The sequence below is a fragment of the Perognathus longimembris genome, chromosome 3 (assembly GCF_023159225.1).
Source record: "Perognathus longimembris pacificus isolate PPM17 chromosome 3, ASM2315922v1, whole genome shotgun sequence".
In the NCBI taxonomy this organism is placed as follows: Eukaryota; Metazoa; Chordata; class Mammalia; order Rodentia; family Heteromyidae; genus Perognathus; species Perognathus longimembris.
Window position 1 is genome coordinate 73,103,517 of NC_063163.1, and position 142,869 is coordinate 73,246,385.

Sequence of the window (142,869 nt, forward strand, 5' to 3'; positions counted from 1 at the left end):
GGCAAAATGACAGTTGCTTTGTGTTTCATTCAATGCTTTGATTTACAAAAAAAACAACAACACAAAAAACACAAAAAATAAAACCCACAACAAATCCAAATGAAAAAACAAACACTATCCTCACAGGTAAGCTTTCAGTCTTACATATGTGGATGTTGAGTTAACTCCTTTAAATTTTAGGCACAGAATGATTTTAGGTTCTTGTGTCTAAGTCCTACGGACTACAATCATTCAGAATTTACACAACTGATCATTTTAACTATTTTATTTTGCATTTTGTAGACTGTTACTCTGAGTACATCTATAAAACAAAACAATACTTTCAGGCTACTTTTGGCTAGACAGTTGAGATTTTTTGGATCTAGAAATGAAGAAGAAATAGTTTTTTCTGGGCATCAGTGGCTCATGCCTGTAATCTGAGCAACTCAGGAGGCTGAGATCTGAGGATCATGGTTCAAAGCCAGCCTGGGCAGGAAAGTCCCTGAGACTCTTTATCTCCAATTAACCACCTGAAAACTGGAAGTGGTGCTGTGGCTCAAGTGGTAGAGGGGTAGCCTTGAGCTGAAGAGCTCAGGGACAGCATCCAGGCCCTGAATTAAGCCTCACAACTGGCACAAAAAAGTATGCACTGCTGCCTGCCAGATGCTACTTGGTATTGCCTGTAATCCCAGCTATACCAGAGGCTGAAATCTGAGGACTGTGGTTCAAAGCCAGCCAGGACAACAACAACAACAACAACAACAAAAGTCCATGAGACTCTATCTCTAATGATTCACTATAGCTTGAAGTTGAGCTGTGGCTCAAGGTGAAGAGCACTATCATTGAGAAGAAGAAAAAAAGCTCAGGATTGCACTTAAGTTGTTGGTTCAAGCCCAACGACCATCACCAAAACAAAACAAAAAAAGCACTCACTGCACAAATCACCTCCACATTCCCAGCGGTGTCCTGGCCTTAGGAAAAAGACAACCCATTGGACTCTAGAGTTAAATAATACCCAAGCTACAAGAGTAGTCCAATCCATTGACTGGAATTAGGATATATAGAAATAGCATTTCTCAATGACTCAATTCTATACATTACTGGAATTTTGGTTGGTCAGAAAAAGTCTAATAAATTCACAAAACATCTCTAACTTTTCTCAGACCCCTCAGTCTGTGTGCACTGAGAGCTGTGGTCCTGGATTCAGGAAATCCCCTCAGGAGGGAAAGGAATCCTGTTGCTTTGATTGCACTCCTTGCTCAGAGAATGAGAATTCTAATGGGACAGGTGAGTCTCTGATGGATGAGGAAATGCCCCACCTCTCCTTACTGTTTCCCAACCTGTCCAATATGATGAAAAAGTCTGAAACAGTGCTACAATGACAGAGCCTTTTTTCCCTCCATGGAGAGTTTAGTACTTACAGTTGGTCACATGGGTCCTTGTAACACCTCGCCCAAGCCAGGAGCTGGTGGCACACACCTGTAATCCCTACTACTCAGGAGGCTGAGATCTGAGGACCAGGATTCCAGCCAAACCAGAGAAGGAAAGTCTGTGACATTCTTTTTTGTTTTTGCCAGTCCTGGGGCTTGGACTCAGGGCCTGAGCACTGTCCCTGGCTTCTTTTTGCTCAATGGTAGCACTCTACCACTTGAGCCACAGCGCCACTTCTGGCCTTTTCTATATATGTGGTACTGAGGAATTGAACCTAGGGCTTCATGTATATGAGGGGCAAGCACTCTTGCCACTAGCCCATATTCCTAGCCCAGTCTGTGACATTCTTTTTATTTTTATTTTTACATTTTTTGCCAATATAGTTTTTAAAATAATAATTACTTATTTATTGTCAAAGTGATGTACAGAGGGGTTACTGTTTCATATGTAAGGAAATGGGTACACTTCTTGTACTATTTGTTACCTCCTCCCTCACTCCCCCTGCCCCTCCCCCTTCCCCTTTCGCCCCATGAGTTGTTCAGTTGGTTTACACCAAATGGTTTTGCAAGTATTGCTTTTGGAGTCTTTTGTCTTTTTATCCTTTGTCTCTCGATTTTGATATTCCCTTTCACTTCTCTAGTTCTAATACCAGTATATACAGTATCCAGGGTACTCAGATGAGATACAGTGATAGCACAGGTACAACCACAGGAAGGGGATACCAGAGGATCATCAACAAAAGAAGCTAGTTTCACATGGCATGTTGAAAGTAATTACAACAGTGATATAACAGTCGTTTCCATAACATGGAGTTCATTTCACTTAGCATCATCTTATGCATTCATAAGGGCATAGTGATTGGGCTCTTGTGATCCTCTGCTGTGACTAGCCTAAACCTGGAGACCATAGAGTCCATGCTTCTTTGGGTCTGGCTCACTTCACTTAGTATAATTTTTTCCAAGTCCTTCCATTGCATTACGAATGGGGCAATGTTATTCTTTCTGATAGAGACATAAAATTTCATTGTGTATATAAAAAGTATGGAACGCTTCACGAATTTGCATGTCATCCTTGAGCAGGGGCCATACTAATCTTCTCTGTACCTTTCCAAGTTTAGTGTATGTGCTGTACACTAAAAGTGAGCACTGTGAGCATGAAGTGAGCACTGTGACATTCTTATCTCAGTAAATCATCAAGTGGTAGAGCACCAGCCTTGAGTATAAAGAGCTCTGAGACAGCACCTAGGCATTGAGCATAAGCCCAGAATTGGGACAAAAAGAAAAGGAAGGTAGGGAGGGAGAGAGGGAGGGAAGGAGGGAGGGAGGGAGGAAAGAAGGGAGGGAAGAAGGAAGGGAAGGAGGGAGAAAGGAAGGGAGGAAGGAAGAAAGAAAGAGAAAAAGAAGGAAAGAAAGGAAAAGACAGAAAAAGAATGCAATCTATGGGCATTAAACGTGTGATTCTGTTTTCAAGTTTATTATCAGCATTAGTTTATGAAGAAAAATCCCACCAATTGTACATTAAAATTTTATCATGGAACTAGACACAAATTATAGTTACTGACCAAACCTCTCACCTCCTTAGCTGCATTTAGGCCTTGCTCAGAACACTGATCTGTCAGGATTTTACTTTCTTGGTGCCTGGCACTGTTCTCCACCCACAGCAAGTGCTTAGAAGGATTGCCCTTGTTCAACAGATGGTTGGCTTGCTGTGCAGAATGCTCTCAAGCTTCCACGTGGACTTTACTGCCTGCTCTCTGCGATTCGACAGGTACATAGGAGAGACGACACAGAAGAGCATGGACTCAAGCCTGTGACTCAGGATTGCAAGTAATAAATGCTCAAAGGAGTAAGCTGGCAGGATGAGAGGAGACAATAGGGTTATTGATCATCTTCATGTCCCCACAAACTATCTAGCTACCTCCTACATAACACGTGTGTAATTTCTTTCTCAGAAAGAGTGTGGTTTTTTGCTGATATCACAGACTAGAACATAGAGAAGTTTAATTTTATGATGGAAGTATATATCTTACAAGTGACCCGATAAATGAAGTAAATGATATCTTACAATTCACATAGAACTGTATAATTCTTTTTTTTTTGGTGTGGAAAACAACAAAAGAACATAATTTGGCTAATCTACCCATATGAGACACTTTTCAGGAACAGGCTGGTGACAAACACAAACACTGAGCAAAGACTAATGGTGATCCTCCCTCCTGACCAGACATGGAGCAGTGTGTGAGGTGTCCAGATCATCAGTACCCCAACATCGAGAGAAACCACTGCCTGCTGAAAGCTGAGGGCTTCCTGGCTTATGAAGACCCCTTGGGGATGGCTCTGGCCTGCACAGCTCTCTGCTTCTCTGCACTCACAGCTGCTGTTCTTAGGGTTTTTGTCAAGCACCAAAACACCCTCATTGTCAAGGCCAATAACAGGGCCCTCAGCTACATCCTGCTCATCTTCCTCACCTGCTGCTTCCTCTGCCCCTTGCTCTTCCTTGGCTGTCCCCACACAGCCACCTGCATCCTGCAGCAGACCACATTCGCAGTGGTCTTCACTGTCGCTGTCTCCACTGATGGCCAAGACCATCACTGTGGTTCTTCCCTTCACAGTCACGGCTCCAGGGAGAAGAATGAGGCAGTTGCTGGTTTCTGGGGCACCTAACCTCATCATCCCCATCTGCACCCTCATCCAGGGGACTCTCTGTGGCCTCTGGCTGGGAACCTCTCCTCCCTTTGTGGACACAGATGCACACTCTGAATATGGCCACATTCTCATCCTGTGCAACATGGGTTCCCTCACCGCCGCCTTCTGTGTCCTGGGATACCTGGGCACCCTGGCCCTGGCCAACTTCACTGTGGCTTTCCTGGCCAGGAACCTGCCTGACACCTTCAATAAGGCCAAGTTCCTGACCTTCAGCATGCTGGTGTTCTGCAGTGTCTGGCTCAGCTTCCTGCCTGTCTACCACAGTGCCAAGGGGAAGGTCATGGTGGCCATGGAGGTCTTTTCCATCTTGGCCTCCAGTGCCGGCCTGTTGGGCTGCATCTTTTCACCAAAGTGCTACATCATCTTGTTTAGGCCAGACAGAAATTCTCTGCCAGGATTCAGGGAGAGATCACATTCTGGGAGAAATAAGGAATCCAACACTAAAAGTGGTAGAATTTAGTACCTTCTTTTCAGTTAAAACACTCATGTCAGTGGCTTGTGTCTAGGATCAAAGACAGAAGAACCATGGTGGATTACTGCATGGATGTAGTTCTAGGAAAAACTAAGTCTTCCTACTTTTCTATCCACATTGACATATGTCTAACAGAAATCTAAAAAGTATACTGTAAAGATTCCTGGGCACTCAAGTGTATCACACAATTTTCACATGAGTTGAGATATGTAATTTGTCTTTGTGACTAAAGCATGAGAGTAGAGAGAGCAATGTGTGGTATTATAAAAAATGAATCATACAAGTGCCCACAAATTTCAGTCGCCAAAAGAAAAGGGAATTGTAAAGATATTGAAAGGTAATTCAAAAGTCTAGTTAAGTAATGATATAGCATTCTGAAGAAGACTTGATTAAAAACTAATGTTTGAAAAGAATTTATTTTCAGGCCTAATGAGAAAATCATCAATAAGGTTTAGAAATTCCATAAATAAACAGGTATTAGGGGGCAAAGGGAGAAATAGCATATACATATTTCTTGGCAGAAATTTATTATGGATTCTCTCAATGCAGACAAATGTAATAAACAAGATACTATGGTCATGTGTAGAATTAAGTATTGTATGTGGAATAAGTAGACAAAGAAATAATAAGAAAATAAGAATAAGAAAAAGAGACTGCTATTATTATTACATGAAAAAGGGAACTGCAAATAGTGCAATAAAAAACCACCTTGTTTCTGTTTCTTGGAGTCCATTTCATTAAGCATCATTTTATATGGTCATTTGCACATAACTATTGAGCCTTTGTGATCCTCTCCTAAGAATAACCTCTTTTGGTCTCACTGCGTGAATCCTGGTGAGTCCTGGTTCTTGCTCACTGCTGAGGGGCAGGGCTGCCTCCCCTGGGCGGGTCTTTTGTTTGGGTGACAGATTTTAATTGTGACTATAATAGCCATGTCTGCAATTATGTTTCTCCTACCAATATGTCATACTTCAGATGTGTTTCCTGTTTAGGAGTGTGAAATACTATGTAATTAGCAGAAAAGTAACAAAAGCATAAATGTACACATGGAGAGCTTACTTTTGTTTTGGCTTATTCTTTTCTTACATTTTGGTTAGATATTTTGGCAGATAATTTTTTCCTTCTAAGGAAACATATTAAACAGAGTTATGGCTTGCTATATGGCAAACTATGTGCTTTTTAATTTTTATTTTATTTATTGTTTATTTGGTGCCAGTTCTGCAACTTGAGCTTAGAGCCTGGGCATTGTACCTGAGCTTCTTTTGCTCTACCATGAGCCGCAACTCCACTTCTGGCTTTTTTGGTCGTTTATTTTTGAAGTTGAGATAACACTCTCACAGACTTTCCTGCACAGGCTGGCTTCTAACTGCAGCCCTCAAATCTCAGCCTCCTGAGTATCTAGGATTACAATTGTGAGCCACTAGCATTGGCTTTTTTTTTTTAATGTTTGTTATCTTTCTAAAATTATCTTTAGGTAGCAATACAAAGGAATTGCCATTAAACAAAGCCATTTATGAATAATTGCATCTTGAACAATGCCACCCCTTTCAACATTGTCACCCATCCCTCCTAACCCACTTTTTCCTTCTCTTTCCTTGATTTTATAGGTTGTACATTGCATTTTTAACCACATTCCCCCTCTCTTCTCCTCATTGGTCCACTTTCTTCCCTTGACCCCACTCCACATTTGTGTACCTGCATCCTGGTGTTTTATTTTGTTGAACTAAGGAATTCTCCCTTGAAGCTCTCATATTTCAGTTAATACACTTGCATAGCACCCAGTCTATTTACTTATTTGCTTTTTAAAACAATGTCTTCAGATGTATGTAAATAAGATGAAGCAAGCCTATTTTATTTGTTTGGTTTGTTTTTGTTGCCAGTCCTTGGGTGTGGACTCAGGGCCTGAGCACTGTCCCTGGCTTCTTTTTGCTCAAGGCTAGCACTCTACCTCTTGAGCCACAGCACCACTTCTGGCTTTTTTCTATATATGTGGTGCTGAGGAATCGAACCCAGGGCTTCATGTATACGCGGCAAGCACTGTAAAGTGCCTATTTTAAAAGCAAAAGGAAAGAACCGGTGTCAAGGCAGTGTGTCTGCCCTGTATTGGTGGGCATCATGCCCTCCCCAGCCAAGGCTGCTGCCAGGGGCAGTGTCCTGCCCCCAGACTCAAGGAAAGTCATGAGCTTGTAGCTAGGACCCAAGGAAGTTTATAGCCCAATTCTTACTTTGTGAGAACATGAAACAATGTGAGAAATCCTTTTCTGTCCTTGGAAATATAAGACAGTGGCATGAATGAAACTGAGGGTTTCTTATCACTCAAAATATATTGGGCACAAAACACTTGAGAAGGTCACTATGACCCTAGGAGCTCACAGATGTTTCAGAGTGATGAAAAATACTCTAAATTTCTCATTTGCTTGGGGGCTAATGCTGCTGTATGTCTTCCCAAAATTGTTTAATGTACAATGGAAAATGTATGTATAAAGTGCAAGATGGGCTTTACTTGGTAATGACGCACTGACACAGGCTCCGGTACCACACAATGCAAGAGAAACGGTGGTTCACGAGCTCTAGCTTTGCTGTAGTTTTCTGCCCAACTGTTCTCTCAAACCAGAACTGTTCTAAACGTGGAGTCTGCTTGTTTTGAGGAAAAGATGATTCCTATTCTGGCAGCCATTGGTCTCTGATCATGACTCAAATTTCAGATTTAGCTAAAGAAACAGAGGCTGTTGAGTTAAAATAAACAGAGCTTCCAAACTTCTCCACCAACAAATGAGTCATCAGTACTTCCATTTTACTTTTTATTTTGGCTATATAAGGTGATGCTACAGCGTTTTATCTCTTGGTTTTAATTAACTAAATCTTAATGACTATGATTTTTGAACATGGATCCTGACTGGGACACTGAAAAATGAATCAAACACAGATAGGACGTTATAATTGCCTAGCAGGGTCTCCCTTCAACAACAACTCTGCCAACTTACTTCCTGCTACATGAAAGTCCCAGAGTTACACTTGGAAAACACATATTTCTCCACTAGGTGTGTGTGTGTGTGTGTGTGTGTGTGTGTGTGTGTGTGTATGTGTGTGTGTATCCTGGTCTTGAACTCAGGACCTGGGCATTGTCCCTGCAATTCTTCATTCAAGACTGGTGCTCTACCACTTGAGCCACACCTCCAGCTTTTTGCTCATTAATTGGAGATAAGAGTCTCACAGACTTTCCTGCCTGGTCTGGCTTTTAACCACAGTCCTCAGATCTCAGATTCCTGCATAGCTAGGATTACAAGTGTGAGTCACCAGTTCCTAGTGCATTATTTTACATAAAACACTTGTAAGATAAATATGCTTAGAACAATGCCTGTACGAAGACTTAATTTTTTTTAAAGACATAAACTGGGAGCAAGGGGAGGGGATGACATTGTTTAGAAAGAAATATACTCATTACCTGACTTATGAACCGGTAATTCCTCTGCATACCATCTTTATAACAACATTTTTTAAAAGGAAAAGAAAAAAGACAACTCTACCTCTTATAATTGCCCCAAATTTAATCATGTGAGCTCCACATGGCAGTTCTTAACGAGTGCACTAAGTATGGATTCCTGAATTGTTTGGGGACAAGGCATCAGGAAGCTCAACAAAGTGGCGCCTATGACTTTGTAATGAGAACAACATAGCCTCCCTCTTGTTAAAGAGAGGTGTTGGTAGTTTTCTGAGGATTCCAGAGGCTGTGCCTTTGACGTGAGTCAAGAATATGGAAGTGTAAGGGACCTGGCTACTTCCAGTAATTTATTGTTAAGCTCGGGAGGAAATGGCATTGGGGTGGGAAAAGGTGTTTAGAGGGAAGTTCTCTCTGGACGTCAGAATCGTAGAATGTAGAAGGGCTAATGAAGATCTGTCTTCTGGCTTCTAAGCTGATCTCTTGGGAACTGAAAATCTGCAGGAGAAAATGGCTGATGTCCCAAAACAGCACCCCACAGGGAACAAGGTGCCCAGGGTGTAAAGTAACAGACACATCTGTGTAATGAGCAGGTCTAAGAGGGCTTTCGATACAGCCCCTGTTCATATACATCTCTGGTCTATTGTCCTTCACTTCACAATAGTTCATCTTGGGCTGATCAGAACAAGGACTTTTGTCTTGGGAGTCCTAAGTCCAGCTCAGAGACCAATGCTTTACCTGTTTCTGGTTGGAGAACACAATTTAGTCCTTTATCTTCAACCTTCAAGGGACAAATTCAGACTCACACAAAGCGTTTTCTGTTGGAGACCCCCAATCCGGTGAGTCAGAGTTCAGCAGGTCCTGCAGGAAAGACAACCAGGTATGTGTGCCCGAGTTCACCTCAGAGCCAAGCCGGCCCAGGAGCCCTCACCTGAGAAGGAGTCATTTGCAAAGCAGTTTGTACACTTGACTAATGAATTCATTAACAAAACATTTTAATTTATGAAGTTAAAAATGGCAGTGTCAATTGTGTGAGTGTGTGTGTGTGTGCACGCGCGCACGCACATGTGTACTGTGCATTGCTAATCTTGGGGTTTGAACTCAGGGCCTGAGTGTTTCCCCTTAGTTTTTCCTACTTATCTTTGCTGATCCTGGGGCTTAAACACAGGGCCTGGGTATTGTCTTTGGGCCTCTCTTTCTCAAAGCTAGCACTCTACCACTTGAGCCACAGCACTACTTCCAGCTTTTTCTGAGTGGTTTATTAAAGATAAGGGTCTCATAGACATTCCTACCCTGTCTGGCTTCTAACCACAGTCCTCATAGCTCAGCCACCCAAGTACCTGAGAGTACAGGCATGTTCCACCAGCTCCTGCTCTTTAGTTTCTTTTGCTCAAGGCTGGCACTCTACCCCTTGAGTCACACCTCCATTTCTGGCTTTTTATTGGTCAATTGGAGATAAAAGTTGCATGGACTCTGCTGCCCAGATTGGCTTCGAACTATAATCCTCAGATCTCAGCTTTCTGAGCAACTGGAATTGCAGGAATGACACATGGCACCCAAACACACAGACACACACACACACACACACACACACACACACAGACACACACACACACTTTATACAAAATGCATTCAAAGCTTCCTCTGCACAAACACTCTTATTTGGTTTGTTTCCACTTTGTCTTCTCTGTAGTTCCTTAGGGAAGTTCCTCCTTCCAACGAGGTCATGTTTAATCACTTCAATCACTGCATAACGTTGGCTGCTATGGCTTCCTGCTTATAAGCTAGATGGTCTTGTGCATTTGCCTGATTAAATTGTTAATGATATTATCCATTTTCAATGGCTTGGCAGATAGTATGTGGAGATTGTTTATTTAAAGACAGGTTCTCAGAAAGGTTTGTTTTTGTGACTTAGGGGACAGTAAGGATGATGTTGGCTGTGACACTGGGCAGGGCGAGTGAAGGACCATGATGCCAGCAAACACCACCCCATGCACAGGACAAAGTCCTCATGCCTGGTTCTGACCCAGCATGCTTGCAGCTCCTTAACTGACGACATGTGAGTTTAAATTATTTTCTTTTCAAGCCAGGCACTGGTGACTCATACCTATAATCCTTGCCACTCAGGAAGCTGAGATCTGAGGATTGTGGTTCAAGCCAGCCTGGGTAGGAAAGTCTGTGAGACTTATTTTCAATAAACTACCAAAAAGCCAGAAGTGGAGCTGTGGCTCAAGGGGTAGAGCACTAACCTTGAAAAACTCAGGGACAGTGCCCAAGCCCTGAGTTCAAGTCCCAAGACCAGAACACACACAAAACTAATGGTTTTCAAATTCAAAAGCTTAAAAAAATTAAGTAGGGCTGGGGATATAGCCTAGTGGCAAGAGTGCCTGCCTCGGATACACGAGGCCCTAGGTTCGATTCCCCAGCACCACATATACAGAAAAAACGGCCAGAAGCGGCGCTGTGGCTCAAGTGGCAGAGTGCTAGCCTTGAGCGGGAAGAAGCCAGGGACAGTGCTCAGGCCCTGAGTCCAAGGCCCAGGACTGGCCAAAAAAAAAAAAAAAATTAAGTAATATATGTTAACCTATTTACTTCTGGTGCTCTTGCCTTGAAGGAGATAATTTAACCATTCACATTGCCTTTTCATTTCCAGTGCTGGAGACAGCTTCAAGGTATCTGGGCTAAGCCAGCACTCCAATACTTAGCTATACCGCTACTCTGCCACACATGGATATTATGCATACTTTTCTTGATGTTCATCTGGAATGTATTCTTTGATTGTACACTGTCTTTAATTCCTCTGGTAATTTTTAATTCCTCTGGTAATCTCATTGTTGTTATTAAAGTGTTGTTCAGAGGGGTTACCATTTTATTTGATATTTTGAGCAGTTTGTGAGCTTCAGAAATGGCAGGGATCCATTAAAAGTGGCCACTCACCCACACAAGCTGAAAAAGTTTGACTGTAAAACATAAATGGCAGTATTTGAAAGATGCATCATGCAGGATCTCTCTCTCTCTCTCTCGCTCTCTCTCTCATTTTTATCTCACTTCCTCAGACATATGGCCACATGGAACAAAAGAATTCTACACAACGTTTAGAATTTCTTCTTGTTGGGTTTTCAGAGGACCCTGGATTACAATCCATCATCTTCTGGCTTTTCCTCACCATGTACCTGGTCACTGTAATTGGTAACTTGCTCATCACGCTGGCGATCACCTCTGATCCTCTCCTCCATGTCCCCATGTACTTTTTCCTGTCCAATCTCTCCCTTTCTGACGTCTGCCTTACCACCACCACCATTCCCAAGTTGCTAACGAACATACAGACTCGGAGAAGGTTCGTTTCCTATGCTGCCTGCATCACACAGATGCATTTTTTCATCCTTTTTGCGGGACTGGAAAACTTTCTTCTGACCGTGATGGCCTATGACCGCTTTGTGGCCATCTGTCATCCCCTGCACTACACAGTCATCATGAACCCCCGGCTCTGTGTGCTGATGGTGCTGGCGTCCTGGGCAGTGAGTGTCCTGCATTCTTTGTTACAGTGTTTCATGGTGTTGCGGCTGTCTTTCTGTTCAGACTTGGAAATCCCTCATTTTTTCTGTGAACTGAATCAAATAGTCCAACTGGCTTGCTCTGACACCTTTCCTAATGACATGGTGATGTATTTTACATCTGTGTTGCTGGGTGGGGGGCCCCTGGCTGCCATCCTGTATTCTTACTCCAAGATTGTGTCCTCCATCCGGGCCATCTCTTCAGCCCGGGGGAAGTACAAGGCGTTTTCCACCTGTGCGTCTCACTTGTCTGTGGTCTCCTTGTTTTACTGTACAATCCTGGGTGTGTACCTCAGTGCTGCAACCACACACAGCTCACACCCCAGTGGAGCAGCCTCAGTGATGTACAGTGTGGTTACCCCCATGCTGAACCCCTTCATCTACAGCCTGAGGAACCGAGACATTCAGAGGGCACTGAGAAGATGCCTCTAAAGGAATGCACAAAAGCAGGGTTTTCAAGAAGGTGCCATTCTGCACAAGGGCCTGAATCTTGGAGTTAGAATGTGTGTTTCTTTCATCATATGGCAAAAGTGAAACTTACTCTTATTTATTGCCTAGGGTTCACATTTCTTTGTCTTCAAGTATGTATATTTTAAATAATTTTTCTGTGCATGTAGACATGCACGTTCATGCACATGGGTACTGGGGTTTGAAATCAGGGCCTAGACTGTTCATTACATGTGGTGTGTGTGTGTGTGTGTGTGTGTGTGTGTGTGTGTGTGTGTGTGTATCTTGGCCTTTGAACTCAGGAAATGGAAGCTGTCCCCTAAGCTTTTTGCTCAAGGCTAGTCGGTATCACTTGAGATAAGATCCGCAACTGCCTTAAAAAAAAAAAGGTGGTTAATTGGAGACATGAGCCTCACAGATTTTCCTGCCCAGGCTGACTTCAAACCTTGATTTTCAGATGGCCATCTCCTGAGGTGCTGTTGTGCCAAGTTTCAAGACCACCCCCAAGAAGACCACCGAGATTCAGACACTCCGAAATGCAAAAGCAAGGCAAGGCTTTATTTAACGAGCTGCCAACTCGGGCCTCGTCCTACCCACCGACACAGCGGAGGTTAGGAGGGAGCCCCGAGCTGTGATTACACAGGGCTTATAAAGGCAAAGAACAAGGTTACAACAATCAGCTGTGCAAGCGAGATTAGAACACAGGTACAAATCTGATTGGCTCAGGGTTCGATTCTAAAATGGGGTTCACGTGGTGGGGCCTGACTTCAAAGTCTGGCACCTCATTTCCCCCTTTTTCTTTTTGGTACCTTGGGAGCCAATCACGGCTCCATTCTGTCCATTTCAATGGCTTGCATGTCTAGGGGATGATATAGAGGTAAGGCATGGGCCAGTAGGGCCCAAAGTAGTATCCAAAAATAACTCTGGTCCCTCAGTTTTAAAGGGGGGCTGATGGGTGAAGATCATTCTGTAACTTCTTCAGGCTGACTCAGGGGCATTGACCTTACCTAGCCAGGAACCTATAACCTTACCAAGGGACTGCAGGATTACTGCAAACTGAAAATTAACTTTCAGCTATACAGACTTACCATTAGCTGTATAGTGTTTAGTATCCAGATGTAAGCAACAAAATAATACATAAACTTCTCAGCTGTGCTCTAAGGGTCGGGTGGCTATACCGTATTCCTGAGCAAGCCCAAAACTACCTAAAATAAGGGGGTCACCTCACTTTGGAGTGAGCTGCCAAAATAACATCAACACTAGCCAGGGTAGTAAAGAAAGAAGGCAAAAAGAAAGTTATAACAATGTTCAGTTTAACTTTCTTTTCTTGAGGCGAAGGCGAAGCAGCTGAGTCGGGTGCTTGGAGACCTCCCATGTTCCACCACGGTAGTCGTCGTCCAGGGCAAAGGGGTCAGCTGGCCTGGCATGGAAGCAATGAACCCAAGTGGCGATGCCATCTAGGGTCCCTTCCACCGTGGTTCTAAGGATCTGGGATTATGCCTTCGGATGAACACCCAGTCCCCTAGTCTGAATAAATAGGGGGTAGGGACAGAAGCAGAATCATATAATGCCTTAAGTAGGGGTCACATATTCTTGTGCACGAGCTGCAATCGAGTTTACACAAAAATTCAGCATCATCCAAATCAGCAAGCAATTCAATCTGAAGGCTTAAAGCCAAGCTGATAGGGAGAATTTCTTCCTCTAAGCAGAGCAAAAGGAAGGAGTGACACCCAGTCTGCGTCAGTCTCTAAGGCTAATTTAGTTAAGGTCTCTTTTAGAGTCCGATTCATTCTCTCTATCTGTCCTGAACTCTGGGGTCTATAAGCACAATGCGATTTCCAATCTGTCCTCAGTGCAGCAGCTATTCCCTGACTTACTTTTGAGACAAAGGCCGGTTCGTTGTCCGACCCAATGGTGCATGGGAAGCCATACCTGGGTAGGATTTTTTCCAGGATCTTCTTAGCCACTACATTCGCGGTCTCATGCTTTGTTGGATAGGCTTCAACCCATCCTGAAAAGGTGTCTACAAAAACTAGCAAGTATTTGTATCCAAATTTTCATTAAATGAGGTGCCAGACTTTGAAGTCAGGCCCCACCACGTGAACCCCATTTTAGAATCGAACCCTGAGCCAATCAGATTTGTACCTGTGTTCTAATCTCGCTTGCACAGCTGATTGTTGTAACCTTGTTCTTTGCCTTTATAAGCCCTGTGTAATCACAGCTCGGGCTCCCTCCTAACCTCTGCTGTGTCGGTGGGTAGGACGAGGCCCGAGTTGGCAGCTCGTTAAATAAAGCCTTGCCTTGCTTTTGCATTTCGGAGTGTCTGAATCTCGGTGGTCTTCTTGGGGGTGGTCTTGAAACTTGGCACAACATTTGGGGGCTCGTCCGGGATAGCCCCAGAGACCCCGAGATCCCAGACTCCAAAGGTAAGAAAACAGCGCTGTTCATTTGTCTTGTCCTGTAATTTGTCTGTTTGTCTGTTTTGCTTTTGCTTATACTTGTAGGGCGCGAGTCAGTTTGGTTTTTGGCCGGAACTGACCAGGAGGGCCTCCTAAACGAGACTCAACCCGCCCACCTTGTACTCGGGTCCACTCCTTCTGCACCCTTGCAGGAGCTTGTGGGCCAACTCGGGTCCACTCCTTGCAGGAGGTTGTGGGCCAACTCGGGTCCATTCCTTCTGCACCCTTGTAGGAGGTTGTGGGCCAGCTTGGGAGATCTCCAACTCGTAGCTTTTCTTAGGCCTGTGTGTTTTCCTCCTTTTGTATTAATTGTTTGTTTATTGTAGCCTTTTGGACTGAACATCTGATCAGAGCTATGGGTAACGTTCTATCTTGAGGACCTCCATCTAGCCCCCTAGACTTGATCCTAGCTCACTGGAGGGAGGTTAAGGAGATAGCTCAGAACCAAGGTTGTGGCCCTTAAGAAGGAAAAGTGGATCACCCTGTGCAAGTCAGAATGACCCACCTTTGAGGGAGCTAATTGAGGGAGCTTTGACATAGGTAAGATCAGGACTTTGCAACACCTAATCTACACCCCTCGTTCGGGCCATCCAGACAAGAGAGAAACCAAGAAGGAAGAGAAGAAATTATACCCACCTGTCCTCCAGGGAGGAAGCATGGAGGGAATGTTTCCCGCTCCATACTCCCCACCCCAGTTAACTCTACAAGAGGAGGACTCTGAGGAAAATGTTTCAGCTGTGCCCTCCACTCCAGAGGGTCCTGCCCAGTACAGCCCAGGACACGGACGCATCAGCCCCAAGTCCCAAGTCCTGACCCGCAGCCGCCGACGGGGTGGATGTAGGGCCAGCCCAAGCCACCCACAGGTGGCAGGGAGTGACCTCACCATGCTGCGCTGTCATCTCTGTGTTGTTTGTAAGTCTAACAGTCTCTTTTGTGTCAAACCTGCATAGCTCATTGGAAAGATGTACAGGCGATGGTTCACAATCAGAGTGTGAGTGTCCACAGAAAGAACTCTGGGGGGACCCCCACCCAGCCTTCTTAAGCAGAAAATTATTTGGTATGCTAAAAATGTTTAATTAAAAAAATCAGAGCTAAGTATCAGAAATTTGGATTTAAAAGGATATATATTAAACTAATGGCACAGAAGTAAACTCTCATTAACTCTATGTATGTAGGAAGAAATGGCAAAATGGGCCAATGTTTCTCACTAATATATTGGAAAGATGAATGGATAAGTATTTCTAATTGTAATTCTTGCATTAAGGAAAAATTGTCATTTGAGTTCAAAGGTCTTCATGCCATGCAGTAACTGGGACTGGAAAAAAAAAAGAGGCTCTTTTGAAACAAGCAGTCTGTAGGCAAAGGGCGGCACCTGGTTTCAGAATGTCTGTGAGCTTCAGTTTTTCCAATGCAGATAAAAGCTAAAGTGTTGGGTTAGTAAAAAGGCTTTGGAAATCAAGAATACATTTCTAGATAAGAAATTTGGAAGTAAAATTGTCCTAAATAATTATCGCAAAGTGAGAAAAGGAGAATTATGGCTACCAAAATGTTTAATTGCCATTCCAGCTTCTTTGTAGGTTTTTTGTAAGTTTCCAGCAGGCCCGCAGAGAAGCACAGGTGATTCCTACAAGTTTGTCAAGATCTAATACTGACCCTTAATAAGTTCCAGGTAAGAGAGCATGCTTAAAAACTACTTCTGTGTGGACCACCTTGTTGCTTATAATTGGAGTAAAGTGGCCCCTTATAAGACTCATTGATCTGAATCTGAGGTTCGAAGCCAGCCCGGGCAAAGAAAGGTCCCTGTGAGAGACTTGTCTCTAATCAGCCAGCAGAGTGCTGGGAACGGAGTGGTGTGGAGCTCAAAAGTGGTACGGTGCTAGTCTTGAGCTGGAGAGCTGAGGGACAGCACTCAGGCCCTGAGTCCAAGTCGAAAGTCACTCCTCCTGGGACAAAAGTGATGGAGCATCCAGAGGCAGTAAGCCACTGCTTGGATGGCAGAGATGGTGTCAGATCCTAGAGTCACTACTGTTGGCCTTTCAAAAGTTAAAGCCGAGAAGTCCTAGAATAGTTCATGAGCATGCCTTTCCAGTGCCCATGTCTGTCTACTGGGCAGGAATTTGCCAGTCATATGTGATAGTGGTTGGTAAGGGTAAGTTTGTTAAATGAGAGGATAGATTAAAATCTCACCCCCCGCATTTACTCAAAGCCCTGACTGGCAGTAAGAATTTTAAGTTGATACATCTGTTTAGGAAAGAAAGCTTGGAGACCTGAGATTGTGTTGTCCTTATTGAGATCTGTTAAAGGCCTGTCAGCTTGCCAATGCCCCCAATCAACAGATTAACCACGGTGGAGGGGACCCTGGACGGCATCGCCACTTGGGTTCATTGCTTCCACGCCAGGCCAGCTGACCCCTTTGCCCTGGATGACAACTACCGTGATGGAACATGGGAGGTCTCCAAGCACCCAGCTGGGCCGCTTTGCCTTCGCCTCAAGAAAAGAAAGTTAGACTGAGACTAAGGTTATAGGTTCCTGGCTAGGTAAGGTCTACGCCCCTGAGTCAGCCTGAAGACAGAAGATGATCTTCACCCATCAGCCCCCCTTTAAAATCAAGGGACCAGAGTTGTTTTTGGGAAGATGAGGCAGGATAAACTAGAGGCATGCAAAACAGAGGTACAGAGACTATTATTGAAGAAATGGTGACAGGCCCTTTGGTTACTACATTGGGCCCTACTGGCCCATGCCTTACCTCTATATCATCCCCTAGACATGCAAGCCATTGAAATGGACAGAATGGAGCCATGATTGGCTCCCAAGGTACCAAAAAGAAAAAGGGGGAAATGAGGTGCCAGACTTTGAAGTCAGGCCCCACCACGTGAACCCCATTTTAGAATCGAACCCTGAGCCAATCAGATTTGTACCTGTGTTCTAATCTCGCTTGCACAGCTGATTGTTGTAACCTTGTTCTTTGCCTTTATAAGCCCTGTGTAATCACAGCTCGGGGCTCCCTCCTAACCTCCGCTGTGTCGGTGGGTAGGACGAGGCCCGAGTTGGCAGCTCGTTAAATAAAGCCTTGCCTTGCTTTTGCATTTCGGAGTGTCTGAATCTCAGTGGTCTTCTTGGGGGTGGTCTTGAAACTTGGCACAACAGTGCTGGGATTACAAGTGTGAGCCACCAGTACCTGACCAATTATTTCTTCATTTAAATACCCACCCCCCATAGCCAATGGTGTTTACCATTCAACCTTTTCCTAATTTCCTGAAGTTGTTCCAAATTTTGTGGTCAGAGACACATTTGAATTTCCCATTTACCTTTTATAATGATTAGTTTGACTACTAGACTATAAACTGCCCTGGCGACTGAGGCCATTTCTGCAACTTGATGGTTGAGGACAGTCTGTCTCTTCTTTCCCCTGTCATTGGAACCTGCTGATCACACTGTACCACATCTGTTTCTGAGAAGCAGAATTTTTCCTACAGGAGACTTTATCAGAGGGTCATGGGGCTTTTTTTCTCCTCATTATGAATGGGTTTCTTATTCATCTCAGGGTCCACGGGGTGTTCTAAAAAAATTCTTGATCCAACCTGTGTTCCCAGTGTATTGTATGCTGAAAATGAATTTGACCAGAAGGGATGACAAAACATAACCTGAGCACCACACATGTGCTTTGATGAGGAGTGAGAGTTTCACTCATGCATTGAGTCACTATGGGAGACTCAACTTATGTGCAATGATCATGGTTCAAGGCCTGTCCTGGGAAGTAAGTTCATGAGACCCCCACCCTCCATCTCAACAGAAAATTCTGAGCATAGTAGCAAGTGCATATTATTATAGTTACAGTAGGAAACATAAATGGGAGGATTGTGACTGAAGCTGGCCTAGGCATAAAGTGAGATGCTGACTCAGAAACGACCAAAGCAAAAAGGACTATAGCCATGGCTCAATTGGTAGGCGTTTACCTAGCAAGCATAAAGTCCCGAGCTCAGGTGCTAGTGCTTCCAAAATGAGTTAGCAAGTCACTATCTCAAAGAAGTAGTTTGGCCTACAGCCAAGCTCCATGGGAGGCAGAGATGGGAAAGCCATGTTTTGAGGCCAACTCAGGCAACAAGTTAGCAAGACACTATATCAACAAAATGGCATGGCAGTTTACACTTGCATTCCAGGGGTGGGAGGAATGTGGTCCAAGGCCAGCCCCAGGCCAAAGCACAAGGCCTTATCTGAAAAATAACTAAAGGAAAAGGGTCCCGAGTGGTAGCTGCAGTGGTAGAGCACTTGTTTAGCAAAGCACAAGCACCTGGTTTCAAATCCCAAGGCCTATAAAAATATCAGCCAGGAGTTAAACACATATTCAAGCTGTAGTACATACTTACAAGGGGTTATTTATTATACAGAAAGGAGAAGGAATGAACAATGAAGTCCCCCAAATACCTGAAGGAACCTTAAAAGATAACAGTTTCTATTACTGGCTACTGACTGATTTAGACCATAGGATACTGTGGCAGGGGCGTGACTCAGCAGAGAGGGCGTGGCTCTGAGGCAGGGGCGTGGCTCAGCCGAGGGCATGGCTCTGAGGCAGGGCGTGGCTCAGCAAAGAGGGCGTGGCTCAGCAGAGAAGGCGTGGCTCTGAGGCAGGGGCGTGGCTCAGCAGAGGGCATGGGTCTGTGGCAGGGGCATGGCTCTGGTCCCACTGCCCTGCCCTGCCAAAACAAAAACAACTTAGGAGGTTCTGGAAAAGACAAAGTGTTGAAAACCATTAGTTTCAGATGAATGGATCCAAAAAATGTGGTACCTATATGCAGTGGAATTCTACACGGCCAATAGAAATGATAAAATAATGGCATTTGCAGGGAAATGGACAGGTCTAGAACAACCCTTGTTAAGCGAGACAAGTCAAGAACAGAGAGACAAATGGCACATGGTCTCCCTGATATGCGGGTGTTAGAATTAAATAACAAAGAGTCATGACAAACCAAACAGGACCCAAGATATCAATACACAGCAAGACCAAAAAAGGACAGTCTTGGGAGAAAGGCACCAAAAAGTAAGACCCAAGCTCTACTTCATATGCATCTAAAACAATATACAGACTGAAAAGAACTCCAAAGATAAGGAAACAAAGGACTTCTTAGTCTTACAGTGTTTAGCGGACCCTATATTCTTTATCTCACATGCGGTGTATACACGTGCACATCTGAGGGAAGCTGGGAGGAGGGCACAGAATGAGTGGAAAGGGGGTGAAAAATGCAGTAGATGGGGATTAATATCTGCAATGGACATGGATGAAAGTGAACTAAGCAACTCAAGGGCGGGGGTGGGGTGGGGGAGGAGAAGAAATGAGAGAAAAAGAAGGAACAGATGATACTAAGAAAAAGGAAAGAAATGTACTTACCACCTGACCTAGAAGGAACTGTTTTATTGTTAATATTTATAGAGTTCATCAGCATTGTAGACTAGAATGACGATGTCCATTATTGGAAAGGTAAAAACAATGATGAAAGCAGAGGGGGGGTTGGGGGGAGGGAAGGTGGGAGAAAAATAAGGAAGGGGGGTAACAAGTATGACAAGAAATGTTCTCACCACCTTAACAATGTAACTGTGACCTCTCTGTACATCATCTTGACCAAAAAACAAACAAACAAAAAAAAAAAAACCCAGTAGTTTCCACAAAGTTCGTGGAGGCAGGAAGAAGTGAACTGGTGGTGTTCTAAAGATGTTTAGGCTATTGAAAATATTCTGTATGATATGGTAATTTAGGGTTGATAGGGGTCAAATGACAATATGTACATCTTTTTTTGTTTAAAGACAAAGAATGTGCCACCCAAAGTGAATTCTAATGTAAACTATGCAATAATAATTATTATTATTATAAATTGTAACAGATACTACTCAAAAGAAGCCATGGTGATGAGAGGAATAAGCAAGGAGAGTGATGGGAGATTGTGAGGATGGAGGGAGACCTTGGTCCAGACATGGCTGCATTTATTATACCGGACTATTTGCATGTGAAGGAATCCTGTTAATTTGAATTCATTCCTCTTTTTTTCTTCCTTTCTAGAAGTTGATTGATTCTGTCTTTTCAATATGATGGCTATTTTATAAACCTTTACTGAACTCATCATAGATCCTCCTCCTTCATATTCTATGCTCTCCATGATTTCCCAGATAATAATACAAATTCCAATAGCAAAGATTCCACCTGCTTTATTTCTGTCTGTCATTTCTGAAAGACATTCAATTACATGTATGTCACATAGGACAGTATTGATTTGCAATTAAAAAAAAAGATGACAGGGAATAAAACTGGGCTAATATAGTGTCTTTAGCATCCATTAGAAAATGGATGGGCAAAGAAAATGCAGTTGTACACATTGGGATATCATACAATGTCGGGCTAGATTTACCTCCCCTGGTGCGGGGATGCTAAGCTTACTCCCTTATCAGTGCTCCCCTTTTCACCCTCTCCCCTGGGTGCCCGACCCTTGGGCGACCAAGGTGGAGCGAAGGGACACGGGCAAGCCTAAAGTGCACCCACCAAGGAAGCCAGGCGCAGATGGATCTCGGAGACGCTTCGGAGAGCAATCCGGTTTATTCGGGAGGGGCTCACAGTAATATAGTAGTGATGACAAGGATTGAGCATGAGCTGCCTATAGGCTGGCGAGCTTGTCCGTCCAAGAGCAGCTCCCAAGGACCTCCTTCATGGGCTAATGTCACTTCCCATAGTACCGCCCTCTGGGCAAAGCCTGAGAAAAGGGAGCACATGTGCTCGCTGGCACAAGGTGGGGGATGGTCTCGAAGCTATCCCTTCTGGTTCCGGACCCAGAAGGAGATAGGTGTGGCTCACTTCCACACTGCCCCAGGGCTGGGGGAAGGGCGATGTCTTTGGAGTGCTCTCATCACCCTTCCCCACTTAAGGCCAAGATGAATCCCCAACAATACAGCCTTCAACAAAAAGAAAATGCTCAAGAAAGATTCATATTTTTGGAATATTCTGAATTTTTGATCTTCAATAACTGATATTGTTAAATAAAAAATGATCTGCATGGCTATCTATGTGAAAGAAAATAAAATCAGTCTCCAAAAGCACATCATAGTTTAAAAATCAAGGGATTAAAAATCATCCAGGTGAAAGTAAATAATACAATGACACCAACCTATAGGAAATGGTATGAGTTATTAAAGGCAAACCAAATGAGAGAGGAAGTGCTCAGAAATAGTTTTGTTTATTTAACTGTATGGAACTTTTGAAAGTTATGAGAAAAAATATATCTCTCTGAATGTTCATAGAAAAATAACCACCAGTAAACATCTTTTGAAAGTCTGATTTCTGTGATCAACTTGGCATACCAAAAAAAAAAAAATCAGCAAATCAAGACGTCTTATAGATTTGTCTTGAGAGTAAGGAGACATTTCTGGAAATCCAGTAACAGGGATTTGCTTTTCTTCTAACCTGGTCACAGGGGGGAAGAGAAATCAGCAAGATATTTTTTTTTCTTCCCAGACCAATGCCCAACAGGGAAATGAGTTGCTCAGGGCCAGAATAATAAGAGAAAAGACACCTAATGAGTAATTAGAAGGAAGTGTACATTATCGTTGACTGGTGTTTCTCAGAGTGTGCAACCCTTGGCTAAAGCAAGCATGGTGATTGCTTTGGGGACGGGGTGTCCTAATTATGGCCAGAAAAATCATTGCTTCCCTTCTTCCCACTGCTTCGTCTAAGGAAAGAGTCTCCAGCCTTGTCAGCCACCCGAGGTAGAATTCAAACGCCACTGTAGATCTCCAGCCTGTAGTTCTCAGAGATCCAACTGGGGAAGCCTGAATGGTCCTAATGGAAACAGGTCACAGAGAATTGAACCTCAGAACATTTGCTTGACAGCCAGTCCAACTGAAGAAGTGATGAAAGGTTGGCAAGTGATTTATTTTTTGCTGGATTGATTCCATTTGTAATTGATTGATTGGCTAAAATGTTAAGTGGCAGCCAGGTGCTAATGGCTCACACCTGTAATCCCAGCTACTCAGTAGTTTGAGACCTGATCATAGTTCAGAAGACAACCTGGACAAAGTATTTCTATCATCTTTTTTTTTTTTATCTCCAGTAGGTCAGTGGGTGAAGCTCCTCAGAAAAGGGAAGAAGGTGAGTTTTCTAAATTGATTTACTTTATTGTTATTAGAGAGGTGATGTACAGAGGGATTACAATGACACGAGTCGGGTAGTGAGTACATTTCCTTTCACACAGTTTCTTCTGTTTCCTCATTCTCTCCCAGTCCCTTCCTCCTGTTTCCACCCACAACTTGTATAGAGTTCACTGTCATCCAGTGAGCTCCACTGCTGAACTTTTTATCCTTTTCTGTACCCTCCCCACAACACTTCTGAAGATGTACACTTAAATACACCATACATAAGATAAAGAAGTCAGAATCCTCAAAAACTAAACATGAGAGAGAGAGAGAGAAAAAAAAAGAAAGAAGAGGGCTGGGAATCTGGCCTAGTGGTAAAGTGCTCGCCTCGTATACATGAAGCCCTGGGTTCGATTCCTCAGCACCACATATATAGAAAAAAGCCAGAAGTGGCACTGTGACTCAAGAGGTAGAGTGCTAGCCTTGAGCACAAAGAAGCCAGAGACAGTGCTCAGGCCCTGAGTTCATGCCCCAGGACTGGCAACAAAAACAAAACAAAGAAAAAAAGAAGGAAAGAAAGTAAGAAAGGAGGAAGGAAGGAAAGAAGGAAGGAAGGAAGGAGAGGTTTCTTGTTTCTATATTTTGTTTTCTTTCTTTTTTTTTTTTTTTGGCCAGTCCTGGGGCTTGGACTCAGGGCCTGAGCACTGTCCCTGGCTTCTTTTTGCTCAAGGCTAGCACTCTGCCACTTGAGCCACAGCGCCACTTCTGGCCGTTTTCTGTATATGTGGTGCTGGGGAATTGAACCCAGGGCCTCATGTATATGAGGCAGGCACTCTTGCCACTAGGCCATATCCACAGCCCCTTGTTTCTATATTTTGGAGTTCATTTCAGTATGTATATTATTTTATATAAATATGAAGAAACACTTAGGCATTGCAACTTTGTGTTTCTTTTCTAAGAGTATCCTACTCTGGTCTCACTGAGTGTGAGTATGTGAGTTTTGAACCTCTGGTTTCTGGTGAAGTGGCAAGTCCCATTCAAGTTTGGGGTATAAGTGAGTTTGAGCAGGGCAAGGTGAATGTTAGGATGGAGGGCTGGCTGGGGAGACGACATGGAACTGAAATAAATGGGTAGAACGGAAGTCTGAGTGAATAAAGCATCTGCCATTGAGATGTGAAACAGTATCTCCTCTCCAGTAAGAGAATAAATCTATACTAAGTCTTTTCCATGCATTGATTAGGTTACACATGCTGATAGATCAATCATCCTAGGAAAGTGTCTGCTACTGGGTTGGATTAACAAAGAGGTATGGGGGGGGGGTTGTCAGATGTAGGACTTGAACTCAGGGCCTGGGTGCTCTTTTGCTCAAGGCTAGTACTCTACCACTTTAAGCCACAGCGCCAGTTCTGCTTTTTGAGTGGTTCATTGGAGATAAGTCTTATGGGGACATTTCTGCCCTGTCTTCAAACTGTGATCCTCAGATCTCAACTTCCTGAGTAGCTAGGATTACAGGCGTGAGCCACTGATTCCCAGCAAGAGATATGGTTTAAATGCTCAGTTTTGGTGATTCCATAAACCATGCTTTACTTTTTTTTTTTTGCCAGTCCTGGGCCTTGGACTCAGGGCCTGAGCACTGTCCCTGTTCTTTTTGCTCAAGGCTAGCACTCTGCCACTTCAGCCATAGCACCACTTCTGGCTTTTTCTATATATGTGGTGCTGGGGAATCGAACCCAGGGCTTCATGTATACAAGGCAAGCACTCTTGCCGTTAGGCCACATCCCCAGCCCCTAAACCATGCTTTAATATTATTATTTATGGAAGTCTTCTGCTGTTTCTTCTTTTAAGATCCTCTACTTTGATTGTGTCAGTTTCTTTTTCTTCTGGCATTTGGGTTTAGGAACTTTGCTCACTCTTTGACACAAAGTATGTCTGGAAGATGCCCCAACACCACACATGCAGGAATCTCTCCTTTCCTTTCCAGAACATATCCATTTGCAGCGTTAGTACTCATTTGAGTAGATAAGACCAGAATTTGAAAACCTCCAGAACAAAAATATCTCTGTCTTTATCCCCATCTTTCCAGGAATCCCTGAATCAGTTAACATTTTCATCTTTCATGCTTGCTAATGTGCTCTGTGTACACAGCACTTTTAAATTAAATATTTTTTAAACTTTTTAACATGAATTTACTTGTATTAGAGTTCCCATTCGTGCATGCTTTCAAACAACTTTGAATATAAACCTGATAATCATAGAGGCGTATCATTAATGATGTTTACATTGTTAATTCTAAATTATATATATATATATTTATACATCCAGGATAAACATGAGTCTGTGATCACAGAGCACTGAGACCACACATCCATGGGTGCTTTAACCATCTGGAACTTGGGTATGCAGTCTGTATTTTAGGGGAAATGTTACCTAATGGTGACAGCTTGTTTTGTAGACATTTTTGTTTTCTCTTAACTAGAGTGGTTGGGGTGAGAGAAGCTTTGGGAAGTTTCCTTGATTATGAAACAATATGAAAATTAAAAATTAAAGTGTCTGAGTGTGTGTGTATGAGTGTGTGTGTGTATGTGTGTGTGTGTGAATCCTGGGGCTTGAAATCAGGGCCTGAGTGCTGATCCTGAGAAACAGTTGTGTGCTCAAGGCTGGTGCTCCATTACTGTAGCCACAGCTCCACTTCCGGCTTCTTGGTGGTGAATTGAAGATTAAGAGAATCTCACCCTCCTGGCTTTGAACCACAATGCTTAGCTCTTCACCCTCTGAGAAGCTAGGATTACAGGTTGAGCCATCATTGTCTGGCTCACACGTGCATTTTAAACTTAGTGAGGGTGAGGGTAGCTCTCTCTTTCCTGGCAGTTACTTCTACCATATGGAACCAGAAAACAGTACACAGATTTCTGAATTCCTTCTTCTGGGATTGTCAGAGGACCCAGCGCTGCAACCCCTTATATATGGGCTCTTCCTGTCCATGTATCTGATCACTGTGCTCGGGAATCTGCTCATCGTGCTGGCCACCATCTCCGACCCCCATCTGCACACGCCCATGTACTTCTTCCTGGCCAACCTGTCCTTCGTGGACGTATGCTTCACTTCTTCCAGCATCCCCAAGATGCTGCTCAACATCCAGACCCAGAGCAAAGCCATCAGCTACGCGGGCTGCATCGCCCAGATGTTCTTCTTGCTGCTTTTTGCAGGGTTAGATGACTTCCTGCTGGCCGTGATGGCTTACGACCGCTTTGTGGCCATCTGTCACCCCCTGCACTACACGGTCATCATGAGCCCCCGGCTATGCGTGCTGATGGTGCTGGGCTCTGGCATCATCAGTACTTTGCACTCTTTGTTGCAGAGCTTGATGGTGTTACGGCTCTCTTTCTGCACAAACCTGGCCATTCCCCACTTTTTCTGTGAACTTAACCACGTGGTCCACCGTGCCTGTTCTGACACTCTCCTTAATGATGTGGTGATCTATTTGGCAGCAGTGCTGTTGGCCATGGGTCCCCTGGCCGGCATCCTGTATTCTTATTCCAAGATCGTGTCCTCCGTCCGGGCCATGTCCTCAGCTCGGGGCAAGTACAAGGCCTTTTCCACCTGCGTGTCTCACCTCTCCGTGGTCTCCTTGTTTTATTGCACGTGCATAGGGGTGTACCTCAGCTCTGCGGCCACACACAACTCACACTCAACGGCCACGGCCTCGGTGATGTACATGGTGGTCACGCCCATGCTGAACCCCTTCATCTACAGCCTGAGGAATAAAGACCTCAAGAGCACCCTGAGAAGGCTACTGGGGAAGGAGCTGCTCAGAGTGCCAGTTGGGTTTAGATTCAAACTGTGCACATGATGGCAGGCAGGGCTGAAATGGTTGGAGCCAATGGCTTTGATTCTTTAGGTCAAGGAAATAGTATTGGCTACTACCTCTGTGTGTGTCTAGTGAGGTCTGCTTGTTTCACATTCTCTTCTTGATGTTATTTAAATAAGTCACAATTCCATGAAACAATTCACTTACTGCTCCATAATATGGCATTTTCCCCTGTCTTCTTAGTTTGTATTAATTGTTTAAAATAATGTGTGTGTTCAAAATTATGTACATGCGCATGCACGTGCACACACACATGCCACACCAGTCCTGAGGCTGGAAATCAGGGCCCAGGTGATGTCCTTGCACTTTCTTTGCTCAAGGCTAGTACTCTGCCACTTGAGCCACAGCGCAGCTGAACTCCCTCCCTTTTTGCTGGTTAATTGGAGATAGAGTCTCACTGTCTTTCCTGCCTGTCTGGACTGGCTTTGAACCTTGATCCTCAGGTCTCAGTCTCCTGAGTAGCTAGGATGACAGGCATAAGCCACCAGTGCCCAACTTGTTCCTGGTCATTCCGAAATGTACCCTTCAATCTCCAAATGTTTGTTCATGTTCTGAAGTTTCTTTTGTCAATCTACAATCTTTTTTTTTTTGCCAGTCCAGGGGCTTGAACTCAAGGCCTGAGTACTGTCCCTGGCTTCTTTTTGCTCAAGGCTAGCACTCTGCCACTTGAGCCACAGCGCCACCTGTGGCCGTTTTCTGTGTATGTGGTGCTGGGGAATTGAACCCAGGGTTTCATGTATAAGAGGCAAGCAATCTTGCCACTAGGCCATATTCCCAGTCCACTACAATCTTTTTCTTTATGAGTGAATGAGAACAAGCAATTGTATCGATTGCTTTGTATTTGCCAAGATTTGCTTGGAGGCCTAGAACTTCACCTGTTTGGGAGAAAACTCCACTAACTTCTAGAAGAACATATACTGTGCAGCTTGTGGGTAGAATATTCTGTAGCTATCAGTTGCTTTTATTTGATGTGCAGTGCAATTATACTCTAGAAGTTTGTGTGTTGAATTTTTGTCTGTTTAGGTTCTTTGGTGAAGATTGGTATTGAAATATTTCATGATTATTTGCACCTGGAGCGATTTATCCATTTGTGTCTCTTTTTTTGAAGTTGAATGCACCAAATTTTGAGATATCTACATATATATTTGCAATAATCATAGCTGTTGATGGGTTGCTTCTTTTATTGGAAAGTTGTTACTTCATCTCTTCCATGAAATAGGGTCCGAATTTTACATTTTTAGATATAAGCATAGCTATTCCTTCTTTCTTCCATCTTTAAGTTTCTGCATAGAAGGAAGAACATGAGAGGCTTGTCTTTCTATGTTAGACTTCTCTTAACATTTTCCTCCAGTTTTGTCCATTTTCCTTCAAATGACACACTTTCATTCTTCTTTTTTTTTTTTTTTTTTTTTTTGGCCAGTCCTGGGCCTTGGACTCAGGGCCTGAGCATTGTCCCTGGCTTCTTCCCACTCAAGGCTAGCACTCTGCCACTTGAGCCACAGCGCTGCTTCTGGCCGTTTTCTGTATATGTGGTGCTGGGGAATCGAACCTAGGGCCTCGTGTATCCGAGGCAGGCACTCTTGCCACTAGGCTATATCCCCAGCCCCTCAAATGACACACTTTCATTCTTTATGGCTGAATAAATATTCCTTTGTGTTAGATATTTTATCTATCTTTGAATGATGGGCATGTAGAATCATTCCACATGGGATTCTTGTGACTATGGATGCACTAAAAGCTAATTTTCAGGTATATTTTTGATGTTTATTTCATTACCTTCAGATACATTCTTAGTGGCAATATGACTGGATCATGTGGTAGGTCTAATCTTTAAATTTTCAGAAATACTGCTTTTCATATTGATTTTCCTAGTGGACAGGCATATACACAAGGAGACAACATAAATGTTCCTGTAACTCTACATCTCAGCCAGTATGTGTCATTTAAAAATATATTTTTTGTGGCCATCCAGACAAATGTGATATCAAAGCTCAATATTGGTTTGATTTTTTTATTCCCCTAAAAGGGCATACTGAGCAGTCTTCTTATATGAACTGATTGTCTTTTGTGAAGTTTCTACTCATTTCATTTGTTCATAATTAGATTAGTTATTTTTTGTTGTTTAGGGGTGCACTTTTTGTTTTTTAAAAAAGATCTTCCTGTGTTCTGAATACTAACTCTGTGTCCATTGAATAGTTTGAAAAGATTTTTCTTCCATTCTTCTGTGTTCTGACCCTTCCCTGTACAGATTCCTTTTCTGTGTAGTACTTTTTAAACTTGTTGGAAGTCCTAGTTTTTGCTTTTGTTCATATTCCGTAATGATCCACAGGGCCTGCATTGCAGAGTTCTTTTCTTGAGAAAGTCAGGGTCCTGGTATCAAACTAACATGCACCATGGCCAGCTCCTACCCCTGGGGTCCTATGTTGGGGTGTTGAATGTTCTAAGATCTCCTGACTAGACCCAGACTTGCTCGTCAAGTTGCAGCATTGACTCTGGGAGTCCATTGATACCTTCATCAATATCATTCCCTGCCCGACCCATCAGCTACACCCGACATTGGTGGGAGAAAGGGAATGAGAGAGAAAGACAGAACAGATGATACCAAACAAAAGGAGAGGAATGTACACATCACCCAATCTGGAAGAAATAGTTTTATTGTTGAAATTCACAGAGTTCGTTGGCTTTGTAGAGTAGAATGATGATTTTCATCATGATTCAAATGGGTACTGTGAAATATATGTAGTTACTTAAACTCAATAAAAAAACCAAACAAACACTCCCTGCCCAAGGACTCTAGGAAAAGAAAAGAATATGAGAACACCCCAGCCTCTGATGATTTCTGAAAGCCAGAGTTGCACATGTTTCAGGAAACCATAATCCCTGACAATTGCTGTCCTGTTCTGACTGTGATTTGAGTGTCACCAGAAGCCCATATGTTTATACCTACATGCTTAGGGTTACACTATTGGTAAGTAATGGAGCTTTTTGTGAAGTGAAACCTGGTAGATAGTCTTATTTTTTCCTTACTGGTCCTGGGGCTTGAACTCCAGGGCTGAGGCACTGTCCCTATGCTTTCTTTGCTGAAGGCTGGCACTCTGCCACTTGAGCCACAGCTCCACTTCTGGCTGTTTGGTGGTCCATTGGTGCTAGAGAGTCTCACAGGCCTTCCTAGCTTTCCGGGCTTCAAACCATGATCCTCAGACCTCAGCCTCCTTAGTAGCTAGGATTACAGGCCCAAGCCACAGTGCACGGCACTGGTAGATAGTCTTTATATCATCTCTTGAAGAGGATTGTGGGAAATAGGGGAATGAGATGAGAATGGCTGAGAACAGACTTAAGAGAATCCCACAGACCCATCACAGTTAAACTCTGTAGAATGAGAACAGGCTATCTGATGCTGCTGCAAATTCTGCATTTCTCAGTGTGGCATAGTGAGCTATAATTCTCCAGATCTCAGCTCTCTAAGCATCTAGGATTACTGACATGAGTCACAGCACTGGGTTTGATGCTTATATTTGCTATTTGTTCAGATGTTCAAGTCATGTTTCATTGTTATGTGGTGTTCACATTTATTTCAGACCAACAGGATTTAAAAGATAACCATTGTTGAGTTTCCACTCCAGGTAAAGGGGAGAGATTAGAAGGGCAGTTACATTTATAGAGAAATACATTTTTTTTTTTTTTTGCTAGTCCTGGGGATTGAACTCAGGGCCTGCGCACTGTCTATAGCTTCTTTTTGCTCAAGGCTAGCACTCTACCACTTGAGCCACAGCGCCACTTCTGGCTTTTTCTGTTTATGTGGTGCTGAAGAATCGAAGCCAGGGCTTCATGCATGCTAGGCAAACACTGCCACTAAGCCACATGTTGGGGTCAGCTGCACCTTTAAGGGGCCACAGCTGACCTCGGCCTGTCCCTCCCCTTCCTGTCTTTAACAGGAAGAGAAGTCCCTGTCCCTGGGGCTAGCACGTGTGCTATGGCGGAGGGGTGCCTCAGGGGCCCATCCATAGGGGGCTGAACCTCTGCCAACAAAGGAAGTCTCCTGACATCATTTGAGGGACAGCTCCTTGGGACCAATCAGGGGCCCCTCTCTTGTGCCCGCCTTTGGGGTATATCTGGGGGGGCTCCTCATTTGAATAAACAGAAGCCTTAGAGGTTTTCTCCAGGGGCCCACGCATCTGTGTCATTCTTGGTGGTTTTGGGGCACCCTGCGACCACACGCCACCGAGGCTACCCGTGGCCATCGCTCCCGCGTGAGCGATAATGGACCACCCAGGAAGGGGCAGACAAGCCCCTTCCCCCCCCCCAAGCAAGGGGAAGTAGAGAGAGAGACAAGGCTGCCTGTAGCCATCGCTCCCACGTGAGAAGGATAGAGGACCACCCAGGAAGGGGCGGACAAGCCCCCTCACTCCACCAAGCAAGGGGAAGTCGAGAGAGAGAGAGCCCACACCACATTTCCAGCACCAATAGAGGAATACTTTGAGCCTTTAAAACACAGGTCCTCATTCTTGAAGGCGTTAATATGCAAGATACAATAATATTTGTGACTTTTGACATTACAAGGGAGATAGTAGCCAACCACCTGTGGCTCATGCCTCTAATCCCAGCTGTTCTGGAGGTTGAGATCTGAGGAAAGTCCATAAGATTCTTATGTCCAATTAATTACCAAAAACCTGAAATGGAGCTGTGGCTCAAGTGGTGGTCTGAACAAAAGTTTAGGGACAGACTTCAAACCCAAAGCTTGAGTTCAAGCCCTAGGACTACCACCAAAATGAAACTTCAATGTATGATGGTAAGTTTTACATATGCAAAATTCTCATTGACTTTAAGAGCATATAAAGTCAATGGAGTCATGCAAATGCACTTTCTGTGTAGGCTCTACAGTTAATATCGGTTTGATATCAATAGCTCCTGCCTACTTTATGCCAAAGGATGTAGTAAGCATTATAAAGGAGGTGTTTAAAAAGGAAATAGTGTATTTGTGAGTGTAGCAAAATCCCTTGGCCAACTGAAAATCTACCAGCATAGTGCATTCTGTAATAACGAAATACAATTTTACTAAAAGTATAGGAAGAGGTTATGAATGGGAAAGTGAAAATTGTGGTCTTTCAGTTTTTCTTTAATATGACTATCCATCTGTACAGTTGCCCAGTGCAATTAATTACACAGCACTGGTATAACTCATCACTATATGAAACAAACAGAAATGTGGAATGACTTTCATTATGACATAAAGCAAGCAAGAAAAGGATAAGAAAACAGAGTAATGAAGTGGTATAAATTAAACCAGTTGGATGGAATCCAGCCTCCAGAAAAAGTGAAGTGAGTGGGTGGGCTCTGTGCTGTATAGTAAGACCCTTTTTGGAAGAATAAGGGAGGGAGGGAAGGACGGAGGGAGGGAGGTTGAAAGGAAGAGAAGGAGAGACACGGAGAAAGAAAGAAAGAAAGAAAGAAAGAAAGAAAGAAAGAAAGAAAGAAAGAAAGAAAGAAAGAAAGAAAGAAAGAAAGAAAGAAAGAGAAAGGAAGGGATAAAGAAAGAGGGAGGGAGGGAGAAGGAAAGGGAGAGAAGGAGAGACAGGGTGAGAGAGAGGAAGAAGAAAGAGAGAGAAAGGGAGGAAGAAAGAAAGAAAGAGGGAGGGAAGACATAAAGAAAGAAGGAAGGAAGGAAGGGAAGAAGACTGAGGGAGGGAAGGAGGAAGGGAAAGAGAGAGAGAAGGAGGGGAGGAAGAAAGGGGGAGAGGAGGGGAGGCAAATTTCAATGTCCGATTCGGTGCTGTTAAACCCCATAAACATAGATACTATGTGAAAAACTGCTCTCATGCATTTCCTTTAAAGAGTTTCCTCAGAGCCCCCATTAGATCCTTGTTCCTCAGGCTGTAGATGAAGGGGTTCAGCATGGGGGTGACCACACTGTACATCACCGAGGCAGTTGCACTTGAGTGTGAGTTCTGCGTGGTGGAGGAACTGAAGTATACCCCTAAGCATGTGCAATAAAATAGGGAGACAACGGAGAGATGAGATGCACAGGTGGAAAAAGCTTTATACTTCCCCTGGGCTGACGAGATTTTCCGGATGGAGGACACGATCTTCCAGTAAGAGTAGAGGATGCCAGCCAGGGGTCCACAGAACAGCAACCCTGCTGCAAAGAACATCACCAGGTCATTAGGCAGGGTGTCTGAACAGGCCAGTTGGACCACTTGATTAAGCTCACAGAAAAAGTGTGGGATTTCCATGGCTGTACAGAAGGAAAGCCTCCATGCCATCAAGCTTTGTAACAAGGAATTCAGGGCACTCGTGATCCAGGACCCCAAAAGCAGCAATCCACAGAGCCGGGGACTCATGATGACCGTGTAGTGCAGGGGGTGACAGATGGCCACGAAGCGGTCATAGGCCATCACTGTCAAGAGGAAGTTATCTAAAACTCCAAAGAGTATGAAAAAGTATATCTGCATGATGCAGCCTTCATAGCTGATGGCCCGGCTGTGGGTCTGGATGTTGAGCAGCATCTTGGGGACGGTGGTGGAGGTGAAGCAGACGTCCACTAAGGACAGGTTGGCAAGGAAGAAGTACATGGGTGTGTGCAGATGGGGGTCAGAGATGGTGGCCAGGATGATGAGCAGATTCCCGAGCACAGTGATCAGGTACATGGCCAGGAAGAGGCCAAAGAGAAGGGGCTGCCATCGGGGGTCCTGGGAGACTCCCAGAAGAAGAAACTCTGAAATGTGCGTGTAATTCTTCAACTCCATGTTGTTTCTGTAACCGAGAGAGAGAGAGACAGACAGACAGAGATAGAGGCAGAAAGACACAGAGAGACAGAGACAGGGACAGATGGAACCAGAGGCAGAAGAAACAAAACAAAGTTAGCAAAAACCTCACCCAAAGTAAAAGCTTCCATAGTTCCACATTAAGAGGCAGATTCCTGTTTTGTGAATGCCCCCACTCCCTCTGAGAAGACCTTTCTGCTCTTCTTCCTGTATCAACCCTCAGTCTTTCCTCAGCAGGTCCTACATCCAAAGGCATGAATTACATATGTCTGCAGAATACAGGCGCCGTCCACAACGTGATGTATCGGAACTCACACTCAAATGCTCCTGACTCCTAATGAGCCAGAATTAATGTGCACCAGCCGAAAATAGGTATGGACCAAAACATAATTATAGAACATGCCGGATTGTAGCAGAATAATAGGGTGGGAGGAAGGAGATATGGAGGATAAAATGCATAGGGAATGTGATTGTAGGGTGTGTGTTCAGACAAAAACAACATGAAGGTGACTAGGGACCCCACTGAGGGACTCACAAAGTCCTCAGTGGCAGTGTGAGCCTGGCAGGAGGAGCAGCTGTGCAAAGGCCCTGAGGAAAGTGCTTCTTTTAGATATTCAGACTCGATCACATGACAAGGCCATTGACCGAGGTGCAGAGTGAGGAGAGCTAGCCTCACAGAGTAATGGAGGAGAGGGCATCTTTTCAACTGGGTCATCAAGACAAAAGCAATCTCCTTGACCAGATATTGTTCCTTTTTTGTGTGTTAGTTCCCAAGATTGGGAGAGACGAGAGACAACAACGGAAGGGGTGTCATGGATCAAGATGGATTTGTATACGGATATGTTGAATTAAAACATAAGTAGTTTAGCTTTAAGTAGTTGTACAACTACTTAACTGTACAACTACTTAACTTTTGCCCCCTTTATTGTCAAAGTACAGAGGGGTTACAGTTTTATATGTTAGGCAGTGAGTACATTTCTTGTTCAATTTGTTACCTCCTCCCTCATTTTCCCCCACTTCCCCCTTCCCCTCCCCCTCTCCCCCCGCCCATCAGTTGTACAGTTGGTTTACACCAAATGGTTTTATAAGTATTGCTTTTGGAATGGTTTGTCTTTTTATCCATTGTCTCTCGATTTTGGTATTCCCTTTCCCTTCCCTAGTTCTCATACACGTATATATAGTATCCAGGGTACTCAGATGAGATATAGTGATAGTGGGGGTAAAACCACAGGAAGGGAATATGAGAGAAAAAAAGGGTACAGTTTCACATGGCATGTTGAAAGTAATTACAACAGTGATATAACACTCATTTCCATAACATGGAGTTCATTTCACTTAGCATCATCTATGTGTTCATAAGAGCATAGCTATTGGGCTCTTGTGATCCTCTGCTCTGACTAGCCTAAACATGTACTAATTATTCCCTATGAGGGAAACCATAGAGTCCATGTTTCTTTGGGTCCGTCTCACTTCACTTAATATAATTTTTTTCAAATCCTTCCATTTCCTTTTGAATGGGGCAGTACCATTCTTTCTGATAGAGGCATAGAATTCCATTGTGTATATATGTACCACATTTTCCTGATCCACTAATCTACTGATGGGCATCTGGGTTGGTTCCATATTTTAGCAATGACAAATTGTGCTGTGATGAACATTGTTGTGCTGGTGGCTTTAGTGTGATCTTGCTTATAATCTTTTGGGTAGATGCCCAAAAGTGGGACTGCTGGGTCATAGGGGAGCTCTATGTTTAGCCTTCTGAGGAAGGCTACCATACCACTTTCCAGAGTGGTTGAACAAGTTTACATTCCCAACAACAATGTAGTAGGGTTGCCTTTTGGCCACATCCCATCCAGCATTTGTTATCATTAGTTTTCCAGATAATGGACATTCTTACTGGGGTGAGGTGGAATTGGCACAAGAACAGGCCTGAGGACCAATGGAACAGAACTGAAGACCCAGAAATGAACCTGCAGAACTATGGGTACTTAATCTTTGATAAAGGAGCTAAAAAATTAGGATGGAAGAAAGCCTCTTTAACCAATGGTGCTGGCAAAACTAGTTCAACACCTGTAACACATTAAAACTAGATCCTTATATATCACCCTGCACCAAAATCAATTCCAAATGGATCAAAGACCTCTAAGTAAAATCACATACCCTTAAAACACTACAAGAAGGAGTAGGAGAAACACTTGGGCTCCTTGGCACAGGATGAAACTTCCTTAATAAAGTCCCAGAAATGCAACAAATCAAAGAAAGGTTGGACAAATGGGACTGCATCAAACTTCAGAGCTTCTTCAGGGCAAAGGACATAGCTTACAAGATAAACAGAAAGCCCACAGATTGAGAGAAGATCTTTACCGGCCATACAATGGACAAAGGCTTCATATCTAAAATATACACAGAACTCAAAAAATTAAATTCCTCCAAAACAAATTTTCAAAGAACCAACAGCCCTCTCAACAAGTGGGCTAAAGACCTAAAAAGAGACTTCTCTGAAGAGGAAATGAGAATGGCCAAGAGATGCCTGAAGAAGTGTTCTACATCCCTGGCCATAAAAGAAATGCAAATTAAAGCTTAACTTTTTTAATTCAAAAAAGTGAGTCCAGATCTCAGATGCAAATGTACTGGAACAGTAAAATATGGCTAGAGTTTACTAAACAAGGGGAATCTAGTTAAGTTTGGAAAAACGATCTTGGTTTTGGTTCACCTTTGCAATTTTACTCATGAACTACTAGTTCTTACTCAGGTGACATTAAAATATGTAAAAAAAAATGTGACTTGAAACATATCCTAAGCTCAGAAAGGTAAAAATAGTGTGTGGTGTTTTTTTTTTTTTATAGGCCAAAACTATACCCATCATTACCATCACCATCACCACCACCACTGCCATCATTATACATGGATGTTTTATGGGGACTGCTGAAGGGAAGGACCAAAGAGGAGATAAAAAGGGGTGGATATGGGGCTGGGGATATGGCCTAGTGGCAAGAGAGCTTGCCTTGTATACATGAGGCCCTGGGTTCGATTCCCCAGCACCACATAGTACTAGCCTTGAGCAAAAAGGAAGCCAGGGACAGTGCTGAGTCCAAGTGCTGAGGGACAGCCTGAGTCCAAGGCCCAGGACTGGCCAAAAAAAATACAACAAACAAAAAACAAAAAAAAAGGGGTGGATATGGCAGGAGGTAATTATTATCAAAGTATATTACCACTCCTTTATCTGGAAATAGCATTAAAGAGCCACTGCAAACTATGGGAAGAATGGTGGAGAAGGGACATGTTTAAGAAAGCATAGTGTAGGCAAGGTTTGATCACAGCTTATGATATACATGCATGTAAATATCACAATGAAACTCTTTTGGACAATTCATTTATGCCACTTAAAATTTCACCCGTCTGGGCATCGGTGGTTCACACCTGTAATCCTAACTACCCAAGAAGTTGAGACCTGAGGATTGAGGTTCTGCCAGGGCAGAAAAGCCCCTAAGACTCGCATCTTCAATTAAGCACCAAAAAAAGCCAGAAGTTGACCTGTGGCTCAAATAGCAGACTGCAGCATTGAGCAAGAAAAAGCTAAGGGACAGTGCCCAGGCCCTAAGTTCAAATCCCAGGACCAGCAGAAAAGCAAAGTTAACAAAAGTGATGTACCTCCTGCTTAGTTGTTTCTTTTGCCTTACATTCTGAATTGTATATTGTGTGTCACCATTTGGGATATATGGAGCCTGAGTCTCCTTTCTCTGTCACTTTTACCTTCAAAAGCCAATGTACACATGTATGCACGCACACCTGCGAGGGTCTAATGTGTTCATTTCAATGTCTTATTCACTCTCATTCACCCTGTTAAAATGTGGATGTTACAAAACCTGTCTATATCAAATAATCTTTCTCTGAAGAGATAAGGTTTCCCTCATTGTAATAATTAGAATATGCTTATAAATCTACACATAAACCCAATGGATAGTAAAACACCAAAAAATTTACACTGGAACATGATTGTTTTTGATTTCTGTGACCCTTGTCTTGTGTGTAAGTTTATCTGATTTGGTGAGGGGAAGGGGAGGCACAGAAATGGTGGGGCAAAGGTTGAACTAGGTCCACAGTGAGACTCACTGCACTCCATGTTGGAAATGAACTAAACAACCTTGGGGAAGGCAGCTTGGGAGATTAAAAAACTGGGAGAAAATGAGGGAGAGGTGACACTGTGCAAAAAAAAAATGTACTCAGCACCTGATTCATGTCATTGTAATCACTCTTTACATCACCTTTGCAATAAAATTTTTTTTTAAAAAAGAGAAAATGTCAGCCACAATTCTAATATTTACATATCTCACACACATTTAAACTTGGTGTTCCATTTTTGATGTGACCATTTTCTACCTGGTTTTGAAAGCACCTAAAACATCAGCACAACACAGAGAGAGAAAGAGAAAATTAAATGTCCGTAGGGATTAAAAAGTTCTCATAAACTCAATTAGTCCTTGAGAGACTGGAAGGAAAATGACTCCCGATTCTGGCAGCATTCCAAGTCCACAGCTAATCCTTTGAGAACAAAGAAAAATGATGAACTGTCAGGAACAAATTCCCCAAGATACATAAGTAATAACATCTTGCAGGTGCTAACATGCTGATTAGACTTCATATGGAGAAAAAATAGCAGAAGGGAGAGGATAAACAGAAAATTCTAAAAAATATAACAAACAAAAATAAATCATAAGGACACTTGGGACATATTCATGTGAAATTTATGTTCCCTGGACTATTTATATTGACTTGACTTTTTTTTTTTAATATTGCATGCATTTGGTACATAGTGACTGCATAGATTAGAATTAAACTTAAAATTAAACAGAATACAGTTTTGAGAAAACTACAGACTAACTTCATGGAGTCAGTATGTGATACTATTGTATCATTTGCAAATAAATGATAGACCTGGAATAAATTATGTTAAGTGAAATAAATCAGGCTCAGAGACACAAAGGTTGCATGTTTTCCTTTATGTGTGGAAGCTAGAATTAGTTTATAAACATATAACTAAGTATATGTTGGGTAGTATACAAGTGCAAACAAATATATTAACTGAAATACAGTAGATTCAAGGGAGAACTCCAATAGCCGCATTCCTTAGCAAGGCAAAGTCTAAATTCAACAAAATAAACACCAGGAGGTGGGGCCAAGGTGAGTGGATTAGATGAATGAAGACTAGAAGGAGGAAGAGAATGAAATCAAGAAGTTAATGAATGTTCTACAAAAATTAACAACGGGGAAGGAAGGGGTGGGTTGGGCGGGGCTGGAAGGGATGACATTAATCAAGATGCTCTGTATTCATAAACAATTTTGTGAAATGCCAACTCCTTTGTACAACTACAATTTAAAAAATACCTCTGAAGAGAGAAATATTTCACCAAATTAAATCTAAAGCTTTCAATGGCCAAAAAATTTAACTGTAATTATAGAGCAATCTCTAAGTTATGTTAAAATGTTGATATAGAAAAATCAGAAGTATATTCAAAATGTTTCTCCACCTCAAGAATAAGCCATATTAATTTATTCAAATGACCACAAACAAGAACACACTAAAGCCAGCAGCACAACCATGTTCATTCCAGCATTATTTACCATATCCAAGATATGGAACCAACCCAGATGCCCCTCAGTAGATGAGTGGATCACGAAAATGTGGTACATATACACAATGAAGTTCTATGCTTCCATCAGAAAGAATGACATTTTCCCTTTCATAAGGAAATGGCCTGGAAAAAAAAATTAAGCAAAGCAAGGCAAACCCAAAGAAATGTACATTGTATGTTTTCCCTCATTTGTAATAACTAGAATATGTCTACGATATTCTTAGCCTAATCACTAGGTGCTATGACCCTATATAATGAAGCTTATCAAAATGAACTCCAAGAATTGGAAAAAAGAAGGAAAGAAGCCATGCCCATCCATAGATAATACACTGCTCTTCTTTTCCCACAAATTAACTACAGAAGATATAAAACAAGAGTGCTAATTATAGTGAAATATCTTTGAGTTCTCCATTTGTCCTCTAACTGGGCTTCTATCACTTTCCTGTCAAGAACCATGCTGAATTGCTGAGTCCCTTCCTTACCATTGAAACCAAACACATCAGACCTTGGGTAAGTTGTCCTTGTGTCTCGTGTCTAAGCAGGTCTCTGGGAAAACCTGTTGGATTCTCACACTCACCAGGGTAGATTTTCTGAATGACAAGATTTTCTATGTGGAGAAACAATTACCTTTCTTGACAGGTGATCATGGAGACTGCAGCTAAGTAGACACACAGGATGGCGAGAATGGGGTCAAACCTCCATCCCTAGGCAGAGAGGCTTCCACAGTGGACAAATGTTGCCCACATGCAGGGGCCACCACAGATTACACAGTGCTGTCGGTGCCTTCATCAGACACATTCCCCTCTTGTTTATCCAGCCTTTACTGTACCTTTGTCCTGTGGGACGCTGGGCCACACAGATGGCAATTTTCCTACTGGGTCCCAAGGCACCAGCTTAAAGGTTACACAAATCAGTCATCATTGCATCTTCTTCATGGACTCCTCTCACTTCAGAGACTGAACCTCCTCAGACTTCATCCCAAACTTTAAAACATTTATTTTTTATTTGATTGTAATGGTGATGTACAAAGAGGTCACAGTTACAAAAGTCAAATAATGAGTACATTTCTTTTTGAACATTGTCATCCCCTCCCTCATTTTCTCCTACTTTTCCCCCTCCCAGACCCCCGAACCCCAACTTGTACAGTTCATTTCCAACAGAGTGTCCAGTGAGTCTCACTGCTGAATTTGTTCACCCATTGTCCCACCGTTTCTGTGCTTACCCTTCCCCTCCCCAAATCAGATAACCTTACATACAATACAAAGGGTACAGAAACCAAAAACAGCTACAAAGGGGAAAAATATGAAAGAAGAAAATGGAAAAAAAAAAAAAAAAAAGACCACAACAAGTAAAATACAAAACCTCTGGTTTCCATTTCTTTTTTTTTTTTTTGGCCAGTCCTGGGCCTTGGACTCAGGGCCTGAGCACTGTCCCTGGCTTCTTCCCGCTCAAGGCTAGCACTCTGCCACTTGAGCCACAGCGCCGCTTCTGGCCGTTTTCTGTATATGTGGTGCTGGGGAATCGAACCTAGGGCCTCGTGTATCCGAGGCAGGCACTCTTGCCACTAGGCCATATCCCCAGCCCGTGGTTTCCATTTCTTGGAGTTCATTTCAATCAGCATCATTTTCTATGATCATACACACATTGCTACTGAACCCCCATAATCCTCTCCTAAGAATATCCTCCTTTGTTCTCACTGTGTGAATGTCTAGAGTCCTGTTTAATCATGTCCAAGTGTAATTTTCTTGTCTTTTATTATCCATTGGATTTACTTAATAGATTTATAGGCACATTCTAATTATTACAAATGAAGGAAACCATGCAACCTATGTTGTTAGTCTGGCTTACATCACTTAATATAATTGTTTTCCAAATTTCCATATCCTTACAAATGGGGCAATGTCAATCATTCATTCTGATGGAAGCAGAGAATTCCATTGTGTATATATACCACATTTTCTTGATTCATTCATCCACAGAGGAGCATCTGGGCTGATACCATAGCTTATCTATGGTAAACAATGCTACAATGAACATGGTTGTGCTGGTGGCTGTAGTGTAGCCTGGCTTGTGGCCAATTGGATACATGTACGGGAGTGGGATTGCTGAGTCATAGGCAAGCACTTTGTTAGTCTTTTGAGGAACCTCCACACTGCTTTCCAGAGTGGTTGGACAAGTAAGCCAGACTCAAAGAAACATAGATTGCAGGGTTTCCCTCATTTGTAATCATTAGAATGTATCCATAAATCTACAAACAAACCCAATGGATAGTAAAAGACAAAAATTACACTTAGACATGATCAAACTCTAAACATTCACACAGTGAGACCAAAGGAGGATATTCTTAGGAGAGGATCACAAAGGCTCAATAGCTACTTGCATATGGCCATATAAAATGATACTTAATGAAATGAACTCCAAGAAATGGAAACAAGGTGTGTTTTTTATTGCACTACTTGCAGTTCCTTTTCCCCCTTCATTTTCTTCTGTGTTTTCCCTTTTGTAGACTTTTAAAATTTTTCTTTACCCTTTCTCTCATGTACAAGTTTATCTGATTTGGAGAAGGGAGGAGAGGCATGGAAATGGTGGGACACAGGGTAACTTAATTCAGCAGTGGTACTAGATACTCTGTTGCATATGAACTATATAACTTGGGGAAAGAGGAGGCCAGAAGGGGAAAAGGTGGGAGAAAAGAGTGAGGGGTTGACACTGTTCAAAAAGAAATGTCCTCATGACATATGTAACTGTAACCCCTCTGTGTACCACCTTTACAGTAAAATAATAATAATAATAATAATAGATATATAGATAGATAGAGGAAGAAATACATCATAAAGTAGGTACAGAAAATGGTAGAATCAAAGTGATGGGAACTGGGAATGTAATATAAAATTGTGTCCAGCTTTTCTATGTATTTGAGCCTTACATACGAAGGGAAATTTTTTTTAAAAAATCAATACCATTTCTATATGCCATCAACAAGAAAATAGAGGCTGAAATCAGAGAAGCAACTCCATCTACAGTTGCCTGAAAACAATACCCAGGAATAAAATTAATCCATTCTTTCAAGCTTTGCTTATTTCGGTCTGGCTTTCTTTTTCAACTAACTGTCCTGTGCTGCATAGGTAGAGTCTCTCCTGCCAATCATGATTTCATCTCTTCATCTGTATTTTCAATGTGATAGGTGTCATTTGTCAATAAGCATGCTTCTCAATGGCTTAGGATTTGGATTTTTTTGGTCAGCTTTCTTTAAAAAAAAATCATGTTAGTTCAGTCACCTATCAATGCTATGAAAAAATGTCAGTCTTGTTCCTTTCTAATAAAGATATCATTTTCTCTCCTGAGAACATTTGATTGGCCTGGACCTTTAGCACAATGTGAGATGGAACACTCCAGTTGTATTTTTAGCTTAACATTGAAACACACATTTGTCCTGCTTGCCTTGCAGTTTCAATTGAGGTAAGTTAAGCATGCTTTTTTTAAGACCCTTTTTTGTTATTCTTTGGTAAATAAACAGGAGGTATACTACATTTTATTATCAATTTATGTACCATTAGTGACCATATTTCTTTCTTTGCAGAAAAGTATGTATTGGTGTTTTGCACCTGCCCTATTTGATCATCAAAATATCTAAACTTAAATTAAAAAATAAAGATTTAATTCAAGCTGTCATTTTCAGATAAGCAAAATTTAGCTATTTGAACTGGGTTATCACTTTTTTTTGTATTTTATAGGAGGCTTGAAAAAAATCAATATTATTGCATTCTAGAAGTATTTATAAATTCCCCTAGTGATTATGCTGAGAACTACAAAAACTTGTGGGAAATGACTGCTTTATGGCTATTACTTCCTTTCCATAGAAATGTTTTTTTTGTGGTAGTAAGGATTGAATCTAGGGTCTTCTGCATCTCATGCTATCCAGTATACACACCCAGATTTCAGAATTTTTGTTATTGCTAGCACAGGTATTACCTTCAATATGTTCATATTTATTTCATACTCTACATTCTATTTCCATATCATTTATCCTGTCAAATTCTCAAAATGTCTTTCATTTGCATCATTATTCTGTTCAGCAAAAATTCTTGCTAAGTCGCTACTAAATCTATTTTTGGCCTATATTTTTTGCTCTACCTATTCTGTCTCTGTCTTTCTATGTTAGTGTCATGTTCTTTTTGCTCTTAGAAACAGAACCTTACTAACATTGAGCTAGATGTATAACCCAGGAAAATTTGGACACTTTAGCTTCCTTCCTCTTCCTCCTGAGAGTAGAGCTTACTGATGTGAACTATCAGGCGAGGTTTTGTGTTTGACTTGCTGTTAATTTTCTACCTAGTATTTAATGCTTCATAGGTAGAACCTCAGGCATAATCTCAGGTATAATATCGGGTTTTGTGTTACTCTCTTAAGAAAAGAGTTGGTTTCCTTCATAACATTTTCAAGATTCAACCTTTTGACATATGTGTTCAGTAGTTGGAGAGAAGTATTTTTATAGGCATATTTTTCATATATATACACATATATGGAAATATATTGATTATATTTATTTCTAGTTACCACGTATTCATTTATATATTTATATTTACTTATTATATATGTATATTTGTTATGTGTTTATATATAATGAGATAATAGTGCCAGAAATGGACTAGATATTTTTTCTTTCCCAACTATGTAATTCAAGGAGCACTTTCATGTTATTTAAGAAGCTATACTATCCATATCCATTGTTGCAACTACATTTCAGACTAAAAAACAGACAACTTCTTCCCACACCCCCCAGCAGTCCTATTCCCAGGTCTTTTCCATCATCTTGGCTGGGTTGGGAAATAGTAAGGAAAGGTGGAAATTTTCTCCAGAAGTCCAAGACTCTCCTGTGCCATTAGCAATCCTCCTCCTCCTCTTTTTTATTGTCAAAGTGAAGTACAGAGGGGTTACAGTTTCATATGTAAGGCAAGTACATTTCTCATCCAACTTGTTACCTCCTCCTCAATTTCCCCCACACCCTCCTTACATTCCCTCAATGAGTTGTACAGTTGGTTTACACCAATTGGTTTTGTAAGTATCGCTATTGCAATGGTTTATCTTTTTATCCCTTGTCTCGTGATTTTGGTATTCCCTTTCCTTTCCCTAGTTCCAATATACGTATATACAGTATCCAGGGTACTAAGATCAGTTATAGCAGGGGTAAAACCACAGGAATTGAATATGAGAGAAAAAAGGGTGTTTTACATGGCATGTTGAAAATAACTACAACAATGATATACCACTTATTTCCATAACTTAGCGTTCATTTTGCTTAGCATTATCTTATGTTCATATGGGCATAGCTATTAAGCTATTGCGATCTTCTGCTATAATTATCCTAGAGATGTACTAATTGTTCCCTATGTGGGAAGCCATAGAGTTTATGTTTCTCTGGGTCTGTCTCACTTTACTTAGTATGATTTTTTTCCAAGTCCTTCCATTCCCTTATGAATGGAGCAATATCATTCTTTCTGATAGAGGCATAGAATTCTTTTGTGTATATGTACCACATTTTCTTGATCCACTCATCTACTGAGGGGCATCTGGGTTGGTTCCATATTTTAGCAATGACAAATTGTGCTGCGATGATCATAGTTGTGCTGGTGGGTTTAGTGTGATCTTGCTTGTAAACTTTTGGGTAGATGTCCAAAAGTGGGACTGCTGGGTCATAGGGGAGCTCTATGTTTAGCCTTCTGAGGAACCTCCGCACTGCTTTCCAGAGTGGTTGAACAAGTTTACATTCCCAACAACAATATAGGAGGGTTCCCTTTTGGCCACATCCCCTCCAGTGTGCTGGCAAAACTGGTTGAACACCTGTAACAAACTAAAACTAGATCCTTATATATCACCCTGCACCAAAATCAATTCCAAATGGATCAAAGACCTCTAAGTAAAATCAGACACCCTGAAAACACCACAAGAAGGAGTAGGAGAAATACTTGGGCTCCTTGGCACAGGATGAAACTTCCTTAATAAAGTCCCAGAAATGCAACAAATCAAAGAAAGGTTGGACAAATGGGACTGCATCAAACTGCAGAGCTTCTGCAGGGCAAAGGACATAGCTTACAAGATAAACAGAAAGCCCACAGATTGGGAGAAGATCTTTACTAGCCATACAATGGACAAAGGCTCCATATCTAAAATATACACAGACTCAAAAAATTAAATTCCTTCAAAACAAATCCTGAAAGACCCAATGGCCCCCTCAACAAATGGGCCAAAGACCTAAAAAGAGACTTCTCTGAGGAGGAAATGAGAATGGCCAAGAGACACATGAAAAAGTGCTCTATATCCCTGGCCATAAAAGAAATGCAAATCAAAACAACACTGAGATTCCACCTCACCTCAGTAAGAATGTCCATTATCAGGAAAAGTAATAATAGCAATCTCATTCTCTGAGCAAGGTATACAATCAAAGCAACAGGCAGCCTTTCCTTCCTGAGGGGATTTCCTGAATCCAGGACCACAGTTCTCACTGCAGACAGACTGAGGCATCAGGAGGAAAGTCAGATAACTGTTAGTGAATGTCAAAACATTTAGAGAAACCTCCAAAATTCTGATGCTTTGGAGAACCGGGTGAATAAATGTCCATTTTTATGTACAAAAATTTAAAAAATGAATTTATAGGACGGTATTATAGTTTCTTTTATTTATTTATTTATTTTTTGCCAGTCCTGGGGCTTGAACTCAGGAGCTGAGCACTGTCCCTGGCTTCTTTTTGCTCAAGGCTAGCACTCTGCCACTTGAGCCACAGCACCACTCTGGCCATTTTCTATATATGCGGTGCTGGGGAATCGAACCCAGGGCTTCATGCATGCAAGGCAGGCACTCTACCACTAGGCCATATTCCCAGCCTAAAAACAATGTGTTTTTTTTTTTTTTTTTTTTTTTTTTTTTTTTTTAATAATTTGAGGGCATAGTGTCTGTTAGAATTCCACCATCCAACTCTTTAGTGTGAATGAAGGTAGGCCTAGGGCATTCTTTTTTTTTTTTTTTTTTGCCAGTCCTGGCCTTGGACTCAGGGCCTGAGCACTGTCCCTGGCTTCTTTTTGCTCAAGGTTAGCACTCTGCCACTTGAGCCACAGCGCCACCTCTGGCCTTTTCTATGTATGTGGTGCTGAGGAATCGAACCCAGGGCTTCATGAATACAAGGCAAGCACTCTTGCCACTAAGTCATCTTCCCAGCCCCTGGTATTATAGTTTGGATAGGAAATGACTTCCAGTGTTCCAAGAATCAAATTCTTGCTCCCCAGCCCACCGTCCTACTGGAAGAGAATCGTAAATACTGGGGCATACATGCAGGAAATTAGGAAATACCACCAAACCCCAAAGCTACAGACCAAATACACACTCCTGGGCCATCCCACAACTACCAGAAGAAGGAAATTTTGCTTATTTATACATAACTCAAAGCATTATGATTAGACTCAACCCACTTCTCTCATTCCTGTGGGCCACTCTATCATAACGTCAGATAAAGACAATTGGTGATCCTGTGGACCATAGGAAGAAAACTTTCCTACTTTCACCTTCTGCAAAATTCCACATGTTTATAATGTCATACTCTGCATCCAGTTTCTTTTTCTCATCTAGAATCACTGGATCTCCAGCAAGGTTGTTGAACTGGATGTTCTTTAGGAAGGGATGCAGTTAAAAGAGATGGACCATCCCATGAAGTGTATCCCAGAGCTGCAACAGAGAACCTGGCCTTCATTTCCTTCTTTATATTCCAAATACATAATACAGGCATCCAATGAAGTACAAACAGTTAAAGTCTATAGAGATCTAAAATATGTTTCTAAAACCTGGTTACTCAGGTAGAACCAAAACTTTCAAGAGAAAAAATCTGGCTTACACATGTAATCCTAGCTACCCAGAAGTTGAGATCTGAGGATTAGGTTTTGAAACCAGCCTGGGCAGGAAAGTCCATGTGGCTCTCATCTAACCATCTCAACTAACCATCAGAAAATCCAGAAGACAGAAGTGGTGCTGTGGCTCAAGTGCTAGAGAGCTCACCTAGAGCTGAAGAGCTCAGGGACAGCACCCAGGTTCAGAGTTCAAACCCCCACACCTCACAAAACAAAACAGAAACCTGTGAACTAAAAAATTCAGAAGAGGAAAAAATAATCTAGAAGTAGAGCTCTGGCTCAAGTGGTAGAGCACTAACCTTGAGCACAAAAGCTCAAGGGTAGTGCCCAGGCTGTGAGTTTAAGCCCCACAACCAAACAAAAAATGTGTGTGTGTGTGTGTGTGTGTGTGTGTGTGTGTGTGTGTGTTGAGGTAATTTATAACTCAAAATAATTTAAAATAAATTTTTTCCTTGCTTTGGGCATGATTTACTTTAAGATCCCTGTCACACAAGTCTAGAGTTAGAATCTCAATGTATTTGTTTTGATCTCCTATGAAACCCTGTCAAATGCCACTTTGTTCCAGGTGTGTACCATTTCATGGGAACAATTGTTACCTGGGAATGGGGGAATGCCTTTCCTTTCCCTTCTCCCATTGGTTGCAGCTGTATTTGTTGAAGAAGTACCTCATGAAGGGCCTGGGCCACCAGGCACACTGCCTTGTAGACATTAGGACTCTCTTCTCACATGGCCATGTCAAAAAGGTATCCCGGCAACCATGCCAAGGGGGTGTGGTGCCGACAGTTCTCCAAGGTCACACAGTCAGAGTTCCACAATGAGCAATGAAAAGATCACCTCAGAACAAGGAAGTAGGAGATAGTCATCTGGGTATTTAGCAGGGTTAGCTGTGTGGACAATATCTGTGAATACAGAAAAGTCTTTGTGACAGTGTAAAAACATAAGAGGGGCATGGAACGAGTCTGGCACCAGTCCTACTGGTGCTCACATCTCCAGGGGAGTTTATGACCCAGACTTTCCCTGTTAGTGAATATTCACTGAAATGGCTCATTAGTTGTATAAAGAATTCCGTGTCACCATAAATGATAATCACATTGGTTGATGATTGAGTAATTATTCAGTAGTAGATAGGTAATACATCAACCATGAAGGTGGTTGGAAATTATTTCTCCAAAGGTTACACAAACTCCCTTCTCACTCATCTCTTCTCTCAGCTCTGAGGGAATCCATAAGATAGTCTCTCATCTTCTGCCACAGCCTCACCCACGTCCAGGTGAAATGAAGCGTCAAAGAGACAATGCCAAGAGCTAGAGATGAGTCCTTGGGGACCATGTGATAGAACGAAGGGAAGTGGCCACGGTCACTCAGGATAAGATCAAAATGCCCAGTGGTAATCTAAAAGGACTATGTGAAATAAACCCTAAAGCTGTCTGTCTTGATGGGTATGAATGGACATCTGGAACTGGTAAGCAAAGTAGTTTGCTCAGCACATTTTAAAGTCATCTTCCATGTTCCCAGTTCTTTCTAGAAAATGATTCATCAATCTCAAGGGTCCAGGCATTCCCCTTTTCTGTGCCAATCTGTCATTCCTCCCTTTACCAAACCAAGGGAATGTAGGAAGGTTTACTATCCTTGCGGTGCGAGGGGGTTCCTAAATCCAGTCTCTTCCTTTCACCATCTTCGGATGCCCAAGGATGGTGCCAAAGCCAGCAGGCCTTCACCCCTCTCCACCCCTCCCTCACCTGTGGAACTTGGTAGAGGTCTAGCAGTGTCCCAGTCTGGGCAGAGGTTGTGCTTGATGTTCCTGTCAGTGCAGCTACAGACTTACTTGCTTTCTTTCTTACAGGTATAATTTAGAATCTCCTTTTGGTCAGAGAACCAAATGAAGGTCTCATCTAATATTGTCCACTCACTACAAGGGGCATTGTAAGTTTCAAATCTTAGAGTTATGGTGGGTAAAAGGTGAAGGTTCTTGTTGATCTCTATAGCAAAACCAAGGCCAAAACAGACTGGTAACTCTTGAAGTTACAGCTATATGGATGATGCAGAAATCTAGGGGAAATATTTGTTTGCTTTGGGAGTTTAGTTGTTCTTGTTTGCTTTTGTTTCACTGGTATATACTGGGTAGCTATAGTTTTAAAAAACTAGCCATAAAAATTATACTCATAAATAATAAAAAGTTCCTCTAAAAAAAAAACAATGACAAGGAGATGATGATGATGTCTGATTTATGTGATTCACTGTTACGGTACACATGGCTTAAAATATCACATTGTACTTCATAAAAAGGCATAAATAATTATTAAAAATCAGAGACTGAAACATTTACAAACCGTGGTGAGTTATAATACTCCACACAATACATTTGTAGACTTAAGATAAATTTTAGGAGACCTTTTATTGGTATGATGGTAGTAATATTGAGGGTTTGTCACAATATGGGGAAAATTTTTGAGGTAATGATTAAACAATTCACCACGAGAAAATGTGACTATATTGAAAGAATCATTACAACTAGTACTTTTCTATAATTTTTTGAACAAGGCATAAATGTAGCAGACTCTATAACTCCACCAGTAGGGAATAATACAAAATAAATGAATGAACTGGGACCATTTCTTTTATCATAAAGTTTATACTATAATCCATGATTATAATGATAAATTATTCAACTGTCTAATTACAATTAGTGTCTACAAACTATTGTCAATTGCAATTTGCCTAAAAGTTTTGGACTGAAAAACACATTCTAGGCTCTGAGATCTCTGAGGTGAAAGTCACAGATTTGGTATGCCTAGTTTAAAAATTGTAGGTAGCAAATATAAAGGTGAGGGCAAACTTTTTCTACATTTACTTAACCAAAAAAACAGTGTTCATGTTATTTTCTACCTTTGATATGACTTTTTAAAATATTTCAAACAAGCAACATCTGGATTAAATATTTTAGATGCCCGTGCAAACATTTCTGTTAGAGGTAACATATCTCTGAAAATGAGAACTTCTACAAATAAGCATAAAATATGTGAAAGCAGAAGTGACTGAGGAAAATAAAATGAAGAGTTGTTTCTTTTCAATGCATTCCTCCTTGTGAACAGCAATCTACAGGGTAGGACAAGGGCCATGCTATAAATCTGAACCATGTATGAATGCACATGTCTAAAAATACCCCCACTAAAAGTGGATGCATATTTCATAAAATGTTTTGTAAAAAGAGAAATAATCTGTGCCTGGTGGCACATTTTCCTATCCCAAAGTTAATTGTTTGAACTTTGGATTGAATGGTGATCTGACCCCTTCTGGTGGGCTCCTAACAGCAGTTGCTTGGATGGATGAATCTCATAGACACTTTTTTTTTTTTTTGGCCAGTCCTGGGCCTTGGACTCAGGGCCTAAGCACTGTCCCTGGCTTCTTCCCGCTCAAGGCTAGCGCTCCGCCACTTGAGCCACAGCGCTGCTTCTGGCCGTTTTCTGTATATGTGGTGCTGGGGAATCGAACCTAGGGCCTCGTGTATCCGAGGCAGGCACTCTTGCCACTAGGCTATATCCCCAGCCCTCATAGACACTTTTTTTAAATCCCACTGGAAAGCAGGGAATTCTCCTCCGGCACAGTTAGGGTTTCCAGGACAGAGGTCTGGATAGAGCCACTTCCTGAATCACATTTCTTTTTGAGTGACAGTGACACCGGACAAGAGCAATCTCAGGAACCTCACCTGGCTTCTATGAAGCACCTAGAACCCAGACTGCTCTGCCAGCTTACCTGACAGACATGTCTCCCTGACAGTGAAACCATTTCAGTTCTGCCCCTCCCAGGTGGTCTATTCAATGTCCCTTCCCATCAAATCTTGTGGCCACATCGTTAACATAAGAAGATTATTGGTGTCTTCACAGCCCTCATCCCGCAGTGATCTGAGCTGTTTGACCACGCTGGCCTGCCTTGGACAAGGACGTGATTATGTTTAAGCAGCTCATCTGTGAACCATAGGTTTTCCTCTGTTGCTTTCTACCCACAGAATCGTATCTGGGCCCTGTAAGCTCATTTTTGGCTATTCCGTTCTCAGAGTTGAGTTGAATCTCTTTTCATCCATTGCCAAGCTGCAGCAGAGCGGTTCAACTATCTCTTTTGTGGAGAAAATGGCTGTCCTCAGCAAGCGCCACAGGCAAAATTTTACAGTGAACTGGCCGGGTAGATTTCAAACAGACTTCCCTGTCAACCACTCACAAACCGTATAAAACGTGGAGCAACAGTAAACCCATCATCAAAATGACACTATGAGCACATCAATGATATCCCAAGTGTATCTTGAAAAGCAGTGGAATGGAAAATAAAATTGGCAAAAGTGGAGGGCAGGGGGCGTGGGGGGGTGGGGGAGAAATGGTAGAGAATAAGAAAGGGATATAGAAATGATCCAGGAACACATTTTATGTCAGAGATGAGGCTCTAGTTCCTGACCCTTCCAATTCTGCTTCCAAATGCAGTCGGATACAACAGGCAAAGCTTGTGCTACGTGTACTTACTTACAAAGGGGCAGAAGGTGCAAGCAGATCACACTCCCAGATAGACTTCTGTCCTCCTAGTTAGAATAAAATCAGCTATCTGAGTTACCTACAATTCTACTTGTACCATTGATTAATTAGGTCTTCTGTTGTCTATCTCACCTGGAGAGTATGCAAAACACAAGGATGTATGTCTTCAACTGAAGAGGAATTAAACAGTGAGGAGAAAGACCTTACAAAGCTATTTTTCCCCCTTCCTATCCTGCTGGTCAGCTCCCAGATGCATGGAATGGCCCTGACATAAAACCATGAGGAAGACTTTCCTGGAAACCACTAGCTACATATCTCCAGCATATCCTCTCTGTTAGGATATTACCAGTTGTAATTAGAGAAGAGTATGTATCCGACTCTTGACCCACAGGAAGTAAAGTTTGGAGTAACTCTTCATGCAGAGCTCCAGGATGAGGGTTTACCTTGTGTTACTAATTTTCATGACTTGATCCCTTGAGCTGCCAGCCAGGTTCAAGGGCTTCAGAGACTTCAGCCCCTCACAATGTTCATGCCGGGGAAGGCAAACTAAATGGCACAGAGCCAGAATACTACCTTCTGCTTTGAAGATAGAAAAGAAAATGCTCAACACACCTAAGGAGAAAGTGACAGCACTAGGAATGTTTCTGGGGAAGTATAGTAAGGCCACAGTGGAAAGAGAACAGAGGTTATCACCACAGGCACTGCCTAGTCCCAAGAATCAGTCAGGAGATGCAGAAAAGAAAACCATGAAAAAGCCACTAAAGCCCATTCTCCTGGGAATAGTGGCCAGCTCCATGAGTTAATGCCAAAGCAGAAACAGAAAAATCCAGCAAGCATCACATTTCTTTCCATGAGGGCATTGAATTCCAGGTGGTAAAGGCAGCTGTCTTCTTGACAGGGACTGGCCAAGAAGGGAAGCTTGGAAGAAAAGAAATGGAACAATCATCTGTGAAGATGTAAGTCAGAATGCAGGTAGAACTGGCACAAAATATACCATATAAGATGTGCCTGGGTGCTGGTGAGTTTCTTTTGACAAGGTATTAACCAAACCGCCTCTACTTCCTTGGAGAAATGTGGAGCCCAGCGGCCCTGCCTTCCAGCTCTGCATTAGAGGCCCCCATCCAGGTAAAAAACACAAGTTGGAAAAATATGTTTAGCTGCTTCTTCTCCAGCCCCAGATGTGGTGATTTCACCCAAGACAAAAAAATCTGAAAGACCTCAGGGATGAATTTTTAAGTTTGTTGGATTTAGTCCCAAACTTTCTCAAGAAGCTCTGAGAGGGTTTAGAAAGATTCCGTCAGAAGTCATGTGAGAGACACAAAGTACCCAGGCATGACAGGTATTAAATAGGATGTACAGACTGTATATTTGTTTAAGCTAACTTTTAAAGTGCAAAAAAAGTGCTCTAAATGAAGTGGCATTATTATCTTCACAAATAATAACAGGGAGAAGAGTCATTGTTACCACATTAGAGAAAATAGATAAAAAAAAAACAATAGGTGATATTACAAAAACTACAAGCAAAGGGCCAGTGGTTCATGCCTAAAATCCCAGCTACTCAGGATACTGAGATCCAAGGATCACAGTTCAAGCCAGCCCAGGCAGGAAAGCTCATGAGATGCTCATCTCCAATTAACCACCCAAAAGCAAGAAATGGAGCTGTGACTCAAGTGATAAAGTGCTAACCTTAAGTAGAAAGCCCACAAACATTACCCAGGCCCTGAGTTCAACCCCCAGGTTACACACACACACACACACACACACACACACACACAACACACAACACACACACACCAACAAAGAACTACAGAATTTTCCTATTTGTATATTCAACCCCTTTGTACAACATGTTTACAATAACAATGAAAAAAATTCTTATTGTAAATGTGTTGTACAAAGGGGTTACAGTTACATATCTCAGATACTGAGTACATTTCTTTTTGAACAGTGTCACCTCCGCCCTCATTTTCTCTGTTTTTCCTCCTCTGTTTTGAACCTCTACCCCAAAGTCATATAGTTCATTTCCAACATAGTGTCTAGTATCAATGTGGAATTAGCTCACCCTTTGTCCAATCATTTCTGTGCTTCCCCTTACCCTCCCCAAATCATATAAACATACATACAAGACAAAAGGTACAGAAATAAAAAACAGTGACAAAAGGTATGAATAATAAAGAAAAAGAAGAAAGAAAGAACTTCAGAAAGTAAAATAAGAAATCTCCTGTTTCCATTTCTTGGTGTTCATTTATATTTCTTGGAGCATCATTTTATATGATCATTTGTACATAGCTATTGAGTCCTTGTGATCTTCTCCTAAGAATATCCTCTTTTGGTCTCACTGTGTGAATGTTTTGGTTAGTCCTGGTTAGTGTCATGTCCAGGTGTAATTTTTGTCTTTCACTAACCATTGGGTTTTCATGAAGACTCATAGGCACATTCTAATCATTGCAAATGAGAAAAACCATTCAACCTGTTTCTTTGAGTCTGGCTTACTTGGCTTAATACATTTTTTTTCATGTCTTTCCATTTCCTTACAAATGGGGCAATGTCATTCTGATGGAAGCATAGAATCCCATTGTGTATATATACCATGTTTTCTTTTTCTTGTTTGCTGGGGCTTGAACTCAGGGCCTGGGTGCTGTACCTGAGCCTCTCTGTGCTCAAGGCTAGTGCTCTACCACTTGAGCCACAGTGCCACTTCTAGCATTTTCTGAATAGTTTATTGGAGATAAGAGTCTCACAGACTTTCCTGCCTTTGGTTGGCTTTGAACCCTGATCCTCAGATCTCAGCCTCCTAAGTAACTAGGATTACAGGCATGAGTCACCAGTCCATATCTTGGCTATCATAAACAATGCTGCAACAAACATGGTTGTTCTGGTGGCTTTAGTGTAGACTGGTTTAGGGTCAACTGGCCACATTTTGATACTTAATTTTTTTGTAAATGTGTTCAAGTCATTTTCTGTTGATAGGAAAAAAATTATCCTGTTTATAGTGAATGGCATGTTCCATGCATTATTGGGTACATTAGATTTTCTAGCATGACACTCATTAGATTTACCAAAGTGTTTAAAGCACCAGGTGCTGGTGATTCACACTGTAATCCCAGCTACTCAGGAGGCTGAGATCTGAGGATCATGATTCAAAGCCAGTCTAGACAAGGAATTCTGTGAAGCCCTTATCTCTAGTTAACCACCAGAAAATCAAAAGTGTTGCTATAGTTCAAGCGGTAGAATACCAGCCTTGAGCGGAAAAAGCTCAGGGACAGCAACCAGGTTCTGAGTTCAAGCCCGAGGGTCTGCTTTTTTTTCCCCCAAGAAAGATAAAAGCAAGAAGAGGGGAAAAAAGGAATAAAAAGAATGGGGTGAATAAAAAGAATAGTGTACATCATATAGATGCTCAGAACTATCACAATAAAAACTGCTACATTGTATAATAAATAACTACTGATAAAAATGTAGGAAAAATTGTCTACAGTAATACAAATCCATCTGGGAAGAAGATGCTACAGATACATTTGAGGAGGGATTCCCCACGATGAAGGTTGGCAAACAGAACAACTAAGCCAGAATGGAAACAGGACCTTAAATGTGGGAATTTAATCTACTCACCCACAGTAATTCACCAGAACATTTATTAGCCACATCATCCAGAAGGGAAACAAACAAATGAAGGAACAATGGAGACCTAGATAAAAGAACTCTCCTTTTCCACAATAATTTTTTTTTATTTTCGGGGGGCATCTTAAACCATAAATTTTTATAGAATCTTAATTGCCAGATGAAGATCTTTTCTCTCCTCCCCACCCCCCATTCCATAGTTGTACAATTGATGACTGTTTTCAATAAGAGACAATTTATCTAGTGGCATCTGTATCATCAAGAGAAGATTATTTCTGAAAGTATGCCCTTGATGATAAGTGGGAGGGTTCCAGCTATTTTTGTATCTAAAGATGGACATTTGGGAAGAGTGTAAGATTTGAATGGGTAGGGGAACTCTAAAGCACATTTTGCAACTGGGTTCTATAGAAAACCTGAAATCAATGAAGGAGTAATTCCAGGGATAAGATATAGGGAATCACTTCTACCTCCATATCACCGAAGAATCCTCGGTCTGACCCTGAGTCTTTCTTTCATCATTCCGGGCATTTCTCCAGGCTCTGTACAAGGATGGCTTTCATTATTTCTACCTCAAAGAGTCTTCCCAGAGCCCTCTTGATGTCTTGGTTCCTCAGGTTGTAGATGAAGGGGTTCAGCATGGGAGTGACCACGCTGTACATCACCAAGGCCGTGGCCATGGAATGTGAGTTTGGGGTTACAGTGGAACTAATGTACACACCAAGACAGGTACAATAAAATAAGGAGACCACAGAGAGGTGAGAACAACAAGTGGAAAAGGCCTTGTACTTCCCCTGAGCTGACGAGATTTTACAGATGGAGGACACAGTCTTGGAGTAGGAGTACAGAATGCCTCCCAGAGGACAGAGAGTCAGGAATACGGCTGCCAAATATATCAGCACATCATTAAGGAAGGTATCGGAACAAGCATAGTGGATCACCTGATTCAGTTCACAGAAAAAGTGTGGGATGGCCACATCTGCGCAGAAAGACAGCCATAACACTGACAAGCCCTGTAACACAGAATGTAGGATACTGACAACCCAAGATAAAAGAACCAGCCACACACAGAGCTTAGAGTTCATGATGACTGTGTAACACAAGGGGTGACAGATGGCCACATAGTGGTCATATGCCATCACCATCAGCAGAAAGATGTCCAGTCCTATAATGCAGTATGAAGAACTGCATTTGGGTGATGCAGCTTTCATACATTATAACTTTGGTGTCTGTGTGGATGTTGAGCAGCATCTTGGGGAGGGTGGCAGAAGTTAAACCCATGTCCATGAAGGACAGGTTGGAAAGGAAGAAGTACATGGGCTTGTGCAGATGGAGGTCAGAGATGATGGCCAGGATGATGAGCAGACTCCGAAGTGCCATGCACAGGTACATGGAAAGGAAGAGCCAAAAGAGAAAGGGCTCCACACTGGGGTCCTCGGAAAGCCCCAGAAGTAGAAATTCTGAAGCCCGAGAATTATTCATTGGCCATGTGGACTTGAAGTAACTAGCAACAACGAGGAAAACACAGTTGAAAGAACTAGGCAATAGTAACCTGGCAAAAAATAAAATACTGTAAATACACATTCTATAGTCAAGATTCCACACATGAATCTTTACCAGACTTTGAATTCCCATCCCATTCTTTTTTTTAAAGAAAAGTGACTGTACACATTTTATTTACAGTTTTGTACACTCTCTTAGTAAGAATGAGACCGCTTCTCTACTTGAGCCATTTTTAACCAAAGCAAAATAACCTAAGTAATACAAAGTGTTCAAATACAGCATAAAGATACAAAAACAGACATACTAATTCTAGTTAGGAATGTAATTATGATGTTACATTTTTTAGAATCCACAATTATGTTTAGGAAATCACATAAACATAGATCACTGATTTGAATAAAGTGCATAAACTTGAAGCAAAGCTTTGTAGTTACAAAAAACAAAAAAGTTACCAAAGAATGCACAAAATTAATGTTTATTCCACCTTTGTGTCATATTCCTGGATCCTTCACCAATGTTACATGAGAAAAGACAAAAGCAAAACAAATGAAAAACTGAAATCAGAATCACTAATGTTATCAAGTAGGGAAACAAATAAATTAAAATCTAGCAGCCATCAGCAAGAGTTCAGCAAAGATACTGCTGTAAAAAGAAACAAAGAAAATCGCTAGAAAACTGTATGCATCATATTCTTTCAAACCAGCAAAATATGCTCCTGCATAAAATGGAACATAAACAGATTTTTTTCCTAGTAAGGTATAGAAATGTAAGTTCTGTTTGAGTATTGTGGATGGGCAAATGTGTTTGTAATGGTAATTCTACTAGGCTTTTACAGAGTGAGCCAGGAACACATTTATAGATTCTGGGGATGATGTGTACTATAATTCTTTGATTGATATAGTGGACACTCTAGCAAAAGTTTTAAAAAAAATGAACACAGAAGTACAAGACAAAGGCGAATGAAACTTCTCTTATATCTTAGTAACATTTAGATGGAATCAAATTTAAATGCAGTCCACTCTGCTTTGATGAGGCTTTGGTTCCGCTCCCAATCTCGATTGCTTGACGCAGTCTCCTATGAGAACACTCAGAAGAACAACAAACTTATTTTTTTTTTTTTGGCTCAGGGCCTGAGCACTGTCCCTGGGTTCTTCTTGCTCAAGGCTAGCACTCTGCCACTTGAGCCACAGCGTCACTTCTGGCCGTTTTCTGTATATGTGGTGCTGGGGAATCGAACCCAGGGCCTCATGTATACAAGGCAAGCACTCTTGCCACTAAGCCATATCCCCAGCCCCCAACAAGCCTATTTTTAGTGGTGGAGCCGCTCTTAGTAGCTGTGTCTGCATGGGACTGATAACCAATCACTATCTTTGGAGGAAGTCCTAACCTTTCCTTGTATACCCTCCCTATGTGTGTAACAGCCTCTCTGTTTTCACATTCAGTAGTCCATATTGCCTTTAGCTCTAACGTTAACAACAGCTCCACAAACATCATCACTGTAGTCATCGAAAGAGTCTCCAAAAAGGCACAGCAGTGTCTCTAGCCAAAAGCGATCGAGGTCACTTCGTCTCTGCTGTTTGGTCAATGTAATTAGCCATCGTCCTCCCCCTTTATTTCTCTCATCTTCCCACATAGGCTCAATACCATCCTTTAAAAGTGAGTGGTCACCAGAAAACAAAGGGGCATGATCTCACTGATATATGACTGTTAACAAAGGGAGACGGAGACAGTAGAGACCAAGTCTGTGAATACTGTATATGTTCTTGATACATTGTATATTGTATATATGTCTACCTGACCTAGAGAAGGGATAGAAAAACAGGAAGTAAGATATCACAAGAAATGTACACACTGCCCTACTATGTAACTGTACCCTTTTTGCACAACACCTTGTAAAAAAAATTGTGTTCAATTAATAAACAAATAAAAAAAATCCAGATTTTAAATACAAAAAAAAAAAGAAAGAATCAATAAAGGTAACTTCTAAAAAAAAAAAAAGTGAGTGGCCACATCCGGGCATTAAATTACTGGACAACTGGATATGGTTGTACAGAGCCCAAAAATCTTCAACAGTATCAAACTTAGAGATCAGTCGAAGGTTTGCTTGCCAAGTTTTGCTTTTATCATTTAAAAAAAAAAAACACACAGCGCCCATCTGTTCTGTAGAGGATGTTTAATATAGTGTTCTGGGTTAGCAACCTCCTGATTAGATTCTGTTTTCGCCTCTTCTGTAGGTGGGGGATTAGGAGTAAGGAGTGGTTTCCGGTTCCATGGTCGCCATCTTAGATCGATCTGATCGCACAACCGCTCAGGGAGGCTTCATTGGCTTAGCGGAGGTCTTTGGGCCGGCGGCGTGTGCGTTTATTTTGTGTTCTTTTCGCCTCCCACCATTTTCCCTCTTTTTTCTTTTATTCATTTGTTTTTTCTTTTACTTTCGGGAGGTGGCGGCGCTGGAGGGTGGTGCACGCGACCAACCCGGACCCCCGGGCTCTGCTAGCGCGGGCGGCCCCCCATCCCATTCTTGGTCTTTGTCTAAGAACTAAAAATGTTTAATCACTGTTTCTGCCCCACGGGCTCACACCTGTCATCCTGGCTACTCAAGAGACTGAGATCAATTGTGATTCCAAGCTAGGCCGGGCAGACTAGTCTGTGAGATTCTTATCTCCAGTTACCCATCAAAAACCCAGACGTGGAGCTTTGTCTCAAGTTACAGAGTGCCAGCCTTTGGACAGTGCCCAGGCACGAAGTCCAAACCCCACGATCAGCACCAAAAGAAAATGAAGAATAGTAGAGGAAACAAGTTGGATTCAAGTGCTTCCTACACAACTGTTTTAGACAAAGTGAAATTTAGCATTCATAACTAACTGAAAGAGGTTTCCCACAGTGAGGCTTGCTTATCTAACATGAGGCTCCAGGCTTACCTTGTGATCAAAGTATTGGTTTCTCTCTCCTGGCCAACACTGTAAATGATTTCCTCATTTTCTTTGTGACCTTTCTCTTGTCTTCCACTCTTCAACTATCCTGCTCTTTTCTTGTGGTTTTCAGTGCTCTTTCCTGTTTTTCTGAAGGAAGTCTCTCCTTTGTTCCCCAAACTCTTCTCATTCAGAGAACCAATGGAGAAAGTGTCTCCAACACCACCTGGAAATCCAAAGTAAATCAATGTATAAGAAATATACCTGCATAGCCACATTTACTACAACTATCTTCTTAGCCAAACTGTGGTATCAACAAAGCTGCCTGAAAATGATTGGAGATAGATAGATAGGTGATAGATAGACAGATAGATGATAGATAGATAGATAGATAGATAGATAGATAGGTAGATAGATAATCACAAATGATTATCCAGTCATAACAGAAAATGGATGGATCTGGAAGTCATCAGGTTGAATGAGAAAAATCCAAGCTCAAAAAGCCCATGTTGTCATTTGTGGAGTATAGACCTAGAAGGATAGAGTGATTGTAATGAGCCACACACTTAAAAGAGGAGGCTGTTTAGTGGGATCAGGAAGGGAGAGGGGGAAAAAGGGGATGTGCAGGACTAAACCATGACATATACATATATGTGTGTGTGTGTGCATGTACATACATGTATGTACATATGTATGTATATACATGTATGCACACATACATATACATGAGGAGCTAAAGACCTTAGAATGAAAGTAAATGTTGCAGTTTAGGAGACATGTCAAGAAAATTGCACACAAAATTTTAATAGCTGAGCAAAAGACTCCTGGGAAAAAATCAGAATGTCCTAAGTCAGAAGGCAAATGGAATAAGCAAGAAAACAAAGTCTAATTTTTTTTAAAAAATGGGCAATAGGTGGGGGCAGGAAAAAGTGGGCAAAATATCACTCCAGAAGTCAATAGGGAAATTGCAAACTAGGGTCTCCTGGGGGAAATGCTGATAAATACACCAGAGTGTACGAGCAAATGAAAATCCTGCTCCATCTCAGAAATAAGGAACACCCTAGAGCCACCACAGCTTCCTGGGGAGGTAATAAGCTCTTTTTTCTTTTCCACGTGGTGAGATACAGAGTTCCTTAGACAAATATTCTCCTTACACTGAAAATACTCTTTCAGTCCTCCTCTAATTGTGCTTCTATGGCCAATACTTGGCATTGTCAACACTGACCTGCATCGCTGAGTTCCTGTTCCTTCCTGGACCTGGTAGTAAACACATCAATGGACGCATCAAACAAGCAAGCAAGCAAGCAAGCGATCACAAGCCACACTTGGGTCTTGGCTGGGCTCCCTGTGATCTCTAGTAAATATTCTTGACAACTGTCCCATCGATTTTCTGCCAATACCTGCTGGGCTCAGACTCACCTATGTGGATTCGCTAAATAGAAAGTCTCCACTTGGAAAAATCAACAATCCTTTTTTAGATCATTTACTACACAGTGGAGACTAAGCTATACATCCAGGCAAAATAACAATGGGGGCTCAAGCGTCCGTCCACAAACTAGGGGAAGACTGAAATGGCTGTCCCATCCAGGCCAAGCTTGTTCACAGTTAAGATGATGTCAGAGGAGGGATTTATGGTAGGTCTGTTCATTACACTCTGTCTCTTCTTCTTATTCCAATTCTGAATGTATAATTCTCCCTAAGGGATGTGGCTCTGCCGAGAAGCAATTTTTTCCCCCTTCTTGATTTGCTGTTCCCAAGACACTTGGCTGCATGTAATGTAAAACAGTCTTCATTAATGTTCTTCCATGAACTCTTCTCACTTGCATCATTCTAAACTAATAGCCGTCCACAGCCCTCCACTAAGGGTTTCCAGAAGTCAAAGGATGCACAGCTGTACATCATCCGTTTCCTGGGCTCCCCAAACTCCTGATAGTTCAATAGAGTCATTAGCTGGATGCCAGTGAATCACACATGCCATTCTAGCAACTCAGGAGGTTGGGAACCGAAGACTGTGCTTCAAATGCAGCTGGGCAGGAAAGTTTGTGAGACTCTCATCTCCAATAATATATATATATATATATATATATATATATATATATATATATATATATATATATATATATATAAAAGACCAGAAATACAATTGTGGTTCAAGTGGCAGAGTACTAGCCTTGATTGAACTAACTGTGGGACAGCCACCACCAGGTCCTGAGTTCCAGCCCCAGGACCAACACACACACACACACACACACACACACACACACACACACACCTGATTAATCCTTATTTAAAGGGAAATCGTAAATCTGTATGTGTGTATGTATGTACTGACACTGGAACTTGAACTCAGGGCCAGGGCCCTCTCCCTAGGCTTTTCTACTCATAGCAGGTATTCTACCTCTTGCAGAGTTCTTCATGTGTGTTTGGAGCCTGCACAAAGGGGGTCTGAGAGGAAGCCCATGAGGTCAGTGTCCCTTGCCCAGGAATGTGTGGAGTCCTCTTCCCCATTACCACCACTGTCTCATAGCATCATGGGAAATTCTAGACTCACTTCCTGTCTCAAGAAACCTTTGTGATGTCACAGTGAACTTAGCCAATGAGAGAGCAAGGTGACAGTCACAACGGCCACCAACCACGGCCACTGAGGCTCTGCTCTGTGGTAGTGAATTACTATGAACTTCCAGGGAGTCCTTAGTTCACACATAAACTGCATAAAGAAGGTGGAATTCTACAAGGTGGTATGAAAGGAGTGCCATGGTACACAAATTTGGTTTGCTTGCCAAGAGGCAGGTACACAACAGAAAATGGAGTTTTCGCAATGAAGTCAACTTTATTGGAGATTGGAGTCATGACTCGGTTTGGAGAAAGCGCCAGGGACTGAATTCAAGGCCCAGCCTCAGACCAAAAGAAAAAAGAAAAACAGCTACTGATGCTGACATCTGAAATCCTAAACTGATTACTGAGGAGCAGGGAACATTGCTGGTGGAGAAACCTCAGAACTCACACCTTCACTTGTACTCTGGACTTCAGTTAATTATGGGATGACAATCACATCCAGCAAGGTCATGAAATACAGGGCAAGGTCATGAAATTATTATCTGGGAAGAATGCCCACATAGTCATATTCATTGAAATGTTGAAAGTAGCCAAGATAGTCATGCCACAATGTTTACATTAATGATGAACAACGGATAACAGTGCATCGATAAAAACTGAATAGGAGCTGGGTGCTGAGTTCAAACCCCAGTACACATACACACACACACACACACACACACACACACACACACACACACAAAATTCAGCTTCAAAAGTTGGACCTTCTCATATCCTATGTAAATATCCCATCTGTGTTCTCACCTCCAGCTCCCTGTTACTCTCAGGGCAAGAAAAAATGACATTTTTCCTTCTACTCATTGCCTAGATAACAAGGGCCATCTGCCCAACACAGTATCAAACAGGGCTTCAGAAACATACATCTACTGCTAATGCTCAGTCTGTCTACTTGTGTAGATTACTGTTTTTTTCTTTGCTCTTTAGCATACTCATGAAGTTCATTCTATTTGTGGTATTTCTGGTTCTCAAAATATGGGCAAGGCTTCTATCTCTCAATAACACCACTCAGAAAAAAATAAGATAATACCACACAGAAAAAGTGAATTCAATTAATTCAGAGATTTATGTCCATAGTTGTTCAGTTTACATACATGAAAATGTGAAACCCTCCTAATTACCCCCAATCAGGAGAGAGAGAGAGAGAGAGAGAGAGAGAGAGAGAGAGAGAGAGAGAGAGAGAGAGAGAGAGAGAGAGTGTGTGTGTATATACCAATCCTGGGGCTTGAACTCATGGTCTGGATGCTGTCCCCTGAGCTTTTGTGCTCAAGGCTAGTTCTCTACCATTTTGAGCCACAGATGCACTTCTGACTTTTTTGGTGATTAATTGGATATAAGACTTTGCTGCCCTGGCTGACTTTGAACTATTGCTGTCAGATCTCAGCCTCCTGAGTAGCTAGGATTACAAGTGTGAGACATAGGGGCTGTGAATATGGCCCAGTGGCAAGAGTGCTTGCCTCACATACATGAAGCCCTGGGTTTGATTCCCCAGCACCACATAAATAGAAAACGGCCAGAAGTGGTGCTGTGGCTCAAGTGGCAGAGTGCTAGCCTTGAGCAAAAAGAAGCCAGGGACAGTGCTCAGGCCCTGAGTCCAAGGCCCAGGGCTGGCAAAAAAACAAAACAAAACAAAACAAAAAACAAGTGTGAGACATTGACACCAGACTCAGAGAGGAATTATTAAACAAATGAGAGCCTCAATAAATAGGAAGGATGTGTGTTTCAATTATATAATGGAGCCTTTGAACAGTTTTTAAAGGGAACACCCTTACAAATGCTTACAATTAAGTAATACATTCAAAGCTTAAAAATCATATCTGTGTCATCATAATTGTATGAGAAATTTTATTTTTAGGAAACACTGGAGCAAAACGCTTCAACGGATAATGTAGATTGGGATGGAGTTGTTTTGGTTTTCATCCCTGAGGCCAAGCAGAAGGACTGTTTAAGAAAACAGCATTTCTTTGAGGCAGTACTGCAAGTGGCACTCAGGCCTCAGGCTCGCCCAGCTCGTGGGCTTGCTGGTGCTCTTCCCTGTGCCATGCCTTCAGCTGTTAAGAAATCATTTGAAATTCACACGGATAACAAAGCATGGGAGGTGGTTGAGGAAGGAGAGCTGAGCCCTGAGTTCCACTGTGAATGTTCTGAATATCGGGGCTGAGGAGAAAAGATGACCATGGAGAACGCAGGGTCACAGGGGAGTGGGAGTGACAAGGGCCTCCTTTCATGCAGAACAAAAGGAAACTCTAGATTTCTACATTTTGGACCCCTAAGGCATTTGGGGAGATTCTTTTTCCTGTTTCATTTTCTCTCAGAAATCTATTTTGTCAAGACATTGCTTAGAGAGGCAACTTCTCAGAATATTATTTCTTTTTAATTGGATTGCTCACTACAATTGCACACATTGGGTGTAGCCATCACAAAATAGACACTGACATCAGTGGTCATACATCATATTCATAAACCATTTTATTAAGTGTCAACTCATTTAAGATAATAAAACAAAGCAAAGTAAATGTACACTTATTATTTGTACAGATTTATGGGGGTGGAGTGTGATTTTTTTTTTTTGAGTAATTGGAGATGAGAGTCCCACAGGCTTTCCTGCCCAGGCTGGCTTTGAACTGCAGTTCTCAGATCTCACCCTCCTGAGTAACTAGGGTTAAATGTGTGAGCCACTGCCTCCCAGCTCGAGTGATTTTTTTGAGATAAAGATATGCATATGTGCAGAAAGAATGTAATAATCAAATCTGAGTTTTTAGTGTATTCTCTCAAACATTTGTTGTTTCTAGTTTCCAGTGATCAGTAACATTCTAATCCTTTTATTCCAGTTATTACAAAATATGCACTATGGGCTGGGCACTCGTGGCTCACACCTAAAACCTGAGCTACTCAGAAGGCTGGGATCTGAGGATCACAAGTCAAAGCCAGCACAGGCAGAAAAGTCGGTGATACCCTTATCTCCAGTTAACCAACAAAATGCTGGAAATGTATGGAGGTGTGACTCAAGTGGTAGAGTGCCAGTCTTGAGTAAAAGCACTAAGAGGTAGCACCCAGTCCCTGAGTTCAAGCCCCAGTACTGGCAAATTGTATTACTAAATTGTATGAAGAAGCTGAAATGAGAGAAATACAAACTCCAGGCTAAAGGGGAAGGAATGTTTGCCATCCACTACCTGATAAGGAAAATAAAATTCCCCCAGCCTGCTCCTGAATCTTTGAAAACTGCTATCACCAACAATTCAGTCTATGTAGTGTGTACCATGTGCATTTGCATATTGTCTGCCTCTAAGAATTTGTTCAGCGCCCTCTTGAGGTCTTTGTTCCTCAGGCTGTAGATGAAGGGGTTCAGCATGGGGGTGACCACGCTGTACATCACCGAGGCTGTGGCAGTGGAGTGTGAGTTTTGGGTCACCGCAGAGCTGAGGTACACACCCAGGAGCGTCCCATAGAACAAGGAGACCACGGAGAGGTGAGATGCACAGGTGGAAAAGGCCTTGTACTTGCCCCGAGCTGAGGACATGGCCCGGACGGAGGACACGATCTTGGAGTAAGAATACAGAATGCCAGCAAAGGGAAAACAAGCCAAAAACACAGCTGCTAAATAGATGACCAAATCATTAAGAAAGGTGTCGGAGCAGGCGCTGTGCACCACCTGGTTGAGTTCACAGAAAAAGTGGGGAATTTCTGAGTAGGCACAGAAGGACAGCCGCAGCACCATTGCGCTTTGTAAGATGGAATGCAAGACGCTCACCACCCAGGACCCCAGCACCAGCCACACACAGAGCCAGGGGCTCATGATGACTGCGTAGTGCAGGGGGTGACAGATGGCCACGAAGCGGTCATAGGCCATCACCGTCAGCAGAAAGATGTCCAACACTGAAAATAGTAGGAAAAAATACATCTGGGTGATGCAGGATTTATAGCTGATGGCCCGGCTGTGGGTCTGGATGTTGAGCAGCATCTTGGGGACGGTGGTGGAGGTGATACAGACATCCACGAAGGACAGGTTGGCAAGGAAGAAGTACATGGGTGTGTGTAGACGGTGGTCAGAGATGGAGGCCATGATGATGAGCAGATTCCCAAGCACGGTGAGCAGGTACATGGACAGAAAGAGTCCGTAGAGGAGGGGCTGCAATGTGGGGTCCTCTGAAATTCCCAGAAGAAAGAATTCTGAAATCTGACTGTCATTCTCTACTTCCATGTGGTTTGTTCTAACAACAAAGGAGAAATAACGTCACACAGGCCTTCGACACCAACCTGAAGGAAAGGCTACCTACTGGCTATATTCTGCAATAGCAACACCAGTTCCATAGTTGTCTGTGTGAATTCTCTCCCAATCAGGAAATACACTTACCACCTCTATTTGGGAAAAATAAAAATAAAAATAAAAATCTCAGGCTGGGGATATGGCCTAGTGGCGAGAGAGCTTGCCTCGCATACATGAGGCCCTGGGTTCGATTCCCCAGCACCACATATACAGAAAACGGCCAGAAGTGGCGCTGTGGCTCAAGTGGCAGAGTGCTAGCCTTGAGCAAAAAGAAGCCAGGGACAGTGCTCAGGCCCTGAGTCCAAGGCCCAGGACTGGCCAAAAAATAAAATTAAAATAAAATAAAATAAATAAAAATCTCATTCTCAACCTTTCCTCTAGAGGTCATATATTTTAAAACAACAACAACAACAAAACAACATGATTCCTTTTGTGCATTTGAGGAATACAATTTCATGACAATTATCTTGCAACTAATTTCTAGGAAATAAAAGGTGTGTGTTTACAAAAGATGTTAAGCTGGGCACTGGAAGCTCACATACCCCTTGTCCTACTGTGATCCTCAGATCACAGTACAAAGCCAGCCTGGTCAGGAAAGTCTATTACACTCATATCTCCCATTAACCAGCAGAAAAAGCCAGAAGTGAAGCTGTGGCTCAAGTAATAGAGCAACAGCCTTGAGCAAAAAGCCAAGTGAGAGTTAAAGACCCTGAGTTCAAGCCCAAGGAATAGCATGCATGCACACACGTGTATGTGTGCACACACATGCACTATATATACACACATACATAATGTGTGTGTGTGTGTGATGCACATTTACCTTGGGGGAAGGATGAGGGAGAATGATGAAGGGAATCTGAGCTAGGTATGTTGTATATTGTATACTGATGTGTGAAAAACACATGAACACTAAATCAGATTTAAAATTGAGTGCTTTCACTTGCCTTCATGATAATAAAATCATCAAAAGAAGTTTTCTTTCTGCGCACTGGTGGCTCATGCCTGCAATCCCAGCTACTCAGGAGACTGAGATCTGAGGACCGTGGTTCGGAAGGCAGCCTAGGCAGGAAAGTCCATGAGACTCTTACCTCCAGTAAACGACTCAGAAAAAGCAATATGTGGTGCTGTGGCCCAGCTGGTAGAGCACTAGCCTTGGGCAAAAAGAGTCTCAGAGACAGCACACAAACCCTGAGTTCCAACCCCAGGACTGGCAAATAGAAATAAAAATAGAAGACGTCCTCTCTTACTTAGCTCTGATCTTCTCAGCAGATGGGCTCCTGGTTTCTCCTCGGCCCCAGTGAACCCGAGCCTCCTTGGATGTGCTCTACTAACACTGAAGCCTCCCTAAGTCTCTCCAGCTGTCTTCCACCTGGGCTTTCCCTGCCACCTCTTCACTGTCAGTGAGGACAAGGCCAATTGACACATCCACTGAATGGACCAAATACACAAAGCAAACTACCACAGCCAGCTCCCAGCTCCATGCTCAGTTGGACTGAGTGTTGGATGGCCTTAGGTAAATGTTCTGAATGCCCAGAACCTGCCCCTGCAGCACACAGTGAGCTCACCTGGGTGGATTCTAAACAGAGGCCTCCACGTGATTCTCAGCCCCTTTCTGCAGGTGGTCACCGATGGAGACCTAAGATGGGAAGCAAGCAGGCCCCATGCAATGAGGATGCATCTGCTAAGGGACAATAGCAGGGAGGTATTTAGAGCTGGCTGTGTCAGCACACTGGGCATGCTTCCCTCTTGTGATTCCAGCCTTGAGCACGCACAGCTTTTCCCTTTGGGATGTTTTGCTGCACAGAAAATAATTTCATCTGGCTGCTTCTTGGGTCCTGTGATAGCAGGTGAAGTGTCAGGTGAGGGAGTCTTTATTACCTTTTTTTTTTCCCCTTTCCATCTCCATTCATTGAGTGGCTTCAAAAGGTCTAACTTCCTAACACTTTTCCCAACCCTTGATTAAAGGTGTCTGTAAACGCTAATGTTCTTGACTTGGTGATGGCTGGCCTGCCCAAAGCATTGACTATGTTCTGGACACCATTTCTGATATTTTCAAGAAAAATTATTTATAGTCCTTCACCAATGATCCCTTGAGATGGTAATAATAATTAATACAATCCTTGACTAGATGTTATTTTTTCCCAAACAATTAAAATATCATGTTTATAGAATATGTTAAAGAGCTGTGCTTAGTCAAGTTTTTATAAACCCTTTTCTAAAGCAAAGTGATAAGTGACAAGATGATACAGAATCCCATGGTTGTGGACAAGAGCTTGAGATTTGCAAAGAAAAGGAATTGTGCAGTTAACTTTCAATAAAAATCATTCTTTGTGGTTGGCACTATTTTGAACCTCATGATACATTCACACAAATTCAGGTTGGAATGGTTTTGTGATTGGCTCAATTGGGTGCCCTTGGGTGTTCAGATCTCAATGGGTGCATTTTATTCTTTTGTTGTGTGTTTGTTGGTCATGGGGCTTGAACTCAGGGCCTGGGTGCTGTCCCTGAGCTCTTTTGCTCAAGGCTAGCATTCTATCACTTTCAGCCACAGTGCCACTTCCTGGTTTTCTGGAGATACGAGTCTCATGGTCTTTCCTGTGGCTTTGAACAGTGATCCTCAAATCTCAGCCTCCTGAGTAGCTAGGAGTACAGGTGTGAGCCACCAGTGCCTCGCTTTAATGGGTACATTTTAGAGGAGACAGAAATATTCAGACAATAATCACCATGAACAACTAATGTAGCTAATAAAATGAATCTTTTCTATGACCAAGATTTAAAAAAATGTGAACAATAAAAAAGAAATCTTCAGATGATAACGAGCAGAAAAACCATGAGGGCAAAAACAGCATGCATGAATATAGAAAGCAAAACAGACATTCAGTTTTTCTTCTTCTTTCTTTTCTGTCAGTTATGTCAGTTTTTCTGTCAGTTATGAATTCAAGGCCTGGACACTGTCCCTGAGCTTTTTTGCTCAAGGATAGTGCTCTACCACTTTGAACTACAGCTCCATTTCCAGTTTTCAGATGGTTGACTGGAAATAACAGTCTCTCAAACTTTCCTGCCTGGGCTGGTTTCAAACCTTAATGTGCAAAATTCAGCCTCCCGAGAAGCTAGGAGTATAGGCATAAGCCAACAGTGCCTGGCCTTTTTCTTCATTTTTATGCTTTAATTGTACAAAATAGCAGGTTTCATTACGACCATTTCACACGCATGCTATGTATTTTCAATTCCCTTATCTCTCCTTAACCTACCATGTTCCACTCACTTGTCCCTACTGAGGATCTGTTTGCACCTCTTTGTCTGGTATTTGCTCATTTCCCTGTTGTTGGTGTTTGTTGATGGGGAGCTGCTTGCTGGCTTTCAGAGGAGTTACGTTGCTTTGCTGTTTCCTAGCTCGTGTTTCTTCACTGGGATTTGTATATCTGGTCAAGCCATGTTCTCATCATCTTCCATCTATCAGCTGAAATATTCTCAGTGTTCAAGTAGAGCACCCAGGAACAAGGTTCAATTTCTTATCACTGGGCTGGGGTTACAGCTCAGCAGCTAGCTAAGCATGTACCCGCATGCTCAGAGCACTGGACCTAATTCCCAGCACTGTGTTGACTGGCCAAAAAAAAAATCACTTAGAATCCAGAACAAGGGTCAACTTTCTGATCCTAGGCTGCCTTTCCAACAGAAGCTTCACCCCTGAGAGCTTTGGCCACTAGGAGCTTTTTAGTCTGTTGGACAAACAGGTCCCCTGGCCTCTCCATTTGTGTTGCTAGGGAGAACAAGTATTCAAATCGAGGGGCTACACCCCAATGACAGGGGTCCTTCCCAGAGTCTACCATATTTCAGTGACTACATTTGTAGTCCCCCTTGCATCCCACCCAACATGTTTCCTTATAGAGTTATAGGCCAATTCTAGCTCATTTTTCTTAATACATGTAATGTATAGATTGGAATTGCAGGCAAGTCTGTGATGATTTTTCTTGCCAGGGTCACACCTGGGCTGAATCAATCTACTCTGCGACTGAGTTTGCATCTGTAGCTCAGGAACCTCCTAGAGTATCCATCACAGCATTGGCGGGATTCTGTTCCTGTGTGGATGTGGCTGAGGGCCGGCACTAGGAACTGCCCTCTGTTTCTAGCTTTGTGGGCTTCTCACAGTATGTTGGGTCACTAGACATGGCCAGGAGGACAATCGAGACATTGCCATGTTCCAAGCAGTCCCCATCTGCATGATGCTTCCATTCTGACAGAACGCTTTTGTTTCCTCTGAGTCATCTGTTGACATCCAGTCTACCAATGGGCCCCCTTCCCTTAACCATCCTGAACCCATTTGTGCACAAATAGGTTGAGATTCCTTCTAGCACTGACTGCAAAAAGTAGAAAATAAATCAGAGAATTCTTATGTTGTTAAGACCAGGAAAAAAAAACTTAAGAAAAGAGAGAGAAGAAAGAGTAGTTGCTGGTGGCTCATGCCTGTAATCCTAGCTACTTAGGTAGCCAAGATCTGAGGATTGTGAATCAAAGTCAACTTGGTCAAGAAAGTTCAGGAGATTCTTACCTCTGATTAACCATCAGAAAACCAAAAGTGGTGCTGTGGCCCAAAGTGGTAGAGTGCTACCCTTGAGCAAAAAAGCTTAGGGACAGCACCTAGGCCCTGAATTCAAGTCCTATGACCAATGAAAGGAAGAAAGAAAGAAAGAAAGAAAGAAAGAAAGAAAGAAAGAAAGAAAGAAAGAAAGAAAGAAAGAAAGAAAGGAAGGAAGGAAGAAAGGAAGGAAGGAAGGAAGAAAAGAAGGAAGGAAGGAAGGAAGGAAGGAAGGGAAGGGGAGGGAAAGAAGGAAAGGAAGGGAAGGAAGGCAAGACCGAAAAAAATTAAATAAAAAATCAGGACAATGTGTATGAAAATATCTTAATAAGACTCCCATAATTATGTAACTTTTTAAAAATAATAATGATAATGAAATGACAAATCATATCTTGTGTTAGAAACAGAAAAATTCTACTTGTTTTGGAAGAGATTCCATGTAATAAACTTCTGTTCGTTGGCTGATTTTTTGTTTTGTTTTTTTACATCATGATATCATAGAACATCCCAAATTGAATAGGTGTAATGCAATTTCTGGATATGAGTGTGTGTGCTCTCAAACCCCAAGAGAAGGCCAAGGAGAGGAGGGACACCTGGGACCTGCTCAATAATGGTTCGTCAGGCTCAGACTGTGGAGAAAACTTTCATTGAGATGTTAGGAGGTTAGGTCTCTGGAAGTCCAAAGACTCATGGGGAAAGACTCTTGCTCTCTCTCCCTCACTCCCCTGAGGTCCCTTGGGACCAGAGGGTTGGCATGGAAAAAATCAGTGAGCAGAGCAAGGTTCTATAGGGACAAGGTGAATTCAGGTGTGCAGGTGTGGAATAGCCAGAAAGAAATGCTCATAATGAATAGACACCCAGAGCTGTAGAAGGCTCCCCAGATATGATATCTAAGTGTGAGCAACCTCCCTCCCGACAGGACACTCTCATTTCTTTGGGGATGATCCTCAGATAGGGGCTGATGCTTGAATATCTTCCTACTATCTCGTCTGGCTTCCAAGGAGGAATGAAGATTTTCAGGTAGAGACCCTCACTTGAGAAAACCCACACAGGTAAGTCCAAGAACCCAGCTGGTGTTGCAGGATAGCTTCAGAGAGATGGAAGGCAAGAAGATAAAAATATTTACTGAATGTCACCTTAGGAGTCATGGCAACCTAGCCTAGAGCAGAGAGAAGGTTGTGGCTCTTGGTTTACTTGTTTGATTAAGTCAACCATGTGTTTGTTGTCAAGGCCGGTGCTCTACCACTTGAGCCACACTTCTACTTGTGGATTTTTGGTGATTAACTGGAGATAAAAGTTGCACAGACTTTCCTGACCTGGTTGTTTTTGAATTGTGATCCTCAGATCTCAACCTCTTGAGTAGCTAGGATTACAGTCATGATCCAGCAGTACCTAGCTTGGTAGATTCTTTTGTGTTTGAATTTTTATCTGATTCTTCCCTTTGACTCTGTTTCTCTAATCTGGGTGTTCAGACTGTTCTAGCCACCAAAGTATATGGTTCCTCTGTCTTTTGTAATAAAAAATGTTTGATGTCTTGTTATTCTACTAGTCTGCAAAGGAATATGCAAATAGTTGGAATGTAGCCAGAAACAAAGGCATGTTTTCTGTCTTTGAACTGCTCAGGAGCCAACTGAAATAGCTAGATGTTTCCCCCCTTAAAAATATTTAATTTTTGTCTTTCTCTGTCCCTCTGTTTCTCAATTTCTCTCCCCCTAAATCTTTCTCTCTCCCTCTTTCTCTCTCTGTCTGTCTCTCATGAGCAATTTTTTGTCTTCTTCATTGCTTTTGAGTGTTTATTAGAGAATGGAGATCAGGCTTATACTAGGCCAGCTTTCTACTACAGAGCTACATCCCAGCCTATTTTTTCAATGTTTCTTAAAACACAGTATAGAGAATAGCTATGAGAATATTCATATGTACATTGTATATACTTACATATTATAACACACACACATACACACACATATCTTCAAGGTTAAATGAGAAATCTGCAGCCTAGGATTTCTGGGCCCAATTCATGCCTCCCTTTGAAGAAACACAATTTTCAACGGCCTGCACTGTGTCCTTTCCTTGATAGTAGTGACTGTGCAAAGACCATAATATTTACATGTCACCGAGGGCCCCCAGTATGCATTGTGTTTTCAGGTGGTAAGTGGGCACCAGCAGGATGAGGAAAGGTGAATGGAGAGAGTGAAGGAGGGTGAATATGGTGATCACAGTCTGGTAGTAAATCTAAATCTCCATGTCTTCCTATTTGTGACATCACATGATATCCTGGGATTCAATTATTGTCTAAATCTATATACATATTTGGTTTGAAAATCCAGAGTCTCAGAACAATTTGATAGAGAAGTGGTAAATGAATAGTGGGTTCTTGAAATTAAAAAAAAAACAAAGCAATATAATATATACATATAAACATTGTGTAAATAAGAGGGAAGGGGATGAGGGACAGCAAGGGATGGGGTTAGTTTGATTGGAATATGTCATATGCATGTATCAAAATGTCATAGTAGGGGGATGGGAATATGGCCCAGTGGCAAGAGTGCTTGCCTCATATACATAAAGCCCTGGGTTCGATTCCTCAGCACCACATATATAGGAAAGGCCAGAGGTGGTACTGTGGCTCAAGTGGCAGAGTGCTAGCCTTGAGCAAAACGAAGCCAGGGACAGTGCTCAGGCCCTGAGTCCAAGCCTTAGGACTGGCCAAAAAAAAAAAAAAAATGTTATAGAAATGGATAAATCTGAGCCAGGTGCTGGTGGCTCACACCTGTAATCCCAGCTACTCGGGAGGCTGAGATTAGAGGACCAAGGTTCAAAGCCAGCCCAGGCCACAAAGTCTGTGAGACTCTTATCTCCAATTAACCACCAGAAAACCACAAGTAGTGCTGTGGCTCAAGAGGTAGAGCGCTAGCCTTAAGCTGAAGAGCTCAGGCACAGGGTGCAGGCCCAGAATTCAAACCCCAAAAGAAATGGATAAACCTGGACATAGTGAAATGAGCCAGGAGTGCAAGGACATAGGACACACATTTTTCCCTTCAATATAAATGTTAAACCTAAAATATGTAAACATATAAATTATATATTTGTGAATATATATTCAGATATCCATATATGAATACATATAGATCCATATTGATGAATACATGTTGACAGAAGATAGACAGATAGATAGATAGATAGATAGATAGATAGATAGATAGATAGATAGATAATCAATCTGACTAAAGTATAATTTGGCATGTGTAAGGCATCATGGTGAAACCTCTTTGAATAACTGACAAGTCATGTTATCAAAAAAGAATATGAAAGCAGAGCACTGGTGGCTCACGCCTGTCACTCTAGCTACTTAGGAGGCTGAAATCTGAGGATCACAGTTCAAAGCCAGTCCAGGCAGAAAAGTCCATGAGACTCTTATCTCCAGTAACCTACTCAGAAATAGCCAGAAGTGGCACTGTGGCTCAAGTGGTAAGGCACTAGCATTGAGCACAAGAGGCTCAGTGACACTGCCTAAGCTGAGTTCTAGCCCAAGATTGGTAAAATAAAATAAAATAAAAATATGAGGAAATTGAAATGTGTCTTGAGTGTTAGCATTACGGGGAAGTGGAAAGACAAATGGAAAGAAAGAGTGATTATAGTAAGAATAGTTCATATTTGTGTATAAAGATAGAACGAGGCTACTTGATGAGATGCCTTTGGGGAGGGGGAGGAAGGAGGAATGTCCAAGGGGAGGGGATTGTGAGCAAAAGCACTGAATATATCAGTGGACTTGTCAAGATGCCCCCCCCAAAAAAACCATGTGATATCAATTTCTTAAAATCTCTCCCTTAAACCATTAATACAGGCTAATAAAGAAAAGTTTCTGAAAAGCTCTGAGTGTCTAGATTGTAAGCAACAATGAGATCACTTTGCTCGCTATTTTCAGACTCTGGCTCATTCTCTAGTCATAGTGAACCTTGAACATCTGAATGAAGCGTCTTCCCCTGGGGCCTTGGCTGAGCAGACAATAGAGAATAATTCCCCAGTGGACTTCCTTCTTTCTATCTTCTGTTTTCCACAATAGCATTTTGTTGCAATCATTTCCTGCACGATCACTTCTGTAATGATGGTATTTGATTGTGTTTGCTGACATTACATCTCCCTCATTAGATTTGAGGATTTCACCACTCATTTTCTCAACAGTACACTGCAGCATACCCACAACTGAATTATAGTCTTCAAGTGCATGCAAGTATTACTGTCAAAACTTTCTTGACTACATGACCTCTTTGAGATAGGCTGAGTGGGACAGGAATGGCAAATCAGAGTTGGCAAAGAAGAGGTCCTAGCAAAACCCAAGGACAATAATAGTCTATAGACAGACTATAGAACATGCATACTTGTTTTCTTCATGCCTCTGTTGCATAATGGTGCCATTACTTTTTCTCTGTCTCAGTCACCGCAACTTCATGGGATCAGAGAATTACACACACATTTCAGAGTTTGTACTACTAGGAATTTCAGAAGATCCAAGATTGCAGCCCCTCCTCTACGGGCTCTTCCTGTCCATATACCTGATCACTGTGCTCGGGAATCTGCTCATCATCCTGGCCACTGTCTCTGACCCCCGTCTGCACACACCCATGTACTTCTTCCTCACTAACCTGTCCTTCGTGGACATCTGCTTCACCTCCACCACCGTCCCCAAGATGCTGGTAAACATTCAGACCCACAGCCGGGCCATCAGCTATGCAGACTGCATTGCCCAGATGTATTTTTTCATTTTCTTTATAGACTTGGACATTTTTCTGCTGACAGTGATGGCCTATGACCGCTTCGTGGCTATCTGTCACCCTCTGCACTACACAGTCATCATGAGCCCCCGGCTCTGTGTGTGGCTGGTTCTCATCTTCTGGGTCATAAATGTCCTGTATTCTATGTTGCAGAGCCTCATGGTGCTTCGACTTTCCTTCTGTACTCACATAGAGATTCCCCACTTTTTCTGTGAGCTGAACCAGGTGGTCCACAGTGCCTGTTCCGACACCTTCCTTAATGATGTGCTGATGTACTTTGCCACTTTCCTACTGGTTTGCTGTCCCCTCTCTGGCATCCTTTGTTCTTACTCTAAGATTGTGGCCACCATCTGTAAAATCTCATCGGCCCAGGGCAAGTACAAGGCCTTTTCCACCTGTGCATCTCACCTCTCCGTGGTCTCCTTGTTTTATGGCACACTCCTGGGTGTGTACCTCAGCTCTGCAGTGACCCAAAACCCATACTCGACAGCCACAGCCTCGGTGATGTACACGGTGGTCACCCCCATGCTGAACCCCTTCATCTACAGCCTGAGGAACCAAGACCTCAAGAAGGCGCTGAAAAGACTTTTTGATATGAAATCTCTAAAGGACCAACTTCACTGAAACTAAAGAAACCACCATGATTGCCAGACTCAGATCCTCGGGGTGAGACCTCAGATTCTGTGATAGATTCCTGGAATCAGAATTTGTTCCTTTTCTTTTACTCATAGGGTTTCTGTTTTTCTGGGCTTAGCATCAACACATAATCCAAACACAAAGCCCATGTTATTTTTTCCTTCTTTCTCTGTGATAGTCACATCCATTCCATTATTTTCCATTGTCTCAAACTCTTCCATCTATGGTTCAGAAGTATTTGTAAATTTCTGTTTCCCAAGAGCACAGTCCTTTAGGTGCTATATCTTCTCAGGTGGCATAACACTAAACACATTTCTTCTTTTACTAAAAGTTTTCATAATCTGTACTCTTGCGGAGGCAACTGTATTCAAAAATAGAGTGTTTGCGGTTGATAAAATTTCAAAATATTCTACAGAGTAAAACAAAATATATGGTACTTCTGCCAGTTATTGGCGGCTCACACCTGTAATCCTAGCTACTCAGTAGGCTGAGATTTGAGGATCACAGTTTAATGCCAGCCCAATCAGGAAACTCCGTGTGACTTGTATCTCCAATTAATCACCAAAAGGCCCTGAATTCAAGCCCTAGAACCAGCACCCAAAATAAATGGAGCTGGAGCTGGTTGCTACTCAAAGTTAAAATCTGGTTGCTACTCAAAAAAGTTAAAATCTGAGGATTGTTTTTTTTAATACAGCCTGAGTAGCAAAGTCTGTGACACCCCTATCTCCAATTAACCATCAAAAATCCAGAAGTGAAGCTATGGCTCAAGTGGTAGAACATCAACCTTGGAGGGGGGGGGGTGCTTAGGAACAGCACCCAAGCCCTGTGTTCAAAGCCCAGGACCAGCACTCAAAAAATGTTATTGGAAAAGAAATGAGCCACATGGGCCAATGAAAGGAATGAAGAGGCCAGAAATCAATCCACATGGATAGAAAATTAATTTTTGCATAGAAGAATTTAGAAATGGCATTGGAAGGTCAGTATCTTCAACCAAGTGTGGTGAGAAAATTTGATATCTTTTGATTTGATCAAAGATGTGAACCACTGCAATCCCATGAAAGACAAAAATCAGACTCAAGATGAATCAAAATTCTGAAATGCAAGGTCACAAACGTTCTAACTGCTCACAAAGTAAAATAAAACAAAATAAAAATATTAGGAAACTAGTATGGGTAGAAATATTTTGGATAAACACCAAAAGCATGAAAGCAAAAGTCAAAACAGACAAGTGGAAATTGCTGATCTTCTATCAACAGAGTAAGCCAACAACCTGCAGATCTAGAGAAATCGTTTACAATTTTCTTTTTGGTGCTGGAGCTTTAACTCAGGGCCTGGCCACTGTCTTTGGGCTTCTTTTTACTAGTGCTCTGCCACTTAAGCCACAGCTCCACCTCCAGTCTCTTTGGGGTCGTTTATTGGAGAAAAGAGTCTCACGGACTTTTCTGCCCAGGCTGACTTTGAACCACCACACTCAGATCTCAGCCATCTGAGTAGCTAGGATTACAGGTGTGATCCACTCATGCCCAGCTTTATTTATGAATTTTAATCTTACTAAAATGAATTCCAAAATTCCTAAGGAACATAAAAGCCACAACAACAATAATATATTCTGACTAGAATACAGTGGGTAAACACCACTAAGAAAGGTGAGTATCATCTATTTTCTTTCCAATACAGACTTTAAGAGGGTCATTGGAAAACAGGAAGGAAAACATTGAGAGGATGGAGGTGTAGGAATATTTGAGTGTTGGGTAGCAAGGGAGAGATGTTTAGCCCACCTTATATGCTTGTATATAAGTATATACCTTTTTCTTGCTATTCCTGGAGCTTGAATTCAGTGCCTGAGCACTCTCCCTGCTTATTTTTGCTCAAGGCTAGCACTCTACCACTTGAGCCACAACAGCACTTCCGGCTTTTTCTGTGTATGTGGTGCTAAGGAATCGAACCCAGAGCTTCATGCATGCTAGGCAAGCACTCTACCAGTAAACCACATTCCCAGCCCTATAAGTATATACTTTTTACACTTAGAATGGAAAAATGAAACCTACATATTGTACAGTTAATGTATACTAATAAAGTAACAAAAGGATTAAGAATGGTCATAATAGCTTTTTCCAATAAGAACACATAGAAATGGCCAGCAGATATAATAAAAAATATTTTCCACCTCACTAATGATCACACTCAAACACACAATGGGATAGCATCCCCCCACTCAGTGAGAGTGACAGATGGCAAGCCGAATGGAAAAGGTGCTGGTGGGCTGCTGCGATCGGTCAGAAGAATGCACATCCTGTTCTCCATGTGGCCTGGCCTTTGATCCACAGCATGTAGCAAACAAAACATACCAAGAAGGGCTGGGGATATGGCCTAGTGGCAAAAAGTGCCTGCCTCATATACATGAGGCCCTGGGTTCGATTCCCCAGCACCACATATACAGAAAATGGCCAGAAGTGGTGCTGTGGCTCAAGTGGCAGAGTGCTAGCCGTGAACAAAAAGAAGCCAGGGACAGTGCTCAGGCTCTGAGTCCAAGCCCCAGGACTGGCCAAAAAAAAAAAAAAAACAACAACAACAAACATACCAAGAAGGAGGAAGAGCAAAGAAAATGCTGGTAGGGTGTAAATGTACAGATTCATCACAGAGAACAGCATGGGGCCCCTTCCAAAGAACCAAAGAGAGACCTACCATAAGTCAAATCAAGCCACCCACTACTTGGTACAAAGCTGAAAGAAAAGAAATCATATTGACGAAGACCTGTGTGGCTCTCTTGCTAGGCTGCAATCGCTCAGACCCGTCATCTTAGCGACTCAGGAGGCTGAGATCTGAGGATCATGGTTCAAAGCCAGCTAGGGCAGAAAAGTCTGTGACACTTTTATCTCCAATGAACCACCAAAAAAGCCATAAGTAGTGCTGTGGCTCAAATGGTAAAGCACCTGCCTTGGACAGACAGCATTCAGGGACAGCATCCAGGCCCTGAGTTCTAGCCCTAGAACCAACACATGCACACACACACACACACACACACAAAATACATGTGTCCTCCGTGTTTATTTCGGAATTGATGCTAGTCAACCTTCTAAGATGCACAGCAAGGCTCACCAAGCACAACTCTTGCACAAATACCATGGAATACAAATAGTCCCAGTGAGGAATTTGAAGAACACTCCTGTAGACCTTGCGCTCCTACGTCAATGTCGATGTATGTCACAGAGGAATCTCTTTCAAATCCAGATTATGGCCAGGTACCAGTGCTTCACACCTGTAATCCTAGCTACTCAAGAGGCTGGGAAATAAGGATTGTGATTTGAAGCCAGCCCAGGCAGAAAAGTCCATGAGACTCTTACCACCAATTGGCCACCAGGAATGGAGTTATGGCTCAAGTGGTAGAGGGCTAGCCTTGAGCAGAAAAGCTAATGGAACAGCACCCAGGTCCTGAGTTCAGGTCCAAGTACTGGCACACACACACACACACACACACACACGCACACATACGTGCACACATGCACACACACAGAGTATATTTTGCTTAATTTATTTCATTTTTTATTAACATGTAATAGTTCTATATTTCAATGTGATATATCAACACCTGCCTAAAGGAATCAGAACATTGTGATTAGCTTTTCCCTTTTTTGTGCAGGTCTAGGGCTTGAACTCAGGGCCTGGGCACTGTCTCTGACCTTCTTTTGCTTTGAACCATGATGCTTCTATCTCAGCCTCCTGAGTAGCTAAGATTACAGGCATAAGCCACCAGCACCTGGATTTTTCTCTTCTTTTTACCCCTTTATATTGTCATAGTTCAAGCCTTCATTTCTATATGTTCATTATAGTCACATCTTCACATAGGTTGTAAGGATGATTAGCATATAAACATTTATAGAATAAAGAATACATAAAATATACAAGGTTTAGCATATTATAAAAATATCTTTATATATAAAGATATATATTGTTTCACATACATATAATAGAAATCTATCATATAAGTGTTTGTCTATATAAAGATATTGTGATTACAACATGGATAAGATACAGTTCAGAATTTCCAGGAAGCCACACTGTCGATGAATTGAAACACACAGTAAATCAGAGGCACTGAAAGGAAAGGAAAGCAAATACAGAGTTTGGGGTTGCATGTCATTCCCATTCTTTCGGAGATCACCTCCATAAATACATTTCCACGGCAACATCAACAGAAGGAATGCACACAGACTCTCCTTTGACGGTATGCCTTAAGTGTGCAAAATTTCATTCAGTAAACAATTTAAACAAGTCATAACATATACCACGTTGGATTCATCCAAAGTGAACACAATTGGTTAGAATAACAAAGGGTTGATGAAATACATAACTTCAGGGACTCTAAGACAGAATATCTGAGGGGTAGACCCAGGAGACAATCTGGGGTTACAATATGTAAAAGCAGAAAAACTGAAAGTATTGGATGACATAAGCCAGGCTTCTCCATCCTTACTCCCTGGCGCCGTGCAATCTGTAGGAACTGGGCCTCTCCCTCCTCCCTGGGAGACACCAGCATTCCTAGCATCCTTCAGGGCCTTCTCATGTCCCTGATCCTAAGAATGTAAATGAAAGGATTCACTGAGTACTGTAGCGCACATCACCAAGATCAGCAATAGTCGTAAAGAACAGCGTGGCTGCAAAACTAAAAACCCCAAGTTCACTGCTACTAGTTGGGTCCTAAATGTTCACACAGGCTCAAGTGCTTTGACCCCAGATGGACACTGTTGGGAGGCAGATGACCCTTTTGGGGGGAGGGGTCTATCGGAAAGGTTTGGGGTCATTTGGGAATGAATTCAAATAGGATATTAGGAAAGCATTATCTCTCTATGGCTTTTTCATTTCCTGGGCCATGAACTTGGTACCTTTTCACTTCCTTGGTCATGAACTTAGCATGTGCTTCACATCCTGGGTCATACCCTTAGCAGGTTTGTACTTCTGGGCATACGTGGACTGAGCAGCTTTTCTCCATCATGTGCTCCCTGGTATTTGTGACATGCTGTCTAACCACAGACACAAGGCCAACGAAATAACTTCCAATACTGTGAACCTAAATAAACATCTGCCATTTTGTTACAGTAATGGAAGTTGACTCATACATTGAGTGCCATAAAACCAGGTAAAATCCACAGATAGAAAGCGCGATTCTGGTCCTTTCTCCTGGCTGATGAAAGTCTTAGAACAAGGACAAACAACTGTGAATAAAAGAAGAGAATCACAGGAAGAGGAAAATACCCTAGGATAAGGGTCATAGAATACACCCCAGTGTTATTGATGACTGGATCAGATCTGGGAGCTTCAGTACTTCAGGTAGATCACAGAAAGTGTAAGATCATTATGTTTGTGCAGCCACGAGGGGGTGAAGATGTTTAGTTGTGTAAAGTCTCATGTCTAGATTTCCAAATTTCCATCTCTACCTCTCTGCGTCCCTCAGGCTCTCTGCTGCAGCCTTCCTAAAGATGCCAACATTGCCATTGTCCCAATTATGCCGAATTCATTATCCAACCTTCCCACATCAATCTGAAAAGCAAACTTCACCACAGAAAGCAGCATTTCACCTCCTTGTCCAGAATGATGTAAAGACACAGCTCATTTTCAGGCACACTGTATCTGTGTTAGGTGTGGGCTTATTGTACATGGTTTTGACCAGTGTGTTTAAAAAACAAAACAGAAACCACTGGGTGCTCGATCCATAATTCAGTTCCATTAGACTTGCTGATGTTGAAACTTTGCATCCTGAGATTTTGTTGGGTTTTTCCAGTGATGGCCTTGGGTGCATGTACTTAAAAATACCATGGGTTTACTCTGCCTGGTTTTATTGACGAAATCTTGCTAAGGCCATTCTAAGTAAATAATATGTAATGGAGTCGCATGGTTAAGCTAGGGAAAGTGGAAAAGAATTTTGAGTTCAAGAGGAAATGAAAAGCTTGGCACCAGAGGCCCATACCTGTCATCTCAACCAATCATGAGGCTGAGATCTGAGGATCGTGGTTCAAAGCCAGCCCAGACAGGAAAGTCTGCGAGATGCTTACCACCAGTGAACCACCAGAAAATGAGAAGCTGGTGCTGTGCCTCAAAGTGATAGAGTGCTAGACTTGAGCGTAAAAACTCAGAGATGACGCCCAAGCCCTGAGTTCAACATCCACCACCAACAACAAAAAAGGAAGACTACATGAGGCTTTAGTTTCCAAACTAAGTTTTAGACATAAATTGGAAATTTTGATGAATCTCATTAATAAAATTGTTTTGCATCATCCATCTCATTTGAAATGAAATTATTCTTAACATCAAGTTTACAAGATGAAGAAGAAATCCCAGGCATTTATGATTTAAAAATGGCAAACCTTTAGGAAGATTGGAATATAGTAATATGGACAGGAGTAGAACCCATACACAGGATAAAATTTAATTGAGAAAGTGTTGTATTTGAATTGTATAGAGAAGCTGAAATTGGAAAAAGAGAAACTGTAGAAATAAAATAGTATGGGACAACTTCCACTATCAAATCAAAAACAAACAAAAGAAATTCCACAGTGCCTACAATCATCACTCCTTCAGTCTCTGCACAAAAGATATTTTTCAGATATAAAGTCTTTTCAGTGCACTCTTGATGTCTTTGTTCCTCAGGCTGTAGATGAAGGGGTTCAGCATGGGGGTGACCACGCTGTACATCACCGAGGCTATGGCAATGGAGTGCGAATTTTGAGTCACCGCAGAACTAAGATACACACCCAGGACCGTGCAGTAAAATAAAGAGACCACGGAGAGGTGAGATGCACAGGTGGAGAACGCTTTGTACTTCCCCTCGGCAGATGAGATTGCACGAATAGAAGAAACTATCTTGGAATATGAATAAAGGATGCCGGCCAGGGGAAAGCACACTAGCAACATGACACCAAAATAGATCACCACGTCATTGAGGAAGGTGTCAGAACAGGCAAGGTGGACCACCTGGTTCAGTTCACAGAAGAAGTGCGTGATTTCCAAGTGTGAGCAAAAGGACAGCCTCAACACCATCAAGCTTTGTAAAAGAGAATCTGTGATGTTGATGAGCCACGACCCCAGCACCAGCCAGCCACAGAGCCAGGGGTTCATGATGACGGAGTAATGCAGGGGATGGCAGATGGCCACGAAGCGGTCATAGGCCATCACCGTCAGCAGAAAGATGTCCAGCCCTGAAAAGAGGACAAAAAAGTGTGTCTGGGTGATACATTCTTCATACGTGATGGCTTGGCTGTGGGTCTGGATGTTGAGCAGCATCTTGGGGACAGTGGTGGAGGTGAAGCAGACGTCCACGAAGGACAGGTTAGCGAGGAAGAAGTACATGGGGGTGTGGAGGTGGGGGTCAGAGGTGACGGCCAGGATGATGAGCAGATTCCCGAGCACAGTGATCAGATACATGGATAGAAACAGCCCGAAGAGAACAGGCTGCAACCTGGGGTCCTCTGAAATCCCCAAAAGTAGAAAGCCTGAAAGATGCGTGTCATTCTCTGGTCCCATGTGTTTAGATGTACCTGAAGGAAGGAAAAAAAAGGAGGGGGGAAAGAATTGAGTCAAGGGTGTATGTTGGACCCGGGAACGGCAACCGTAGTCAGGACATGGGGGATGCAAGGCGAGTGAACCAATGCATACTTTATTTCAGGAGGGCCAGGGTTTATATATCATTAGAAATCAACTCACAATTTTCAGGGCAAAGGTTAACACAGCATATTATCCATTATAACTACAAGAATTTGAGGAATGCCATTTCTGGGAGGAAGGACACTAACATAGAAGTTTATCTACTACAAAATTTTACTGCTTCGAAGAAAGTTTACTTATTTAGGGCTAAACTATTTACTACCTAGCTACTATTTGCTCCGGACCTTGACCAGGGCTCTATGCACCTAGAGGAGACTTCTCTGTTTACTATGGGAAGAAACAATCCAGATTATTGAGAAGGAAATTTGCGATTTGCTAAGAAGAAGCTATCCTATCTATAATGAGTAACTATCACTAAAGGCAGCTGTGCAAACCAGTCTCCTCAGGGAGACTTTGTATGGGGGAAGGGGAGATTCTCCTGACAAAAGGTGGCATCCTTTGGCCCACAGACACAAAGAAACTTCTAACTGGGAATATGTTCCCAGGAGCCTGTTAGTATGCTGACCGGCATTGAAGTGGCTGTGCCAAGGCTAAGTCTTCCTTTTGGTCAGAGAAATTAATTCTCCCACAGTTGTAAAAGTGCAAGTAAAAGAAAAGCAATGAACAAGGTAAATGGGTGATCACACAGTCAAGGTAAATGGGTACTCACATAGTCTTATCAGAGGGTGACATGTGCAATGAGAAGGATACACTGGAGACAAATGTACACAGGGCAAGTTACCTTGCACTAGGTGTCCTGGAAAGACCAGGGAAGAGAGGGCTACAATGTTATCTACAGACGTTTGTACCTGGAAGGAGTCATAGCCAGTGGCAAAGGCCAAAGGAAGGGTCTTCATTCAAAACCCCAAGGGCGAGAACAGAAGACAGAGCAAGAGACAGAGAGGAGTGAAGAAAAAAACAAGCTTATTACCTATGAGACGTTAAGACATGAGGAGACACTCAGCAGATCTTGTTGGGTTCCCATCTTGAATAACTACACGACTCCCTCATGAAGCCAAGGCATCACTTTGCTATTTCCGTCTGCCACTCTGTCCTGCCAGAAGGCCTCCTGCCCCAATAATGAATATAATGCTACATCGATGGATAACTCATGCCACTGGCAATGACCTAGACACAAAAGAACAGTCAAGAATGATTTTCTAGGGGCTGGGAACATGGCCTAGTGGTAGAGTGCTTGCCTCGTGTACATGAAGCCCTAGGTTTGATTCCTCAGCACCACATATATAGAAAGGGCTGGAAGTGGACCTGTGGCTCAAGTTGGCCGAGTGCTGCTAGCCTTGAGCAAAAAGAAGCAAGGACAGTGCTCAGGACCTGAGCACTGTTCAAGCTCCAGAACTGGCAAAAAAAAAAAAAAAAGAATGATTGTCTAATATAAACACTAGATACAGATTCAGTATTTAATACTGACATTGTCATATAACTCATATTTAACCAATAATATTACATGACTAAATATAGATTCTATTTTTAGACCCTATTCTCAGTACATAGAGGCATGTAACATGGGGTAAGTTTGTGTTTAATTTCATTTTTGCTATCCATAAGTTTTTGTCCAAAGGGATTTTGGCTCAACATAATGATGTTTGAGTACAATTTTTTTTGGAGGGGTGCAGGTCATGGGTCTTGAACTCAGGTCCTGGGCCATGTCCCTGAGTGTTTTGCTCAGTGTTGGCACTCCACCATGTGAGCCATTGCTCCGCTTCCAGCTTTGGGTGGTTCATTGGAGATGAGAGTCTCACAGACTTTCTGCCCAGCTGGCTTCTAACATGATCCTCAGATCTCAGCCTCCTGAATAGCTAGGATGATGGAAGTAAGCCACCAGTTCCTGGCAGTACAATGAATCTTGATCAATGTCTCCTGTTCCATCGTTCTTGCCCATCGCTCCCAACTTAAAGTTTGTGTTCTGATAAAGATGGACAGAGTTAAATAGACCTGAGATAAATGATTCTCCATTCCAAGGAAAATAACATTGGGAATCAATGCACATATTTTGGAAGAACATCCAGGGTTCTGTACATATATACACAGACACGTTACCTAAAGTATGGCATACACAAATTTAAAACTCCAATGTTTTAAATCCTTTGAACAACTTACAGCCTAACAAAATGAATACTAGGAAATTAGAACCTGGGGTGTATGGAGAGATGAGGGTAGAGAAATGAATGAAGAGAGGATGTGGGGGTGGGGAGAATGCAGTCATAATATTTGATGTATATATGTAAAAACAGAACTAGGGAAATAGAATGGATGGGTGGGAGAGAGAAAGATGGAAGTGGACCAAGATGCATTATCCTCACAAAATGACATGTTGAGTTGACACCTCTTTGAACAACTATGTAGAAAATTGAAGACCTCATTCTGGAAGTAATTGGCACATTTTAAAGAAGTATTAAGGAAATGCCACAATAAAAATATGGACAAAAATAATAATCTTGGGCTGAGAATGTGGCTTAGTGGCTTGCATAGCATGCATGAAGCCCTGGGTTCGATTCCTCAGTGCACAGATAAAGCAGGAAGTGGCTCTGAAGCTCAACTGGTAGAACGCTGGCCTTGAGTAAAAGAAGGTCAGGGACAGTGCCCAGGCCCTGAGTTGAAGCCCCAGGATAGGCAAACTAATTAATAATAATAATAATTAATAATCTTGACTAAGGCAAGACACAGTAAGAAAAGTATTTTGCTATATGAAATTTTTCATTCATGGGTAATTTCAATCACAAAGAAACAACTGGAAATTTTCTGATAATAAACTGGAAAGGATGATCCATGGAGAAAATGGACAATACACAAATCAATACAGTCATCTGTGTCAGAAATCACCTCACTATTTCACTCTTTACAAGAAATACCCCATATTAACCTTTCCTTCTAATTAACAGGTAAGGTCCTTGAAACCACGAATTAAAAGAAAATTACTGTAAGCCTCTCAATTTGCTTCTAACAGGGGATCCCATTACCATCTCTTTCCTATCAAACTTGGCCTGCCTTGCTGAGTTCAGCCTCCACTACCCTTTCAAACATGGTGACAGACACATCAATGTATTAATCACACATGCAAAGTGAACAGCCACAGTTGCCTCTCAGCTCTGCAAAGGACGCATTACATATTGTGCAACCTTAGGGAAATGGTCCCGACTTCCCTCTCCCAGAAACTCCTCAACACACTCATAGACTCACCCTGGTGAGTTGATTGGGATAAAAAATCTCAGCCTGGAAATGCTAATTCCTCCCTGGGTTGTCAAGGATGGAAACTTCCTTTAAAAAGTGATACCAAGGAACAGAACAGCAAGAAATGGCCACACATCAGTCCCCAAGGCCAATGAGGACTTCAGAGGACACAGCTGTGTTCTGCTCAGTCCAAGGGACTGGGGCCGGGGGGGGGGGGTTTATAACTCAGTGAATGTGCTCATTAGATACATTTCTCTCTTGTTAAGCTGGTCTGGAACGCAGCATTTCCCTATGGGACTTTGCTTTGCACACAAAGCAATTTGTTTTTCTTCCTGAGATTCTATTCCCAAGACACTAGGATGATTTTCAGGTGAATTGGTGTTTGTTAGAAGTTTCCCATGAGCACTTTTTGCCTATCAGAGGTATCAATTCCCAACACCTCATCTCAATCCTCAATTAAAGTTTTCTCCAAAGTCTAAGACAGGTGAACCATTGTTGGTTAGTTAGATCTGATCAGTTCTCCACAAAATCTTTCTTTATTTTGTAGGTCGTGGGGCTTGAACTCAGGGCCTGGGGACTGTACTGGAGGTCTTCTGCTCAAGGATAGTGCTCCACCACTTTGAGCCACAGCACCACTTCCAGTTTTTGAAAGGTTAATTGGAGAAAAAAGTCTATTTTCTGCCTGGGCTGGCTTTGAACTGCAATCCTCAGATCTCAGCTATCTGAGGAACTAGGATTACAAGTGTGAGCCACTGGTGCCTGGCCCCCAAAACATTTTATAAATATTGAGGATATAGCCTCTGTGATCTCCAGAAATTTCATATTGTTTTCTACTCAAGCAGGGAGTGAGGTGTGATTCTGTGACAAAATCATTACTATATCTTTGGTTTCATACTACTTTTTCAAAATAATCCAAAAATCACGTTTGAAACACAAGGTAACAGTTGTCATGCCATTTTCTTTTGTGTTTGTGCTGGTACTAAGTCTTGAAATCAGGTTCTGGGCATTGTCCTTGAGCTTATTCACTCAAGGTTGGTGCTCTGCCACTTGAGCCACATCTGCACTCTGGCTTTGTTCTGGTTAATTGAAGATAAGAGTGTCAGGGACTTACTTGACTTCTTTGGAAACATGATCCTCAGATCTCTGAGGATTTTAGGCATGAGTAACAGCTGCCCAGCTATTCATGGATTTGTTTTCATCTTTGACAATACAAAAACATATACATTCTGTAGATCTGTCTTTATACATCATTATACGGATGCCATGGTTTGGTTGAGCTTGGTGGTTTTTGGTCCAAGTCTGGGAACCAAACTCACTGTCACTTGTTCTCATTCACTAGATGGCACCCTAACTTCCGGAAACACCTCTCCCACCCCCATGCTTTGGATTTTTTTAAAAAAATAAAAGTCCATTCTTGGTGATCTGTGCAGTAGTGACCCTCAATTTATAGTCACACACATGGAGTTCAGAATTCTAAATAAGCTTCCCCATTGGGTCTTTTGTGAGTAAAAAAGTCAATATATACATTTTAGAGGAGGAGGAGGAGACAGAATGGAAATCAGTAAGGGCAAGGACCACATGCCTGAAACATGGATGTTTTGATTGATTTTTTAATACATAATACATAATTTGATAGGACTGATGGCTTGAGACACCATTGAGCTGGTGGTTCACACCTGTAATCCCAGTTACACAGGAGGCTGAGATGTGCAGATGATGCTTCAAAGCCAACATGGGCAGAAAATCCATAAGACTTTTACCTCCCACCAAAGATCTGCAGGTGGAGCTGTACCCAAAGTGGTCGAACACCAGCCTTGACTAACAAAGCTTAAGAGACAGCACCCATGCCCTGAGTTTAAGACCCACTACCAACACATGCAAAATACTTGGTTGGATTTCCTGAGGTTCATGGTTGGATGAGAATAGTGTTTGCAAATGTAGGGAAAGGGTGTAGAAGGCAATGATTAAGGAAGGGTCAGATGGATAGGAATAGGAGGTATAGCAGTGTTGTCTAAGAAAGGACTGAAGTTTACAAGCATCCATCCTGCTGGCTTGCAGAAGTGACCTACTCCAGGGGAGATGCCCATTGGACAGTTCCAAGTGCTGAAAACAAGCTCTATCCAACAACCACCAAGACCACAAGACCACAGTCCAGACAACACAAGCGAGTTCTAGCATGGACATGAGGGAGGTCAGGTTCATGAAGGCCCCCAGAGGCCCCCAGAGGGCCCTCCAGCTCTCCAAATGAAAACACAGTCCGACCAATGGTTTGATTTGGCCACTGTGAGACGCATGCTAAGAATTCTAATCAATAGAACAGAAGGGCCCCGAATGTGTTACAAGTATGTGATGATGTGCAATTATTTAGGTCTTCCTTTTTCCTTTTGGTCACTCGTGGGGCTTGAACTCAAGGCCTAAGTGCTCTGACTAGTGCTGTAAGCCACAGGTCCACTTCCAGTTTTCTGGTGTTTAGCTAGAGATAGGAGCCTCCCAGATTTTCCTACCCAGGTTGCCTTTCTACCTCAATCCTCAACCCTCAACCTCCTGAGTATCTAGAACTTCAGGCATGAATCACAGGCAACTAGCTGCTTTTTCTTTTTGATGAACTCATAACTGTACATATCCTACACCATGCTCTTTTTATTAGCAAAAATAATTTTCCATAGGGGGTTACCATGCATGTATGTACTTTAGTCACATTCACCATGCCTCCTACTTATTTTCCCTCCATATCTCCTCTTTGAATCATACAGATCTTAGCAGGTTTCCTTATTACAAACAAATATCTTCTCCCTACTACCACTGCTGCCACCCCTGAAAATCTGCCCCTTAGCATTCAAGTCACCTAATAATAGTCATTATGACTGTTTTTAAGTCAAGATTCTTCAAAAGAGAGAACAAAACAGATATTTGTCTTTCTTAGGTTAACTTAGGTTACTCAATGTCATCATTTAAGATGGGTCTTTCCGATGGGGGCCACGTATATGAGAAAATTGACTAATACAAGCATATAAGGTAGTATGCAGTTATGCAATGCTGCAATCAACATTATCAGGAGAGGTAGCTTTAAATGGTGACCTATCAAGGAGTGGCACACACACACACACGTACAAACATGGTCTCTGATCTCTTCTGATATAAAAATGTAACCAATGTCCCATTTACAATACGCATCACTGCCAGGCTAGGGTCACCTCCCCTGGCCCGGGGATTCAGGCTCTGCTATGCTTCTAACAGCTCCCTTTCTCACCCTCTCCCCTGGTCACCCGACCCGCAGGTAAGGCCAGGATGGAGTGGGGGGCTCAGGAAAGACCTCAGGTGCACGGGGCCATAGGAGATCGCTTTACCCCTTCCTTACCCGTGAAGAAAGCCAGGCGTGAATGGATCTGGGAGATGCTTTGAGAGCGAATCTGATTTATTAGGGAGGGGCAAAGGCTGATATGGTGGGAGGTGAAAAGGTGAGAGGTGGGAGAGAAAAGGTGATCAGCCAGAGCGCTGAGGATAGGCTGGGCTTGCCATAGGACCCCCTCATGAGCTAACGTCACTTGGATAGCGACACCCCAGGGGTGAAAAGCCCACGAGAATGGGGGGCACATGGGCTGGCGAGAAAGTTGGGGGCTGGTTGCAAAGCCAGTTCTTCTGGTTCTGGACCCAGAGAATTGTGGCCTGCTTCCGCATTCCCCAGGGCTGGGGGAAGGGCAGCGTCTCGGGCGCGCTCTCAATGCCCTTCCCCCTCAAGGCCAAGGCTGGACCCCAACACATCACCACACACCACAGTAGTATGGCTAATGGCTTTTATTTTGTATGTGTGTTGGTGCTGAGGCTTGAACTGAGGACCATGGCAGTGTCATTGGGCTTTTATGTTCAAGGACAACACTCTACCACTTGAGCCATGGCTCTATTTCTGCCTTTTTGATGATTTTTTGGAGAGTCTTATGAACTTTTCTGCCCAGGCTGTCTTTGAATTGTGAGTGTCAGATCTCTGTCTTCTAAGTAGCTAGGATTACAGACATGAACCACTGGTGCCTGGTGTATTTTTTTTAGTGAAAGGAATGAAAAAATTGGTCCTTATTTTTTATTGCACTCTTTATATATTCTTGGTTTTAACCCATGTCAGAATAAATTCTGACAAAAAGAAAAATCTCCCATGCCTTAGGATGCCCTTCACTCTGATGATTGTTTGTTATACTAGAGAAAAGACTTCAGATTTGAAACAGGACCATGAGGATGTGTCTGCTCAGATGTCTTTCTCTCCTTTGTGGAAGTTGGTAGGGGAGGGCGAGCGAGAATAAAAACAACAAAAACAAGTTTGTGAAAATCCATGAGATAACCTGACATGTTGAACAAAATTCCATCATACAACTGTTTAAAGATAATAAGTAGGGTGGAATAGAAACAGAACAAAGGAACATGGGTGAGGAATTACAAAAGAGAAGAAACACAGCAAGGGATCACAAAAGGGAGGAGGGCAAGAGCCCATGATAGGTATGTGCACAATAGCATCATAATTGAAATTCTTAGTGTATGCAATCTGATATACAACAAAACTTATAAAAGATATATATTATTATCTAGTGTGATAGGTGTTATTTGTGATAAACAAAAACTCCTAAACATTTTGTTTCTGGCCAGGAACCAGTGGCTCTCACTGTAAGTAGTCTACTCAGGTGACTGAAAGCTGAGAATCATGGTTCAAAGACCACCACGGCAGGAAAGTCCATATGACTACTATTTCCAAATCACTATGAAAAAGACAGAAGTAGAACTGTGACTCAAGTGGTAGAATGTTAGCCTGAGTGAAAAAGCTGAGGAACAGTGCCCAGTTCCTGAGTTCAAGACCCAGGACCAGGAGGAAATATATGTATGGGATAAATGGGGAACTCCAAATACGCTTTATTGGAATGATGGAAAATCACTGGAAAGATGGATGGAATGGATCTGAGTAGCTGCCATGGATAGCAGGAAGCAGAAGTTGGGTGTTTTATTTGAATTGTAGACAGAAGATAAATTCAGAGACAAAGAATCCTCAGCAATGACAGAAAATAAAGTATCATCATTCTCTCAGGCACGACCTCATGAAGTGACTCCTGTAGTCATGGACATTCACTTCACCTCAGGAGAACTGGCACTTTCCTTTGCTCTTTCTCAAGAAGCTGTCCCAGCGCCCTCTTGAGGTCTTTGTTCCTCAGGCTGTAGATGAAGGGGTTCAGCATGGGGGTGACCACCGTGTACATCACCGAGGCTCTGGCAATGGAGTGTGAGTTTCGGGTCACCGCAGAGCTGAGGTACACACCCAGGACTGTCCCATAAAACAAGGAGACCACAGAGAGGTGAGACGCACAGGTGGAAAAGGCCTTGTACTTGCCCCGAGCTGAGGACATGGCCCGGATGGAGGACACGATCTTGGAGTAAGAATACAGAATGCCAATAAAAGTAGTGCCACCCAGCAAGAAAGCTGCCAAATATATGGACATGTCATCGAGAAAGGTGTCAGAGCAGGCGCTGTGGACCACCTGGTTGAGTTCACAGAAGAAGTGGGGGATTTCACAGGGGACACAGAAGGACAGCTGCAGCACCATTACACTTTGCATGGTGGAATACAGAACATTCACCATCAAAGACCCCAGCACCAGCAACACACAGAACCGGGGATTCATGATGACCGTGTAGTGCAGGGGGTGACAGATGGCCACGAAGCGGTCATAGGCCATCACCGCCAACAGGAAATTGTCCAACCCTGCAAAAATCAAGAAAAAATACATCTGGACTATGCAGCCCACATAGCTGATGGCCCGGCTGTGGGTCTGGATGTTGAACAGCATCTTGGGGACGGTGGTAGAGGTGAAGCAGACATCATCCAAGGAGAGGACAGAGAGGAAGAAGTACATGGGGGTGTGCAGGTGGGGGTCAGAGCTGACAGCCAGGATGATGAGCAGATTTCCCAGCACAGCGACCAGGTACATGGACAGGAAGAGCCCGAAGAGGATGAGCTGCACTCTGGGGTCTTCTGAAAATCCTCGGAGTATAAACTCTGAAATCTGAGTGTCATTCATTCTCTGGCCCCATGTGGTCGATATAACTAACAAAAAGAGAGAGAAAGAAAGAATATAAAGACATGACAGAATTATGCAATGCCAGCATGGCAGGGACAGAGTGGTGTATGTAGATTCTGTCAGTCATGACTCAGCCCTCAGTTTTTTATATCATCTGTTTCCCATCCACTCATTCCCTGGCCTTTTCTGAGTTCAATCTGCAGCCTACTTTTACTTTTTCCTAAACTGTTATATATTCAAAAACATTGTTTAATGTTTACTTATCTTGCATTGAAAGGATACAACTTAGTGGTAATGGGGTGACAACTGCTTTTTTCCAGGAAATGATAAAGCTACAGTCTATAGAAAAAGGAAAAACTAGGACTCCAGGAAGATGGTGGAAAGAGAAAAGGGAAGAACCTAAGCTCTCTCCGAAGAAGCAGAGTCTTAGGGTCCCAGGACGGCATGTCTGGAGAGTCACACCAGGTGAGGCATAATCCAACAGAGATATACACCAAGGAAGGAGATGATATACAAGAAGAATTCAGCCCCTGCTGGCGGCTGCTGAGCGCTGGCCTTCGCACGTGCCTTCAGCGGGAAAGGATAGGAGCCCACCCGGGAGAAAGCGGGAGCAGAAGCCCACGGCCACGCCTGCCAAACCTGCCACCCTCAGACACAGAGACAACTCATCACATGGCGGATGGTCCGAAGTACCAACCAGAGCCCTGAGCACCCCAGAGAAGACATCACCCCTTCACAGAGAACAGTATCTGGGGGAAGCCCTCCACCTTCCTGAGAAGAACTCCATTTCTGAAAGTAGTGAAGCGCTGCCGGAGCCCCTGGCCTGACACACTCGCTGGAGGGGCAGCACCTGTGTGGAGAGGGCAAGGCAGCCTTCCCTCCATCCGTCACTGCACTCTCATTTGTACGTGAGGTTTAAACAGACCTGAGAATAGCTATGTGCACAGGACCACAGAAAATGATGCTTATCAAAATGAACTTCAAGAAATGGAAGCAAGAAGTTTTTATTCTGTTTCCAGTTACTTTTTTTTTTTTTTCCTGTTTTTCCTCCTTTCATCGAGGTTGTTGATTTCTGTCTTCTACGTCAGTTTATCTGATTTGGGAGGGGAAGGGAAGCCCAGAAACAGAGTGACAAAGGGTGAACTAACATCAGTGATGCTCACTGGACACCACGTTGAGCTTTGCAACTTGAGGGAAGAAGAGGATCGGGGGGGGGGGGGGAACACTGGAGAAAATGAGGGAGACTGTTCAAAAAGAAACGTAATCAACTTTATTAAAAATGAGTAAATAAAAATGTATTGCAGGGGCTGGGGATATAGCCTAGTGGCAAGAGTGCCTGCCTCGGATACACGAGGCCCTAGGTTCGATTCCCCAGCACCACATATACAGAAAACGGCCAGAAACGGCGCTGTGGCTCAAGTGGCAGAGTGCTAGCCTTGAGCGGGAAGAAGCCAGGGACAGTGCTCAGGCCCTGAGTCCAAGGCCCAGGACTGGCCAAAAAAAAAAAAAAAAATGTATTGCAGAGCACACTTGAAAATATAGGCAATAGAACAAAGACATGAAAAAAACACTCAGAACATATCACAGGGACATCAAAGAATTGACAGATTTAGCCTAGAGATCAAGTCTACGCACAATTATGATAGATGAGAGAGAAGAATTCACAACTAAAGGCACTGAAAACCTGTCTAATAAAATGATTACCAAAAACTTCCCCTCTCTCGTGAGAGAGAATCCCACCTACCTAGCAGAGCATACAGAACTCCTAGCAGACAGGTTCTGAGAAGAAGTATTCCTGGATGTGAACATTTTGGCCTTAGAGAAACCAGGAATTAGCCGGGTGCCAGTGACACACGCCTGTGATCCTAGCTACGCAGGAAGCTGAGGTCTGAGAATGGCAGTTTGAAGGCAGCCAGGGCAGGAAAGTCCATGAGACTCTTATCTCCAAACAACTACTCAGAAAAAGCTGGAGAAGGCGCTAGGGTTCAAGTGGCAGAGCGCTAGCCTTGAATAAAAAGAAGCTCAGGGTCAGTGCTCAATTCCTGAGTTCAAGGCCCATGACTAGAAAAATAAAAATAAGAAGGAATGGATTTTAAATGTACAAAATAAAAAATAATTATTCCTAACAGCCAATGTGCATGAAATAGATGATTAAATAAATGAAAATGCGGAATGAATTACATGGCATGCTCATGGTGACAGGTATAGGATCAAGGAAAAAGAGACACAAAGAGAAAGCATGTAGCCAGTGTGACTGCTCAGGCAAAGCCACAGGATCTGAGAGCTTTGTGAAGAACTCCCGGGAAGGCTGGGAGAGACCCACAAGGCCATGAGCACATGGGTGTGCTGACAGGAGGGAGGGATCACCCAAAATCCTCGTGCAAGTCGCTCAGTGCCAGTGCGCAGTCAAAAGGGGGACAGGGAGACGAAGACATGAGCAGAAGCATGAAGAGGAATATACTGCAGAGCAATGAAAAATAAAGTGGTCTATCGCTGGGAAACATTCTGAAATCAATAGGTCAAGCTGCCCAGGTATATTCACACTGACTCTGTGTGTGTGTGTGTGTGTGTGTGTGTGTGTGTGTGTGTGTATGTGTGTGTGTGTGTGTGTGTGTGTGTGTGCATGCTAGTCCTGGGGCTTGAACTCAAGGCCTGGGTACTTTCCCTAAGCTTCTATTTTTTTCTCTCTCTCTCAAGGCTAGCACTCTACCACTTGGTCCACAGCTCTACTTCCAGCTTTTTGGTAGTTAATTGGAGTTACAAAATTCTCTGAACACTATTTTCCCCATGGGAAAGGAAAAGAGACTGGGCCATCTTTCTGTAACAAATGATGGTTCTCGGGAGGAATGTATGAACTGAACACAAGAGATGTTCTCCATTTCCTAAACACATCTGAACACCAGGCTAGCTCTGCCTCTGTTTTTCTACCCTGTGTTTAAAGAAATAGAAAGGGTTCTGCTGGATATGTAGCTCAGGATCAGAGCACTTTCCAAACACAAGGGGAAAAAAATGCAAGAGAATTTGTAAATGAGAGACACAGAAAGAGAGAGAGAGAGACTAAGAGAAGGGGGGAGGGAGGAAGAGAGTGAATCATCTCTGGCTGTAAATGAAATGAAAATCAAAGCAACACTGAGCTTCCACCTCACCCCAGGCAGAATAGCCAAGAGCAAGAAAACAAACCATAACAGATGCTGGCCAGGACATGGCCATATGGAACTGTATTGCACTCTTGGTGGGAATGTAAACTTGTTCAACCACTCTGGAAAGAAGTGTGGAGCTTCCTCAAAATATTAAACATAGAACTTCTCTATGATCCAACAATTCCAATCCTGGACATTATTCAACAGAGCACAAAGGGGCATTCAGAAAAACCTGTGTTTATTGTGCCACTATGTACCATAAACAAAATAGGGAATCAGCCAAGATGCCCCTCAAAGGATGAATGGATCACTAACATGTGACAGATAGATAGTGAAACACATGGAATTCTCCTCACCCATTAGAACAAATGATATTGTACCAATTTTAAAAGGTGGAAAAAATTATATTAAGTGAACTTAGTCAGGCCCAGAGAGACAAAGGCTGCATGGTTTCCCTCGCATGTGGAAGCTAGATTTATTTAGCTTATCAACTTGTAAGTAAACACGTTGGGTGGGCTGCAAGTGTATACAAATGCATCGACTGGAATATTGTAGATACAAGGGAGAGTGTCGGGAGCCAAACTTGCAGCTAAATTCTTCCTGACCTCTGGCTGTGTTTTCGAGGATGTGCAAGGACATGGCTTAATGGAAAATTGGAAATGCTTTCCTATGTCTGCCATGAGTCCATTCTTATGTTAACCAACCTCATCCGGTCTTAGCTATGTCAGGTATTGCTAACTCCAAGCCTTTTTGTGTTCTGGAATTTTAAGCCTATGCTATTTCCTGGTTTTCAAACTGCATATAACTTGGAAGTTAAGAATAAACCTGGCTGCAGTCTTGAGTTACAATTTTAAGTTGCAGACCTCCCAAACCCCATACTTCGCCTCTTTATTGTCATCCCTATACCTAAACAGAAATTCAAATTTACATTACAAACCTCTGATATCCTCCGTCTACCATTAAATGGCTTTACTGGAGAAATCTTATATCATCTACCTTCTAGCCCTTTATGGCAATTTTTTCAAAGACAAACTTATATTATTGATAATATTTTACTTTCTGAATCCATTCTAAATAATCCAAATGTTTTTGTAGGTGGTACTAAATATAACAAATGTACGTTTTAAATAAAAGACAAATAAGTTTCTCTCACTCTTTAGCAATTGGCACAACAACAAGTTACAGAATAGTATATTCTGCTAATAGTTCTGAAATAAAATCCCCACTAGGTTCACTATTTAAACAATTACAAAGCCTGTTGCGCCACAGACAGCACTCTTTATATGTAGTTCATATTCGTGCTCATTCTAATTTACCAGGTCCTATGGCATATGGCAATTCTCAAGTAGATACTTTAGTCTCTTTTGCTCCTGCAAAATAAAAACATACTAACTTTAAAATCTCATAATATCTTACATGAATTAAATATAATCCTCAAGGTCAAGGTATAGTAGAAAGAACTCACTATACCGTAAAAACACAAATTAAAAAGTTAAAGAGGGGGAGTATGGATAGTACTTTGCAGAAGTAATATTTGTTCTTAGTTTATTTGTTCTTAATTTTTAAAATTTGCCTCAAGGAGATGTTTTGGCAAGAGCCAAGGGACATTTCCTAGCTCCGCCTATGTTAAACCTCAGCCGGTCTGGATAAAACCGGGGGAGGGGCTAGATTGGGCCCCCAGGGAGTTAATAACCCAAGGGCGATGGTAGGCTTATGTTTCTACAGAAGATGGCTGATCCTTCTGGCATCCACTCTGCTGGGTCCGGCAACGAGTGCCCCCAGAACATCAGGAGCAGGGCAAGATGTCCTCCTCCAAGCCACGAAACCATCCCAATCCAAGCCATGGCTGCCTGCAGTCTCTGTAAAAAACCTCGAAGAGCAAGCACAGCTCCTTTACCCTCTTGGGGACAGGTAAAAGCCCTATCTAGAAAAACGAGGGAGGTAGTGGTATCCACCGGAAAAGCGCTGACTCCTGAACATCTGTTCCTGGCCATGTGTGCTCTGTTAACTTGTAACTCTACTGCAGAGGCTACCTCAGAGGTAATGTCTTGGGCCTATATTCCTAATCCTCCCTTATTGTGTCCATATTTATGGACAGAAGCCCGTGTCTCTGTTTTTACATCTATTCCTAATTTACTATCTCCCCCTTATGGGTCTGGCATTCCAGTCTTTCCTATGGAAGAAGGACGATCTTTCAATTTTTCTTAAGCTCGGTTTTCTAAGGCTATCTGTTTAGGCCATTCCCCATGTTATCCTTTTAAATATTAATATTGGATTCAGCATGGAGGTTCATATAATTCCAGTAGAACTCGGCTGGTGAGACTGTCCTCTTGGTCTGTGGGATCTCATACTTATAAGTTGAACAATTATCCTAGTCCTGCTGGCCTATGTAAATGTGACAGTTTTACTTATTGGAACCTGAACTTTACTGAAAGACATTGGAAAAATTGTTGAGGAATTTTTCCAACTATTTGGAATACATCCCAGCATACTTGGTATGATTGGGGACCTTTTGGTATGTGGTTACAAAACTGCACTGAATATAACTCATCTTGTGACCCTACTTTATCTATGAATATGTCCAACTCCATGTCTGCTAAACAGCTTTTAGAATGGTTTGGAGCAGGCTTTAGTGACCTCTGGCCTGCCCTTGCCCATGAAAACAGGCTATTTCCTCCCCAGCATCATTTGTGGAAATTAGCAACCTCTCTGGCCCCTGTATTGTTAGTCTAGAAAATCCTAGCCTTATTAAAAATGTCTGATTACTAAAACTAATTGCCTTGGCAAAGTTACTCAAGGGTCATTGATTGCCTAAAGGTGTTTTGAAATTCAATAGGACACCAGCTTGCAAAAGCCAGTGTACTTAAAAAACAACCAGGAAAATAGTAGATTTTCCTCAAGTCAGGCTTTATAACCTAGCTTCTTTAACCAGTCTATACAGAGTTGCAGGCAGCCCAGCAGGAGGTGTGACATTCCACTGGAGCCACTGGGAGACACTGCTGCCTGCTGCCTCCAGGGCCCCTGCTCATCCTATTTGGGTTAAGAGGGACAGCCTGACAGTCATCTGGAAGAATCTACATCTTCATCCTGTGCACCCCTACCGTGTCAAGATAGAACCGTGATTTTGACCCAGCGCCACTCACTTTGGGTGCCTGTTCGTTTGCATCGTCCCTGGGCTAGAGGACCAGTACAAGGACTAGTAATGCAGTTTTTCAAACAGCTGTTGAAGGGGCATCATCGTACAATTGGACTGATTATCACAGGACTCGTTGGACTGATTGCCATTGCTATTACCTCAGCAATATCCGGAGCCGCATTTGGACAATCTGTACAAACTCATGACTTTATGGTGCATTGGCACCAGGACTCCCACAATTTGTGGCAACATCAGCTGGAAGTAAACACCCACCTTCAAGATAAGATAGAAGCTGTGAAAGGAGGAGTGTTTTGGCTTGGACAGAGATATTTGGCTTTACAGCAACGATTGCTTTTAACTTGTGATTGGAATTCTAGTCATGTCTGTGTAACACCTTCTAAATATAATGCCTCTGAATGTGAATGGAATGATATACAAATGCTTATGGACGGGGCCATAGCAAATGGTACTTTAAGTGAGCAAAGCTTATACTGGGAAGTTTTTGAGGCTTTCCAAAAGGAATTGCCAGATGCTTCTTCTATTGATGAGATAGCTCCTCCCAGAAATAGTGTTCCTCAAATTCTTGTAGTTATAATGGATATTATTCTGTGTTAACCTTTACCCTGAAACTTGTGAGTTGATTTCTAATGATATATAAACCCTGGCCCTCCTGAAATAAAGTATGCATTGGTTCACTCGCCTTGCATCCCCCATGTCCTGACTACGGTTGCAGTTCCCAGGTCCAACAGCATATGAAAATGCTAATGCAGCTTGCCAAGCAGCCATCAGGCTTTTTAAGAAAAAGGGAGGAATAACTGACTATATTCGGTTTTGTGCAGATATTGGTCCATCCTATATGCAGGGCCTCACACTGGCTGCAGTGCACCAAGGGCAGACTGTAACTGAGTTCTTATGCACCACCCTACAGGGGGAAAGGAAAGGGGACATCTACGCACTGCTGGGTCCCCCGGCAGCTGTTTTTCCTGCAGACAAATGGGCCACTTAATGGCTCACTGCCCTAATCAGAAAAGGAGAGCTATGCCTGGAATTTGTCCCCGTTGTAAAAAGGGGAAGCATTGGGCTAAGAATTGCAGATCTACTTTGAATGACTCTGGCTGCCCAATTTCGGGAAACTGGCAGAGGGGCCAGCCCCTGGCCCCACGGAAAAATTTTGGGGCGGCCCCTTCCTTCCCCCAACCTCAAGCCTATCCCCCAACAACCCGCAGCTACAATCAGTTTCCAGTCTCCTCCAAGCAACACCAGGGAGTGCAGGACTGGACCTCTGTTCCTCCACCTGCGCAGTACTGACTCCGGAAATGGGAGTTCAGGCCCTCCCTACAGGAGTCATTGGCCCCCTTCCGAGGGAATCTGTTGGCTTACTATTAGGCCATAGCAGCTCTGCACTGAGGGGCCTACATATTATTCCAAGAGTGATAGATCAGGACTATACTGGAGAAATAAAAATCATGGCTTCAGCACCTGCTAGTGGTATCTCTATCCCTGTAGGACAAAGAATTGCTCAGCTCATCCTTGTTCCTTTAATTTCACTCGGTGCCTCAGCCACCACAAACCCTAGGGGAGAAAGGAGTTTTGGGTCTTCAGACATATTTTGGGCTCAAAACATAAAACGGGAGCGGCCCGAGCTTACAATTTATATACAAGAAAAGCCCTTTCGAGGTCTATTAGATACAGGAGCAGATGTGTCTGTGATAGCCAAGAGACATTGGCCTTCCCACTGGCCCCTTACTGCATCTCTCACATCCTTACAGGGGATTGGCCATGCCACAGATCCCCAACAAAGCAGTGCCATCCTTAACTGGAGAGATGGTGAGGGCCATTCTGGGACTTTCCAACCTTATGTATTGGATCATTTGCCCATAAATTTGTCGGGGAGGGATATTATGAAAAAGATGGGAGTTTATTTGTTTAGCCCTAGTGACGCAATTACTCGTCAACTCTTAAGTCAAGGTCTACTGCCCTCAGGAGGACTGGGAATTCATCAACAAGGAATTAGAGAACCCATTCAACCCCAGCCCCAACCTCATAGACAAGGACTGGGATGTTTTTAATGGGGGCTGCTGCTCATCCTGTCCCTCATGCCGATCCTATCACATGGTTATCAGAGACTCCTGTGTGGGTGGATCAGTAGCCCCTATCAATGGAAAAGATTATTGTCACCCAACAGCTGGTGCAGGAACAGCTGGACTTGGGCCACATTGTTCCTTCTACTTCCCCATGGAATTCATCTATTTTTGTTATTAAAAAGAAATCTGGTAAATGGAGACTTCTTCAGGATCTCTGACGAGTAATCCCACAATGGAACATATGGGGGCATTACAACCAGGTTTTCCCTCTCCTATGGCAATTCCTCCAAATACATACAAAATAATAATTGACTTAAAAGATTGTTTTTATACCATACCCCTTGCTCCCCAAGATTGCAAACACTTTGCATTTAGTGTCCCTTCAACTAATTTTAAAGAACCCATGAAACGATACCATTGGCTAGTGTTGCCCCAAGTCATGGCAAATAGCCCCACCTTATGCCAAAGCTTTGTAGCACGGGCTCTCTCGTCTACTCACAAAAATTTCCCTTCTGTTTATATTATTCATTATATGGATGATATTTTATTAGCTCATCTAAACCCTGCAGTAGTACACCAAACTTTTGGACAATTAAAACAAGATCTCACCTCTTTTGGGTTAATAATAGCTAGTGAAAAGGTGCAAGAGCATCCTCCGTATATTTATCTTGATCATATTTTAGGTCCTTATTATTTTACTAGTCAGAAATTACAGATTAAGACTTCTCATTTGAGTACTTTGCATGATTTTCAAAAATTTCTGGGAGATATTAATTGGCTTTACCCTTATCTTAAATTATCCACAGCTGAATTAAAACCTTTATTTGATCTATTAAAGGGGTACCCTGACCTTACATCTCCCAGGCAAATGACAACTGAAGCAGCTAAAGCCTTAAGCATAGTAAATTCTGCCATTTCTTCCCAACATGTAAATTATATTGATTACTCAGCCCCTTGGGAAGCATATATTTTAACTACACCTCATTCTCCAACAGCGGTCCTCTGGCAGAAGGGACCTCTTTTATGGCTTTCCTTGCCTGCTACTCCTTCAAGAGTGTTAACTCCCTATTATGAATTGGTAGCCACCTTAGTCCATATGTGCCGTGTGGAATCTTGTAAGTATCTTGGACGAGATCCACAGGTTATTTATATCCCCTATACTTTACAGCAGCAAGAATGGTTTTATATTCATTGTGACTCCTGGGCTATTGCTTGGGACAATTTTATGGGCACAATTTCACATCATTGTCCCTCCAACAAATTACTTCACTTTGCCTCTTCTTACCATTAAGTGAGGGCAATACTATTATGGATGAGGCTACTGAAATTTTTCTCACTCAAAATGACTTAGCAAAGCAATCACATGCTGCCCACCATCAAAACAGTTGTGCCTTATGTCAGCATTCTCATATCACACGTGAGGCGGCTCGTCAAATTGTAAAAACATGTCCCAACTGTACTACCTTCCTACCTGTGCCCTCCAATGGCATTAACCCTCAAGGCTTAATGGCCAACCATGTTTGGCAAATGGATGTTACCCACATTCCCTCTTTTGGACAGCTCCGCTTTGTCCATGTTACCATAGACACTTACTCTAATTTTATTATGGCTACTCCTCTTAGCGGGGAAGCTGGCAAACATTGTATCTCCCATGCCTTACGCTGCTTTGCTACTATGGGAATTCCTAAACATATTAAAACTGATAATGGTCCAGGATATGTCAAACAAGCTTTTTAAACTTTTTGCAAATCTTACCAAATTGTTCACTCTACAGGAATTCCCTATAATCCTCAAGGTCAAGGAATTGTTGAACAGACCAACAGTTTGTTAAAACACCAAATTTCTAAATTAAAAGGGGGGAATTATACCCCCTCTCTCCTGTTAATATTCTCTCTCATGCTTTATTCGTACTAAATTTTTTAAATTTGGACTGTAATGGCCTTTCCAAAGCACAGAGGTTCTGGAAAAAAAAAAAGAGAGCAAAGAGCTTTTGCCCAAGTTAAGTGGAAAGATCCTTTAACAGGTGGTTGGCATGGGTCCAATCCAGTATTGACATGGGGTCGAGGACATGTCTGTGTTTTTTTCACAGGATGAAAATGATGTCTGTGTTTTTTCACAGGATGAAAATGATGCCCACTGGCTACCTGAGCGTTGCGTTCGGATTGCGGAAGCTCATCAGAATGGTACAAGCGCTGACCCACTGCGCTTACATGCCAGATCCACCGATTGTGCACCCTGTGACTTGGGAAGGAGCTGAGGTGTTCTTCCATGTCAACAGATCAGCATACGAATCCACGGGAGAACTGCACCCCATAAAGTGTAGACATGAACATCCTTTTTTAAGCAATATTTCAGGAACTAATTCTCAACTGATGGACTGGTCCGGAGCCAATCTCACCAACAAGTCCAACCCAGGTCTGTGGTGGATGAATGGACACCCTCAACGTCATCTCTGGATGTTAGTGGCTGCCCTAAATGATATCTCCTGGCCCACTTCTTTAAAAAATATTATGAGTTGTGTAACACCTCCTTATGCCATTACGTATGGACCTTTTAATATTTCTATAGGAGCCATGTATTTCAATGTTACTTGTACTAACTGTTCTTTTACAAATTTTTTGTATAGTGGTCTTACTGATTCTGTAATTGTTATTAAGCAGCTCCATTTGTCATGCTTCCTGTGAACATATCTGAAGCTTGGTATGAAGAAACAGGTATTCAAGTGTTAAAACATTTAAAAGAGCTCATGCACCCTAAACAATTTATAGGGCTATTGATAGCAGGCATTGTAGCCTTTATTTCCTTAGCTGCCTCTGCTGCAGCAGCTACTGTGGCTTTAACACAAAGTGTACAGACAGCTCACTATGTTCATCAGCTTGCTCATAATACTATGCAAGCCCTGCACTTTCAAGGCAGGATTGATGATAAGGTAGAACAAAAATTAGAAGCATTGTATGAATCTGTGTTGTCTCTGGGAGAACAAATTCGTGCTTTACAAACTTTGCAACAGGTGTGCTGTCATGCTGGGTTTGACTTTATCTGTGTGACCCTCCATAAATATAATGGGTCGATCTATCCTTGGGAACAAGTTGTAGCACATCTAAACGGTATTTGGCACCATAATAATTTGTCCTTAGATCTCTTTCAACTCCATAGGCAAATAGCTGGACTAGAACAAGCTCCGCCTCTGGACTCTGAAGTGGCAGAAACAGCAAAAGATCTGTTAGAACAACTTCAACAGTATATCCCTTCCTTGACTAATGTTAAGGGGCTGCTAATGTCATTGCTCAGCCCAGGGACACTTTTGCTGATGGTTTTCCTATGCCTTCCTTGCATTGTACGTATATTGCAAAACTCTTTCATGAGTTTAGCCAGTCAGCTTCATAAGGTCAAGCTCCAAGTGAATGAATTTTCCCTCCGAGAGGAACTGCAGCCAGAGATGGGTTTGAGGACAGGGCCAGTTTGACCGAACTAAGACAAGGGCCTTCAGCTTTGCTCTGAAGATGATCCCCAGGATGGGTAAGGCAGGCTAGGTGACCCACCCCACCTAAGACAGGCAGGTTCGCTTCTTTAAACAAAGATGGGGTAAATGTCTGGAGCCAAACTTGCAGCGAAATTCTTCCTGACCTCTGGCTGTATTTTCAAGGACATGCAAGGACATGGCTTAATGGAAAATCGGAAATGCTTTCCTATGTCTGCCATGAGTCCATTCTTATGTTAACCAACCTCATCCTGTCTTAGCTATGTCAGGTATTGCTAACTCCAAGCCTTTTTGTGTTCTGGAATTTTAAGCCTATTCTATTTCCTGGTTTTTAAACTGCATATAACCTGGAAGTTAAGAATAAACCTGGCTGCAGTCTTGAGTTACAATCTTAAGTTGCAGACCTCCTGAACCCCATACTTCGCCTCTTGTCTTTTTTCTCTTGTCTTGTATTTTTCCTTTTCTTTAATCCTCACCCCCCTCATTCAGGATTTCCTTTTCGCTGCCAGCTGGTTCCGGCAGGAGAGCTCAAATAGTGTCATTCCTTAGGAAGACAAAGATAAAGTTCAACAAAATAAAACACACGGAAAACTCCAATATGGAAACAGGGTCCAGGGGAGGAGGGCAGGAATGAAGAGGAGAGGAGGGGGAGAATGCAGTCAAGACTCCAATGTATGTCCTACAAAATTAAGAAGAGTGAGGGGAGGGGTGGGCAGGGGAGGGAGGGGTGAGAAAGGTGAAGGAGGTGACGCTGATCAGGATGCACTGTATTCATAAACTACATGTTAAACAGCAAGTCCTTTATACAACTACCTAATGATAATCATCAAATAGCCAGGCGCTGGTGGCTCACGCCTGTCATCCTAGCTACTCAGGAGGCTGAGATGTGAGGATCATGGTTCAAAGCCAGCCCAGGAAGCAAAGTCTGTTAGACTCTTATCTCCAATTAATCAGAGAAAAAGCCGGAATTGACTCTGTGGCTCAAGGGGTAGAGTCCTAGCCTTGACCAAAAGGAGCACAAGGACAGTGGCCAGGCCCAGAGTTCAATCCCAGGACAGGAAAAAAAAATTTAAGATGATAAAGAAACAGAGAAAGAAATACTTAAAAGAAAGCAAGAAAGACTAAATAGCCTGAGAGCGATTTTTTTAATGCTGCTCTTCCTGGACAGATTGGGAGAAAGGAAAATCTTTCTTGATCCTGGCTGCCTTCCCAGTCTAACCCCCCTATCCCCTAGGGCACACACTTATGCTAAAGGATCCAAAACAATTCCTCTAAAACAAAAGGAATGAAATCTTTTCCCTTGTTCAAAGACCAGCACAAGGCAGTGAATAAAACAAAATTTCAGAAAATAGAATATGCAACAAAGGACACAATTTGGAGTTCTTGAATGAAGTATTCCATCTCTTGAAAAATTCCGTATTGATTTGGTTTCTATGACTTATTGCCCTCTGGTTGATACATTTTTATGTGACCATAAAGATGGGTATGTGTAATACCCAGATCACAGTGATCAGCTCCTTCTCATTGCCTCAAACATTTATCATTCGTGGTTGCTAAGAACATTAAAAATGTCTCTCCTGGGGCTGGGAATATGGCCTAGTGGTAGAGTGCTTTTCTCATGATACATGAAGCCCTGAGTTCTATTCCTCAGCACCACATATATAGAAAAAGCCAGAAGCGGCACTGTGGTTCCTGGTCTCCTATTTTCTTTGTGCTAGTCCTTGGGCTTGAACTCAGAGCCTGAGCACTGTCCCTGGCTTCTTTTTGCTCAAGGCTAGCACTCTACCACTGGAGCCACAGCGCCACTTCTGGCTTTTTCTGTGTACATGGTGCTGAGGAACCAAACCCAGGGCTTCATGCATGCTAGGCAAGCACTCTACCACTAAGTCACATTCCCAGCCCCAATCCTATTTTTAATATGATTTGTTATTATTAGTTGCACTTACTAAACTCTGTAACACAGCTGTAAGCCTGATAGCCCCCTCTCCCATAGCTTTAGCATGCTCCCTTCCTAAGCGACAAGGCCCATGTGTTAAGGGCAGCAAACATATAGCCCCCCACCCCCACTTTCCCCAGACGACCATATAAGGTAATGAGATCCCTTTACAAGTGACCTCCAGGGTCCAGGCAGCTGCAGGACCCCCTTATCTACCATTTGACAGCAGCTATCAATTATAGCCTGATGTGGTGAAGCCCCTGGTCCTCACACTGAGGTCCCCTCCTCTAAGATCTCCTAGCTTATGTAAGTCACTCCAGACAATAGATGGCACTTCTTCTCACTTCTCCCGGTGAGAAGGGGTCTTGCCAGTCCCCATTGCTGGCAATGAACTTTTCCTTTGTTCTTCTATATCTGGAGGTCTGCGTGGTTTCTGGCAATGTCTAATATATTCTAACAACAGCACCAAACCCCTCCCTCCTATGAAACTGAACCTTTGACCATCTGTGCCATCCCCTCTTGTGACAAGATTGCTCTTAACTGTATTGGAGCAGTTTAAATATTCAAAGCTGATATAAGCCCATTGCTGTTGGTTCACACCTGTCATTCTAGCTACTCAGGAGACTGAGATCTGAGCAATGTGGTTTGAAGCCAGCCTGGGGAAGGAAAGTCCATGAGACTCTTATCTCCAATGAACCACCAAAAAAGCTGGAAGTAGAGCTGTGGTCAAGGAGTAGAGCACTAGCCTTCAATGAAGAAAAAGAATAACTAAGGAACAGCAATTAGGCCATAAGTTCAAGCCTCTGGATGGGCACAAAAACAAGAATTAGGGGCACATTAGCACTCCATGCGTCTGTAGAGGAGAGAAAACAGGAGACTTCCATTGATTGGGATTGATGGAGAAATGTGGACATGAGGTGGTAAAGAGCGGGTGGGAAATGGCTCCATCACAGAAATGAGAGACCTCCTCACCTCCTCGCTCCCTGACGCGCCTGGCAGGGTCTCAGACTCACCTGGATGGATTTTCTGATAGAGGCTCTCAGCATAGAAAGCCAGACTCCTTCCGGGATGGACGGTGCTGGAGACTGTAGCTACGCAGACCCCAGACCGAGGGAGGAAGCACACATCAGCCTGCCAGCCAGATGTGGGTGCCACAGTTCACAATGGGTCCCATCCAGCTCCCTATGCTCTAGCCAGGCAAATGCAGAATGGACTGTGTGTGCAGCTGTCTCTCTGTCCCTAAGCATTTTCTTCTGCTTTATCCCAGCACAAAGCATCTCCTTTCCCTGTGGGACATGGCTCCACTCTGAGAGCAATTGTTTTCTTGCTAATTCTCCACTTCTGAGACCACGGCTGAAACACCCAGTGCTCCCATTTCTTAGCTCTGCACAAAATTCTTCTGCTCTCTGGAGATCTATACTCCTAACACCACCATATCTGGATACTCAATTTAAGTTCCCTAAGTTCTAAGACCAATAAACCTGTCTGGAAATGGAAACAAGAGGTTGTTGTTGTTTTCTTGGTTGCTGTTTGCTTGTTTGCTGTTTCCCTTTGTCTTATTTGTTTGTTTATCTGTCTTTGGGAGGATAAAGGGGGCACAGATATGGAGGGACAAAGGGTGAACAAATGCAGAGGTACTCACTAGACATTGTGTTGAAAATGAACTAGACAACTTGTGAGTGGGAATGAAAGGGGAAAACTGGGAAAGAGCTAAAGAAGGTGTGATATTGCCCAAAAAGAAATGTTTTTGTGCTGGGTACCTGTGGCTTATGCCTGTAATCCTAACTACTCAGGAGGCTAAGATCTGAGCATCAAAGTTCAAAGCCAGCCCCAGCAGGAAAGCATGTGAGACTCTGATCTCCAATTAACCACCAGAAAACCAGAAGTGGTGCTGTGCCTCAAAGTGACAGAGCACTAACCTCGAGCAAGAAAGCTCAAGAGCAGCACCCAGGCACTGAGTTCAAGCCCTATGACCAAAAAATAAAGAAAAAAAAAGTACTCATTATCTGATTTATGTAACTGTAGCCTCTCTGTACATTATAATAACATTGTATCCTTGTGCCATTATACCATTGTACCATTATAATAACAACTTAAAAATTTTAACAATAAATACCCTCATGCACATCTGGCATCTAAACACCCTAATCTGCTAAAATGCAAATTATCAGGAAAGGCAATGTGTGAATTGACACACCAAATAATAAACAAATACAAGCAAAAACTTGAGTCATTGATTTCTTTGTAGAATAAAAATCTTAGAAATGGGGCTGGGAATATGGTTTAGAGGTAGAGGTGTTCACCTTGCATGCATGAAGCCCTGGGTTCGATTCCTCAGCACCACATAAACAGAAAAGGCCAGAAGTGGCTCTGTGGCTCAAGTGGTAGAGTTCTAGCCTTGAGCAAAACATGGAAGCCAGGGGGCTGGGGATATGGCCTAGTGGCAAGAGTGCTTGCCTCGTATACATGAGGCCCTGGGTTCAATTCCCCAGCACCACATATACAGAAAACGGCCAGAAGTGGTGCTGTGGCTCAAGTGGCAGAGTGCTAGCCTTGAGCAAAAAGAAGCCAAGAACAGTGCTCAGGCCCTGAGTCCAAGCCCCAGGACTGGCCAAAAAAAAAAAAAATGGAAGCCAGGGACAGTGCTCAGGCCCTGAGTTCAAGCCTCAGGACTGGCAAAAAAAAATCGACAAAAAAATAAATTAAATTTATATTTAATGTAATATATGTCATTTCAGACGAGATCACTCATTTTTAAATGTTGTATAAAATAAATATAAATTTCCAAAGGTTTTGAATCCAAAATTAGAAAAATATCACCAAAATTAGGGGGAAATGATCAAATGAAGGTGGTTGGATCACATGGAGCGAAGAAAGTTTTAATAGATTCTTAATGAGTAGTTTATTACTAGTTAATTAATATTAAACATAGATTTTAACTTAGAGTGGTTAAAATCAGAAAAACAGAAACTCTGGGAATAAAATGTAATGGAAAAATTCTATATTCCATTTACCAGCTGATAAAAGAACCCAGGACTCACTCCTAGGCTTTGAGTCTGGGCAGCCATGGGCATTTCTATAGTCTCAGTACAGCTGAACCTTATTCTTTCTAGCTCATAAAACATTTGCGCTCTTTGTTGCTGCTGTGTTGTGTTTTCCTGGTCCTAGGACTTAAACGTAGGGCCTGGGCGCTGTCCCTGAGCTTTTTTGCTCAAGGCTAGTGCTCTACCACTTGAGCCACAGCACCACTTCCTCATACAGTATTTTTGGGGGGGCTCTCTTGATAGCTTTGTTTCTCAGATTGTAGATGAGGGGGTTCAGCATGGGGGTAACCACACTTAGTACCCATCCCCAAGGCAGTTGCAGTTGCATGTCAGTTTGCCAATCTCCACAAGACCTGGGGAGTTCGCCCACATGTGTACACTGAAACAAGGAGACAGCGAGAGGTGGTAAAAGTGCTGTCCTTGCCCTGAGCTGACGAGACGCCTGGATGGAGGGCGAGATCATGGAGTGAGAGTACAGGACGGCAGTGGAGGGGCCCACAGCCAGCAGCACAGCTGTGACCTATGAGCCACTGGGTCACTAACACAGGTGTGGTGGACAGAAAAAATGAGGGATTTCTGAGCAGGTACAGAAGGACAGCCATAGCACCATTAAGTTCTATAAAGTGGAATAGACAACACTTCACCATCAAGCACCCCAGCACCAACAGCACCCAGAGCCAGGGGTTCAGGATGCCCATGTCATGTAGGAGGTGACTGATTGCCACAAAGAGTTCGTAGGCCATCACCATCAATGGAAGGATGCCAACACTATAAAAAATATGAGAAAAAATACACCTGGGTGGCACAGCCCGCATAGCTGATGATGGCCCAGCTGTGTGTCTGGATGTTGAGCAGCATCTTGGCAGCAGTGGTGGAGGTGAAGCAGACGTCCATGAAGGACAGGCCAGACAGGAAGAAGTACATGGGCATGTGGAGACGGAGATCGGAGACAGTAGCCAGGACAATGAGCAGATTCCAGAGCACAGTGATCAAATACATGGACAAGAAAAGCCCAAAAAGGATGCGGTCTAGAAATGGTGCAACAATGACCTTGGGTGTGCAAGCATCTTCAATGCAGTCTTTCTGATAAATGCCCAAGAGCATAGAACCTAAACTTTTTACTTCAGACAAATTAGGGCTGGTATGAAGTGGTTTGGGTAGATAGGGGACAAAGATCTGAATGGATATTTATACCTTCGATAGAAATTTACTGTACAAGGTAATTATTTCAGTTACTGATATTACTGATACATTGTCTTCTTTAAAAATATTACAAGCTTCGGGCTGGGGATATAGCCTAGTGGCAAGAGTGCCTGCCTCGGATACACGAGGCCCTAGGTTCGATTCCCCAGCACCACATATACAGAAAAAACGGCCAGAAGCGGCGCTGTGGCTCAAGTGGCAGAGTGCTAGCCTTGAGCGGGAAGAAGCCAGGGACAGTGCTCAGGCCCTGAGTCCAAGGCCCAGGACTGGCCAAAAAAAAAAAAAAAAAAAATTACAAGCTGGGCAAAGGTGACTCACAACTGTCATCCTAGCTACTCAAGAGGCTAAGATCTGAGGATCACGGTTCAAAGCCAACCGAGGCAGGAAAGTCCCCGTGAGACTCTTATCTCCATTTAACCAATCAAAAACCAGAAGTGGTGCTGTGGCTCAAGTGGTAGAAGACTATCCTTGAGCAAAAAGAGGCTCAGAGATAGACTCCAGACCCTGAGTTCAAGTCTCACAACTGACAAAAAAAAAATTACAATGTGATGCCAAATGCCCTCACCACAAAAGATGGCTATATGATGTAATGCACATGCATATTAGCTATAATTAGTCATTCTGAAAAGCATACAAAATTATGTAAAAAGAAGACACACACAAAAAGGCCAAAGGCTGTAATAACACACCATGGTTTGAAGACAAATGAACACAAATGGGTCACCAGTAGCTTCTGCTTGTCATTCTAGCTACTCAGGAGGCTGAGAGATGAGGATCATGGTTCAAAGCCAGCCCTAGCAACAAAGCCCATAAGAAACTTATGTCCAATTAACCAGCAAAAAAATAATAATAAATAGCCGGAAGGGGTCTGTGACTCGATTGGTAGAATGCAAGTCTTGAGTGAAAAGGCTAAGGAACAGCACCCAGGCCCTGAGCTCAAGCCCTAGGACCACAACAAAAAAAGAAAAGAAAATAGCGATGACAGCTGTGTATGTTGATGAAGATGCCATCCATTTCTTTTCTGAGTGGACAGAAGCTGTGTCCCTCTACCAGTCAGGATTTGAGCCTTCCAGGGAATCTAGCAAAGTACCTCAGAACTAGGAGCAAATTCAGGTAAAGATGGGCCACATGCTCTAGGGAGATTCGACTTCCAGAGGCAGGAGAATTCATGGAGGAGGAATAACAAGGACTCTTTGCCAACCTGGTCTCTTGAGAAACAGAGACATCCTGGAAATCTTCCTTTCCATGCTGGCCAATGTCTCGGAGGGAACGCGGGTGCTCAGGGGCTGGAGATAGAAAAGGAAAGGTACCTAATTAGCGGGTGGAAACTATAAGTGCATCCATCCTCTGTTGTTCGCCCTGGTAGGACGCAATTCTGGGTTGCACACTGCAGGGTTGGTTCCTTTCACAGCTGAGAGACCAATGCTCAGAACCATCCCCGGCAGTAGCCGGACAACCTCATCTCAGACGCTCCCCCCAGGTAAGTGGTGACTCCACTCTGTATGCTGAAATGGTTGGGTGAAAGGGAAAAATAAAAATAAAAGCTGACAATATGCTCATTGTTTTCTAAAGACAATGTCAGCACAACGCTGAGAAATGTTGTTGGCCACATTATTTCTGCAAGTACTTAGCTTTTATGAGGACTGCATGTGTTTAGCTTCTGATTCATAGTGTCAGAGGAAGATTTGGAGAGTTGTTCTACTAATTTATCTTGGTCATTTAGTTCTATAGATGTATGATAGATCAAGTGAGCAAGAGAGATGAGGATGTTGAAGATGATAAATAGAGTACAATGATGGCAAAGAAAAACGGAAGGAAGGAAAGGAGGTAGGGAGGAAGGGAGGGAGAAAAGAAGGAAGGAAGAAGGAAAGAGAGCAGAGAGGGAAAGAGGGAGAGACAGGGAGGAGGGAGGAAGGAAATAGATAAGTAGAATGATAGAGATAAATAGATAAATACATAGATGATAAAGTAAGCTGGATAGATACTAGAAAGAGATTGATATAGACAGACCAATAAATAGATGATTGATAGTTTACAGACAGACAGACAGATAAATAATACAGTGAGCTAGGTAGATGATTGATTGGTTTATGGGACAACTTTGTTTTTCCTAATCTGTTCATAATACTGAGGCTCCAGCCACCTCCACTTTCCTTCTAGAAAGTTCTTCATGGTAGATAGTAACCCGTTTCCTTTTGACTAACATCTGCCATTTTGTTCCATAGATAGTCTCCCTTCCCACTGTCTCTTTGGGGTTTGTGATCGATTCTATTTTAATCCATGCCTTCATCTTCCTTCTGAGTCTCTCGGCCTGGTCTTTGGTACTTAGCTGAGGTCCCCTGCATCCCTTTCACAGCGTACACAAGCTTCCTTGTGTTCACACTCATCCTTGTTCTGTACCACACTGTGGAGCGATGAGGAACAAGTGTGATAATACATGAACTGTCCCTGGCTCATATGCACAGGAACAACTAATCAAAAATGATATTAGCATTCTGTAAGAGTATGTATAAGCCAGGTGCCAAGTAGCTCATGCCTGTAATCCCAGCTACTCAGGAGATTGAGATCTGAGGACCACAATTTGAAGCTACGCCAGGAAGAAAAGTCCATGAAACTCTTATCACCAGCCTAGAGCAAAAATATTTAAGGACACTTCCCAGGCCCAGAGTTCAAGCCCAAGGACCAACAAAAATATTTCTTTTTTTGCCAGTCCTGGGCCTTGGACTCAGGACCTGAGCACTGTCCCTGGCTTCTTTTTGCTCAAGGCTAGCACTCTGCCACTTGAGCCACAGTGCCACTTCTGGACATTTTCTATATATGTGGTGCTGGGGAATCGAACCCTGGACTTCATATATACAAGGCAAGCACTCTTGCACTGTTGCCACTAGGCAATATTCCCAGCCCCAAAAATATTTCTTGAAAAGAACTACAGTTGTGAATTTCCCAGTGTAGTTAGATTTTCTGTCTCTATGATTGATTATAGGGACTTTTAATCCTCCACAACAAAATCTTATCGCCTATACAGTAGTTCCAGAACACTGATTTTTTTTAATGTTACCCTTCTTTTAATTAATTTACTTTATTGTTACTATAGAGATGATGTCCAGGAGAATTACAATGACATGAGTCAGGTAGTGAGTACATATCCTTTCACACAGTGTCTTCTATTCCCTCCTTCTCTCTCAGTCCCCCCTCCCATCTCCATCCATGACTTTGTATAGTTCACTTCCATCCATATCTGTCAACTCAATTGCTGCACTTTTTCACCCTTTTTCCCTCAAGTTCGTTTCCATCCCCCTCCTTCCTGAAGATATACACATGAATACACCATGGTAAAGAAGACAACATCATCAAAAACTAAAACCTTTCTTTAAGAAAGTCTTGTGGGCTGGGAATATGGCTTAGTGGTAGAGTGCTTGCCAAGCATGCACAAAACCCTGGGTTAGATTCCTCTGCACCACATATTCAGAAAAAGCCAGAAGTGAAGCTGGGGCTCAAGAGGTAGAGTGCTGGCCTTGAGCAACAAAAGAGGGCCTGAATAGTGCTCACGCCCGGAGTCCCAAGCCCCAGGACTGGCAAAAAAAAAAAAAAGTCTTTTGTTTCCATATCTTGGAATTGGTTTCAGTATGTATATTTTATATGAATATGGAGAGGTGCCTAAGCATTGCATCTTTGTGATTTTCTCACTGTGTGTGAGTATCTAGAATCCTGTATCATTTGCCATATCCCAATGTGTTTTAGATCCTCTGCATGTCAGAGAGAACATGTGCCATTTGTCTCTCTGAGCTTGGCTTACCTCACATAACAAGATTTGTTCTACTTCCATTCATTCCCCTGCAAATTACATTATTTTACTCTTCCTAGTGGCTGTGTAACATTCCACTGTATATAGGTACCACTTTTTTTATCCTTTCATCCATTGTGGGGGATCTGGGCTGTTTCCATCTCTTGGCTATTGTGAACGGCGCAGCAATGAACATGGGCGTGCAGGTGTCCTTGTTGTATCCTGATTCATGTTGCTCAGGGTAGATGCCTAGGAGTGGTATGGCCGGATTGTCAGGAAGGTCTCTGTTGTCCAATGTGGTTTTACTAGTTTACATTCCCAATAACAGTGCAGTAGGGTTCCTTTTGTCCCCACATCCCCGACAGCATTCTCAATGTTAGTCAATCAAACTGGGGTAAGAAGGAATCTCAGGGTTGTTTTGGTTTGCATTTCCTTTACATCCAGGGATGATGAGCATTTCCTCATGTGTTTCTTTGCCTTTATTATCTCTTCTTCTGGAAAGTCTCTCCTTACCTATTTGACCCATTAGTGATTGGTTTATTAGGTTTGGGAGGGGTTAGTTTCTTGAGTTCCTTGTATATATTGGAAATTAGGCCTTTGATAAATTAATTATAAAGTTCTTTTTCCAAGTCTATTGGCTGTCTTTCTACTTTAGTAATTATGTCCTTGGCTGTACAGAAACTTTATCTTGATGTAGTCCCACTTGTCAAGTCTCTCTCTCCTATCGATTGTGCCCTTGGGATTCTGTTCAAGATGTTTCTGCCTCTTCCTACAAGTTCTAATGTTTCTCCTACTATCTCTTGCAGTAGTTTCAAAGTTTTGAATCTGATGTTAAGGTCTTTGATCCACTTTGAGGAGTTTTATGGGTGGCTTTGGGGGGCAGGCTCAGTCCTGAGACTTGAACTCAGGGCCTGGGAACTGTCCCTGAGCTCTTTGCTTAAGGCTAGTACTCTACTACTTGAGGCACAGCTCCACTTCTATTTTTTTGTTTTTCTTGTTTTTTTTATAACTATGTTTATTTTTTATGTTTATTTTTTGCCAGTCCTGGGCCTTGGACTCAGGACGTGACCACTGTACCTGGCTTCTTTTTGCTCAAAGCTAGCACTCGACCACTTGAGCCACAGTGCCACTTCTGGCCATTTTCTATATATGTGGTGCTGGGGAATTGAACCCAGGGCTTCATGTATACAAGGCAAGCACTCTTGCCACTAGGCCATATTCCCAGCCCCTTCCGTTTTTTGAGTGGTTAATTGGAGGTAAGAGTCTCACAGGGGGCTGGGGGTGCACATGGACTTTTCTGCTCAAGCTGACTTCGACCCGTGATCCTCAGATCTCAGCCTCCTGAGTATCTAGGATTATAGGCGTGAGCTACCTGCACCCAGCCTTGGATATGCTTTGACTTGCTATTACTGTATGGTGACAAACAGGGATCCAATTTTACTTTTCTACATACAGCTTCCCAGTTTTCTCAACATCACTTGTTGAAGAGGCTATTTTCCCCCATTGTATGTCTTTGGCCCTATGGTTTTATTTTCTGGGTCTTCTGATCTATTTCATTGATCTTTAGGTCTATTTTTTGTGCCAATACCAAGCTGTTTTTGTTATTATGGCTCTGTACTAGAGTTTGAAGTCTAGTGTTGTGATGTGCTTTTATTCTTAAAGTACATAAGACATTTGTAATAATGCTGTCAACTATTCAATATATTGAAGATACATACATACCCATTTAAATAGGTTACATACATTTTCATACACAGACATACATGGAAAAAATCAGAGATGAGTCTGAAGACATTCTAAAGAGGACCACAAACATTCATTAATATTGTTATTTTTCCTTTTCCTGGTAGTCTCCTACAACATATGGAGTCACAAAATAATACACAGGTTTCCCAGTTTCTTCTTCTGGGATTTTCACAAGTGCCTGCACTGCAGCCCCTCCTCTACGGGCTCTTCCTGTCCATGTACCTGCTCACCATGCTCGGGAATCTGCTCATCGTCCTGGCCACCGTGTCTGACGCCCGTCTGCACACACCCATGTACTTCTTCCTCTCCAACCTGTCCTTCGTGGACGTCTGCTTCACCTCCACCACCGTGCCCAAGATGCTGCTCAACATCCAGACCCACAGCAGGGCCATCAGCTACGTGGGCTGCATCACCCAGATGTTCTTCTTCTTGCTCTTTGCTGGGCTGGACAACTTCCTGCTGGCGGTGATGGCCTATGACCGCTTCGTGGCCATCTGTCACCCCCTGCACTACACGGTCATCATGAGGCCCCGGCTCTGTGGATTGCTGGTGCTGGGGTCCTGGATCACGAGTGTCCTGAATTCCTTGCTACAAAACTTTGTTTTGTTGCACCTCTCCTTCTGCACAGAAGTGCAAGTCCCGCACTTTTTCTGTGAACCTAATCAGGTGGTCCACCTTGCCTGTTCTGACACTTTCCTTATTAATATGGTCATGGACTTTGCAGCTGGACTGCTGGGCGGTGGGTCCCTGGCGGGCATCTTGTATTCTTATTCCAAGATTGTGTCTTCCATCCGGGACATGTCTTCAGCCCGGGGGAAGTATAAGGCCTTTTCCACCTGCGCGTCTCACCTCTCCGTGGTCTCCTTGTTTTACTGTACAATCCTGGGTGTGTACCTCAGTTCCACTGTGGCCCAAGACTCACGCTCAACGGCCACGGCCTCGGTGATGTACAGCGTGGTCACCCCCATGCTGAACCCCTTCATCTACAGCCTGAGGAACAAAGACCTCAAGAAGGCGCTGAAAACACTCTTAGAGAGAGAAACTAAAAGAGTGGCATTCCTCTAGGTAAAAAAAAAAAAAAAAAATGCTGTCACCAGGCACAGGTGGCATACACTGTCATCTCAGCTACTTGGGAGGCTGAGGTTGTGGTGGTTCAAAGCCCACTCAAGCAGGCCAGTCTGTGAGACCCTTATCTCCAAATAACCACCAAAAAGCCAGAAGTGGAGCTGTGGCTCAAGTGGTAGAGCACTAGCCTTGAGATAAAAACTCGGGGACCGTGCCCAGGCCCTGAGTTCAGCCCTAGACCAATACAAAAATATAAGTAAATAAAACAAAAAATAAAATCCATGTAAGATCTATCCTTAGTCCATGGAGCATACACCTACAAATATCTCTGAAACGTATCATGCTTTTCAAAATGAAAAAAAACGCTTCTTAAATTGTGATCTAAGCTGTGAAGCCAGGGGCAGTAATAATTTTTGCCATGACTTCTGCCAATGGTGTTGTTTATCTCCCTCACTGAAGAGGGAATGACCATTTTGTGAAGCTGACAGGGGCTGGGATATCACTCCAACTTTGAAGAAAGTTGGAAATAAAGAGTTTTGGTTTAAAAAAAAAAAAGCTAGGTGCAATGCCTATGCGCATCTGATCATACAAAATAATATTTATCAAAATAAACTCCCGGAAATAGAAATAAGAGGGTGCTTGTTTCTTGGTTGTTGTTTTCATTTTCATTTCTTTTGCTCTTTTTTGTTCATTTATCTGCCCTGGGGATGGAGATAAAGAAGGCACCGAAATGGAGGAACAAAGGCTAAACAAATGCAGCAGTGGCACTTACTAGACGCCATGTGGAAAATAAGCTAGACAACTTGTGGGTGGGGTCAGGAGGGAAAAACTGGGAGAGATCAAGGGAAGGGGAGACATTGTCTAAAAAGAAATGTACTCTTGACCTGACTTATGTAACTGTAACCTCTCTGTACATCATCACTTTTGTAATAACAATTTTTTAAGGGAAGAAAAAAGCTAGAAGAATAAATAAGCCTGAATTCGCCTCACTTCTAATCTGTCTCTTGGGAAAATAAAATGAGCATGACATTAAAAAAAAATTCTGCCCAGACCAATGTCCCTCGGGGGAAATGAGGCGCTTAGGGTTTGAGTAAGGAGAAGAAAAGTAGCTAATGAGCAGGTGAGGAGGTTGTCCCTCAAAGGGCCAGTCGTGGGCTGGACTGGATATGGGGGTTCCCTGAGCAGGTCTGAAGCGGGCTGATGGATCCACGTGGTTCACTTCCTCCTTCCATCCAGTCAGAGCTGGAACTCCCAATTCCCTTTACATCGAGGAAGGAATCCGATCTCCACATGAAGACGATCTTCTCAGAGCCCCAGGCAGGTGAGGCCGGGACCCCAGCAGGTCCTGCAGGACAGAAATCAGCAGAATGGGAGCTGAGGCACCACGCCTCCTCGCTGACCATGCTCCTTCTTTTCTGTTTGTTTGTTTGATTTTTTTGTCCAGGTGATGTGCAGAGGGATTACAGATACATGGTTCAGGTAACGAGTACATTTCCTTTTGAACAATGTCACCTCCTCCCTCATTCTCTCCCAGTTTTCCCCTCCTGATCTCTCACTCCCCACCATGCTGTGCAGTTCATGTCCCACACAGTGTCCAGTGAGTCTCACTGCTGAATTGCTTCACCCTTTGTCCCACTGTTTCTGTGCTTCCCCTTCTCTTCCCCAAATTAGATACATTGATATACAAGACAAAGGGTACAGAAATCAAAAACAGCAACAGAAGGGAATAAGCCAAAGAGAAATGGAAAGAAGAAAAGGAAAGGAAAAAAAGAGCCACAAACAATTAAAAAGAACCTCTTGTTTCCATTTGTTGGAGTTCATCTCGTTAGGCACCATTTTACCATGCTCTTTAACTGGCATTTTCCCTCACATTTGGAAGATGAAGTGTCCTCTGGAACCTGCAAGGCTTACCTCAGGATTGGCAGTTGTGGAAAGAGGAGTCCAGCTGAATGAGATGGAACAAAAGTCCAGCTAAGTCTTTCCCATGAAATGAGAGCCTAAGCAAAAAAAAATAATTGCAATTAGGGGACCAGAAAAATGAGAAGTGTAGTAAACAAGGCATCTTCTCCCTTCAATTTGTGTGTCAGTATGTATATGCGCACACACGTGTCCATTCTGGGGCTTGAACTCTGGGCTTAGGTGATGTCCCTGAGCTTTTTTGCTCAAGGCTAGTGCTCTACCACTTGTGTCACAACCCCCCTTCCAGCTTTAAGCTGGTTCATTGGAGGCAAGAATCTCACAGACATTCCTGCAAAGGCTGCCTTCAATCTCTGTCCTTAGCTCTCAGCCTCCTGAGTAGCTAGGATTCCAAGTGTAAGCCACCAGTGCCCAACTGCTATGAATACTTTAAGGAGATATTATTTCATTTTATTTTTTGTCTTAAATTCGGACCAGCATCAAAGGCACATTTTAATTCACATATAACTGTACATAGGATGAAATTATAAGTTTCATTACAATTTATTCCACGGTGGCTAAAAATGTACCATTTCAACTGGGCACTGGTGGCTCACACCTATAATCCTAGCTACTTAGGAGGCTGAGATCTGAGGGTCACAGTGGGAAGCCAGCCCGAGCATGAAAGTTCATGAAAGTTTTACTTTCAATTAACTAGCAAAAAAGCAAGTGAAGCTATGGCTCAAGTGATAGAATGCCAGCCTGGAACAAACAGTTCAGGAACAGTGCCCAAGCCCTGAGTTCAAGCCACAGAACCACTACACGTACACAAAACAAAAAAAAAAAATGTTGAATGCATAATCTCCAGGAAAGACTTAAAGGTGGCCAGAAAACCCAAATCGGTCATGACAAGGGGCCCCTTGGTGGTGGACCTGATTCATACAGAAAACCTGAGGATTCAGGTCTTGGCTATAGAATAGAGACAGCAGTATCTCAGTTAAATTTGCACTGTTTTATTGTGTCATATACTCTTTTTTATCTTTTGTAGCATTTTATTATCACATATTAACTACAGAAGAGAGTGGTCAACCATGAGCAATGAATGAGTCGCAAATTTTTGAATTTTTTCTTTTGGGAATTTCAGAAGATCCCACACTGCAGCCCCTCCTCTACGGGCTCTTCCTGTCCATGTACCTGCTCACCGTGCTTGGGAATCTGCTCATCATCCTGGCCACTGTGTCTGACCCCCGTCTGCACACACCCATGTACTTCTTCCTCTCCAACCTGTCCTTCGTGGACGTCTGCTTCACCTCCACCACCGTGCCCAAGATGCTGCTCAACATCCAGACCCACAGCCAAGGTATTAGCTATGTGGGCTGCATCGTCCAAATTTATTTCTTTACCTTATTTGTAGGGCTAGACGACTTCCTGCTGGTAGTGATGGCCTATGACCGCTTCGTGGCCATCTGTCACCCCCTGCACTACACAGTCATCATGAGCCCCCAGTTCTGTGTGTGGCTGGTGCTGGGGTCCTGGCTCACGAGTGCCCTGAATGCCTTGTTACAAAGCTTCATGGTGCAGCAGCTCTCCTTCTGCAAGGCTCTGGAAATCCCACACTTTTTCTGTGAACCAAACCACCTGGTGCACCTGGCCTGTTCTGACACTTCCCTGAACAACATAGTGCTGTATTGTGTTGCTGGGCTGCTGGGTGGTGGTTCCCTGGCCGGCGTCCTGTATTCTTATTATAAAATCGTGTCCTCCATCCGGGCCATGTCATCAGCTCAAGGGAAGTACAAAGCCTTTTCCACCTGCGTGTCTCACCTCTCCATGGTCTCCTTGTTTTATTGCACACTCCTGGGTGTGTACTTCACTTCTGTGGTGACCCAAAACCCACATTCAAGTGCCACAGCCTCTGTGATGTACAGCGTGGTCACCCCCATGTTGAACCCCTTCATCTACAGCCTAAGGAACAAAGACCTCCAGAGGGCTCTGGCAATGTTCCTTCAGAAAGAAACGAGGCAGATGCTCATTGTCCTGGGTCTGAGAAAGGGCATCTGACTACAAGGTGGGGAAAAGAAAAAGACTCTCCATGGGTGAACAGATCAAGAAAATGTGGCATAGGAATTCTACACTTCCATCAGAAAGAATGACATTGCCCCATTTGTAAGGATATATACTGACTTGGAAAAAAGTTATATTAAGCAAAGTAAGCCAGACTCAGAGAAACATAAGATTGCATGGTTTCTGTCACTTGTAATCATTAGAATGTGTCTATAAATCTATAAGTAAACCCAATGGACAGTAAAAGGACAAAAAAATTATACTTGGACATGATTAATTAAATAGGATTCTAAACATTCACACAGTGAGACCAAAGGAAGACATTCTTAGGAGAGGATCACAAGGGCTCAATAGCTATGTGCACATGATCATGTAAAATGATGCTTATAATAATGAACTTCAAGAAATGGAAACAAGAGATTTTTTATTTTACTTTTTTTTTTTTTTTTTTTTTTTTTCTGTCACAGGGCTTGAACTCAGCCTGGGCGCTGTCCCTGAGCTCTTCAGCTGAAGGTTAGTGCTCTACCACTTTGAGCTACAGCGCCACTTCTGGTTTTCTGGGGGTTAGTTGGAGATAAGAATCCACAGACTTTCCTGGCTGGCTTTGGACCACGATCCTCAGATCTCAGCCTCCTGAGTGGTTAAGATAACAGGCGTGAGGCATAGGCACCTGGCTTTTATTTTACTTTTTGTAGTTCTTCTCCTTTTTGTCACTGGTATTAATTTCTATACTTTTTGTCTTGCATGTAAGTTTATCTAATTCGAGAAGGGGGAGGGAATGCACAGAAATGGTGGGACAAAGGGTGAACTAATTCAGCAGTGAGACTCACTGGATACCATGTTGGAAATGAACTATACTACCTGGGAGGGGAAAAACCTGGGAGAAAATGAGGGAGGGGTGACACTGCTCAGAAAGAAATGTACTTATTACTTGACTTATGTAATTGTAATCTTTCTGTACATCACCTTTACAATAAAAAATGGGGGACTACCAAACAAGAAAATACAATCTTTTCTTGATTATGAGAGAAGTTTCTGTGTGGGTTTTTTTTTTCTATTTTTCAGTTTTATTTGAATGAGCACACATATTGTAGTCTACTTTTAAAATATTTTATTCACATGAATTGTCTCAGGAATATTTGTCTCCATGTTCCTAAAGAAGAGAAAATTATGCACTCAACAGTGGTAATTATACACATGGCTTTCTTCATACTGCTACTTCTTACTCATTCTTTGCATAGTCAATGTGAGATAAGAAGAGAAAATGTTGTTTGTGTTCTATGAAACCGACACAAAAATGAAATTAAGGGCACACCTTAACTCCCAGAAGCCTTTTAAATTTAGCATCGGTTTTAAAAGTTCCTATCAGATAATACAATTCAAAAGAAAACTATTGCCAACATTATATATAAGTTGACCTAATGATAGTTAAGAGAGATTTTCAGGATCCATTAGGTAAAGTAAACTTCAAGTTTTATTTATTCTCTGGATGTTTATTCAACTGTAAGTTCTCTGCAGAATTTGTATAACTCACTCTGTTTAGCTGTGGCTTATTATGCTGGATGCTGGGTCTCAAGTGGCCCAGATCTGAGGATCCTAGCACAAAGCAAGCAAGGGCAGGAAAGTCTACAGACTCTTATCCCCAACTAATCACTTAAAACTAGAAGTGAAGCTGTAGCTCAAGTGGCAGATAGAGCACCAGCCTTGAGCACAAAAGTTCAAGGACAGTGCCCAGGTTCTGAGTTCAAGCCCAGGACAGAACAAAATATAAATAAATAGTATAATTCACACCATCTGGATGTGGGAATTGCTATGTTTTAATTCCATCTGGGGCCAACAGTATATGCTAGAGCTGATTGTGGAAAGGAGTTGCCAGCTCAGGAGGCACAGGAGAGTCACAGAGGCCCCATTGGGAACGAAACACAACAATAATGGCAAGTGTGTCCAGTCTCTCCCTGCAGACAAGCTCTCCACAGACAGCAGGTGGTGGGCTTTGGTGGCTGATGCTGTTGTTGTTTTGCCAGTACTAAGCCCTGAACTCAAGGCCTCGCACTTGCTCCTCTTTCTTGCTCACAGCTGGTTCTCTACCACTTGAGCCATGTTTTTCCAGCTCAGTTTACTTTTTTCCTGACTGACTGGGCTGACATCCCACCCACAATTCTCCAGATCTCAGTAATAAAGAACAATGAAATGGCATTGTCTGCAGAAAAATGTTGGAACTGAAAACTGTGCCATGTTGAGCAAGATAAGACAAGCTCAAAACAACGAACATCCCACCTTTTCACTCTTATATAGACTCTAGATTTTTTTTCCTTGCCCTGGGGCTTGAACTCAGGGCCTGGGCACTATCCTTGAGCTTCTTTGCGCTCAAGGCTAGTACTCTACCATTTGAGCCACATAGTCACTTCCAGATTTTTCTGAATGGTTTGTTGGAGATAAAAGTCTCATAGACTTCCCTACCTGGACTGGCTTTGAACCATGATCCTCAAATCTCACCCTCCTGAGTGGCTAGGATTACAAGCATGAAACACCAGTTCCCGGCTGGTTTCATATTCTTAAAGGTTGAATTTGCAGATTGGTGGTAGAGTGCTGACCTATACAAGCTCCTAGGTTTAATTTCCAGCATCCAAGCAAGAAAGGAAAAAGAAAAGGGAAAATTAGAAATAAGCAAATAACCTATGGCTTTTCAGCGGAGACACCTCAGCTGTTAAAGAAGCACTATGTGGGTTGGATACAGTGGCTGATACCTATAACCCCAGTTACTTGAGAGGCAGAGCAAGATTGGGGGATCATTGTCAGGGGCTATCTACTTCAGACACACACACAAAAGTTCATCAGACTCCATCTTGATTGGGGGCTGGGTGTGGTAGTTCATAACTGTCACCCGTGATGTGAGGAAGCACAAATAGGAGAGGATCACAGTGCAAGCTAGCCTGGGCATAAAGTGAAATCCTCTCTCAAAAAACACCTGACATGGGCTGGGAATATCGCTTAGTCTTAGAGTACTTGCCTAGCATTCATGAAGCCCTGGGTTCGATTCTTCAGCATCACAGAAAAAGCTGAAAGTGGCACTGTGGCTCAAGTGGTAAAGTGCTAGCCTTGAGCAAAAGAAGCCAGGGACAGTGCTCAAGCCCAGAATTTTCTGGACTGACAAAAATAAATAACTGACACAAATGACAAAAAGGGGCTGGCAGAATGGCTCAAATGGGAGAGCACAAGTCTAGCAAGTGTGAGGTCCTGAATTCAACACCAAGTTCTACTAAGAAAGAAGGGGTGGGGGATGCGATGAGATGAGATGAGATGAGAAATGGGAATGGGAAAAAGAGGGAGAAGGAGGGAGAGAGAGACGGGTGAGAGGAAAGAAGGAGGGAGTAGGAGAGAAGAGAGGCAGAGAGATGGAGAGAGGGAGAGAAGAGAAGGGAAAGAGGAGGGAGGAAAGGAGGGGAGATAAGCACCACGTGCCATGGGTTCAGAGCGCATGGAGCAGAGTTGAGCAGAAGCTGTGCAGAGAATAGGATGCCACACGCTTGGCCTTACCCAGGGGAGCAGCGCCCCTGACCTCCCCAGTCTTTAAGGACACACACTCCTGGGAACAGAGTCAGAGAAAATAGCAGGTGTGATGAGTGGCTGGATGTGGAGCAGAGGGCTGCAGGGCTGGCGTGGGCACGAGCCTCCTCTCCCCAGCCCTGCCCAGTGAAGAAGCGACCCACCCCAGCCGCAGCCCCAACAGAATCCTACTTCCTCCAACACTGTGTCCGTCTGTCCTGACAACAGGGCCACTCACCAGCACCCAGGTGAGGAGCATCCACCGAGGCAGCCAGAGCCTGCTTAGCAGCTCAGAGGATGGGAGCTGGTGCCTGGTGAGATTTTCTTTCTTTATTTAAATCTTATTGTAAAAGGTGATGTACACAGGAGTTAGTTTAAAAATCAGGCAATAAGTACATTTCTTTCTGAACAGTGTCACCCCCTCCCTTATTTTCTCCCAATTCCCCCCTCTCTGGGCCCCATGGTCCCCTGACCGTCCCCCAAGTTATAAAGTTCTTTCCAACAGTGTCTGGTGAGTATCACTACTGAATCGGTTCATACTTGGTCTCACCATTTCTATGATTCCCCTTCCCTTCCTCAAGTCAGATTAACTTATATACAAGACAACATGTGCAAAAATAAAAAAAAAAAACAGGGAATAAACCAAAGGTAAAAAGAAGGAAAGAAAAATAATAATAATTACAAACATTACAATAGAAAAAAGCTCTCTTGTTTCCATTTCTTATAGTTCATTTCATAAACTTTTTTTTTCCAGTCCTGGGCCTTGGGCTCAGGGCCTGAGCACTGTCCCTGGCTTCTTTTTGCTCAAGGCTAGCACTCTGCCACTTGAGCCACAGTGCCACTTCTGGCCGTTTTCTATATATGTGGTGCTAGGGAATCGAACACAGGTCTTCATGTATACGAGGCAAGCACTCTACCACTAGGCCATATTCCCAGCCCTTAGAGTTCATTTCAATAAGCATCATTTTATATGTCATATTAATATAGCTATTGAGCTATTGTGGTCTTCTCCTAAGAATATCCTAGACATATTCCAGTTATTACAAATGAGGGAGACCATGCAGCCTACATTTCTTTGGGTCTGGCTTGCTTCACTTAATGTAACTTTTTCCAAGTCTTTCTATTTCCTTATGAATGGGACAATGTCATTCTTTCTGATGGAAGCATAGCACTCCATTGTGTATGTGTACCACATCTTCTTGATCCACTCATCTACTGAGAGGCATCTGGGTTGATTCCATATCTTAGCAATGATGAACAGTGCTGCAATGAACATGGTTGTGCTGACGGCTTTAGTGTCGCCTTGTTTGTGGTCATTTGGGTAAATGCCCACGAGTGAGATTGCTGGGCCCTAGGGAAGCTCTATGTTTAGTCTTTTGAGGAACCTCCATACTGCCTTCCAGAGTGATTGAACAAGTTTACATTCCTGCCTGGTGAGATTTTTCTCTTGGGGAGACAGAGAGGAGGGGATGGGCCTCAGACAGTAAGAATGACCACCTTTCCTGTTCAGGCCCCTCTGTGTGTGTCTCTCTCTTCAATCAACCCTTCTTCAAACAAGATGGCTGCTGCACGCATCCTTGTAAGGTTCAGGTCTGCATGAAGATAAGTGTATTAGCTTGGTAATTTTCTTTTTTCTGTGTCAGTACTGGGGCTTAAACTCAGGGACTCTGTGCCATCCCGAGCTTTTTCACTTAAAGCCAGCACTTTACCACTTGAACCACAGCTCCACTTCCAGGATTTTGGTGGTTCATTGGAGATTAGAATTTCATGGACTTTCCTTACTGGGCTGGCTTTGAACCTTGATCCTCAGATCTCAGCATCCTGAGTAGGTAGGATGACTGACCTGAGCCACCAGAGCCCAGCCTCAAAAGCTCTTCTTATAAAGAACGGGACACCTTGTTTCAGGGTTCACATTCTAATCTGATTAACATTTCAGGGAATCATTGCCAACATGGTCAGGCTCTGTTGTAGATTAAGATTTTGGCATATGAATTTGGGGGTGGAGTGGACATAAATCAGCCCTTAACAGCCCATCCTCCTCTTACTCCCCTCCTGAGTTCTGGATTTATCACTGAACAGAATGCTTTTGTTCTCTCACTGTTCAAAAGGGCACTATGAGACTCTGGGGAAGAAGATGGAGATACGGTGAGCCTCACCCTGGAGCTCTCTAGTCCTTATCTTTGACTTCCTAAATCTACCAGCCAGCACTACCATTAAGACAGAGACTACCATTAATAATGGCACATGACCTTGTACCTCATCTCTTGGACAATTAACCAAAGTTTCAAAGTCTTTTATAAATCCAACAGTAAAGTAACAGAATTCACCACCTGGTCAGGCCCTGCCTTTTCTCTTCTGCTCATCCCTAACACAGCCACAAAAAAAGGTGATCCTCAGAGTTACCGCTAGTTAGTGAATGGTAATAAACTGAGAGGGTTTGTTGTCATTGTTGTTTCGAGTGTGTGTGTGTGTGTGTGTGTGTGTGTGTGTGTGTGTGTGTGTTGGTCTTGGAGCTTTAACTCAGGGCCTCAGCGCTGTCCCTGAGCTTTTTTGCTCGAGGACAACCATTTCAGCTGCAGCTCCACTTCTGGCTTTTTGGTGGTTAATTGGAGATACGAGTCTAATGAATTTTCCTGTCTGGACTAGATTTGAATGGTAATCCTCATATCTCAGCCTCCTGAGTAGCTAGGATTATAGGAATGAGTCACCAATAGCCAGCTAATCAAAAGAGAGACAGACAGACAGACAGACAGACAGAGAGGAACTACCAGACAAGTGCCAATGGTCCACACCTGTAATCCTAGCTACTCAGGAGGCTGAGATCTGACAGGATCATGGTTCAAAGCCAGCCTTAGCAGAAAAGTCCATGAGACTGTTCTCATCAACAAACTATCAAAATTTAATTTTTAAAAAAGCTGGAAGTAGGGCTGTGACTCAAGTGGCAGAGCACTAGCTTTAAGCAAAAAGCAGCTCAGGAACAGCACCCAGGACCTGAGTTCAAGCCCCAGGACCATCACAAAAAAATTAAATTAATTTAAAATAGAAAAGAGTAATCACCCTATCAAATACATGGTGAATGAGTCTAGTATGCCATCAAATGCTCACGGCTAACATGCATTCTCTCCCAGGAGAGGGAGACCATTTCCCCCAGGGACACCCTTGCTAAAACACCTGATTATCTGAGTCTACATTACTTAGGAAGTCTCTTGATTCTGAAAACCCACAGTTTACTTTTTCTGTGTTCCTAGGAATCCTGCATTTCACTCCTCTCCGTTAGACATCTGTGTGTGTGTGTGTGTGTGTGTGTGTGTGTGTGTGTGTGCATGTGTGTGTGGTGTTCATTGCTTATACTGAATGTTATGTTGCCTTTCCTTCAAGGGAAAAATCCCTTTAGGATGAGACAGAGAACATGTCATCCACCTTGTCAGCAACATGTTTTAGAATCCATTGCTAATGCAGTTCACTTTTGTTTCCAAGGGCAACCCTTGTGATCTGATAGGCAGCATTTGAAGGCAAGGGCTTGAACTCAGGGCCTGGGTGCTGTCCCTGAGCTTTCCCCTCAAGGCTAGTGTTCTACCACTTGAGCCATAGCTCTACTTCCAGCTCTTTGGTGGTTCATTGGAGATAAGAGTCACATGGATTTTTCTGTTCAGACTGGCTTTGAACAGCGATCCTCAGGTCTTACCCTCCTGAGTAGCTGGGATTACAGTGTGAGTGATTGTGCCCAGCATCTGGGCAGAATTTTCTAGTAGTCACTCCTATCCACTTGGACAATCCTCTCCACCTGTTTCCATTAACTGAGTGGGTAGAGGTGGGTGTACTGAAAGTCAGGACCTCTAGGGACTCTCAGAAGAGATTTCTCAAGGGAAACCTTGGGGCCGTATTCAAGAAGAAACTACCATGCTATATAAAGGAATTAAGAGACCCCGTGATCACTTAGGAAGGTGGATTCTGTAGTGTCTTGAGGCAGCAGGGGAGATTTATAGAAGTAAGACAGAAGCTAGATGATTAAATATTTATGTGTATGCGGGCCAGTCCTGGGACTTGAACTCATGGCCTGGATGCTGTCCCCTGAGCTTTTCTTGCACAAGCCTGGCATTCTGTCATTGGCACCACAGCTCCATTTTCTGTTTTGATTGGTTACTGTAGATAAGAATGTCACAGACTTTCCTGCCCTGGCTGGCTTTGAACTGAGATCCTCAGATCTCAGCCTCCTGAATGATGAGATCTTTTGAGGAACCCTCTTATGACCTTTCCCTAGCATGCTTGGGTATATATCTGAAGTACAGTGAAATCACTGTACAAGAAAGCTACCTCCACACCCACATATGCTGTGACTGTATTCACAATAGTCAGACTATGGAATCAGCCATGGCCCCTCACAGCCCACAAATGGGTGAAGAAGTTGATATCCTATAGAAGGTGGCTCAGTCAAAAAGATAAATGAAGTTATGCCATTTGCAGGGAAATAATGGCTCTGGAGACCATCCTGTGGAGTGAAATCTGAGCACAATAAGACAAACCATGTGTTCTCATTCATTTGTACAATGTCAACCTAAAACAGTAATGACGGTGGTGATTATGATGATGGTGATGTTCACATAGTCATGGGATATGGATATAAAAGGGAGAGTAAGGAGGACTTAGAAGGAAGAGGAGGAGAAAAGGAAGCAACACTGAGGGACACAGAGAACTTAAAGATGTTTTATATAAAAATATATAGGAAAACAGCAGAATGAAACCCACCAAATGCTGTTTCAAAAAATGAGAGGGTAAGCTGGGCCCCAGTGGCTCATGTCTATAATCCTAACTACTCAGGAGACTAAGATCTGAGGATCACAGTTCAAAGCCAGCCCAGGCAGGAAAACCCATGAGAATCTTATCTCCAATAAATTACAAAAAAAAAAAAAAAGCCAGAAGTTGAACTGTGGCTCAAATGGTAGAGTGCTAGCCTGTTAGGGCTGACCTGAGAACCTGAGTAACTAAATATAAGTTTTAGTGTTAAAATTATAATAGCTTCTAAACCCAGGTGATGACTCCATGCTAGAGGGCTGCACCTTCACCTGTGAGACTAGTTTCTTGTAGTTTGACATTTAAAAACATAGAGAGTCCTGTTCCCCTCTGTACCTAGGTAGCAACCATGGTAACAGACAGTAAAAAAATGATCATAGTCATAGACTATAGAAATAACCATAATAGTAGTAGAAATGCCATGGTAACTGTTGGGTTGGTTTACTTATGATTGAGTCCTGGATTGTTTTAGCCCACTCAAGCTTGCTTAGTGGTAATGGGAAAACATGGTAGCAATTGTTAAAATAAAGTTGGTACTAGGTCAGTCTGACCACAAAATTCTGCTTCTGTAAATGGCTTGCTTAACCCATTTGTGACTTGCTCTACCCCCTGCATTAACCCGCTGTGTCAGTGCTACATGACCACCTGTTGTCAGTTCCTGATATCGAGGCCAGTTCCCATTATCAAATCTGAAAAGGTAGATAGCCAATAAAATAAGACAAGACTTGCTTGTTAAATGCCATCCGATCAAGTATCTCCCAAGTTGGAAATACCCTGCCCTTGTTGTAATTGCAATAAAAACCCTGCCTATCTGAGGGTCAGGGCTCTCAATCCAGATCTGCTGCATTGGTGACAGTTGAGAGTCCAGGCTTCAGCTTGCAATAAAGATTCTCATGCGTTTGCATCGGACTCAGCTCCTTGGTGGTCTTTGGGGACTGGAAATCTAGACATAATAGCCTTGAGTAAATGAAGCTCCAGGACAGTGCCCAGGCCCTGAGTTCAAGCCACAGGACAGGAAAAAAAAATGGATAAAGGAAAGAAAAGAAGTTCCTTGGTGAGACCGTGACCTGGCTCCTGCCAACCATGTGCTTCGTGTCTGAGACTCATCCCTTGGGCCCATGGTGCGGATAGCAGGAACTCGTTCACCTGTGGTCTGGTAGTCTCTTCATGTGACTGTGAGGCAGTTCCATGTGGGATACCGTTGTTTTCAGAAGACACATGAGATGAGTTCTTTCTCATCTTCCTTTCATCTGAAGATATGGACTCATATGGACCCATATCTGCTTTCTGGTTATAATCCCATCCCTGGCCACAGTATTGTAGAAATTTTGATGTCCAGGCATGGGAATGAATGTGGAGGGAGAATAGATGAGGAATGGAGGCTGAGTGGAAGCAAAGATCTGGATGTGGCTCACAGTATCAATGTGAAAATGTTTCCATTCTCATAGTGATACCAAGGTCACCAGAAGTGCTTGCTAAAGCCCCATGCTCCGATCACCACCCCAGAGCTTGGTCAAAATCCAAAAGTGAGGCTGGGGATATAGCCAAGTGGCAAGAGTGCTTGCCTCCTACACATGAAGCTCTCAGTTCGATTCCCCAGCACCACATATACAGAAAATGGCCAGAAGTGGCGCTGTGACTCAGGTGGCAGAGTATGCTAGCCTTGAGCAAAAAGAAGCCAGGGACAGTGCTCAGGCCCTGAGTCCAAGGCCCAGGACTGGCAAAAAAAAAAAAAAAATCCAAAATGGCTCCACACTTCTCACACCCACCACCCCACTCTGCACAATGCTGCCAGTGCACGTGAGGAAAGCATTCTTCGTTTCACTCCAATCACCTGGCCATTTTTCTTATGATTCTGCAGTGGTATGGAAGCCACAAACCAAACAGGTATTCCAAAATTCCTTCTCCTGGGACTGACAGATGACCCAGAACTCCAGCCTCTCATCTTCAGCCTCTTCCTGTCCATGTACCTGGTCACCGTGCTGGGAAACCTGCTCATCATCCTGGCCGTCAGCTCCGACTCCCACCTCCACACCCCCATGTACTTCTTCCTCTCCATCCTCTCCTTCACAGACATCTGCATCAGCACCACCACCATCCCCAAGATGCTGGTGGACATCCAAGCCCAGGACCACAGCATCACCTATACTGGGTGTCTCTCTCAGCTCTCCTTTGTCTTGATTTTTGGTGGACTCGAGAACTGTCTGCTTGCTGTAATGGCCTATGACCGCTATGTGGCCATCTGTCACCCCCTGAGGTACATCATCATCATGAACACTCACTTCTGTGTCCTCCTGGTTCTGCTCTGCCTGGGTGTCACCACAGGCAACGCCTTGCTCCATAGTCTGATGCTGCTCCAGCTGTCCTTCTGCACAGATCTGGAAATACCTCATTTCTTCTGTGAACTTGTTCAGGTCATCGACCTCTCCTGTTCTGACACTACCATCAATATCCTGCTGGTCTACTCAGGGACCAGCCTGTTCGCTGGTGTCCCTCTGTTGGGGATTATCTTCTCCTACAGTCACATCGTCACCTCTGTATTGAAGATCCCAACTGGAAGGGGAAGGCTCAGAGCTTTCTCCACCTGTGGCTCTCACCTTTCTGTGGTGTCTTTATTCTATGGGACAGGCATTGGGGTGTACATGAGTTCAGAAGTCACTGTGTCTCCCACCAAAAATGCTGTGGCATCAATTATGTATATCGTGGTCCCACAAATGCTGAACCCCTTTGTGTACAGTTTGAGGAACAGGGAAATGAAAGGAGCCCTGAGACATCTCATCACTGGGGTGCCCTCTTTGCTGTGATTGCATCAATCTCCATGACCTTTGGTTTGCAGAATCAGAGAAATACCAGGGAGATGGAATACTGAGTCCTTCGTAGCCTTGATCTTAAAAGAAAAAAGGCTGGCCACAAGTGGTTGATGCCTGTTATCCTAGCTACTTAGGAAGCTGAGATTTGAGGATCGCTGTTTGAAGCCAGCCCAGACATGATACTCTTATCTCCAATTCACCACTCAAAAAGAAAAACCAGAAGTGGAGCTGTGGGTCAAAGTAGTCCCCCGCTACCCTAGAGCACAAGAGCTCAGGGACAGTGCCCAAGTCCTGAACCCAAGCCCCACAAGTGTCCAAATAAATAAATAAATAGAAGGAGAAACTAGATTCAGCCGGTTCTTGTGGTTGGGACTTCCTGGCTTGCAACCCACAGATATTAATGGACATCTACTGTGATGCAAATGAGCACATAACTAGATAAATGACTGAAGTGTCCCTGGAAAATGGTAGCCTTAGGAAATCACATTCATCTCATTACTCAGTTCCATCATTTATAAAATTTACACAATTTGACATCTCAGTGCCATGGGAATCGTTTGGAAATAAACTAGATGGTTTGTTTTTGTTTCTGTTTTTGTTTTGGTGCTGCTCCTGGGCTTGAACTCAGGGCCTGGGTAGTGTCCCTGAGTTTTTATGCTCAAAGCTAGTGCTCTACCACTTGAATCACACCTCTGTTTCTGGATTTTGGGGGTTTTTTTGTTTGTTTTTTGCCAGTCCTGGGGCTTGAACTCAGGGCCCGAGCACTGTTCCTGGCTTCTTTTTTCTCAAGGCTAGAACTCTACCACTTGAGCCAAGGCACCACTTCCGGCATTTTTTTTCTATATATATGGTGCTGAGGAATCGAACCCAGGGCTTCATATATACAAGACGAGCACTTTACCACTAGGCCATATTCCTAGCTGTTTCTGGCTTTTTGGTAGTTCATTGGATATAAGAGTCAAATTAACTTTCCTACCCAGGCTGGCTTCAGACCATGATCCTCACTTCTCAGCCTCCTGAGTAGCTGGAATTACAGGTGTGAGCCACTCAGGGTCCAGAAAATCTTAAGACTTTGGAGAAAGATTAGACAGACAGTAGGAACACAGATGTGAGATCTTTGCGGGACTATTAATAACTCCTGATTCCACTGACATTTACCTAGGTGTCTTGTGGATATTTTGCAAGAAAATAAATGCTTGCTTGTCCCCCCAGGGAAAGGACAACTCAGACTGGGAATAGGAGGGGAATGAGCCTAAGGCGCAGATTCACAGTGCTGGACACACTGCTGCCACTGGGCCTTGGCGTGTGTGTGCACGCATGTGTGCGCTCACGTGTGCACGTGTGTGTGTGTGTGTGTGTGTGGAAGCCGACCTCGGCCGTGGACATCATCCTTCACAGGGAACGGAAGGCAATGACACCCAATGGGAGGAGGATCCAGATACATAAAACGGCAGCAAGTCAGAACTTCCAGTTCCGGGGGTGACTCTACTCGCCGACTTCCAGCTCTGGTTCCTGAGGCCACTCACTTCCGGGGTAGGCCTCTCCCAGGAGCTGTGTCTTGAAGCTCTCCGTCTCCACCAAATCAGAGGCTGTTAGACATGATAATCTCCGTGGGTGTGAATCTTAAGATTGTCTGCTTGTTGAAACGTTGCAAGAGGGGAAAACAAACAACATAAAAATATCGCCCAACCTCCAGGATGCTGGCCTCTCTGTGTGGGTTGACCTGAGTGGGCCTTCCCCTCCTTGCTCTTCTGTCATCTGCATCACACACACACACACACACACACACACACACACACACCCTTCACAGACAGGAAAACCTCAGCAGAGGAAGAACGTCATCTCAATGAACAGATCTCAGTGCTCAAGATGGACTTGAACAGAAAGTAGACCAGCTCTACCAGGGGAATTTCCAATATAAGTCCCTTGGCCCAACCCACCCCACCCCCGCCACCCCTCAACACTACCAAGAGTGAAGGAAGCTCAAGGAGCATGAACAGGTCTCTATTGTGATGGTGTCTCTTGAGTAAAGAGACATGTAATGGCATAAAGCCTGTAATCCCAGATACTCAGGAGGCTGAGATCTGAAGATGATGGTTCAAAGCCAGTCCAGACAGAGAAAGTCCATGAGACACTTATCTCCAATTGACCACCAAAAAGCCAGAAGTGGAGCTGTGGCTCAAGTGCTAAAGTGACAACCTTGAGTGCGAAAAGCTCAAGAACAGAGCCTCAGCCCTGAGTTCAAGTACTGATACTGTTATATTCCGAGAGTGAGAATAATCCATTAAGGTACAACTTAAGGTGGGAAGGTGTTTTATTTACAAAGGGATTTTATTTACAACCTAAATCCCAGAACCAGAGCAGCCCTCCACCTCCAAATGCTAAGCTGCTACTACCTTGTCCTGGGCTAGTTACCCAGAACCCAGACCTGAGACCTGACCTGAACTCCGAACCTCCACACCTTAATCTCCAACTACTTCAGCCTCCAAACTTCCAAACCTCCAGAGGAGCAAGCTTTCTTCCTGTAGGCCTTTCCTCAAGCTTTAAGCCTCAGGCCTCTCCAGAGGCTTTAGGCTTCTCTACCAGACTCAGGCCCCAGACTCCTCCTCAGGCCTCAAGCTCCAGAGTCCTCCACAGGCCTCAGGCTTCAGACTCTCTCTCAAGGCTTCAGGCCTCAGGCTTCAGACTCCTCTGCAGGCCTCCGGCTTCGGACTTTCCCTCAGGCATCAGGCTCCAGACACCTTCGCACCTCCTGCCTGCCCTGATCAGCTCAGCTCTGCTCCTCTGACCAGCCCAGTTCTACTCTGTTCCCCTTGCTCTTCTCCTCCTGCTCTTCTCTTCTCCCCTCACTTCTCCTCCTCTCTCCTCCCCATCCATCCATATGTGTGTCTGTCTGTCTGTCTGTCTGTCTGTCTGTGGCTGGGAATGTGGGTTAGCGGTAGAGTGCTTGTCGAGCTCGCATGAAGCCTGGGGCTTGATTCCTCACTGCCACATACAGAGAAAATGCCAGGAGTAGTGCTGTGGCTCAAGAGGTAGAGTGCTAGCCTTAAGCAAAAGAAGCTCAGGGACAGTGCTCAGGCCCTTTGTTCAAGCCCCAGGAATGGCACAATAAAAGAAAAAGAGTGTGTGTGTGTGCGCATGCACAAAAAATTTATAGAGGCAGGAATGTAGGATGGTTCTTTATGATGCAATGTATTCAAATATGTAACTCCACACTCCCTGTAACAAAGTATTTTAGGAGACAGCCCCAAAAATTTGTTTATATAGTTTCTACTAATGCAAAGCAAATATTTGAAAAGGAAACTCTGAGTTCCTGTAACGTGAGCGATCAGATATGAAGGGATTAAAAAAACACATCACTGGTTCCTTAAACCATCTTGGTTACAAGTTCTCCTTAAAACAGGAAGCACTGTTGTAGCTGCTACAGCCTAGAATCCAAGGTTCCTCTATGAATGGCCTCCCTGATTTCTGGACCATGAGACAACAATACTTGAAGCTATTCCTGGGTAAGTTGAATTATGACAATGACAAGAGACAGATAATGAGAACTGGGGGCCACATACCCAATCTGCAAATCCTCTCAGTCGTTAACTTGATTTCTGGCTTCTCTATACCTGACAGCAGGGAAGACATTTTTCTGAGATGTTCACTCTTTTACACTAAGTTCTCCAACAAGAAAGTCGTTTTTTTTTCTAGTGTCTGTAGTCATCATGCTGATTTGGGCCTGAGATTCCTCAGGGTGGGTGTCAAGATATCAAGCCAGACAGAAGCTGATACTTAAACTCTAATACTCTGATCCAAAAGCCATCTGAAGCCAGATGCCTGTGGCTCACCTCTGTAATTCCACCTGCTCTGCAGGCTGAGAACAGAGGATCTTGGTTCAAAGCCAACCCAGGCAAGAAAGTCACCCAGATTTTTTTATGTCAAATTAACCAACAAAAAGCCAGAAATGGAGCTGTGGTTAAAGTGGTCAAGTACCAGCCTTGACTAGAAAAGCTCAAGTGGAAGTGAGAGACCCTGAATTCAAATCCTAGCAGCAGCATTTTAAAAAAGCTCTCTGAAGTATTGGTATGTGTTGTCCTTTGGAAAAAATACCATCAATTTACATTCAACTGGCAGTGAATTCTGGTCTTTATTTCCTTTAATAAGGAGAATAATTAATAATTATTTAATAATAGATCGAGACTGTCAGAAGTTGAGGCGTCTTATCTTAAGCATTTGTCTCTTTGGCTGTAACTCCTTTCTTGTTACTTATGAATACAACAGGCTCACTTCCTGTCTGATGCATAAAACATGACTTTTTACCCAAAGCTGGGAACCCTTTAAACAACACTAGTCCCCACAATAGTGTCGAAATTTAAAACAAGTTTAGTGCCTTTAGCTTCTTCAAGAGATTGTGTTTGTTGCTTCATTTTGATTTTGAGACAGGTTCTCACTATGTTGCCCAGGATGACCTCAAACTACTGGGCTCAAGGAATCCTTGAGCTTCAGCCCCCCAAATAGCAAGGACTAGAGGCACACCCTGCTAGACCCAACTGGAGCACATTCTAAGTGTGTATGTACAGCATACACAAGGTGCAAAGGAACTTGACCATACATGTGGACACAGACATTAGAATCCAAATTTTCCTGTAACTCAACCACCAGCCCAGAGAGCAAGGTTGTATGGAGAGCAATGGTAGAATCTGGGTCCAGATCCTTAGGTTCAAATCCTGACTCTGTCTTCTGTTAGCGACACTGTCATAACTGTCCTCTGTAAAATAGTGATAATATTCTCTCTCTCTCTCTCTCTCTCTCTCTCTCTCTCTCTCTCTCTCTCTCTCTCTCTCTCTCTCTCTCTGTCTCTCTCATTCTGGTAAGGAATGGGGGCCAACAAGAAGCGGGCATCAATCAATTCATATGTTCCAAAGCTTGGCATAGTTGTAAATATTTTATGTACCTAGAGTTTAAAATATGATTGTGTGTCCTGCCACAATAGTTCATGCCTACAATCTTGGCTACTACTCAGGAGGCAGAGAACCTTGTTGGATTCCTTGCTGCATTCCCAGAGTTTCTAGGTTGAGGGAGAGTGAATGTTCCTCCTAGCCCTCCTCAGGTGCCTATCCAGTGCACCCCATCCCTCGGTCCTCGTGTGTGTGTGTTTCCTCACCTGAACAATCTCTTTCCTGAATCTCTCTGTTGAATGAGGCCAGGCCCCCTGTCTCTAAAGCCCCTGGAGACTAGATAGAAGCCCCCAGCCCCACCCTGGGCAGGGGCCACTCCACCCCAGGCCAGCATCAGGAGCAGAGGGACTCTAGGGCCCTCAGCAGCCCATCACAGCAACTTCCTGTCTGTGTCTAAAGGCACTGGGAGCTGGGCTGGGGGTCTGTGGCCTGTGTCCCAGAGCCATCGGGAGATTTGAGGAAAGGCCGGGTCCAGGGCCTCTGTTCTCCCCTGAGTCCACTGACTGAGGCCACTGACATGCCCGGGCTGCCTCCTGCCCTAGTACAGGAAAGGAGATACCATCATTTGGCTCCTTGCCCATGGCCCAAAATCAGGATCTGGGTGGCCAGGCCCCCTGACAGGAGAAGGAATCAGGGCCCTGTTTGTGTGAAGGGACACCAGCAGTGTGGTGGCCATGGGCTCAAAGAGGTGCCACGGACATATCCTGGTGCTGGATACCATGCAAGCCTGTGTGGGGGTGAACTCCAGCCCTCGAAGGCACTCCTTTGGGGTGTCCCTGACCCCTCTCCCACTCTGTTGCAGTGTTGTGCATGGTGCTGAGACTGTGGGGGGCTGCAGCCTACAAGACAGGAGGTGAGTCTACAGGGAGCACTTGCACCCCACCCGAAGGCTGGGGAAAGGGTCCTCTTGGCACCCTCAGCCCCGCCCCCACCTCCCCTGGGTCTCTGCCCCCACCCTCTCACCTGGTCTCCTACCATGCAGGCTGTGCCAAGTGGTGTCCTCCGCACTCCACATGCCTCAATGCCACCACCTGCCGCTGTGAGCCGGGATTCACTTCCGGGGAGGAGCCCATCATCACCAGCCAAGCTGGAAGCTGCAACGGTACGGAGGATGGAGGGGGGGGGGCGGCTGGAGAGGATCTAGCCCCTGGGGAGTGGGAGACATGAGTCACAGTTGGGGGGGGGGGTCTCAGCCTGAGCCTGAGACCAATCACTGAAGGCAGAGAAAAGGAGAAGCAAGAAATCAATGTGTGCGGCTTCCTCTGGAGGGAGGACTTGGGTCACCTGGAGTCTGTGTGCACCCATCAGCCCTCAGGACTAGGAGAGGGAGGTGCTAAGCCTCTAGCCCATCCCTACCCTGTCACTGTCCCCTATGTCACCCTGAGAATTCAGAGGAGCAACTGACTGATGAGCCTTCAGGAATGGCTTGCTCCAGGTGCAGCCCAGCTTCAGAATGCAGCCCAAGATTCTTTTCAATAGCTGAATCAGCCCCAGTGCTGGGAGGTCAGGGTGGTGATGGGGTTCTCTTTCCTGAGAGAACTCACACCTTTGGGAGGTGACCTTTGACCTGTGTGTTACAGATATCAATGAGTGTGCACCGCCTTTGAGGACGTCCTGTGGGAAGTTTGCCGACTGTCAGAACACAGAAGGGAACTATTACTGCATGTGCAGCCCAGGATATGCGCTCCTTTCTGGGGGAAAAAAATTCCATAATGAGAGTGAGAACACGTGTCAAGGTGAGTTCCCACCTCCCCATGACCAAGGAATGGCTGTGAACTCAGCGCCTGAGGGGTGAGACAGACAGAGCAGGCATACGTGCACCTGTGCCCAAACACCTGCCTGTGGAGCGGTGCCAAGGTCAAGAGTAAACTTGGGGACCAGTAGAACCTCACTCTCTGAAAACATCAATGACAAGTGAAATGTGTTAAGGTGGTTGGAATCGTTTGTGGAAAGAGAAAGAGAGAGAAACGGAGACAGGTAGAGAGAAACACAGGCTGAGAGGATGGGAAACATTTATCTTTTTTTGGTCTTTTCTTTTTTAGTACTGGGGACCGAACTCAGGACGTTGCACTTGCTAGGCTAGCGCTTTGCCACTGAGCTACATCCCAGCCACATTTATCTTTTTTTTTTTTTTTTTTTTTTGGCCAGTCCTGGGCCTTGGACTCAGGGCCTGAGCACTGTCCCTGGCTTCTTCCCGCTCAAGGCTAGCACTCTGCCACTTGAGCCACAGCGCCGCTTCTGGCCGTTTTCTGCATATGTGGTGCTGGGGAATCGAACCTAGGGCCTCGTGTATCCGAGGCAGGCACTCTTGCCACTAGGCTATATCCCCAGCCCACACATTTATCTTTTAAAGATTTAAAAACTGCAGTGTTCGGCTGGTAGAGATTGGCTAGTCTGGGAGCAGTAGGGGGTGTGGCTATCTTAGTGGGACTTGGCTGGTGAGCATGGTTATCTCTGTGGGCGCGGTTAGAGGGGCGGAGCTACATCTTGGAGCAGCCTCTGGAAGGCTCAATTGCCCTGTGCCTTTTAAGTTGCTTTGTTTGCCTTCTTTTGTCTATCTGTTGAGGGTGAACCCAGGGCCTTTTGCAGTCTAGGCTAGGCTCCCAGACGTGTCACACCCCAGCCAATGAGCTGAGACCTGTCATCAGGCCCCGCCCCCACCACTGAACCACGCCCCACCGCCGTCCATGCCCTCGGAGTTGAGCAACTTCCAGGCTGAGAGGCAGGCTGCCTGTCTGGGTCTGACCCTCCGGCCTTGTCCACAGATGTGAACGAATGCACCTCCGGCCACAACCGCTGCCACAACTCCACCCATTGCCTCAACAAAGCCGGCGGCTACCAGTGCCGCTGCCGATCGGGCTGGAGGCCGATCCCGGGATCCCCGGACGGCCCGCCGGACACCCAGTGTGAAGGTCCGCAGCTTGGAGACTCCGCACTCTGGGGACCTGACAGGACCACGCCCACCGCTTAGCCGCGCCCCCTGGTGGCCACGCCCATTGGCTAGGCAGTGCTGTCTGGCCACGCCCGTTATTGGGCATGCCTACGCCCGCTGATTCGCGGCCCCCTCTTGACCAGACCCACGGCCTCCTAGCTCGCGCATGGCCACGCCCCCTCATTGACCGTCGCCGGGTCTCTGGGCCCGAAGAGCAGGGCTGTCCGAGAGATCACGGGAGCCGCTCCTTACTAACAGCGGACTCCATCCCAAAGGCTCCCAGCCCCCGCACATGGGTCTGCGGCCCGCGACGCCCCTGCGTCCGTGCTCACCTCAGGCTCCTCCAGCTTAGGGGCGGGTGGGGGGACCGGGCGGGGCGGGGGGAGAGGTGGGAGAGGGCACGGCGACCACCTCGGGTTCCGACGGGGCCGGACAGGGTCTGAGCCCTTCCTGTCCTCCCCAGACGTGGACGAGTGCCGCCTCAGACTACACGAGTGCCACAGCTCCACCACCTGCATCAACACCGTGGGGTCCTACAAGTGCCTCTGCTCCCCGGGCTGGGAGCCGCTGCCGGGGCACACCCGGGATGCAAAGAATCCTGAGTGCCAAGGTACCCGAGACCCGCCCCCCCCCCAGCCCCCGACTCCCTCTTCTGCACGCAACACCCGCCCCAGCTCACCGTAACCCTGTTCTGTCCCGTGCAGGGATCGACTTCCCCGCCTGGACGGCGCCCCCCGGAATCCACAGCCCGGTGAGGGGTGGAAGTGGGGTTGGTGTGGGGTGAGGCCCCTCCGCCGCCGCCCCATGCACCCCGCAGTAGGCCGGGCTCTCTGAGCGCTCCCCTCTGCCCCCCAGGTTCTCGACGCCTTCTTTGAGGAAGTGCAGAATCTGACCAGGGACTTCAGGCCACAATCACCCCAGGACACATCAGACACAATCCAGGTGGGCAACACGCAGAGGAGGCCAGGGCAACTTCGAGATGACAGATGAGAGGCGGGGGGGGGGGGAGGAAAGGGGGGTGTGTCCCAGGCCTGAGCTCTGCCCATTGCAGGGCTGGTGGAAGGACACACACACACACACACACACACACACACACACACACACACACACACACACACACCCCAAGTGCACTCACTGGCTTCTCTCTTGCTCTGAACCAGGGCCCTGGGTTTAGGCCATCTTCTACTTCCCCCCAGTCTCTGGTCCCATGTGGAGGTGGTTTTGTTTCTTCATGCTGTCTCTCGGGCCGGTGGTCACTGGGCCTCCGTCTTCCATCCTCCAGGGCCTCCTGGAGCATCTGGATGAGCTGCTAGAGACCCCTGGGGACCTGGAGAGGCTGCCTCGTTCCCAGCAGCACAGTGTGGCCACTAGCCTGCTCCTGCACCTGGAGAATACGGTGAGAGTCCTGAGCAAGGCCCTGCCCAGGGAGGCATCATCCTTCCGAGGTCCTGCAGGCACAGGTGAGTGCCCCATCCCACTACAGACAAGTGACTGGCCGGCCCCATGCCTCTCTCTATTTCTTTATTTATTGTTTTTATAAAGGTGATGTACAGATGGGTGACAATTACATAAGTCAGCTAAAGAGTCCCTTTCTTTCTGGACGTCACCCCTTCCCTTACACTCTCCCAGTGCTTCCCTCCCATCCCCACCCACAAGTTGTACACAACCTTTACCTCTACGTCTAAAATGTTTCTATCAGCCTGAAAGTAAGCTCTCTAAATATTCCTCCCTCTTCCTCCCTTTTCCCAGAGACTGATCGCCAAGCATCCACTCTCTGCTCCTGTCAGCATTATGTTTCCTTCTGACCTGTGTCCATACTTTCATTCCTCTTCCTGGCTGAATACTAGTCCACTATATGGATGGACCACCGTTTGTTTATCCAGTCACCTACTGATGGGCTGTTTTGTGTTGGGGATTTTGTAGTTGCTTTTGTTGTTTGCACCTTGGGACTGCTGGGATTAGTGGTGCATGATTAAATTTACAGGACATAATTTTCTTGTGACATCTTATAGAATCATTGCAATACTTTTTCTCTGGTGCTGTCGTCTGTGAAGAAACAAAGTTAGAAAAGACTCAGGCTCAGTGTGTGTGTGTGTGTGTGTGTGTGTGTGTGTGTGTGTGTGCATGTGCGCACGCACCCACCACTCTTGGGACTTGACCGCAGGGCCTGGGCACTGTCACAGATTCCCAGCTCTTTGGTGCTTAGATGGAGATAACAGGCT

At 43.6% G+C, this 142,869-nt stretch overlaps 11 protein-coding genes, 1 non-coding gene and 2 pseudogenes across 13 annotated transcripts in view; 7 read left to right on the forward strand and 7 right to left on the reverse strand.

Annotated features, from left to right (window-relative positions):
- Window positions 1-2,444: 2,444 nt before the first annotated feature.
- LOC125349849 lies at window positions 2,445-2,556 on the reverse strand. The gene has a single exon (XR_007210645.1). It is a non-coding gene; the product is annotated as a U6 spliceosomal RNA (small nuclear RNA).
- Window positions 2,557-11,094: 8,538 nt separating this feature from the next.
- LOC125348794 (olfactory receptor 7A5-like) lies at window positions 11,095-17,653 on the forward strand. Of its 2 annotated transcripts, XM_048342334.1 has the most exons (2): window positions 11,095-12,004; window positions 17,634-17,653. In XM_048342334.1, the coding sequence occupies exons 1-2, from the start codon at window positions 11,095-11,097 to the stop codon at window positions 17,651-17,653; spliced, it is 930 nt and encodes a 309-aa protein (XP_048198291.1). The 2 variants fall into 2 exon arrangements, with proteins under 2 accessions (XP_048198291.1, XP_048198290.1); XM_048342333.1 differs by lacking the exon at window positions 17,634-17,653 and having other exon boundaries at window positions 11,095-12,012.
- Window positions 17,654-25,479: 7,826 nt separating this feature from the next.
- On the forward strand, window positions 25,480-26,448 carry LOC125347681 (olfactory receptor 7A17-like). The gene has a single exon (XM_048340661.1). It carries the CDS (start codon window positions 25,480-25,482, stop codon window positions 26,446-26,448), a length of 969 nt encoding a protein of 322 aa, XP_048196618.1.
- Window positions 26,449-32,279: 5,831 nt separating this feature from the next.
- On the reverse strand, window positions 32,280-33,209 carry LOC125348795 (olfactory receptor 19-like). Its single transcript, XM_048342335.1, has one exon. The coding sequence runs from the start codon at window positions 33,207-33,209 to the stop codon at window positions 32,280-32,282; it is 930 nt and encodes a 309-aa protein (XP_048198292.1).
- Window positions 33,210-55,408: 22,199 nt separating this feature from the next.
- Window positions 55,409-56,372, reverse strand: LOC125347682 (annotated as a pseudogene).
- Window positions 56,373-57,020: 648 nt separating this feature from the next.
- Window positions 57,021-58,674, reverse strand: LOC125347683 (annotated as a pseudogene).
- Window positions 58,675-61,996: 3,322 nt separating this feature from the next.
- Window positions 61,997-66,254, reverse strand: LOC125347684 (olfactory receptor 19-like). Its single transcript, XM_048340662.1, has 2 exons — window positions 65,204-66,254; window positions 61,997-62,037 (listed from the first exon to the last, which is right to left on the reverse strand). The coding sequence occupies exons 1-2, from the start codon at window positions 66,117-66,119 to the stop codon at window positions 61,997-61,999; spliced, it is 957 nt and encodes a 318-aa protein (XP_048196619.1). The 5' UTR covers window positions 66,120-66,254.
- Window positions 66,255-75,209: 8,955 nt separating this feature from the next.
- Window positions 75,210-76,157, forward strand: LOC125348796 (olfactory receptor 7A10-like). The gene has a single exon (XM_048342336.1). The coding sequence runs from the start codon at window positions 75,210-75,212 to the stop codon at window positions 76,155-76,157; it is 948 nt and encodes a 315-aa protein (XP_048198293.1).
- Window positions 76,158-82,766: 6,609 nt separating this feature from the next.
- LOC125348797 (olfactory receptor 7A10-like) lies at window positions 82,767-83,687 on the reverse strand. The gene has a single exon (XM_048342337.1). It carries the CDS (start codon window positions 83,685-83,687, stop codon window positions 82,767-82,769), a length of 921 nt encoding a protein of 306 aa, XP_048198294.1.
- Window positions 83,688-91,933: 8,246 nt separating this feature from the next.
- Window positions 91,934-93,049, reverse strand: LOC125348798 (olfactory receptor 7A5-like). Its single transcript, XM_048342339.1, has one exon. It carries the CDS (start codon window positions 93,047-93,049, stop codon window positions 92,105-92,107), a length of 945 nt encoding a protein of 314 aa, XP_048198296.1. The 3' UTR covers window positions 91,934-92,104.
- Window positions 93,050-116,720: 23,671 nt separating this feature from the next.
- Window positions 116,721-117,668, forward strand: LOC125347685 (olfactory receptor 7A17-like). Its single transcript, XM_048340663.1, has one exon. It carries the CDS (start codon window positions 116,721-116,723, stop codon window positions 117,666-117,668), a length of 948 nt encoding a protein of 315 aa, XP_048196620.1.
- Window positions 117,669-120,671: 3,003 nt separating this feature from the next.
- On the forward strand, window positions 120,672-121,622 carry LOC125347686 (olfactory receptor 7A10-like). The gene has a single exon (XM_048340664.1). It carries the CDS (start codon window positions 120,753-120,755, stop codon window positions 121,620-121,622), a length of 870 nt encoding a protein of 289 aa, XP_048196621.1. The 5' UTR covers window positions 120,672-120,752.
- A 10,205-nt stretch (window positions 121,623-131,827) lies between these two features.
- LOC125347952 (olfactory receptor 7G2-like) lies at window positions 131,828-132,766 on the forward strand. The gene has a single exon (XM_048340882.1). It carries the CDS (start codon window positions 131,828-131,830, stop codon window positions 132,764-132,766), a length of 939 nt encoding a protein of 312 aa, XP_048196839.1.
- A 3,442-nt stretch (window positions 132,767-136,208) lies between these two features.
- The window catches only part of Adgre2 (adhesion G protein-coupled receptor E2), a 16,109-nt gene continuing 9,448 nt past the window's right edge, over window positions 136,209-142,869 (forward strand). Inside the window, exons 1-9 of the mRNA XM_048342349.1 lie at window positions 136,209-136,272; window positions 138,512-138,568; window positions 138,698-138,817; window positions 139,296-139,451; window positions 140,481-140,627; window positions 141,111-141,257; window positions 141,352-141,398; window positions 141,503-141,589; window positions 141,930-142,107. Coding sequence (XP_048198306.1) covers window positions 136,221-136,272; window positions 138,512-138,568; window positions 138,698-138,817; window positions 139,296-139,451; window positions 140,481-140,627; window positions 141,111-141,257; window positions 141,352-141,398; window positions 141,503-141,589; window positions 141,930-142,107 — 991 coding nt within the window. The 5' untranslated portion in view covers window positions 136,209-136,220. The remainder of the gene's footprint in view (window positions 136,273-138,511; window positions 138,569-138,697; window positions 138,818-139,295; window positions 139,452-140,480; window positions 140,628-141,110; window positions 141,258-141,351; window positions 141,399-141,502; window positions 141,590-141,929; window positions 142,108-142,869) is intronic.

What these genes read in the sequence shown, in the direction of transcription:
- LOC125347686 (XM_048340664.1), top strand. Translation starts at nt 120,753, where the DNA reads ATGTACCTGCTCACCGTGCTTGGGAATCTGCTCATCATCCTGGCCACT.
- LOC125347681 (XM_048340661.1), top strand. Translation starts at nt 25,480, where the DNA reads ATGGAACCAGAAAACAGTACACAGATTTCTGAATTCCTTCTTCTGGGA.
- LOC125348797 (XM_048342337.1), bottom strand. Translation starts at nt 83,687, where the DNA reads ATGGGACCAGAGAATGACACGCATCTTTCAGGCTTTCTACTTTTGGGG.
- LOC125348795 (XM_048342335.1), bottom strand. Translation starts at nt 33,209, where the DNA reads ATGGAGTTGAAGAATTACACGCACATTTCAGAGTTTCTTCTTCTGGGA.
- LOC125348798 (XM_048342339.1), bottom strand. Translation starts at nt 93,049, where the DNA reads ATGAATGACACTCAGATTTCAGAGTTTATACTCCGAGGATTTTCAGAA.
- LOC125348796 (XM_048342336.1), top strand. Translation starts at nt 75,210, where the DNA reads ATGGGATCAGAGAATTACACACACATTTCAGAGTTTGTACTACTAGGA.
- LOC125347684 (XM_048340662.1), bottom strand. Translation starts at nt 66,119, where the DNA reads ATGGAAGTAGAGAATGACAGTCAGATTTCAGAATTCTTTCTTCTGGGA. An exon ending in GGCGCTGAACAAATTCTTAG is followed by an intron (nt 62,038 to 65,203) that starts AGGCAGACAATA and finishes TCATACCACCTT; the next exon opens with GTAGAATTCCACCTTCTTTA.
- LOC125347952 (XM_048340882.1), top strand. Translation starts at nt 131,828, where the DNA reads ATGGAAGCCACAAACCAAACAGGTATTCCAAAATTCCTTCTCCTGGGA.
- LOC125348794 (XM_048342334.1), top strand. Translation starts at nt 11,095, where the DNA reads ATGGAACAAAAGAATTCTACACAACGTTTAGAATTTCTTCTTGTTGGG. An exon ending in TCAGAGGGCACTGAGAAGAT is followed by an intron (nt 12,005 to 17,633) that starts GCCTCTAAAGGA and finishes TTGGCACAACAG; the next exon opens with TGCTGGGATTACAAGTGTGA.
- LOC125347685 (XM_048340663.1), top strand. Translation starts at nt 116,721, where the DNA reads ATGGAGTCACAAAATAATACACAGGTTTCCCAGTTTCTTCTTCTGGGA.